At 44.5% G+C, this 121,546-nt stretch overlaps 3 protein-coding genes and 1 long non-coding RNA gene across 14 annotated transcripts; 2 read left to right on the top strand and 2 right to left on the bottom strand.

Annotated features, from left to right (window-relative positions):
* Positions 1-16,363: 16,363 nt before the first annotated feature.
* RANGAP1 (Ran GTPase activating protein 1) lies at positions 16,364-38,874 on the bottom strand. Of its 5 annotated transcripts, none has more exons than XM_064702338.1 (17): positions 38,770-38,874; positions 38,128-38,168; positions 36,018-36,147; positions 34,685-34,812; positions 33,701-33,760; positions 32,870-33,049; positions 31,906-32,040; positions 30,553-30,711; positions 30,266-30,379; positions 28,692-28,791; positions 27,885-27,969; positions 27,352-27,496; positions 26,770-26,883; positions 26,351-26,453; positions 24,597-24,685; positions 22,661-22,782; positions 16,364-17,448 (listed from the first exon to the last, which is right to left on the bottom strand). In XM_064702338.1, exons 3-17 carry the CDS (start codon positions 36,127-36,129, stop codon positions 17,379-17,381), a joined length of 1,716 nt encoding a protein of 571 aa, XP_064558408.1. In that variant the 5' UTR covers positions 36,130-36,147; positions 38,128-38,168; positions 38,770-38,874; the 3' UTR covers positions 16,364-17,378. The 5 variants fall into 5 exon arrangements, with proteins under 5 accessions (XP_064558408.1, XP_064558406.1, XP_064558405.1 ...); XM_064702335.1 differs by having other exon boundaries at positions 16,644-17,448; positions 38,128-38,165; positions 38,770-38,832; XM_064702334.1 differs by lacking the exon at positions 38,770-38,874 and adding an exon at positions 38,358-38,427 and having other exon boundaries at positions 16,644-17,448.
* A 3,883-nt stretch (positions 38,875-42,757) lies between these two features.
* ZC3H7B (zinc finger CCCH-type containing 7B) lies at positions 42,758-89,920 on the top strand. Of its 6 annotated transcripts, none has more exons than XM_064702333.1 (23): positions 42,758-42,904; positions 49,074-49,134; positions 51,011-51,044; positions 51,427-51,624; positions 52,479-52,637; positions 55,251-55,331; positions 56,803-56,859; positions 58,243-58,285; positions 62,359-62,618; positions 64,095-64,443; positions 65,381-65,487; positions 66,341-66,503; positions 66,589-66,750; positions 67,582-67,787; positions 69,234-69,334; positions 70,019-70,200; positions 73,788-73,873; positions 79,248-79,381; positions 80,945-81,050; positions 82,108-82,216; positions 83,921-84,054; positions 84,756-84,919; positions 85,680-89,920. In XM_064702333.1, the coding sequence occupies exons 2-23, from the start codon at positions 49,082-49,084 to the stop codon at positions 85,870-85,872; spliced, it is 3,081 nt and encodes a 1,026-aa protein (XP_064558403.1). In that variant the 5' UTR covers positions 42,758-42,904; positions 49,074-49,081; the 3' UTR covers positions 85,873-89,920. The 6 variants fall into 6 exon arrangements, with proteins under 6 accessions (XP_064558403.1, XP_064558399.1, XP_064558397.1 ...); XM_064702329.1 differs by having other exon boundaries at positions 56,800-56,859; XM_064702327.1 differs by having other exon boundaries at positions 56,800-56,859; positions 65,378-65,487.
* A 4,351-nt stretch (positions 89,921-94,271) lies between these two features.
* LOC135442481 (uncharacterized) lies at positions 94,272-102,357 on the bottom strand. The gene is made up of 3 exons (XR_010438671.1): positions 102,095-102,357; positions 101,861-101,991; positions 94,272-94,394 (listed from the first exon to the last, which is right to left on the bottom strand). It is a non-coding gene; the product is annotated as an uncharacterized LOC135442481 (long non-coding RNA).
* On the top strand, positions 98,125-120,621 carry TEF (TEF transcription factor, PAR bZIP family member). Of its 2 annotated transcripts, none has more exons than XM_064702326.1 (5): positions 98,125-98,445; positions 108,733-109,059; positions 110,514-110,734; positions 111,370-111,581; positions 113,516-120,621. In XM_064702326.1, exons 1-5 carry the CDS (start codon positions 98,343-98,345, stop codon positions 113,535-113,537), a joined length of 885 nt encoding a protein of 294 aa, XP_064558396.1. In that variant the 5' UTR covers positions 98,125-98,342; the 3' UTR covers positions 113,538-120,621. The 2 variants fall into 2 exon arrangements, with proteins under 2 accessions (XP_064558396.1, XP_064558395.1); XM_064702325.1 differs by lacking the exon at positions 98,125-98,445 and adding an exon at positions 102,895-103,167.
* Positions 120,622-121,546: the final 925 nt, after the last annotated feature.

The following is a 121,546-nucleotide window of genomic DNA, read 5'->3' as shown; positions in this document are numbered from 1 at the left end:
TAGTTTTCTGTCCCATATAATTACCTCAAGTTTTCCCTCTAAAATGTCCCCTACAGATTTCTTCAGATTTCCCCTCCAAAATATCTCCTACAGATTACCTTGGATTTTGCTCTGAAAATGTTCTATACCATAGAGATTATTTCACATTTTACTTTCAGTAGTTTTGTAACAAGATGTGCCATAAGTGAGCTAGCAAAGGCAGTGAGAGACCAAGCACCCTCAAGAGGAAGATAGCAAGTTCTAACTGAACTTCCAAAAGGCAAAATTATCTAAAAAAAAATTAGACTGACCAAAAATAAGCACCAGGCATGAGCTGTAGAGGTAAAAGGTTCAAACGTGAGGAAGACTACAGAAGTTTTCATCAAAAGTCCACCAGAAGACTGACGTCCACCACAGAAGGAACTGACCCATGCACAAAAGCAACAAACTGATGACACGGCTTAATACAAATATGAGTTTATTAATGATATTGTGAAATTGTGATATTGCATGGAAATACTTTTAAAATGTAAGCAAAGGCTAAAGAAGATTGAGTGAGGTTTTGGTGGAAAGATCCACCTCACTCCCAGCACTGAATAAACAAATGTCTGCTCTGCAGGTATTTGTTTAATTCAGAATTTTATTTTCTTGCCCAGTTTTAGGCTTCTCATTTACCGCCCCTCAGCAACACACGGGGAATTGGCCATTCCTTCCGTGACCTGTTACATCCTCAGTGGCACACGGGGCACCTGTCCCCTCAGTGACACTCATTTCCCTCAGTGGCACTCACATCCCCTCAGCATCACTTGCAGCACCCACCTCTCCCTCAGTGTTTATTGCGGTCCCTACAGATTACCTCAGCTTTTCCTTCCAAAATGTTCTATTCCATTGAGAATCCCTCCAATTTTCGCTTCATAGTGTCCCCATCTGCACCTATACATTACCTCTTATTTAAGCCCCAAAATGCCACCTACTTATTACCTCCAACTTTACCTCCAAAATGTCCTTTTTGACATTTTTGAAAATCTGATTTCCCTCAGATTTTCCCGGACAAATTTTCCCTATTTTTCCTGTACAGATTACCTCAGATTTTGCCTCAAAAATATTCATTCAGTCCCATGCAGATTTTCTGGATTTTTACCTCAGAAATTTCTTCCAGGCCCTTTAAAATTACCTCAGATTTTATCACAAAATTTTGTCGGCCTGTCCTCCCCAAGTTACCTCAGACTATTCCCATCATTTCCCACAAACAATTTTCTCCTCTAGAGATTGCCTCAAATTTTCCTGCCAAAAATGTCCTCCACAGATTATTGCATCTTTTGTTGCCACAGTCCAGTGGGAATAAAACTCCTCAACTTTACCCCCAAAATGTTCATTCTGCACTGTCCAGGTGATGCCAGGGAATTCCAGCATTCCTCCCCTCTGAAGTTCTTGCTGTCGCCTCTGAGTTTGCTCAGTGTTTCCCCTCACAAACTGAAACACTGCGCAGTCCTGTGATGGTGCAGGCCCATCCACTTTTTACCATAAAATCCCCATTTTTGGTTTTTCACTTGTTCACAACCATTTCTCCCCAGTGGGACATTTCTTATAGTTCTTTCTTTCCCACTGCGCAGGTTTCCAATTCCTGTTTTACGTATCCATCAGTTTTACTTCTCTTCCTACCATCTGTGTTCCCCATTATCCTGTCCTATTTTCTCCCCTTAGCATTCAAGTAATCTTCTTCCAGCTTGCTCTGTTGTTTCTTATGGACATCCCCAATCACACTCAAAGCTTTACTTTCCTCTTCTTGAAAATAAAGCACTTAACGCTTCTGGATGCTCTCTGGACAGACTCAGTTTGGGAACAGGCTGATAGCACTTTGACTCTCTGGGTAAGTGAGACTATAGGTAAGCCTGTGGCAGTCACAGGGGACCCACAACCATAACCTTAAGTGTTCTGCCATTCCCAGGGCTGGAGATCTCAGTCAATATATTCAGGACATGTAATGACTAAATTACAAATCCATGACAAATGTGCAATTATTATCTTTTGTTTAAGGCTGTAAATGTAAACAGTTCTGCACAGTTTTGGTACACAAAGAGAAAGAGTGTTCATCTGAAACAAAGCCTACCACCTTCTTCCCCCTGATAATTTTTAGCCCTCACTCCAGACTTTAGGAAATTTAGAGACAGGTTTACCATTGGGCTTTGAAGCTTTTTTGTACCTTGAGAGCAGAGTTTAACAGCCTCACCTCTAGGATGGCTCTGTGCCCAGAGAAGCTGCCAGAGAGCCGAGCCCAGTGGAGACAACAGCAAACCCTCACAAGCTTCAGAGCTGCTGGGAAAGGGGAATCTGATCCATTGATCCATCTGATCTGATCCATTGACTTGCTCCCCAGATGGATCCCACTGGAGGTGCCTGACTGGCCAACACCTGTGGTGTTTCCATCTCCAATTGAGATGGAGTCTGGTGCCAGGAGTCCTGGGTGGTTTCCTTGAAAACCAGAAGAAATGCACAACCAAGATGCACATGACTTTTCAGGTGCTGTTTTAACTCCTGTGAAACAATGAGCTGCCTCACCAGAGCTCAGATAAATAAAACCGAGGTGTGCAGCCAAATGGTGAACAGCATTTATGGTCAAGGGCAAATTTGAGCTGAGCCTGAAATCTGCCATGAAGCAAACCCTCAAGAGAGCAAGCAGGCTGGAAGTATTTCTCCCATTCAATAGGGCAGAGAACTTGCGAGATCTTTGTTATTTAATAGCCTTTAGATTAGAAATTTCAAGAGATGGAAGGTATTTCCACTGAATATATAGATAAATCTAACATTGAATTAATTTGAATGTCCCTATTAAATCCAGAGGCTTCAAATTTCATTGCAGACAGTGCACTGTTCATCAGAAGCATTAGGAGCATTTGTTGAAATCAGAACCTATTTTGAAATTGTTTTAACAAGACAGTGTAAATTTTAAGCCAAACCATACAACATCAATAGGAGCAACAGTATATCATTACTAATTGTTTGCATGTAGGCGTGGTCACAAATTTTCTATGGACTGTAAATTCACTGAAAAATTATTATTTTCATCAACTCAAGTTACACTGAGAAGCATTTTTAGCCCAATTATGGCCAGTATTTTTTTCAAGGAAGAATTCCATTATAAAATACTAAAGTACATAAGAATTTCAAAAGGAAATGTTATTTTAGGTTTCATTGTTTTGGCATTTTGTTTGACACAAATAAGCTACTCTTTAAGGGGAAAAAAAAGAGAGAGAGACACCCCTAAGAAGCATTACATACAATACATCAACAAGTAGTGTTTAAACCAAAAATATGTTGGGGATTTTTTTGGCTTTTAGATGGAGGACCAAAATATTATAACTCCAGTTGAACAGCTTTATTTTTCAGTTTAGTAAATAGTCAGAAACATCCATTTCCCTGCTTTGTGCTTGGGAGGAATAAGCACATGTGAGGAAGGCAAGGAGAAATTGAAGGGGATGCTGTGGATCAAATAAGCAAAGTAGAGGGAGTAAAGGAAGGACTTATCAAAGGTGACAAGCCAGATGATAAATGCAAATGTTTTTGAACTCTATCTGCTGGCATCAGGATACCTCATAATCATTTCCTTTCAGACCTTTCTGATAACTCTGCTCTTTCATTAATTCGTTTTCACTGAGCTGAAAGGGAATTACTTTGTTTAATGATTCTCTAAAGATCCAAGAAGGCTAAATATCCCAATAAGGCAGTTTTATTTCACAAATAATATTGCATTCAACAATATAATTAAATTGTAATGTTTTCTGCAGCAGGCCATGTCCATAGCAATGGGGTATGCAACATCATAATCCACAGGAAATTTTGGCAAAATGAACTTGTCCTTTCCCAGAGATAAGCATCAGTCAGCGGAAAATCATCAAATAGATGGTTTATTCTGAGAGAATATTTAATATCCCAAGAAAAACCAGCAGAACCCTGACCACTGACTTCCTCTGGAGTAAAATTCCCCACGCTTGGGGTTTTGCAATAGCTTATATCCTTGTTTGGTTGTAGGTGCAGCCTCAGGAAAGGAAATTATTCTCCAATTGTCCTCCCCCTGATCAAAAACTTCCCTTTTTCATGAGAAGAGTATCATAGGTTCAGACTCTGAATCAAGGTGTCAAGGATGACTTCTGCTTAAAAGACAAAACTCACTGATGCAGTATCAGAAAAATCTTGCAAATAATTTAATTTGCTGTTCTTTTACTTACATTTCATAGTACTAATTAAACATATAATGTAGAAGTTGCCTTTAATTTGCTGGCATTCTGGAGATGCTTTAGGATAAATCAAACTGCCTGTTCAGTCCAGTTTACAGCAGGTTACTGCAGCAGGCACTAGCTCAAACCCTGACAAAGTGCACTGCCACACAGCATCCTGAAACAAGCACAGAGGGATCCCACAAAAACCCTTCCATTTCAATTTCTGGGGATCCCAGTGGTTTACAGAGAAATTAATATATGTTGTTCTCTCACAGTTAGGGCCCTCTATTCATTTGCAGAATGAAAGGTTCTCTAAGTTTTTAATGTAGGTCAGACCCAACTCTTCATGGTGTATTCAACCAAGATGCAGCTATTAAGCTTCCCTTTAAAATATTCTCATTTCCCAAGCCAAGACCCCTGGCTCAGTGCTGTAATTATAAACTGCAAGTTCCAAAATTTGCAAGTGGTAAAGGTGAGAAAGGGTTGAAGCACACACCCATCATTCATTATTTGTTGAGTGAGGTTCAAAATTGGATGGCAAAACTAGCAAGCACTTTGTGCTTTGAGTTGACTCAACAAAATGCATGGGAAGGGCAATTTTCACAGCAAGGAGAGATCCAAAGGGGAAGATGCTGCTCCTTCATTGGTGTTGAGGGGAATAGCGGATTTGTCTTTACAAACAAGCTGTGGGTCTGCTGGTAGATAAAAGCAGCACTGGGAGATAAAAGAAACAATGGGAAGGATTCCACTCATTGATGAATGGAAAAAGATTTTTGCTTTTACAAATGAACTTTAGTTTCACTGATAAATAAAATAAGACATTGAAACATGAAAGAAACAATGGGGAAGAAAACCCCCTAAATTCCATAAGAATTAAAAATTAAAAGGGAGGGTTATATTAGAGGGAAATCTTTGGTATCAGGCGTAATGGGAAGTCTGTACTTGTCAAGTACCTCAGCCAATGGGGAAAGAGAGAAGGGAAATGCAGCCAGGAAATTGGGATAAAAAGGGAGGCTGCATCCTCCAAAAATCTGAGAGACCCCAGGGGAATGCCCCATGGCCTCTCCCTTTATTTGAATAAAGTAAAAGGATTCCTCTGTCTCCTTTTTGGACATAAACCTCTGATGCTTGTGGATTAATTTACCTAACAGTGTGGAACTCTGGTGGCTTCAGCTGACGAGGGACCTCTGCCAGATCTGTGCAGGGAGGGACACTGCAAGTGCAGGCATCAGGTGTACAGACAGCTCAAGGGTCTGGCAGAGACCAAAGCAACAATTTCACAGAAACAATAAAACTTCCGTGCATTGGAAACTGAAACACTGTAGTATTTTCTCATTTAAGACAGCATTTCTTTCATAGCAGAAGAGGAGAATTCAGGCAAAATCTAACAATATATCCTGGGAAAGGCTGCTGGATGTGATGGAGGCTGTTTCCTAATCCAGAAGTGAGATTTCCTAATCTGAAGACCTTCCTTCTTCCACAGTAAACAGGCTTTGTTAAAACAACAAGGGAAATGCATTAATTTCATGTTTTCCTGTCTTGCTGCTTGACTGCACTCCTTTGCTTTCATCATGAGCAGTCATTCCCCCTCGCACACCCCGGCTTCAGCCCGCGAGTTTCCACATTCCTATAGCAAAGGCTTGAGTGTTGTTTAGCATGGAAATAGCATCAGATTTCCCATCTTAATATTTTGCCAGGGTTCAATAACTGTAGTCAAAGGATGCTTTATTTATATATAAGGTAGTAAAGTAATAATTTTTCCTCTTTATACTTGAGGGGAATTTTAAAATCCTGGGTTTAGAACAAGCTGATCTTTTGTGTTGCTCAGGAGATCTGAAGTGTGTTTAAAAAACAAACAACCCAACATTTAAAATCTTCAAGTGTCCAAGTCTGTCCTGTCAGAGCTGGGGCTCAGCACAGAGAGCAGGAGGCAGCCCAAACAGGAGCCACAGTGTGGGCAGCAGCAGGACACAGTCCTGCATTCCTGGAGGATTGATTGTTTCCTTGGTTTTTTAATCAAGTTTTATCTCAGAGCACCACGGTCAAATATCCCAGTGCACCTTTGCCTTTCAAGTGCATCCTTCTTTGACTGTCAACATAATTCATCCTTCTGTAAAGACACCCCAGGCTTTGTTTTGTTCATGAGATCACCTTCTCTCCACTCACCGCCCTGAACTGAGCTGCTTTCTCAAGCTGCCAGACTGATTTTAGTGCCATTTTTATTGTTAATTTTCTCCTTCTCAGCATAAAAACAATGACTAAATAAAGCTGTGTTTTTAAAAAGTTTAACTTTTGTGTCTTGCCAAATTACTGGTTTCTGGAGGCATCTCGAAACTTAAAAAGAAATAAAAGAAAAAAAGGGAGGTGTAATTGTGTTTTGCTTGTCTACAAGAATTCTTTTTCATAAACAAATTTGGGAGAAAAAAATGTGGTGAGAAATATCTGCTTTCCACAGATGCTGAATGCCAAGGTGCTCATTACCACAACTTTTTAAATTCAGTTATTTGAAACTGATTTTCAATCTCTTTGCAAATATTCTGTGATTCATGGGCAAATTTTCTATATATTGCTTAATTCCACTGCCTACCTACTCCTTGTATGCTTTTGAAACCATCAATTTCCACAAAGAACAAACAGTCTCTGCTCAGGTAATTCAGTTCTGCTGCTTCTGTCTTTAACTACAGACAGAAAAAACAACATTTCAGTCATCTCTTTTTTAGAGGGTCGAATCATGGTTTGGGAATGGTATTCTCCAATTTAGTGCTTCCAGTAAAACCACTCCCTCCTCCCTAGGGTGGGATGGAGAGAACTGGAGGCACAAAAGATAAAACTCTCAGGTTTTTGTCTTCAGTTTTGAACTTAAATTATGTTAAACTTTATGCTTTTAGTTTCAGTATCAAGAAACCTTAATTAAAAGAACACTTTAAATTATATTATGAAGATATACAATGATGGCTACATGTAATTTCTTAACACTCAGGTTTCAGCATCTCTGGGGCAGACAGGATCCTTGGGGCACAGGGGATCTATAGGGCAGGATCTATGGGGCAGAAGGAATCAATGAGGCAGGATTTCAGGATCTGTGAGGCAGACAGGATCCTTGGGGCACAGGGGATCTATAGGGCAGGATGGTTTTAATTTATATTCTTCACAAAGTTTGCAATGGGAGCATGAAACAATTCCAAAGGGTTCCTCTCCAGTGTGTTTATCATGGGCCAGCCTCCCTCTCTCATAAATAGACTGTGACTGGAAACTGGAATTACTCATTTAACACAGCTTTGTTTAAAAGCCTTCCCTTGACACCCCCATTCCCCCTGAACCTTCCAGCAGGGAGAACGAGGATATTTTGCCTGTTTCACTTAAGAATATGCCTAATTTCATCATAGTCAGCAAAATGCTTAGACATGTGCTGTGCTTTATCTTTTGTTTTCTTTTTAAAGTGGCCCCTTTAACTTTGTAAGCCCTTAACTCCTTTTTCAGAAAGTAGAGGGATTTACAAGTGGTTTTATATCCATTTGAGTTCTGTGAAAACAGAAATGGGATTTTTGCTTGTCCTGAAAGTGGAAAAAACCCAAGCAAAACAAACGACATAAATACACTATTTTTTCTGAGGAGAGAGATTTTCAGGAGATCACAACTTTTCCTAGAGCAGCTGGCACAGCGGGAGAAAAAAAAACATGGTCCAGATTTCCAGCCTGCAAACCCTTGTTCAGTTCCAATACAGAAGCTCTGTAGAGCACAAGGGGTTTTTCAGTTGAGTTTTTCTGCACCAAGCATTGAAACAGATCCTGTAACAACACCTTGGGAGCCCCAGGGTGTTCCATGGACCTGGAGATTTTGTGTGTGCAGGAGATTCACTCCTTCTCTCCCACATTATTGGAGCAAGTCCTGCAGTTCAATCACAGATGAGAATTCATAAAGTCCCACTCTTTAGCTTGGTCTCTTTCCCACTGGCATCTCTTGGCCTGTGTGGATTTAAATGAGGTGGTACAAGATTGGAATTTTTCCTATGTTTTGGGTGGTTTTTTTCCCTTTCCTCCCCTCCCTTTTACTAGAAAGACAGCTCTTATGCCTTCCCATGAACATTTTATAATAATTTTACAAATTTGTACTTTGGGCCAAACTCACAACTAATTCCTCCTTGCTCACCTTGAAAAAATGAGTCATAAGTGGGACATACAAGCACCCAGAGAAAACACAAATTTTTCCCTGAGAAAACACAAATTTTAGGTAGCTGCTGCTAATTTCACATCCTAAAATGCAACCCAGATTCAGCTGAAGTAAATCAAGGAGCAGACAGACAGTAGGAAACAGCCTTGTTTTGCCAGGATCAGGAATTACCTGGAGGGTGTTTGTTCCTGCATAAGCAAAAGCAAATATTGGCTGTGTCCAGCTTACTGGGATGATTCGAATTAAGCACCAGATTCAGGTCTTGATGTTCAGATCTCAGTCACAGTCTGGGAGCTTGCATGCAAAGCTGTTTGTATCACTTGCAAACAAGCATTTATGGCAGCTTTTCTGTGTGTCAGTAGAGAGAAATAGTTCAGAAATAGCTCAAAGACACAAGTAAAAGCTGTCAAATGTGTGTCTGAAAGACACAAATAGGAGCTGTCAATTGTTTGTTTCTTTGTTTGTTTACAGGAGGGCCAACAGGGACAACACAAGCCTGGGATAAGGGTCAGAGAGAAGAGGCTGGGAGAAAAAGATAATGCAAGGTGTGAATGCCAAACAATTGCTGAGTGGGCTGGTTTATATCCTAATAAAATATAGTGAGTGACAGGGGAGTTTTATGGTATAAAAGGAAAAAAAATAAAGGATACATGCAGTACTTAGAATGGAAGGAGCCATAGGGAGGCAGAGAAAGGAAATTAGGAATCTGGCACATGGAGTGTAATGCTGTTAGTATTTAATCATATTTCTGGGTAGAAAGAAAATTATATTTTTCCGGTAATTTTGCTGGCATCTTATCTTTCCAATTAAATTTTAATAACAAATGGAGTTCCTTCAATGTGCTTCAGTCAATTCCATGGGCACATGTTATTCCTGTCTTAAATTCCATGTCCTCTACTAAGATTTTTAATACATCTACTTATGGGAAATGGAGAGAAGCAAGGGTTCAGATAATAAATTTGAATAATTGTCTCTTCATCAACTTCAACGCAGTGACAACAATTGACATCACTAGTAGCTCTGTCCATATTATTCATTATTCTGCTCTGTGTGGTTGGGAAAAGGGGGTGTTTCTCAATTGACTAATGGCTTTAGTAACCTCTCTTGCATATATATTTTCCATGGTTTCCAGAAGTCTTCAGGTTCAGCTGCCAAAAATTGAAACCAAGCTGAAATGATATTCAGGCCCTCTTCCAAATCTAGCTTCATTTCAGTATCTCCTTGGAAAAGGATAAATAAAACAGCTGCAAACAGAGCTGGAGGGAGGGAGGTGGAGGACCAGACTCAAAGTGCCAGCTGTGGGTACCCACTCCAAAAATACTTAGACAAAACCCAGAGAATTCCTCTCACTTCCTCCCACCTGGTTAAAAATCTTCCTTTGGCCACTGACATATCAGACAGTCCTACAAATTATTGCCATTTTGATTGCCACTGTATAATTTCTATCATTTCAGCTTATCAAATAATTAATCAATCTTAATATTGGTGTGATAAAGCACATCTCTCTTTTCAAACATGTTCTTAGGATCATGGCATTTTCAGACTGATAATATATTAAAATTACATCAATACATAAATATATCAGCAAAACATCTTCCTTTTTAATACAGATTTCCTTCTGAGAATTCAGAATCTGTTTCTGGCTACATTTCTGTAATCATAAGGCTACTGGTTTTAAATATCCTGAATTTTGATCATATGGACATTTTCCCTTGAGGTAGTTGAAGAGATTTGTAATTGTCTGTAATTGTTTGTGGATTAAAAGAGGATTAAGTTGTATGAAGAACAGAGAATAAAATGTTCTGTCCTCTGCAACACAGTTTAAAAGTATTAAAATTCCTTATCAGGACTTTTAAGAGTATATTTTATACAGCATTTTGCAACACTGAAATAGCTGAGACAAATGTAAAATTTAGTGAGTTTTCATGAGTCTGTGATTATTTGTAAAAAAGTGAAGGGAATTAAAAAAAAAGATGAAAAAAAATTTAAACCCAGAGATAAAAACCAAATAGGATTTGATGTCTCCTACAATAAAAGATACAGGGTGATTGGATTTTGTAATGAAAACAACTTGCTCTGAACCTGAGAATTAATTCTTTGGTTACAAGGATATTTCCAACAGCATTGAAGGACAATGCCAGCTTAAAGATTAGCCAATAAATATATTCTAAATATCAATTGTCAGTGCAATAAGTATGTGGTGTCACTGTCATAACAATATAAAAGCAGATTAAACTTATATTGTTCTACAGCAGAAGATGCAAACACAATGGAAATGTGAGCTACAGTCACCAAATGACAATAACCTAAAAAATCAGACAAAATTATTAGCAAGATACTGGCAGAAATATTGAACTGTGGATAAATAGTCTCATATCTTCTTGGTGAATCCCAAATTTAGAGATTTGATTACAGAACAAAATTTGTTTAAATTTCAATTATTAGTACTATGGACAGGAGATGTTCTGAATTATTGAAATTTGACCAAGCCAGGCACCTGCTTATCTAGCCAATAAATACATTTCATCACTATGGTTGCAAAAACAAATGCTGACTAGCAAAATGTGGCTAAATGAAATAAAATGATTGAGAAATAGAACAACACACAGTCTGAATTGCATCAGCCTCCAGGACGCTTGAGCAAAAATGGATTTAACTGGAGGAACTGGTGGAGTTTGCTGTCGTAAGTGCTACAGCCAGATACATTTTATTCTAATTTAAACTGCAGGACCTAAGAGCAATTCCTGCTTCCTTGATCAGGGACTTCAGTCCTCACTGCCACATCAGAGCGAGCTCTGTTCTGAATCATCCCCTCCTGTAACTTCATTTCCATTGAAAGAAAAGCTAAACAGTGTGCATGAGCTGAACCACAGCTTCATGAAATTCATCTGTCCTTCATTCTGCCCTTCCACTGCTCTTCATTTTCCTTCAGTAAGTCCCTTAACACTCACAGAAAATACCTTACAGTCAACTCTAAGTTATTCTACAACTAAAATGGACAAATTGAAAGCCAACTTGTTTAGATGTTGAATGTTGGACACAGTGCAGTGTTGTCAAATCTTTTTTTGATTTATAGATCCCCTAACTTTTTCCATTGATGGGAAGGACGCTGTGCAATAAATCTGATCTACTGACAGCAGATTCTTGGTCCAAATCCACTGGTGGGCCACAGGTGGAACAAAATCTCATTTTTGCGTAGCAGGTTCCAGAGTAATTTACAATGAACCTGAGGAGCACACTGGACCTCCAGTGCTTGACAGGAACTTCACCATCACTTGCAGCTTTATGGAGAGTCAGATGTTTTCTTTTGGGGGCAAATAATTCAGTAGGAGTCAAGGAAAGTTAAGCTGGAATAATATGTGTGCTTTGAGTCTGACCCAAAACACACTGATTGACAGAGAGAGCATTTGCCCAAATATTCCTCTGCTAGCAAAGATAACTTTTATAAGAAGAAGCCATTTGAATGATTCAGAGTACAGATGGATTACGTGAGGTCATAAAGGTATTTCCATGAGGTCCATAAAGATATGTCCCTTGCCTCCCCTGCAAATCTATGGCTCTTGCATGGCACAGCAGTACATATCTAGAGCCAGACAGGCTGCTCACAGAGGAGCACTGCCATCCTCTATAACCTACAGGGGCAGGACTCAGTTTTATGGGAGAAAAGGTCTATTTAAAATGAGTAGACATGTACTGAAGCCAGCACTGATCCTGAGGCCAAGGAAGATCTCAGCAGTCACACAACTCCACAGGACAGGGGATGGGTTCTCTGTCTTGTAGTGACATCACACCCAGGCTGGATTTCACTGTGCACCCAGAGTGAGGTAAATATGCACTTTAATTAAAGGCAATGAGGCGTGGTATATATAAAAAACCCCATCTAATTTAAATATTTGATTTAAAATTTAGAAACGTCTTGCTGAAAGTAGACCCTGAGTTTCTGCTTCCTGTAAAATGCTGTATTCCAACCCTGGTGGAATTATTTTAATTAAATTCAAGAACAAGTGGAGAGTACTGGAAATTTTTTTTTTTGACTCAGTTTGTGTCTGTGCTATTAAAGGATGAGAGAAGAAAAAGTTACATAATTCCTTAGGACAAGGACAGGGAGCTGAGCCTTTCCCAGCTCAGAGGCACCTGCATGCTGTGGATCTCAGGTTCCTCAGAGTGTGTCAGCTTCCCAACCAAATCCCATTGCCATGCAGTGCTCTCAGTCTGTGGCATGAGATCACAGTTTTCTCCTAACTTAAAAATTGCTCTAAATGCCCCCCATGAGCACCATGGCTGCTTGCTTTTTCAGTGGATGAGTTCATCCCTAAGGAATGTCTAAGAGCTATCAATAACCCTTAACCACCTCATGACTGAACTGGTGGAATGAGAGCTGGCAGTCAGGAGCCAATGCTTTCACTATACACCATAAGTATTCTTTTCAGTTAAATAAACTCCAAATATTTCAGGACTTAAGGCACAGAGGCTCAAAAAATTCAACTTCAGGACAGCCCACTTTGGTAAATAATTACATTTTGGAAAAATGCAGGATAAATTTCATGATGGGCAAAAGTGTATTAACTTTCTCAGACATTTTAGATAAGCAGAGGAGCTACACCATTGGCGTCAGAGGGACCTAGACTTGAATACGCCTCAGGGGATGGAGCCACTGCCATTTTTGGCCTTTGCCCTCCCACCAGAAGTCCTGAGCAATCCCTGCATTCCCAGAGCCCACTGGAGTAGCAGCTTGTGGCAGCAGTTATCCAACAGGTTTAGCTGAGCTTGGAAAAACCACAAATCTCATCTGTTTGAGATCAGAGGAGCTGATTTTGACAATTCCACATCACCCACTTTAGGAGTTTATCCAGCCTTTTCAAAGGCCAAAAAAATGCAAGGAACAAATTTCAATCCCAACTCAAGGACCAAAGAGAAGTCATACTCACAAACCCAGCCTTTCAGAATGTTGTGTCTGGGAGTGAGTATTAGCAATTTAAAGAATCCAAGGTCCCAGATCAGAACTTTACTTGCCTTTATGCCCAGATTGCAGGAGTGTAAGAGGCAAAGTCTAAGTGTGATTGTGCTCATTGGGAGCTCTACTGACCCTCAAGCAAACGGGCTCTTGAATTGAAGTTAAAATTCTGAATTAAAACCAGCAGCAGAACAGAGGCAGCCAGCAAGGCCAGGGAAGAAGATACAAGTTATTTACATAAATCACCTCTGGAAGGAGTTAGTAAAACCTAAAATGAGAAACATTTTATGTTCCCTGAAAGCAACAGGCAGAGCCAGGTCTAAACCAAAGTGGAATCCACCTTTATTCAGCACTTTGAGATCTAAATGGCAGATCTATAAATATGGGGGTTCTTCTTCAGAAACAATGAGAATCAATATCCACAATCAATATAAAAAAATCCGTCACTGCCACTCATCAGAAAAACCCAAATACTACCAACAGCACATCCCCCCAGAAAGATCTTTTCTTTAAGACAGACAAAACCAGGTTGTTATTACCTTTAAAAGCTGAGTCACACCATGAGGGCAGTTCTGGGTTGCAGCACAATGGGAATCCCTCCCAGCAGAGCTCTGAGATGGGATTTGATGGCTGCTAGTGGTAAATAACTTTTCTGGGGGTAGATGAGTATAGGATGATGTTCAAGTTTATTATTTCATAGCTTGTGGATATAAATTTTAGGTAGAATAACTTTAACTGATTTATCACTGCATATTTGTGTTATCTAATTTTCTGTTTCTTTTAGGGGGGGATCACATAAATATGAATCTTTCCCTGAAAATAAAAAAACCCCAGTCCTTTGTAAAAAAAAGTGTGACATTGTCACAGATCCTCTATTCACTTGGAAAGTATAAATTGATACATTTTTAAGAAGAATTTTTAATTTCCTAGGCGAGCTTTTGCTTTTCCTTGTTGCTTTAAAAAGGGAAATTGTGAAAAACTTTGATCTGCTGGGTAATTTTTCTTGAAGACAAAAATTCTTCCCTGTGAGGGGGTGAGGTCCTGGCACAGGCTGCTTAGAGAAGCTGTGGCTGCCCCTGGATCCCTGAAAACATCCAAGGCCAGGCTGGATGGGGCTTGGAGCAGCCTGGGATAGTGGAAGGTGTCCCTGCCCACGAGGGGAATGAGATGAGCTTTTATGTCCCTTCCACCCAAACCATTCTGGGATTCTGTGATTTAATGAAAAGACTGAATAGTTAACTGGTAGCATGATTCTGGAAAGTTTGATGAAATTGGCTTTCCCATTTATGCCTTTTCTTCAGCATTTGTTGTATTTTAGGACCCAGAACCTCTGTTAGTTTCACAGGCTTGCAAGAAGTCAGAGATGATGTTTTACAGCAAACTTTCCTCCAAAAGTATTAATGAGCTTTAAAAATTCCACCCATCATTGTATTTTTCTTCTTTTGCTCCTGGTCATCCTACAGTCAGAAAGATTAAATATTTTTTCTTGTGCTTCTTAGATTAATTTGAAATTCAGGTTTTCCAGCTCTATCACAGAGAAGCCCTTCTTACTTCAGCCTTGCTCTCTTGCTTGTCTTGTCCTTCTAAAAGACTAATGAAATTACTGAGTGATGTCATCTGGCTCAGGGACACAGGGAGAAAGTGCAAGTGTTCCCAAATGAAAGGAAGAGAAGGTACTTTTAAATTATACAGATAATCATCATTAGTTGTGTTTCCTGTCAGCTGCTGGATCCAAAGGCTTCTTTCCTCAGGAAGGTGAATGAAGAGTGGAAGAGTGAGGGACTCTGACAGTTCTAACAAGCCAGAATTAATCTAAAATTATTTTCTTCTCATCTTCAAGAAAATGAGGCCCACAAGAGAGGTGTTGCTGTCCTATAGAATACATCACAACATCCTAACTCCTCCGTGTTTGTCTGGAGAGAAATTCTCATCTGCAGTCTGAGAACTGTGGCTGAGAATCTGAGCTGGAGCTTCCATTTCCCTCACCTGCTTGTAAGCTTTGCACCCACAACCACAGTACATGATAAAAGTTGTAGATGCGCAGAACCAGAGGACTCCATACAGAGCCACTGTGCTCTAAGAGCAAAGCACAGACACATTTTTGCAAGCTGTGTGTCCTGGTTTGCTAAGTAGGCCACGTTAAAAAATATTATTTTGTATATTTACAAAGGGCTAGTAGATATAAGCTAAGAAGCCCCAAATTCTGAAGAAAAGCAAGACTGACCACACCAATTTGGAGTCTGGCCAAAGCCCTAAATGTCACATTGCTCTCCTGAGTCTGTAACCATCTAACCTCTATGAATGCAGGGGCAGTACAACCTCACCAAGTCCATGGAGCTCTGCCCAACAGATCTGGCCCTTTGATTACATTCATTTTTTCACAACCACTGCAAAATTCAAGAACTACTCCATGCATTTGATAAGACACAGAGAAAAAATCAGCATTCAAATGGTCAGAGCATCAAATCACAGCTTTCCAGAGGGAAATCCAGCAAGACATGGGCTGGCCAAATCATGGCTGTGCATGAGGTCACACCAGAAAGATTTGTGATGGAGTTTTCAGTCCAATCATTCTTAACATTTCCAGGTTCCTGTGGATACTCCTGTGAATTCCAGCCTGGTCTTTTAGCCAATGAGATGAAGGGCTTAAATTTACCTCATCCTGGGAATGTGGGACAGTAACAACTTCAATGTTTGCTCTTGCTACTTACAGCTGAGTAGCAGGCTACTGCTAATAAGTGTTGGCACTGCTTTTCCTGTTTAGACTGTGCTAAATAGGAATTTGAAGATGCCTGGAGGGAAATGTGCTCCTCTGCCACGTTCCTGTTTTGGACAGGAGCAGGAGACCACCAAGAGAAGAGATGGGGGCTGCACAAACAAGGTTTGAGGCTCAATAGCTTGGCTGCTCACTTGACTGGTGCCTCTCTCCTCACACAAACCAGGCTCCATTCCAGTCCCATTTCGTGTTCCACTGCAAACTCTGCAATCACATAAAGCTGCAAAATAGGCTTCCAAATCCCAGTGTAGGCTTTAGAAATGATGATAAGGCTGTGGAGTTAATTTTTATTTACATAACATTTCAGGCAATTGACATAAACATTTGTAAGTTGTATGGAGGAATGTCATGGTGGCTCAGAGGGCTGTATGGACACATGGACAATCCTCCAGACAGATTTAGGGACATCTGCTGCTACTTGCTCTGTCCAAGAGAAAAGCACAGCCTTCTCTCTCCATATTTTACATGTGCTTGGCTTTCAAACATGTGACCAGTGCACACAGACCCAGTGTTTTGTCAAAGGGAAGAGAAAGGGACACATTCCACAGGGATTTCATGGATTGTATTCATTTCCAAACCAAGCCTATTTAATTAGGGTGAGAAGGAAAAGGGCAGGAAGAATAAACAACACAGGCAATGGCAAAAAAAAATTTACAATAAAATATGTTCATTCCTTTAAGCAATGGCCACCAGGATCAACCACACTACACAAATACTCCAAGCCACAGCAGAAGGGGAAGAGGATATTAAAATAAGAATCAGCCACACACTACCTTTGACAACAGACTTGAAAGAAGAACCAAAGGGGATCACACCTCACCCCTGTGGCTCAGAGAAGCAGGGCAGCAGCAGCAGCACAGCCTCCCTCTGGCACAGTGCTAAATGCTATAAGGCAGGAGTCAAAGTCCAATAAAACAGAATGCCCAACTGGGCTGATCCAGATCAGAGCTCTTCTGCTCCCTGTGTTAGTCTTGGCATCCTTGGCAATGCAACCAAAATGGAGAACTCTTCAATTCATGCTGAGCTCACAGCAGTACACCTTTAGCGTAAGCACCTGCCCTACAGACCAGGGAATCACTTCAAGAGGAGTAGGAAGACAATTCAGCAGGATTTGTTCAAGTTTATGAAAGCAGAAGAAAGGACAGATTTCCTACAGGGGGAAAAAAAAGGACAGCATGTCTGTATGGGCTCTGGGATCCTCTCCCACAATGCAGGTCCGAGTTCTCTGCTGATGGCAGTCCCATGGGGAAGGAAGGAAGGAAGGAAGGGCAGCTCTGGTCTCCTACAGCTGGTGGAGGGTCTGTAAGAGCATGTGGCGAGCAAATGAACAGGAGTCAAGAGCACGGTTGGGTCTGTGGAAAGAAGGGAGAGAGAGATTTAAAGTACTGAATTTAAGAATGGCTTTGTGTCTGCCTTTGACTAAGCAAATAAACACTGCTTCCAATGCACTGGATGTGTATGCCCCAAAACCTACAGATTTTGCCCTGTTACCTTTTCCAGTACCACTCCATCACTGCTGCCCATTCAGAGCCTGCTGTGGAAAACTCTCTCCTGAGAGTCCAAGTCAGGAAGCCAATGGCCAAGAATCAGAACATTTATTTCCGTAACTATAAACAATCTGCTACTGACTTTTATCTCTGCAGCCCAGTGTCTCGTTCTGGGTAGAATGATGGAGGTGGAACCCTTCTGGCAAAGGGTTTTTCCCATAAAGTTTCATGTTTAGAGCCCCAAAACACAGGAGATGATCCTGTGAGCACTCCAATCTTTCCTCACCAAGTTATCTGCTAGCTATCCAGTGATGACTTTGGTCTCAGGACTTTTTAAAGTCTTTATAAGAGGCAGCACAACCTCCTGTTACTCTTCCCTGATGCCAAGTAACACCTGACTGGCTTTGCTGGTTGACACCATTTAAGTTTTGCCTTTTTTCTTTTCTATGTTCTCTGTAATCTTCACACATGCATTTGTAGCTCTGTGGTCTATTGTATTAGTGACCAGTTTTCCCAGTACTTCTCCATAGCCTTTCCTTAAGCAGAAAGACAACACAAATTCCAGAGCTCCAAGCCTCCATACTATCCTGGTTCTTCCTGGGAGCCAAGATACATTTTCATGGACAAAGTACAGCCAGTGCTGAAGGGAAAGGCTCCAGAGAAGGGGCTTAACCTGGGGGGAACTGCATCACCACTTGTCCTCCTAACTGGTGCTTCTAATCAAATGTGCTACTTTTCTAAAACCTATAAAATGTACTCACCCCTGGGGTGGGTGGACTTTTGTGGACATCTTTCCATAACTGCCTCTGGAGGTCTTCAAATAAAGATTCCCTTTTATATTAGATTCCCTTTTATATTACCTCCTTACTGAAATTATCTCAAGTTTCATTTCCAGGTTGGGAAAAATGCAACAGGGTCACCTTTCAGGGTGCCTTACAAACAGCCCACAGAACATGCAGAGCATCACCTGAAAGGGCCCAAGACAGATGCTGCAATAGCTAAGTCAGATTTACACAGAATAACCTGCTCCCTGAAATTCAACCATGGAAATACACTCACAGCAGGGTTAACATGAGGATAAATCTCTGTAACATTTCCACTGCCCCCCAGTAATGTATATTTCTGTTTCTGCAGGCTAATTGCTGGCTCAGCATCACTGAAACTTTTACCAGTCTCAATCCATACATTAGGGAACTTCCTCCAAAGAATTTTAATCCAATATTTTCCATTATTCTGAGAATAGCAATCATTCATTGTACCTCTCTCCCACCTCACTTCAGCAAAATAACTTTTAACAATGCACAGCTGTGAAGCCTACTCAATGTGGGGAAAGGGGTGAGCTGAAATGGAGAGAGGAATTTCTAGGAAGGAGCAAGGAGTTCACCTCCAGGTGTAGAGCACAACCAAGAGCTGCAGAGGTTGTTTGGTACTTCACTCCATGGCTGCTGCTCTTTAACAGAAGCACATCCTGGAGAAGACTTCACCCTTTTTATTGCCCCCAAGACCACTCCTACTGAACACACAGTGCCACAGAATCACAGCTTGGAGCTGACCTTCAAAGTGCTGGAGATACATTTCAGCCCTCATCTCTGGAAGACCCAGCCCTGTTTGCAATGAGGGAGCTGGCTCCATCCAGGTAGGTACCCATTTTTGGAACTAGAGAACCTGGACCACTGATGTTGATCATAGACAAGATCCCTCAGCCCCCTCTCCTGACACTAAGCCTCCTCTAGCCATCAAATTCTCCTTATTTGCTGTGGACTTACCTGCCAGCCCCTCCTATGCTACAGACTGCTGGAAGAGACCAGTGGTGTGGTGCAATTCAACACCAAAGAGCAACATTAAAAAAAATACCCAAAAAACCCAACCAAACACAAACCCATCACCTCTAGCACATCACAGGTGGGCAAGCAGACATCCACATACTTTCAGTATTTCCACTTAAAAAATTATGGAAAAGCACATGTGGATTCACAGCACCCTCTTGCGTCCAAAAAACCCAAATAAGGCTTGACAGCAAGCAGAGTAAGATGGATGCTGTTTACAGTCTGTATCCAAAATTCTGTAATTATTATGGAATAGAGAACACTGCCTACAACAACAAATTGTCACAAAAGGAAGGAGGTAAGTGCCTGTTCCAGAAGCCCCTTGCAGTGAAAGGCAGCAGAGCTCTGGCCTAGGCAGCTACAAGAACATTACAGCTCTAAAAGCCCAGAAGAGCTAACTGCAAACCAAAAGGAGAAAAAAAAAATAGAAAATATCACAAAAATGCATATTAGTTTTCTGCAAGTGAAGGAATGACAGGTTTGACAGAGTGGAATTGGATTTGTTGCAGAAACAAAGGCCAAATGAGTTCTGAACATTACTAGGTTAACCAGGCAGATGTTTAATTTTAAGACTGCAATTTTATTCTGACTGAATTCCAAGAAGAGACAAGGGATAGAAGTTAACTGAGAAGCTGTGTATTGGTGTTGGCTGGGATGATTTTCTTCCCAGGAGGGAGGGGCTGTGTTTTGGATTTGTGCTGGAAGCAGTGCTGCTAACACAGGGATGTTTCAGTTGCTGCTGAGCAGGGCTCACACAGCATCAAGGCACTTTGTTTCTCACCCCACCCCAGCAGCAAGTAGGCCAGGGGTGCACAAGAAGCCAGAGGGGACACAGCCAGGACAGCTGACCCCAGCTGTCCAAAGGGATAGTCCATAGCAGATGGCATCATGCTCATCAGATAAAGCAGAAGGAAGAAGCTATGTTGGAGCTTTCCTGGAGATGGTGGAAGTGATAAATTAAATCCTTGTTGTGCTTTGCTTGCAGATGCAGCTTTTGCTTTACCTATTAACCCACCTTCACCTCAAGCCCCAAGTTTTCTCACTTTCAGTCTTTCCCTGCTCTTCCCCAGCTCACTGGGCTGAGAGTAAATGGCTGTTTGGGGCTTTGGTGGCAGCTGGGGTGAAAGCACACCAGGCTGTTTTAACTGGACTGGGGGGTTCTTGAACTGTTTACATTTACCCAGGCACAGATTTAAGAGCTGTTGTCCTTGTTCCCTTAAGGGAAAGGCCTATGTTCATATAACAGAGATAGACTGCTTGCATCTAGTACAAACTTCATTATGCAGCACAGGACAAGAGCTTCCCTTTAAAATCACAGCTTGCAGCAAGTTTGTAAAGCAGCAAAGCTCAGCTCCAAGCATTTCATAGCACCAGGGCCAGTGGAGGCCTGGATTAGCACTGGTCCATACATAGGAAGGCAGGAAGATCTGCCTTTCACTAAGGGAGGCTCTCAGCTCTCACTCAGCTTCTACAGAGCCCATAAACAGTCTGAACCTTCCACCAAGAGACTCTCCCCTCTTGTTCTTGTAGTGAAATGCTGGCTCTGGCTTCAATAGGGTTGTTGTTGATGAATTCATAAAGACCACAATTTTACTCTTTTTTTTATCAGCTACAGCTTAAAAACATTTTTTGAGAAAAGCCTACATACACATGTCTCCCCTCTTCCTGTACATGTGCCTTTTCTGAACAAAATGCATTAGGACACTTAGAATCAAGAGGCTACTCTGGGCCTTGCTACCTGACATAAACAATTAGGACAGTCAAATGCCCCAAACCAATGTCTTTCTCCTGTACTCTCAGCTTCCAGCAATTTAAATTCCATTTTGAGGGCTGGGGCTTGATCAATAAGCAAGAGCAAGGCATCAGTGTAGGAAAGAGCAGAAATTCAGTGATACGGCAAGTCCTGGTACTTCTTGCTTAAACCTTTAACAACTGAGTGGGACAAATACTTGTTCAGTTGGCAAAGCACATGGTCACTGGCAAGGTTAAGTGCCTTAACCTGATCAACACAAAGAGAGGAGGCAGCAAGCAAAGTGTTCCACAGGAAGAGGCTCCAGTTAGCATTTGCACACATGTAAACAAGATGCTTTATTTTCCAAAACTGACATTAGTATGGTTTGTGTCCATACCAGTTTTGACAGCTTCAGCCACACCAATGCTTGGAAAAATTCTTTCCCCCCATCACAACTGGGCCAGCTTCCAAGCCCAGTAGGACCAAGACAGACCAGCAGTATCTGACTGCATTCCTACTGCCCATGTTTCATTCTGACCACAACTATCTGATGCCTCTACCTTTCACCAGCAAGGGATCCTCAGCAGCTGCTGCCAACCCTTTTACCATGAAATTCAGGAAGGTTTAAGCCTCATTCTGGAACCTGCTCTCACCCTGCACAGCACATGGTCCATGCTGAGCCAGCCACCAAGCTCCATATAGATTTCAGGCCTCTGCTGTTTTGCCTGAGTAACATTTTTGGACTGCTTCTCCTCTGACTATTGAACAGTAGTATGCAATCCTATTGTAAATCTGTTTGGTGGGGTTTTTCCCCTAAATATCAATGCTGAAGGTGACACTGATTTAATTCAGTAGAGATATGGTTTCCATAGCCATTTAAGACATAAAAAAAGCTAAAGTTGGTGGGGGCAGGGGTTGGTTCTATACCTCTTGTGGAAGTAACAACAGTTCAGTACAGGCAGTCAGTACAAGCAGCTTCTTCAGTACTTATGCTTCCCCATTCAGTTCTCAGAAAAATCACTAACTTTGTTGCTGTCACAGTAGGAAGTTCCATTTAAAAACAAATTCAGTCTTTGTGTTTTGCAGTTTTTATCTGCCGGTGTTCAGTGTCACACAGCATGACAACTCTGGCAGAGCTCTGCTGACCCTCTCAACTCTGAAGGAGGACTTGGAGGGCATAGTTAGATCCAGTGTATGCACAGTGCACTCATGCAGTGGCCAGAAACCCAGCAGGTTTCCTTAAGCTCAAAACAGCTCTTCTGTGAGAGGCCTGAGCAGTCCCTCCTTCAGAGCCACTTCCTTGCAAAGCCAACTTCCCACTCTTCCCTCTGAGTTTTTTTTTAACTCTGAACCTCACATACTGCAGTAAACAAGATAAAATAGAGGCCTATTAAACTGTTAATTCTCACTTGCAGAACAGACATTCAGTGGGCATTCACAACAGCTTACATGTAGCTATTAACCCTCAGAGTTGCACAAGCTCCCACAGAGAAGACTGCATGGCAAATACAATACTCACTTTGTAACAAAAGCTGAGAGAACTGGGGCCAGGGATTTAGGGAAATAATCCTGCTGGACCATATGGTTCAAAGTCATAAGAATACCATAGAGACTTGGTACAGTTTTGATCTTCTCTTCACTCTGAGAAATGGACAAGAAATCAGACATCAGACAAAGGGGATTTGATTTAGCCACTGTAATTCACAGACAAGGAATTCTCTGCTGAATGAAGTGCTCCCACACACTGCAGGAGAGAAAGCTGGTCACTAGATTAAGCACAAGACAAAGGTAGCCAATCCCATAGTCTCCCAGCACCTGAAATAATGCATCAAGAACATTCTAGTACTCAACTGACAGTAGTACTAATAGGGAAAGGGAAGCAGTGAACCTGCAAGTGAAACAGCCAAATCTTCTCAGAGGCTCCGTGTCAAAGTGTTCTCCTGAGGAATTTCACCAGACTTCAGTCCATAAAGAATTCAGTTGCCTTAATTTTTATTATATTATTCTGTAGCTCATTTTTATACCATCTCCAGCTCTTTGACAGGCTCCCAGAACATAATGCAGTGTTCCCAGAACTGGTCTCAGAGTTATGTACAAGATAAGGCCAACAGCCACCACTTGCTTACATGATGCATAAGTTATTCTTACTCCTAATGTGATGTTGCCCTGCATGTCCCAGCTCTTACATTGTTTTCATTTATTTCTCTACTGGCATTGCAAGAAAACTCCTCACTCTGCAAACAGGGCCCAGACATGTGTTCCTGCTGTATGACCCTGGAGCTCACACTATTAAGAATATCTCTTGCTCACATGTTTCCAGCTACACAGGACTGAAAATGGAGTCTGCCCCTTCTCCACAAGCAGGGGACTGGGGATGAATTAGGCACATCACAGATGTGAATCAGCAGCCTGATCCTCCTGGGCTTTATGCTCAGTGCCACTTCCCAGCCTGAAAGAATTCTTCAGGAGCACAGGTTTGTGCTTTGTGCCTCATGCTTATTGCTATTTTCCATATGGGCAAGAGGTAGGTGGCAGGGCTCAAAACAGGCATTCTGCAGAACCAAGTGCCACCTTGGGTTCCACTGACCTTTCTGGGAAGTGGGAAGCTCAGTGCTGGTCCAGTATGCAATGAATATAGGGAGAGGCAAAACTGATTTTTAGGAAATGAAGTCATATCCATGCATGTCAATGAGGGTCTGAATGTCAAGCTGGATAGTACCAGAAAGACATTCATAAACCTGCTTCATAGCAGGCTGCTGTAGCAGATTATGGCTTTTCTGTAGCTTAAAATTGTCTTAGTCAAAGTTTATATTCCCAGCTCCCAGGCCTTAAGGCAGTGGGAAACACTAACCCTTGTAGCTCAAGCAGGCAAAGGTGTTTAAGGCTTTGCAGAGACAACCACTCCACAGTCACCTCACTGAAAATAAAGCTACTAATTCTATGAAAATCACAGGCTTCCTACTGACCCTCCATCTTCTCACAACGAGTTTATTCCTTGCAATTAATTACTTAACACCAGCATTTGGCAAAGAGTCTCCAAAGCATGAAGTTGAATGCCACTGATCTGGCATGAGAGATGATACACATTTGTGAGACATGCTCTCAAGAAATGCCCTAAAGGACCTCAATAACTACTAACACTGACATAGCTTTCATAGACACCACAGTCCAGCAGCTGCATTACTGCCCTACCTGAGCCTCCCTACCTTCAGGGAAGGACTGAAAATGCAGAGAACATTAAGCAGGAGATGTACAAAAACAAGACACATCCTTCATCCTAATGCAACCTTGCAGGTCCAGCAGAAACTGCAAAGTGCAGACTTCCATTGTCCCTGGGCATCAGGCATGCAAAGGCACCCAGCTGCTTCCATGGCAACATAATTACCCAAAATCCTGCCAGTCTGGCCTTCAACAGCCTAAACAGACCACGACTTAACTCTTTCCTGCTTCCTCACCTTCAGCAGTCCCATGTGGACCAAGAGGTTTGAGATGAATGCATCTGAATTAAATGTGGCAGAACTGAAGGCTTTTTTCATCAAGGCATCTAAAGAGATAAGCACATTGGTATAATCAACACAAAAAAAGGACATTCATGGATTTCAGGATTAAAATAGGTTACACAGAAACTCAGCTGTTAAATCAGTTTTGTGATACACTATCTGTTAAGATTTCATTTGTCTCTATAGCCATAAGCTCTGAAACATTAAGACAGGTAAAATCCATTAAGAAGAAAAAACAAAATTTAAAACATCCAGCAAAACACACAAAGCTCACATGAGAATTCCCACTGCCAAGCTTCACATGCAATACCTCCAGTCCTATACATCACCAGCTGCTGTGTTCAGTGCATTTGAGCATGCATGCTGTGTACACATACATACTTATAAACATGCATACAAACATGAGCAGATGAGCTAGAGCTCATCAGCAGGTAGAGTCTTGACTTCTTAAAGGCCAGCAACAATTCACCTTTCATTTGAAACCACAAACAATGAGAGAACACAATGAGAAAGTTTGTTCAGCTGTTTTCTGGGCTCCCTCAGGACCAATACTATGCCACAAACAATGGGCAAACCAGTGCTTTAATCTCTCATGCGTACAAGGTGGCAAGGCAACCCATTTTTAACCTCTGACAATTCTGTTTTCTTAGAAAGGGCAGAATTCACTGGAGTGGCTGTAGAACAGTGCCAGACATTAACCAGGGCCCTCACTGTCAGCTGATGATTGCTTTTATGGAAAGAAAGTAATTGCCAGGTTCTACCTTCTCTGAAGAAGCAGGAATAAATATGTAAACAAAATAAACTTGAGACAACACTAATATCATTTGATCCATTTTTTACTGGAGACCACTCATAACAGGCATGAGCCAAGGTGCAGTAACTCAGTGAGGTGCCACCTGACTATTTTTCACTGATTCAGCTCATAATCAACTGCAGAGAGCTATTGTGTTACTGTTTGTGAAACAGTTTCACCACGTCTGCAAATTCCAAACTAGGGAAATGCACAGTACACCACTTTAAGTCGTCTTCAAAACAATTGATCCAATTCTTTTGCACAATGATGATGGGTAGCTCATGTGGGGAAGAATTGAACTGCTAGGAGATTGGAAAAAAATGAAAGGCAGTGGCCAGATGCCCAGGATTGTTTGGAAATTCCTATTTCCAAACCAAACCATGAAGGGATATATTAGTAGTCCACAGACTAATCAGACCTAACCCAAACTACTACTCCAATATAGTGTGAGAAATGGTCCTTTCTTTGAAGACTGGTTTCTGTGTCTTGCCCCATGTTGGAAATCTCTGCTTCCTGAAGAAATTAAAGATACAAGACATCAACTAGGAGGTCTCTCTTTACAATCTCATAATACTACACTAGGGAGGCACTTCCTGCAAAACACTTTTTAAATAAACAGCCTTGTAAAGGCAACTGGCCTTAAAACACAGAACTACTGGCTATGGACAACCCAGCATCAAGAAGATGCAGTAAGGGCAGCATTGGGCCACTACAACAGAGGTTTGGCACCACAAAATCTGCCAGGTTCAGAATGAATCTTCCACTCTACACAACAGCAGGGAACAGCTTGGAACTTTGTTACCTGCCAGGGACAAAAAGGCCCAATGGCTTGGCTCACAGGGACCTTGTCCACCTTGCAGTGGTGTCTATGGCACTGAACCAGCTCACAGCACAAAGTGAAGAAAGGCCAAATCACCTGTTGTTTCATGCACTGCTGTTTTCACTGGGGCCTCATCTTTGAAGACTGAGGATATCCTTAGGAGGGTTGTAACTACTTTCTCTACATCAGAGGTATCTGTCTGAAAGAGGAAAAAATTAGGCATCAGTTAACTGCTAGACAGCTACACAACATGGGACTCTGCTAGGGCTGTGGAAAGAATTGCTCTTCAGCTGACTGACATCAGCTTTGCCTTGGCCATATCACAAGGCACAAGCAACACAAACACTATTTTATGTAGAAGCTCTGATGCCAGTTTAAGCATTATCTGCATCATCTGCTTTCATGAGGTTCTTTGGGATCACTGGAGAAAAGATGCAAATCTAGGTCAAGTTATCTCTGGCAATGAAACAATTTTGAGAGAACAATCAAGCCCAGAGAAGCACCAGCTCACCTACCTGCTGAGCTATCAGCACAGAGCACTTTGGGCCTAGTCGCAGCAGCTTCTCTGGCGATGGGAAAGCAAGGAACGTGGCAACATCCACAGGAGGAGATGGCACTGGAGTTGAAGCCTGAAACAGGTGGAATCCATCTCAAGTTTATTCTTGGAAGTAAATAAATTGGTTCAGCAAAAGCAGATGGGGCAGCTCAGGGCACAGCTACACCAGGCCAGAACCTGTTTTGTTTGGAAACAGCCTGAGGCTGACCTAAGCCCAGAGCTGCCGTGGCCAGGATGTGCCAGCATGAGGGCACGGCACTGCATGTACAAGGTCCCCACCACTTCCTGAACATGGAAGACTTGTTACCACCACTACTCAGCCCTTCCCTCCCTGCAGGGGTACAACAGGCCCACTTTAACAAAACACACTTTTCCGTTGATCCATTTTACTTATTGAATGTTGTCTCCCTGGTGCAATAGTGCCAGCCCATGCAGGAATGTGACTGCCTGTCAGCACTTCAAGTTCAGACTCCACAGTCTCATTTCCTCCTTTACTCTTCTCCAGCTGATGAAACCAAAATCCACCTGGCAGTAAGCTTACCTGTGAATCAATTATCTTCTTAGGAGTCAGTGACTCCTGCTCTTCTGCTCCTCTCTCCTTCAGCTGTTGCTGTTCCTCCTCCTCTTCTTCCTCCTCATCTTCATCTTCCTCCTCCTCCTCATCATCCTCCTCCCCTTCATCATCACTAAGGTTAGAATGTTACACATTCCATTAATTACACACCTGGAATTCCTGTACACTGGAACTCAAAACTGTTACAGAAAAAAAGAGCAGCCTCTCCTCAAAGTCCCACTGCAAGAAGCACATGCCACCTACAACACACCAAGAGGACACTCAGACATCAGTCACCCAGCTGAGAACAGCAAGAAAAGATCAAACACAATCAGTTACTTATGCTGAGGTAAGTCCATCCATGAAAACAAAACAAGTTTAAGACACATCCTTGGCTGTGCTCCACACTCAGATCAACATCTGCCACCACTGAGTTCTTATTTTAAAATGAGGTAAGTCAATGGAAGTGTTGATGAAAATTGTGAGAAAACTTGTGATTTAAACTCTGGTACCATGCCTACCTCAAAGATCCCAGCACTGATGCCATATTGAAGCCTTCGAGGATCTCATGGAGCTGCTCACACACCTCTTCTCCCAGACAGTTACCTAGGTTGAGAGAGGAAAGGGAGTGGACTTGACAGATGCACGCAAGTTCGCTCTTGAGGACTAGGCTGTATATTCTTGTCTAGCTCTTGTTTCTGAAATCAGTTACATGCCATTTCTGCACAACACCTTAGAGGCAGCAACACGAACTGCACTTATCAGACAGAATCAAACGATGGTTAAACAAATTTCAGCAGCATTACACAATGGCTGGAGCTGAAAATCCCCTAATGCTTCAGAGTTTGAGAGACTTGCTGTTATTTCTCTAAACATCTCTTGTTCTTAGTGATTCTAAAACAAGGGCACACAGCTCAGCACCAGTGAAATGCAGTGACCCAAGGTATGCAAACCAAAAGCCAATAAAGGCAAAGTTCTCACACTCTTCTGCATAGTTGCACAAAAGGTTTTTGTTTACAAGTATGAAGTATCTGAGATAGAACTGAATAATTCAGAGTTTTACTGAAAACAGGTAGAGGTATCAGCCTAATCTCTCCACCTTATCAGGTGTACCAAAAATGCTTACCAATTAACTGAGTTCATGGATTAAGAAAACTTTCAAGATCTAACCATTTCCTGTCCCAAGGTGATGCAAGTTCAGCTACTGAGTACTGGTTTTTATATGCTGACAATTGCAAGAATAGAATACATGGTTCTGTCAACATTCTTCCTAGTGGTTTCTGATTGGAATCAAACTACACATACTTTGATCTAGCAAACCTACATACCATTGAGATCCAACTTCTCCAACTCTGTCTTATCTTCAATAGCTTCAGCAACAGTCAGAGCAGCATCTCGCTTGATCTCACAGAAAGACAAATTCAGTTCCTAAAAATGCAAAAGAACATTTTGTCTGCAGAATTCCTATTAAAATTTATCATATCCATAAATTTAATGTCCTCACAAGTGTCCTGGAAAGACCCACTTGAAGAGGTTCCCAGCAAAAAAGAAGTGTTATTAATTGAAAATAAAGCCTGACATACTCCTACCTCATATACTTAAAAGGGGAATTTTGAAACATACTGGTGGCTAAGAGCAGCACTATTAAAGGTTGCAATTCTAAAATACCCACAAATCACTGTGCACCTAAAAGGTGCAGACATTTCAGTCCTTAGCAGTCAGCTGACTGAAGATCTTCACTTATCAAGGGTCTCAAGAGCACTCCAAAACTCCCACTCTGGTAAGTCTGACAGAAGAAGGGCAGCTACTGTACTGAGCATATTGCACATTTCTTTTGACACCTCAGTTGCATGTTAAGGCCTTCAAAAAAAAGCCATGAGTGGTACTACTTCTGACAGAGCCAGCCAGCAGAGAAACCATGTGGACTAGTAAGAGTAAAGGAATTCAACAGCCAGACACCATCCCCCACCATTCCACATTGTGCTCAATCAATCCCTTCCTGAGAAGGGATTGAATATTAACAGGAGAAGGGAAGCAGTCCTTGAACAGAATGAATCAGCTGCAATTGCTTCATACTACTTTCCCTTAACCATTTCTGCTCTGGAAAAAATGACTTAACTTCTGTCTGTTCATCTCAATACCCCATTACTTAAGTTTGCTTGGGAGATTCAGACAAGTTCCAGTAGAACACCAAGCAAGGGATCACAAACCACAAAGAACCTCCTCCTTTCTATACCAGGTTCATACACACAAATAGGTATTAGGTTAATTTTTGTCTTTGCAAGATTCAGAAATCACATGTTCAGCATCTGTCTCAGGGTAATTATGACTCATGGCAGGTGTTTCTAAAGATCTTAGTTTGCTTATGTTATCAATTCTGACTTCAGCCTATCCAGAATGTTGTCAGATTCAAGTCTTGTGCAAATACTGATGTAGGAGGCTGTTGTATCACCAAAAAAATAAAAATACTTGAACCCTTGATTGATGCTCCAACAAAGAAAAAGCATTAACTGTATGAACTATGAAATGCTGAAAAGACAAGCTGCTCATGAAGTCCCCTTCATGTCAGTCCCCACTCTTGAAGCTCTGGGAAGTTCTAATAGCAGGTACTGCCATGATCAGATTTCTTGAGTAGCACTTGCTGAGCTGAGCGAGGAGCAGCAAAAAGATGAAACAAAGACTAAAGAGATCACGGGTTCACCTCCACATAGCACAGCCCTCACTGGATGGTGGAATGCCACTGACCCACAGCACAGCCTGTTGGTTTCAGCTGTGAGCACAGAGCCTGCATGGGACTGAACCCTATCCTAAAGTAATCAGTAGCAGTAGGAGAATGAACAGAGAAACATGAAATGGAAAACTTGGCATTTCTGCAAAGAGCTGAAGAGCAAGGAGACAATACCTTTAATTTATGAAGCCCTTCTTTAACAGCATCAGCAATGGCAACAGCGCCCTTGGAACGCACCAGGCAGTCCCCAAAGTTGATCACCTCAATCTGACGGAGCGCCTTCAGAGTCTGCACAGCAAGACAGCACAGATGTGAAAGTGGACATGCAAGTAAGTGAGCATCCTGTTCCTTCTGGAATGTCATCTTTCCTACTGCAACAGGACATGGTTGCACTAACCCAAAGGTGCTCACGCCAACCAGACTTGAGACAAAACCCAAAACAACTTCTTAAAACAACTCACATCTGCCATGGCCACAGCTCCTTTCTCCGTGAAGGTGTTGTCATTCAAGTTTATAACCTTCAGCAGTGGGTTGATAGCAAAGGCCTGTGCCAGGGCTGTTATGCCAGGATGGTTGATTCCATTCTGTGGCATATGAACCTCTTCTAGAGTCCCAATGATCTGGGAAAGGATGTAGACCAAAAAAAAAGCTTTTAGAGAGCATTCAGCTTCAATTCAACCTCAGCTCAAGAGCATGCTGCTCCACTCTTAGATTTACTTAAAATTGTTTTGAGTTTCAAAACTCCATTGGTTTTTCTACAGTGAATTATTTACCAGCAATTCTATCATGAATCTAAGTGAAATCACAGACAAATGGCAAGTGCCAGATAAATACAAAGCCCTGATTCAAAGGGACACAAGCATCATTGTCCTCTGTGCCTACTCTAAATAACTTATAACAAGCATTCTTCACAAGTGGTTCAAGAACACTGAAACAGACCATACAACATCACTTTAATTTTCTAATTAAAATCTACATTTTGCCCTGACCTGAGAAGCAAACATGTAAGAAACCCAGTACAAATATTGTTTATGGACTAAACAGCACATCACATAACACAGTAATTAATCCCACTTAGGTAATGCCATTCAATCTTGATTCTCCATGAATCATGTTGTTATACAACTGTAGTATTTAAAAAGTCTTATTTTTACCATGATTACTGAATAATCAAAATCACATCTAGGCAGTTCTTAACAAAAAAAGTCAACCTGTAACATCATTGTCAATATAGCTGACTACGCATTGTAATTCAGAAGTCACTTCTAGCAAAAACTGAAGTATGAAGAGGGAATTAGGTGGTCCCAATCACAGTGAATCATTTTCCTCCCACAAAAGTGCAAGTGGGCCAGTGACAGCTGGAGAAAGCCAGGCAACCCTTCAAGCTCTGACCAGATGATCCTAGCAAAAACACCAGGCTGCTTTTGCCAGAGGACTGAGCAAAGCAGCACTCATGAGAACAAGCTGGGATACCCACCCCAGTGCCAGTCACCAACCATTAGCACAGAGAGAGGAAAAGGAACAGGACTATTAAATTACTCAGGAGATGACTATTTCTCCCTCAGGTAACTACTTTACACAGCAACTAGCTATGTGTTTGGAAATTCAGGTCACAAAAACACTCAGTCAGCAACTCTAATTCCACTAGTTGAAGACTCCAGTTCCAGCAGCAAGAAACATGGTGACTTTAGTGAGCAGACCAGCAGCTCCTGCCTCCTAGCTGAAGCAAACTCTCTGTGCATCACCTTTAATACCAGCACTGAACCATACCTTGCTCAAATTTGCTGTCAAAGCAGCTCTGGCTTGATACTCACCCCGAAGGCTTCAGCCAGGGCAGTGGCACCATCATTCTCCAGACGATTTCTGCCAGCCACAAATATTTTTAAAGCAAGAGGCTTGCCCTGGGCACTTGATTTCCTGTGACACTCTTTCAGAGCAGCTGCCAATATCTAAAGATAAAACAAGCAGCTTATACTCCCCCAGCATATCACTCTACAGGAATCCTACTGTGTTTCATAGATCCACCTCTTGAGAAACACTTTGGGCATCACTGACAGGTACCTGTTTCTACAACAGGTATACAATAAAACTCTCTACCTGCAAAACTTGCACATTGGTCTCAGGAAAGAATTGATAATTTTGCAACACTAAAACACACTGAGCCACCAAGAACATTTTGCTTCTAATCAGGCAAACTTGTATGGGTAGGAAGTTGACCATGAGCTACCAATACACACTTGAAGCAAAGGAATTCTACTGGGCTGCCCTGGGAAAAAGCACTCACAGAAGTAGAGATCCTTCTCTGCTTAGCCCTGTGAAATGCATCAAGCACAGTGTCCAGGCTCCTACATGGATTTACTGGGGCAAGTCCAGCAAAGGGTGCCAAGGACAACTGAAGAACTGGAGAATTTTGCTCGCTAGGATAATACTGACCCCTGAGATTAAGGCTGGAAAGAAAAGGCTGTGGGGGACATATTATCCATGTGTAAAAATAGCCAGAACAAGATAAGGAGAGAAGGTGGTACAAAAGGCAGAGTCGGACAGAACTGCACACAAAGTGCAGAGAAAACACCACTTTAACACAAACTCCCTTTTTTTAACTGTGAGGGTTGTTCAACACTGGGCTAGGCTCCTCACAGAGCTTGGAAGTCTCCATATTCAAAACCTGACTAGAGCAAGCTTGAAGAACCCGGTGTACTTGTAGCTGCCTTAAGCAGGGGAGTTGGCCATCACCAAAGATTGCTTCCAACTTCATTCCCAAGAGGAGATAAGCCTTACCTTGCCACCACCAATGCCCATGCCACAGTTATTGAGCTTGAGTTCCTGCAGGGTGTAGCACGCAGGGCTCTTCAGCAGGGCCTCAAAGCCCCGCACACCGTCAGGCCCAAAGGCATTGTCACTCAGGTCCAGCTCCACCAGCTGGGCTCCAGCAGCTATGAGTGCATCCCCCAAAGAGATCTGTGAGGAAACAGATGGCCGTGGGAGGGAGGGAATGGATTAACTTTTAGTGACAGCATCACTGCAGTGGCTAGGTATGACAGTGATGCTGCAAAAAAATTTCCACTTTGAAGACATTCTGCAAAGCTGCATGGGGAAATAAAAGTCTACTACTAAATCCAGAGAGGAAGTTGCACAAATTATGCTAAAGATAACCCGCAAGACTCTATCCCATCCCTTTAAGTCAAATACTCTTCAAAGTGAATTTCCTGCTCTACACTGCTGAAAGAAATACTGTTTTCATCAATGTTGAGCTATGTTCTGGCTTCACAGGACTTGAGGAGATGAGGAGCTCTGTAATGGTCTTAGAAGACACAGCCACATGATTTACTTAGAAAGCTTAGCTCTCACTTTATCTGTTGGGTCATGAAGATGGTATTTCCCACTGAAAAGCTCCTTCACCAGCATGGACTCACATTTAACCTTTAATCAACTCCTCTCCATCTCACACAGGACGAGCAGAAGAGAACCACTCACCTATTCTGAGACATTTAGCACTAACAGCACAGAGAAGGATCAGCTCTGTACCAAAATACAGACTCCCACAAAAAGCATGACAGGTGAGAAAAGAGGTGATATTAGTTAGAAGTCTCAGATCTAGTTTTTACTTACCAAAGCAGGAGGGATCTCAGACCTTAGCCTGCCTGTGAACATGTCACTCCAATGACACCTCTAAAATAAGAAGCATACAGATAAAACCCACTAAAATATTTAGGTCAACTCAGCTGTAATAAACATTTACACACACAAGATGCTTTACATCACTGGAGACAGTTTAATGCTGTCTCCCTTCCCTTAGGTTGTCATTTGATTGTACTAAAGAGCTGCAGGAACCAGTGTTACAATCACTTCACTTGCAAGGACAAAGTAAGTGAAATTCACGCTATAAACATTATACAGGAACTCTTGTTTGTGTTCAAGCTGGAATTATTTTCTGCTGAGAAAATTGCCACTGAAAAAACCAACAGGAAACAGGAGAATACATTAGCAATGCAGATTTTACTAAGGTATGAAGCACAACAATCTGAACTTACTTGAAAAGCCACATTTGGGTGATTAATACATATCAATGTCTCTACCAGTCTCCTTCAGGGGACAGTGTAGTGCCTCTAGCAGCACAGCACCCCCTCAACATTAGGCTAGAGCAACAGTAGGAAAACATAGCTTGTGCAAAGATGACCCTCCTGTTGCATTGCCTCCATTATTTCCTCTCTACTCAGACATTCTCTGAAGACTCACTCTCTAGAAGATTTCACTTAGTTTTTCAGAGAGCTTCATTTGAACTTAGTCTTTTGTTCCTATGGCTTTGTTTACAGATGCTGCCTTCAATAAAGACCCTTCATCACACAGCTTCCCAGCTTTAAGATTGGAAGCATTCTATACAGGAAACATTCTAACAGGAAGTTAAGTATTCCTATTATCCCAAAGTCTCCAAGTAATGCTGTATTTTCCTAAGATTGCTCTTCCTCCTGGTAGAGCCACCAAGCAAGCTTCAGAGGTAACTCAAGACAGGTTTCTGCACAAAGAGCCTAGAGAGGCCTTCAGTATTTCCACATTATTTCTTCCCCTTGAATACCCTCTACTTAAGAATCTCACCTTGAGCTCACTTTTCTTCTCCAAGGCCTTGGCAATAACCTTGGCTGCCTCCACTCCCACTGTGTTGCCTTCCAGGCGCAAGGCTTCCAGGCCATCAAACTCCTCAATTTGCTTGATCACATCTTCAGCTGCAAGAAGCAGATAATCTAGTTGGTCTTTTAACCATTGTCTTATTACCACAGTAACCCTCTGAGATCCAGTAAAACTTGCTCAACCTCTAGCAAAAACAGCTAGAACAAAATCTGAAACAGCAATGGGAGGAGAGCTGAAGTGTCAGCTCACCAGAAAGGACACTCTCCATTCCCTACCCTGCCTTCTCATAATTCTACTGTCCTATTATATTCTATGTTTTATTCTGATAGCCATTCTTCTACTTGCAAAAGTCTTTACTTCCCAAATGAAATTCTTCTGCCATTCAGCACATGCATTAAAAGCTAGAGTGAATGTCCCTGTAGAAGTGCAGAGATTAAGTTAAAAGCTGATGAGCATTGGTGTCACATCAACAGGAAAAAGTTCCCACTGACTGGTAGAAGAAATGTCTGTTTAGCCAACATATCAGGGTGGAACAATTTAGCTCTACAGTGATCCTATGCAAGGCAAAGAAGCAAGCTGCAATCTCTCCTGCCAATGGGCACTTGCTATTGTTCCCAAGCTCCAAGGCCTTTCCCCACAGTTCAGTGCCTTTGAACTGCTAAATCAATCTAGAAAAAAGCTCCACCTTTGGCATTAGCAAAAAAAAAAAAAAAAAGGCTATATAGTATATATACACTAAATATATATATGATTTGCTATATACTAGAGGAAAAAACCTCTCTGAAAAATATGCTGTTTTTCCTGCATGGCAGAAATGTTGATCTAATACATGTAAGTATCTGGAGAAAATGTATTAGCAGCCACTGTAAGACTTATCGTGAGACACACATACAGCAACAGGAAAGAAAGAAAGTGAACCATTGCAGCAGGCTAACTCATCAGCTCTGTGCATCTCTTGCTCCAAGAGCTGTGATACACTCATTTACTGCTCTTAAAAGGAGCATTGACTTCTAATGCCCAGTAACTGTCAAAAGCACTTAGAGAGAACACCAAGAATACAACACCTGCAAACCAGGCACCCAAACCCCAGCTACAGCAGCTGCAGCACTGCCAGGCACCAGGTGAAAGCAGGGTACCAGAAGGGGAGGAAAGATCCCTAGCAGGAGCAGCTGTAGCTGACAGACCCCTCCATCAGAGATACGTTATGACAACTTGTCCATGCAGGATTAGCAAAAAGTTTAGCACAAGATTTGACAACTTCAGGGAGATGCTTTCAAAGCACAAGGGTATCTTCTCTTACCATCTTCAGCTGTGTTGAGTTTAAGGCTCTGGCCTTTGAAGCTCAACTGTCCACCACCCACACTGGTTTTGGCAAGTGACTCAGCAAGTTTAGTGATGTCTTCTGATGCCATTTTCCCAAAAGTTAAGAACTGTCAATTAAAAGAAACGGTCAGCATAAAACCTCTCAAACTACAATACATAATCTTTAGAAATAACCTTATTTATTTGAACACTCATGTGGTTTTTGTTACTCAGATATCTAATTGAGTTTTCAATGTCATTACTACTTTTCCCCAGAGCTCAATTAAGACAGCTAAACTAGATTAATATTCCAAAGCCAGCCAGTCAGATGGTGCTGACTCTTCCAACACCGACAATATAATTCATAAATAAACAGTAGGTAAAACTATGGATTAAGGCCACATTAAGACATTACTCTTTGTGCAAGATTAACAATTACAATGCAATATTCCTCTCATTTCAACCTCCATCCTATAATTATATGTGCTGCATGCTTCCCCTGCTCTCTCATTCTAGCAAGCTGGAATGAACACAGTTGCTTTTCCTTTTCAGTGATATTCCCAGAAGTGCCCTTGTCAGCACAGTTCCAGAACCACCGTGTTGCTGAAAACACTGTGTGTGCTGCATACAAAACTCTCTCAGCTTCCTGGGTGCTCTTTCCTTTCAGATGTTCCACACAAATGGAGCACACATTAAACAGGATGATCTTACACTTACAATAAATTAGTGAACATCTAGCCTTGAGACAAGTTTGAAGCTAGCCATGCCTGGTAGCATCTGCATAGCATTATTTAATGAATATTAATCACTGTCTGAAGGAACTGGCCTGCATCCATTGAGCAGGATAAACAGAGTGCATTTCTTATCCCACTGCCTCTGTTGGGATAAAAGGCTACACACAACTAATGCTTAGAAATCACACACTTAGACTTTAGATGTTGGAAGGAATGAAGTTCCATTCCTCCAACACAAAATTGGTTCCCTTCCACTCCTGTCTGATTAGAAGTCACTCCACACTCTTGTAGCTGTTTGAGGCCAACAGTGCTAGTTTTAAAATACCCCCTATACAAAAACTCTGTATTTTCCTCCACATACTTTCCTCCTGATACCCATTTGTAAAGCCTCCAGCTTCCCCAGAGTATGACTTCTCTACAGAGGTCTTTAATTTTAATATCCCTTTTGGAAACAAGGGGTGAAAATCTCCAAGGCTGAAGAACACAATTTTTCTAGGATGACTACCCTCTCAAGTAGGTGCTGCCACTAGAAAGAAACCTGATGCCTAGTGAGGCTACCTGGACCAGAGGCTAGACAGTGTTAAAGGAATAAAGCAGGTATTTATTAAAAGGCCTTCAAATGATACACCTTGGGCAGTACAAGAGCCTGGCTGTGGCTCCACCCAAGATGGACACCCAGTCATGAGTTTTCCCACTTATACTGTAGGTTTTGGTCCATTTACATATTGGGGTTAATTGTCCAATTACAGCTTCAGCTTATGAAGTCCCATCCTCCCAGATTGCTCTCCTCAATTTGCTGTTGTTTACACTTTTTGGGCCTGAAGCTGCAACAGTGTCCTTTGTTCCCAGGCTGGGAAAGGATTGCTTTGTCTAACTGCCCTGTGAAGAGAACTTGCTGACACTTTATATGAAGCTCAGAGTTACACACTAAGGCAGTACAGAATCTAGAAACTATGAAAGCTAAAACTTAAGGCATCAAACCCATGTAACTGACACCATTCCTACCAGACCACCCAGATACCAAACCCATGGACATTCCCAGCCTCTGCCAACCCAACACTGAGAAGGAAGAAAAAGAGGACATCCTCCAAACCATAAAGGCTTTACCAGACAGGAACAGAAGTTAATATCAGCAGAAGTTAGTCCATCCACCTGGTTCAAATAAAAACTTTACTCTTAAAAATCAGTTCCATTCTACTATGACCATCTTCCTTACAGATGCTCACACCCTCCCAGCTTCTCTTTCCCTTGAATCTCCTTTATCGTTCTTCACCTTACACACAGACTACCTCCTCATCTCAACATACAAATCCAGTATCACATCCCGGAGCATGTTTTATAGCACATGTCAGCCACACCCAACTGTCCACCTACCACAGGTGTCTTCACTGTTAAGTCTTCCACAGAGAAAGCTTCTAGGGGGAAGAAAAAAGGAAGAGTTAATCTGTTTGGCAAACACAACCAAGATCTAAAAATGCCTAATGACAGGCTTCCTTTTCACTTAAGGTTTGTATGAAGCTTTACGTTTCCTGACGGTCAAAAAAGTTAGTTCAATACTTTAATTATAACACTTCGTCGACCCCAACAGCCAACACACCGGCTACCTGCAGCTCACCCAGCCACGGGGCGCTGGCGGAGCGGGGTGACAGCCGAGGTCCCCGCCCCGCCAGCCTCGCAGCGCCGCTGGCTCCAGGGGTGCCGAAGGCTCTCTCCTCCTCTCTTCCCCCGCGGGAGGGGAGCAGCCGAGCGCCGGCCGCACGCTCCCGCCCCACGCACCGGGGCAAAGCACGGCCGGAACGCCGGATCGCCCTTCCCGCCCGCGCGGGGAGCGCGGAGCGGGAGCCGCGGCCGGACACGCGTGACGCGAACCCACGGGCGGGGACCCCCGCCTGCGCCTGGGAGCGCCCCCCGCAGGCGGGGCCGAGGAGCGCGTCAGCCCGCGGGATCGCCTCCGCTCACGCACCGCCCCTCCCCGGCCGCTAACGGCAGCGGCCGCCGCCGCTCCCCTGCCCTCACCTGCTCGGGGGTTCCGCCACCGGGGAAGGCGCGGGAGCCTCACGCCGCCGCGCCGGGGCCGCTGGGTGAGGGGCGGGCGGGGGAGGCGGAGGATTTGAACGCCGGCAGTTCTGCTCCCCGCTCCGGGATTGGCTGCTGCCTCGTGACGTCACGGGACGCGCTCCAGCGCCGCGCCGCAGCCGATGTCGCCACGCCGGGCGTGGGCGGGGCTGCGGGGGCGCGCGCGACGGCTGCCGCGGGGCACGACGGGAGCTGTAGTCGTGCCCCGGCTCCGGGCGCGGCTGGGGCCTGAGCAGGCTGTGCGGGGCCGGGCCACGCTCACAGACCCCGTTCGCGGAAGGGTCGCTGGGAGAGCTCCTGCAAGCCCGCAGTTGGGACACGAGCACCGTCTGATGTGAAACCTCGCCTAGATAATGTCCCTGAGGCCCCCTGTTCATACTCGCATGTTACTGAGACCGTTCTGCTGAGGAAGGCATTTCACAGAATCACAGAATCTGTTAGCTTGGAAAAGATCTCTGAGATCATCAAGTCCAACCTGTGACCAAACAACGCCTTATCAAATAGATAGTGACACTAAGTGCCACATCCAGTCTTAAACACCTCCAGGGACGGTGACAACACCACCTCCCTGGACAGCCTGTCGTGATACCCAATTACCCTTTCTGTGACTGAATTCTTCCTAAGGGCCAACCTAAACCTCCTCTGGCACAGAATACGACTATGTCCTCTCATCTGTCACTTTCACCCTGGAGTGCAAAGTCATTCCTGCTTCAGGATGGGAAAAAGCCTTGGTTTGTGTGCACATTGGGCAGGACATTTTCTTCCTGAGTATAGAAACAAAAGTACATGGGATGAGGCAGGGTGAGCTGTGCACAGACCTGCCTGCTACTGCAGTGGGTTTGCACAGCACCTCTGTCCCTTCTCTGCAACCTGCAACCTACAGGCACCAATGTAAGTGGCATTCCAGGTGGGAGATACCTGGAGAGATTGCTGTTGAGGAGGGCCATAGGTAGGATTTATTCTGCTGTTTAGTCCCAAAACATTGTAAGAGGCATTTTCCAGTCTCTCACAAATTTCCCAACTGTGGTTTTAATAAGCAACAGCAAATGCTTATATGGACCCAAGAAAAGAATGTCAATAGTTGATGGTGCTGGGTGACCAGCCTCATAAATAGTAAGACACGTTTCTTTTGCAACTGGAGAAAATTAAGAACCACTTAGACACTAGACTGGCTGTATGTTAAAAGCATAAAGCTGCCAGAATACATACAGCTGATGAGGAACTAAATGAGTGTAATCTCGAGAAGGAGCTTGAACCTGGAGAATATAAGCAAGAAATTTGGCACTGGATATTACTTCTTCACAATTTTTAGTAAAACAGGATCTTATCAAATACATTGGATTCCCCTCCCTGTCATTCTCCCAAATACTGGTTTTGCCAGAGGGGCAGGAATAAAGGCATTGACTCTAGGTGCAGCTATATTGGATTGTAGGTGTACCATGCCACTGTAGGATAGATCCATTCATTCTTCCTAAAAAATAGCTTTACAAATCAAAGCAACTTCTATGACATTGTATGTGGTTTGTAGCAGGGATTTGCAGTGTTTGACTTTTTGCTGACTACCTGCACATGAGACTGAGACCTCAATAACAGCACTTGCAAACTGAAAATCTTAATTTTAACTGCTAAGGAAAGATTTTACTTCATGTGAGGAGTGGTGCATGCCCCATGACCTTGCAGGACACCTCTCAGTCTTATAGACAAAGGAAATTGGGATGGAGAAACGCAGAACATGACTTTCAATTGAGAAATGCAGTCCTGGAAATGAATGCTCTTAAATGAAAAGCTAGTGTTTATTCCAACATAACTCTTGATTGTGTGTACATTTTGGTTTTGTTCCTGTTTTTTCTCATCTCCCCTTAACCTTTTTTCTCATCCAGCAGTGATGTCTTTTCCTTTCACAGGTGCTGCAGGGTTGGAGGTGTCCTGGGCTCCGTGACTCATCTAGTGATGGCTCTGTAGGGCTGCCCTCCCACTGTGATCTGGCATATCTGCTCTCCCTGTTTGCTTTCTGCCTCCAGACCTGCTCCACCCTTCTTCTGCCCAAAACCACTCCATCAGTAGGGTTTGTCATTTAATGTACATTTTACCCAGCAGCTTCTGCACCAGAGGCCCAGCTTAGTTTAAGTTCTAGACATTGTCACAGTGTCACCACCTTAAATTAAGAAATAACAAATCTTCTGAAGAGTTAATAAAAATAAACATTATCCATAGATAGCAGCAATCTTTGGATCAAAACCAATACCTAAAAATGTGCATTGTAATAAAATATTGTGAAGAGCATTAGATAATGCTCTCCAGTGTCATAAGATACACTATACAAGTCACAGCCTGTATTTCATAAATTATCATTTTTTTGTGTTGGCAATGCTGTCAGAAGCCAATCCTACCCAGTATAACAAAGTTATACATTTCCTTTTCTGATCAATGCATTTTAAATATCAAGCAAGGCTAGTATACTTCAGATGTTCCTTCTATCTGCCTTTGAATCTTGGCAGAGTACACCATTGCAAAGCACAAAGCTGACATTCTTGTGGGTCACTGTAAATAGAGAAGTGAGACACTCAGGAGTAAACATGCCACTGATTAGATTGGGAAAAAGCTGGTAATTTAAGCCAGTGTCAGTCTGGAAATTATTAATCTAAGGATAGACAAAATCCTTTAGGGAGAGGGAAACTATTCTACCAGGGAGGCTGTAGGAGCATAAAACTCCTTGCAGAGGGTTATTTGAAGTTAGTGTAGCTGGGTGGGGATGGGTGACCCCCCAGATAAGGTGGTCTGTGCATTTGGATCTTCACAACCCACGGTAGAACAGGTCCCACTCAGCCTCCCTTTCCACCAGCAGTTCTCTTCCTGGAACCCTGCTAGCATGGACTGCTTGGAGATTCAGTCCACTTTCGGAAAATATTGAGGGATTTGGGATGAAAACAAGCAAAAAATCCAATTCCAAAAAGTGTCTAAACTCACATGTGTATGCATAAACATTAAAAATGTATGCATCCACATACATATAATATATATGTAGATTGTATATTACCCAGTCATATAAGATTTAATATTAATATGGTTTATTAATGCTGCATGTATGCATCTACATCTATATAACATATATTGTACAATCTACATGTGTGTGTATATATATAAAATATATGTAGATTGTATAATATCCAGGCATATAAAATATAATATTGAGATTTAATTTTTTGTTTGTTTTATTTTTGTGTTTAGTTTGGTTTTGTTGTTGTTGTTTTGGTTTTGGTTGGTTTTTGTTTTTGTTTTGTTGTTGTTTTTGTTTTCTTTATTTTTCTTTTTTTAATGCATATTCCTTTCCACCCAAAGATTTATGTTTTCAGATTATTTTATTTACAGGGCACCCCCTCAGCAGTGCAGGGTGGAGTAAGGAAGGTCTGGCTGGAGCAGATAATTGCTCGGCCATCACCGATGGCCCTGGCCCCCGTCCAGCGAACAGAAATGGGTGGGCACAAGGGTCACTGCTTCACGGATGTGATAATCCCAGGGGGGGTCTCACAATTCCTCCCCGCGTTCGTCTGCATGCATTCCCTCTGCAGAGGCAGCTTTGCTTTCTCTTGGGGTATATTTTTTTGTATCAGCAAAAACAACTAGGAAGAAAAAAAATGTTTCATTAAAATTAGAACGGAGAATCGACTGCTGAAGCGCTTTATTTTTTAGATTTTCTTGGTTTTGTTTTTAAAGCCTAATTCACCTTAAAGAATCTCAAAAGCAGCCTCAAGGGAAAGATCTGTGAATTTTTGTAATGGAAAGCGGTAGCCTCTAGGGCCCAGAGGATATGCAGGGAGGCATTTTCTCCTGCTGGTGCAGCTGAGAGCGAGCGAGAGAGAGCGAGACCTGGAAATGAAAGTAAAGAGATCAGGAGGCACATGGAGGGAGCTGCAGGGGCAGCCGATCCAGAAGGAGAATGCTGCCTTCTATAATTAAATAGCACTTACTATTATTATTACTTCTAGTAATAACACATTAATAATATCTCTAGTAATACAATACTATTTATCAAGGAAAGTTTATGCCTAGTGTGGGAGGGAAAACCCGAGGAGAGGTGAGTTCTTTATTATTATTTCGGGGGGATTATTTTTGTCTTAAATCAATTCTCTGTGTGTTTATGTATGTAGAAAGGGGTGGACTTGAGTAACAAGAAATTCTGGATGTTGCTTCATTAGAAAGTAAAGGTTTCAGATAGTAGCTGCATAGATGAAAGGTTGTGTAATTGGAAATGTAAAGAAAATGTGGTGAAAAATAATACGGGTGAGATTTTGAAGCTAAACCCTCTTCCGCCAAAAATGTGGGGTTTGCAAAAAAAAAATATTGTCAAAGATCCTAATCCCACCCCCTGGAAAAAAATGTGGTAGTCTAAAATTGCATAGCTAGGGGGAAAGACCCTGGGTTTACGTGGAAAACTTAGTATTAATCGCGTTTGTGCCTGTTTGTGTTTTGTACGTTCGGGATGTGTATTCTGGTCTGTATTTAGGCTGCAGTTTCCCCCTCTTGTTTGGTCCAAACCCCATGAAACGGCAGAGAAGCCCATTTGGAATTGCTTTCTAGATGGACCTTCCGTGGGGTCCCCTAAAGTTTATAAAATAAGAAGACTGTGCTTTTTTGGGTTTTGTTTTGTTTGTTTTGGTTTTAATTCTTTAATGTTTTAGACAGTTTCCGGGTGGCAGGGGACGTTATGTGTTGGATTTTGGTGGGTTTTTTTCCTCTTAAAGCTGTCTCCCAGACTCTTGTAGACGCGTGATTTTTATCTAAGTGGATGGGGGGTGGGGAAGGAAGAAGAGTATGTTTTGGTTTGTTTTCCTTTTCCCGAGGAAACATGGAGGTCTTCTGCCCTGGGAGACCCCTCCCAGCAGGGTTGCAGTGTTGGAGTGCCGGGGTGCCGGCGTTCGGCAGAGTCGCGGGGGTACGGGAGGCGCCGCCGGCCCCTCTCCGCTCCAGCGGCCGAGGTGGCGCCTCTCCCGGCTGCGGCCTCTACGCAAGACCGGGGACCCGCGGCCTAGTGCGGGCAGCGGGGGGAGGGAGCGAGCCAGGGCTCCCGCGCCATCCGTGTGGGAACCAGCCCCCGGATTTAGTTTTTCAAATGAGGGACAGGAATGCGAGCTGGGTGGGCAGAAACCCAAGAGCAAGTGGCTTAGGGATAGGCAGCATTAGCCCACAGCTCTCTCCTTGCTCCTTGGCTGCGCTGCGGTGGGGGCAGGAGGAAGGGTGGCCTGTGGTACATGAAGGTGTTATGTATGGAGTGGTTATGTGTGGAGCTACTATGGAAGGGTTATGTGTGGAATACAAGGCTGAAGGGGCTGGAAAATGAGGTAATGGGGGTTGATGTGGTCAGTTGGAGCTTTAGCCCCCACTACCATCCCCCTCTCAGGGAAACTTAAGAGTCACAGCTTTTATTGTCACTGGGGGGTGAGCTGATTGTTGCTACTTTGCTCTGCATTCACTGGGTGCAGTGAATATTGCTGGGTGCAGCTGGTGACACCCCAGCGACCCCAGTGGTGCTGCAAAGCAGGTGTGGCACTAGTGGGGTGCTGGGATGTGAGATGGTGGCCATGGAAGTTCCTTAGGGCGGCGGGTGTGGGGTAGGACACAGGAGTCTGCCCTGGTGGGCACAGCACAGTGGTGGGGAATCCAAGAGCGATTGGTTGAGAGAAGTAGTGAAACCCAGGGAGTGGGACATCGCAGAAGGCAGCTGCAGGAGTGAGCAAGAGCCCAAGTTTGTAGTGGGTTCTGCAGTTTGTCCTTTACTTGATGTGTACCCAGTTAGCTATTGTGCTGTACCACCAAGGTGGCCAAACTTCAGAAACTCCCATGTTTCAGGCCAGTGTATCCTGAAGCCTTTTTCCTGGGCAGCTCCAGTGTCAGCTCTGCAACCTGCAACTTGCATCTGAGTGTGCTTATTTCTGGCTGAAATGTTACAGTCAATGCCTGGAAGTCAATCAAGTGTCAGGTCATTGCCATCTTATAATACAGTATGAAAAACTTTGCCCAAATTCAGCTCTGACAGGGTTATGAATAAGAGCTGTGTCCTTGATAAGATGAATTCAAGTCTTTCCGTTCATCTCATGTTTCTACCATATACCCATCTAGATATCCACCCAATTTGTGATTCAGTCACCCAGTTCACTGCCTCATGCTTCCTTCTTAAGGCAAGAAAACTGTTTTGCCTGTCTGTAGCATTATATTCCTCTCTGGCAAATGGTTTGTGATTTATTGACAAACTGTGAATAAAGTTCTCTCTTGATGCTGGACCTCTATCCAGGGAGGATAAATGTCTCTGGACTGAAAGGATGAGAGTTTTGTAATGGAGATATAAATACTCGGTATTTGAATTTTGCTGGTGATTTGAGTGGACAAGTCTGGACAGAGAGATTTGGTGGGGGAGAGAAAAGGGATCCTTAGACACAGTGCTTCATCAAATGTTTTCTGCTGTGTTTCTGAAATTATTTAAAAACCCAAGAAAACAAAAGCTAAACAAGCTTTGCACTTAAAACTAATTATGCAGTAGCTGTGATATAGTGTGCAGCAGAACTGAAGTGTTGCTCATGTGGGTGGCTCACTGTGTGTTGGGTGTAAGAAGTGTTTGCTGGTGTAAGAAGTGCATGGCTTGGTCTGAGTGTTAAATGCAACACGGTGAAGAGACTGGAATGATGGGAGAGACAGAAGTGACTGGATTTGCTGGTGAGGTAGTGGAGGAGGAGGTGTGAGGAGCAAAAAGAGGAGTCTGACTGGCAGCCTCCTGCAGTGGTTGGGACAGGCAGGACAGATGAAAGATCTGCCACACGTGAAGGAGATTGTTGGTATGGAGTCACATTGAAGGGGAAAGAAAGGTAGTTGTTCCTGAGAGATGTGCAAGAAGTTGGTGGGTAGCAGCACATGGTGAGTGCTTTGAAGGTGCTGCCATGAGGGGATGAGTCTTATGTGCAAAGTCATGACTTAAGCCTGGAGTTGTGACAGACCTGTAGCAGAGAAAGCTGGTCACCCACTTGCAGGGAGGGAGGAATGTGGGGCAGTACCAGGGAGCAACAGTCTAGAGTGGAGATCAGGCCTGTGGTTTATGTTTAAACAAGGCAGTGGAGGGTTTTGGGTTGAAGAACATTCACTCTGAAGATAAGTGTCTAACTGCAGAGCACCAACAGCATGCAGGGCACAGAAGGTTCTCTTTTATTTTATAAGCAGAGTTTTATAACAAGGAGCAAACTGTAGCTGTGTATTGTGGAACTTACAGAGATGCAGTAGGCTGGTCAGCCATCCAGGTGAAACAAGGATGGGGATATTCATGCTGGATGCAGTGGCAATAGTGACGAGGAGAGGAAAAAACAGAAAGGGAGCTTCAGGATGCAAGAAGAGTTGGGTAACTCTAGAAAGGAGACATTCTGTAGCCATTCCCAGTAGTCCTTTGGCTGCACTCCAGGTTTGGGTCAGTAACTTTTGAATGCCCTTCTCTCTGGGCAAGCAACAATAATCAGTTCTCACTGTAACACAGACTCACATTGTGCTGTGTAGGATGTTTTAGCAGCGGGATCAGGGTAGCTGTGAGAACAGGTACGGATCTCCTCTCCTTGCAGAGTGTTTTAAAGGCTGAGCTCAGAAACAGAAGTAGACCATGTGTATTGAAAGTTTTTTAAGGTGGTGCTGTGTTTTGTGGATATACACAGTTGTAAAGGTGTGCCTGGCATCTTTGGAATGCAGCCATTGCCTTGGTGGTGACCAGCCAGTGTTCAGCTGCCCTTCTCACAGTCGCCAATAATCTCCCTTTTCATCAGATCTGTGGGCTTCTGCTTCACTTCCCTGACTTACGTTCCCTCCAGCATGACTCAGGGAGCAGCAAGAACAGGGCTGCACCTCCAGGCAGGACAAATGAGTAGCAGCAGAAGGTGATGGCAGTCACCAGCAATGCCCTCACTCACAGGCTACAGTCCCACCACACGTGAACAGTGTAGGCAGAACTAGATGCCAATAGGAGTGGTGCATCAACAGTCCCAAAGAAGATGAGGTGGTGAATCTAGTCCAGGTCCACTCAGTGAGGCCAGTGGTAGGAGGTGGTGCTAGAGACAGGACTGGAGACAAGCTGCCTGCAATGAAGGTCTGAGGTTTGTCCCAGAGGTAGACCTGAGGATTAGTTCACCTACAGCATGGCTCAGACAAGGCAGGACCTGGACCTGCGCTGAAATGGAGCTTCTAGACTATGGACAGAGGGCCATAGGTGGGGGTCCAAGGTGAGGCTGTTTGGAATGCTTCAAGACTTTTAGTGTATTTAGCTAGAAATTCTTCCTTCCTCCCTGTGCTCTCCCCATGAGCCTTTGGGAGGGTCCATTTGACTCTTTTGCCTTCTCTTCTCCCCCAGAGTTTCTCTCTTGTGGAGGCCCTTTCCTCACTCTTGTCTCAGATGGCCCTAAAGTGATCTGGGGTGGTTCTGTCCTTTCATGTCTTTCACTGCTGCCTTTGTGGAAATGGTTCCTTCTGCTCCTCTTCCGCTCCTCTTCCGCAAGAAAGCTTGCTCTTTCTTCCTCTGTCTTTGAAAAATTTCACACAGGGAGAAAAACATAAATTAATTATCTCTCTCTTTGTCTACCTCTCAAGCCTGTCTGCCTGTATCGTTAGTGATCATATTAACCTCACAATCTCCTTGTTAAATTTCCTTCTTTCTTCCTGATTGCTCATTATCCAGGCTATTTATGAATCAATGCAGGCCTTCTGTTGATGTTGTACTGAAGTGTATCAGCTCTTCTCCATCACTTCTGTTTAAAAGCCTTTGTAGAGATGCTGATCATCCCTCACCTTGGCTATTGGCTTTCCCTTTCTTGCTGCACTGCCCATCCTGTTCCAAGTTCAGCTGCTTAAAGTCTCCTACCTGCTGCTTGAACCAGGTTGCTCCCTAATTTACTGTCTGATGACTTAGAAACTGCAAAATATCACTTTCAAGTTCTTGCTTCCTTCTGCTGCCGCTTTCTCTCACTCCAGTCTTTCCTGCTTCCCCCCACTCTTCTTGTTGGTAAAGGGCAGTTCAGTTCTTCATTTTGCATGGCACAGAGCACAACGAGTTAAGGGCTTGCTGGGTTGTCAGAATTGATTCTTATGTACCTTAAAGGCCCCTTCAGTCTGTGTCATTGATACTGCAAGATATCTTAGAATGATAGAGATGGTCTTAATGTAGGAGCTGGATGATAACCCTCTCCAAGCTGTTGTAGTGTAGAGGTGGAGAAATTACTTCAGTATCTTCTTAGAGGTGGTCCTGGGTTGGGAAGGTACAAGGTCTTCATCTCCATCTCATTTCAGTGTTTCTGTACTTGCTGCCTTTGTCCCCAAGTTCCTGTTCCTCAAATGCTGAGCATTATTTGTGGTCCCAGCTGGTTGATGTGAAATTTGCTGTCATCAGCAGCTCAGTTTTACCACAAAGTGCCATCCTTTCTTGCCTTCATTATTCTTTTCTTGTGCTACAGGCCTGTGTACCTTAGAGAGAGGTCACTGGGGAACCATTCCAAGATTTACTTCCAAACTCTAGAGGATGAAGTGCAGATAACTCTTGAGCCTTCATAAGGGTGCTGCCTACCCCAGTTTAAAGCACTGCAGGTTAGGGCTCTGTTCCCTCTCCAAAGTGTTCCCCAGTCTGTGCCGCTCTTGCCTGCTGATTTTCAGCATGAAATCCCCATTGCATGCATTCAGTGCTGTGCTTTTATGTGGACCACAGCAAACAATTTCATCTCCCTTTGTGGTGTACCTCCATAAACCTTATGTAGATAAGGTATATTTCATATGCTGTGCAGTAAACTAGTTTAAATCTGTCCCAGATAAATAGTGGTCAGAATTGTGTATCATGGGAGGGTCTAAGCACAAATTCCTGAAATGACTGCCAGTGCAGGCAAAGATGGTATTTGGTTTCTTCCCTTTCCTAGAAGGCAGTCATGATAACAGTTGGTTGTTCCCATTGCTTTATTTACTGGCAGCCTAAGCAGAGAGCTCAAATTGAAGTAATTCCTCTTTGCCCCTGCATCCTGTCAGTGGCATGTGAGAAAAAGCAGATACTTGGTAGCGAGCTGCTTGCCGTGCTGTATCTGCAGTGTGGATAAATTATGGGCTTTGCTGTTCAGGGCATCAGGTCTGGAACATTTTGTTAGTAGTAAATTCAGGCACAAACAAAATACTTTGCTGTTTAATTGCCAGCAAGACCTAAAATGACTCACTTTGTGTTGTTTCTTTTTCTTCTTCCTCCACAGCAACCATAATGGAGAGGCAGAAGAGAAAACAAGAAATAGAGAAAGGACTTCAGTTCATTCAGTAAGTGGACAACCTCATTGTTCCCCGTGGATTTGGAGGTGGTCATCTTTCTATTGAGGATTGCAGGAATTGAGTTTTTCCTATTCACTGCTTTGGGTTTGCTGCATGGGAAAGAGATACTGTCCTGAGGATTTTGTGATTTTTTTCAGGGTGATTCTTGTCCTATTAACTTAAAATTCTGTAATTTTAATTTCCTTTGGTTTTGCCCTCCACTGCAGTTCCAGGATTATCTTTACAGTCAGCATAATGCTAATAGTACTTGGATCTTCTACATCATCTTCAGCATGAAGATCTCAAAGTGCTCTCTTAACAAGGCTGTCCCACCTTTGTTAGGAAGGGAGATAGTGTTTCAGCTCTGCAGGTGGGGGAACAAGGTACATAACTTGTTAGGCCCCCCATATGGTGGCTATAGGAAAAATAGATAACCTGGGTTCTTTTACAGTTGCCAACCTGCAATGTAGAGTTTCAGATCACTCCTCTATGAATGTCATGTGGCCTTGTAGAGCTTGAAGTTGCTCATGTAGTAGTTACAAATCCTAGTACTTCCTTATTAGATGCAGTAGTATTTCTCCCTCCCATATTTGACTTAGCAGAGGCCTCAAACTCAGGTCCAGGTTCCATAGTGAGTAAGGAAGTAGTAAGATTGTAATCAGATAGGTTTCAGGTTTTTTTAAGGTCTGCTTTGTGTCCTGCAATTATTCTGCCTGAAATCTGTGCCACTACAATAGGAAACCCCCTAGATCTTCCATGTTACATATTCGTATCCTGTAATATGACTATGATATTTTCATCCCAGTCTGAGACTAAATAGGGCTCATAGCCCGGTTTTGGAGAGGTAACAGTGAGATTTATATTGGTAGCACTTACAAAAATGCACGAGATTCTGGGGAACAAAATAATTTAGAAATATGAGGTGTAGTTCATGCATCTGGGGCATATCTTGCACTCTGAACCAGGAGCAGTGCCATATGGTGGTTTGTTTTGATGTGAAAGAGGGAGTCCAAATATGTAAGCAGCATGAATATTTCTTACAAAGCCATGACATTTCCTGTAGTTAATTTCAAGGAGTGATTAGGTGAAATCTAAAACGTGTTTATTCTGTAACCAGTAAGATCATGTATGCACTGTGGGTGAGAAAAGCTATGAAAGGTGCTGAGGATTCCTCTAGGGCCTATTGATTTGTTCTTGAGGACCAAGCCTGGATGAATTGGGTAGTCCAATTTGAAGAACAGAACATTTCTCTTAAGTCTCAGCACTGTTGTATTGTAGGTATTATCCTCACAAGCTCTGCCAGTGTTTGTGGTTCAGCCTTGGCCAAGAAAGTCTGGAGGTTCAGAACTGGACTCCTGAACCTGCACTGTTTTCTCCCTTCCTTTTGTGGGGTAGGCCTAAAGGCATGTGGCTAAGTTAAGGCAGAGAAAAGTGATTGCATTTATCTCTGTGTGTGTCTCTGGTCTCACAAAGAATTTGAAGAGGTCATGGAGTGCCACTCTGGTATCTCTCATTAGAGCCAGATGCACATAAAATACACTTGTATTCTTCATGGCAGTCTCTCATAGGACTTTATTAAAGATGGGTTTTTTAGGTGACTGTCAGAAGGCACATTACAGAGGATCATGTATGCACAGAAAATAAATGAAAATAAGACTCCTCTAGTCTCAAGTCCCTCTTAGATGTGACCATCACTTGACACCACTGCGAGTGTCACTGAGCATAATGCTCCCTAACTATGTTCTCTTTGCCTCAGCTGCCTTTGCAGTTCAGTAACTTACTGAGATCACCAGCACAGGACTAGAAAAAGGATCTCTTCATCAGACAAAAGCCCTTGTTTGCATAGATGCCTGTTTCATGAGTATTTTCTCTTCTTTTTCTTCAGGTCCACATTACCCCTAAGCCAAGAAGATTATGAGGTAATGGAGATTTTGTTTGTTGAAGGTGGGAGCCCTCTGGTTAGCAAGATTTGTTCTGTTGCACAGCCATTAGTTTACATGCCAAAAGTGAAGAATGTGGGATGCTCTGTCACAATTTACCTGTGACTTAAAGTTTTAAGGTTCTGATGATGACAACTTTCAGGGAAAGGAGAAGACACTGAAGTACTCAAGAAGAATGTGAATTTGACTGGATTATTCTCCTCTACCAAAAACCCTGATGTTTTACAGGAGGGTAGGGATGAAGGAGTATCTTAGTGGGCAAGCAGTTTGCTAAAAGATACAGAAAGGAATGGGAAATTGGGAAGCCTGTCCTGTCTCTGAATATCCATTTGAGTCTATTTGTTCTTTCCCTGCTGCCCAGGCCTTTTTGCAGAAGCTGGTGAGAAACTTGTTTGCAGAGGGCAATGATTTGTTCCGAGAGAAGGATTTCAAGCTTTCCCTGGTCCAGTACGTGGAAGGGCTGAATGTGGCAGATTATGCAGCCTCTGATGAGGTGACCATCCCAAAGGAACTCGTCTGCAAGCTCCATGTCAACCGAGCTGCCTGCTACTTTGCCATGGTGAGTGCTTTCCCAGGTCATCCCCAGGAGCCAGGGTTGCAGTGCTGTGCAGTTGGAAAAGATGTCATGAGATATTTCAGCTGGTTTTGTCCACTCCCTGTTCAAACACTGGAGGAGACAACAACACACTGAAAAGTCTGCATTCTCCTCACAATTGCACTATGTCTTGCAAGACCAGAGGAAGGATGTGAGGAGAGGGGGCCAGGCCTAATGTTCTAAGAACAGTGCAGTTCTGCTCTTCAGTGGTGAGGAGTTAGAACTGTCCAGTGTCTTCCAGTGTTGAACAGGTATTTTTCTGGAATACTGTTTATTGTTCTGGAGGCTCTTGCCTCCTCCATTGAGACACTGGAAGACAGTAGGAAGGCTTTGGGTCTTGAAGGAACTTGTGCAGCACACACATGGAAAGGGATTCTGAAATACCCAGGCTTTGAAAGGCTGCATGCTTCCATTTTACTCAGGCATGTAACAGCTTTTCTTCATGGCACAACCGCAGAGCCGGCCTGTCCTGTTTGTAAGGACACTGAGTCCCTTGAAAATTAGCAAGCAGTCACATAATTAAAGACTTTCAAGTGTAACATGCTCAGGATGGAGGGGGAGACAAGATAAGGTTGCTCAAGCAACCTTAGTTCTGTCATTCCTTGACTTTGAAGTGTTTTGAGTTTTGCAAGATTTAACAAAATGTTCTGTTAATGTAGGTGTGTTTGCACACTGGTCTGTGCATGAGGTAACATATGTACTTCCACCTGCTGCTTGTATTCCTGTTTTCTGCTGAGAGATAGAACATTTGCATTCACAGAGAAGGACAAGTTAGCCTGCTGTGCCTCAGCTGACTGCAGGTGGTCTGTTCCATGCAGGGGTTGTATGAGAAGGCGCTGGAAGACAGCGAGAAGGCTTTGAGTCTCGACAAGGAGAACATCCGAGCGCTATTCCGGAAAGCCCGTTCCTTAAATGAACTTGGAAGACACAAAGAAGCGTATGAGTGCAACAGCCGATGCTTGCTGTCCCTCCCACATGTAAGTTTTTGACATACAACTCAACCAGAGTTTTGTGGCTCACAATCTTTGTCTCCTCAACATGCTTAGTGTGAGGCAAGAGGATAGTGGAAGAGAAATTTTGTCTGTTCCCAAGAACATGCTTATGCCCAGAAATTTTGTCTCTCTGACTCAAAGTTGTTTGTCCTCACATGTTTCTTCAGGCCTAGTTACCTCTTACAGATAGTGCCAGCCAGGGACACCAGCTAGTGATAGCAGGTTCATGGTCTGTTTGTGAAGAGCAAACCCCTACTCTAACAAAAGGTGAACTAAAGCCATGAGAATGTTTTAATTGGCTGGTTTTTTATCACTAATAAAAGTGACGAGGATAAATTGGAACTGGAGCTCTGGAAGGAAAACTTGTATGGTTTTCCTGTGTTGGATATAAATGTCTCACATTTCACTTACTGATTGCTAAGGCAAAGTGATCAAGCTTTTTATTTCTTGAGGAACATGCAAAGGTGTTGTTGACATCACATGGCACAGTTATTTTTGTGTTCAGGGGTGTGTAAATTTTTGCATGCAGAGAGGACTGTCTGCATACACTAGGAGCTAAATATTTTCCTGATAGTGTTTTTGAGCATCCTCTTAGGCCAGATACTGATCTGGAAAGCAAACTGTGATTACATGGATTCAAGTGAGCACTTTGCTGATGTTGGTTCTGATCCATCACAGTAATGTTGTTAGAAGAAAAATGCTTCCACCTCAGCAGGAGAAGTTAATTTTCCTAATAACTTTATTATTAGTGGTATAGAAGCAATCTTTGAAAGCCTTCTTAGCAGTTAGTTATTCCTTTTGTGCTTGTAAATTCTAGCTTCTTTACTTGGGCAGAACAGGGTGACCAAACCATGTTAAAGATATCATTTTTGGGGAGTCCCAAGGAACTGTTTTATAAACAAACCCTTGATTAACAAAAGCATCTAGTGTAGGTGTTCTTGTAAAGCTATATTTTACATTGCAGCTGAGCCACTTAATTTATATTTTAACTATATAGGTATGTTTACATAGCTGCCATTATTATCATTACTTTATCAAACTTCTCTGTGCCAGGAAAGTTCAGCCTAAAAATTTCCATATTGAGTGATCTGTGTTTCCTATTCTAAACAATTCAGCCTTGTAAATTAACAAACATAAATTAACATTGTCTTGTTACTTGCTTAACAGAAATCATAAGCCTTCTCTGCATCAAAGGCAATTCATGCTATCCATCATTTCACTCCTGTTTCCATTACCCTCTGGAGCACATGGGTACTTCCATCTTCGCATTGCTGTAATTGCTGAGAACTTTGTTGTGTTCAGAATAGAGCCTGTCTTAGAACTTCTGATGATAAAGGATATGCCACTCATTTGGCTGTCTGTCAGAGTTAACTTATTTCTGGGTGCAGACACTCAATGCTGCTAGTTTGCAGAAGTTCTCAGTTTGGTGAAGTTAATACTTCTCTGTGGTACACTTGTGTTTGGTATGGCATGAGGTGTTTTAGAAGAAGAATTAGACAAGCTAGATTTTGTTTTCACTAAGTTCAGTGAAGATAGTGCCAAGTCTAATGTTGAAGGTGTGGGGGAACACAATCAAAAAATGGCACTCCAGATTGAAGGGAAAAGTTACTGATATGGTGGGCTGGAAGAACCAGAGGCTTCTCAGCTCTTGAAAGTGAAAGGACTCAACCTGCAAGGAGAAGGAGACAGGAAAGACCAGCATGGCAAGTAGAGAGAAGAGGGCAAGCTTCAAGGTTGGACATGAGGGGGGAAATTCTGGGAGGTTAAGGTGAGCTATCACAACAGGTTGGGCAGATAGATACCTTTTTTCTTCTTTGAAAAAACTGTTGAAGTACTCTGATATTTTTGCAAACAGGGAGAGAGAGGAAAACAGAAGGAAACAGTTGCTGGTGATATATAAGTGTAGAAGACTGTGGCAGGTTGTTAGTCTGGGCAGGAAGCCCATGGTGGTGTGTGAGTGGGCATGGACACTGGGCAGGGAGGATGGTAAAATGCTACACAACAGAGAAAGCTCAAGATCTGCTTGACTAAGCTGAGGCAGTTTAGCTGGAGCTGGAGACAGTCAAAATGCCTTCTAGCTAGTAGGTTGAAAACCGAGACTTGGTTTCAGCTTTAAAAACAAACAAGCAAAACAGGCTAGTGGGTACTGTCTGCATATCAAAACTGATGATTAACTCTGCAGCTAGCAGAGAGGGAAGACATGCAGGCTCCTTTCCAGGCATGGAGACCTTGTGGAAGCTGTATCAGCTGCCAGCCTTGGCAGCTCCTTCTGCCAACTTGCCCGCAGGACTCCTGAACCCTGTTTTCACAGAGTGGGTGCTTTGTTGGAAGCAGGTACTTGATTCTGATTTTCTGCAGCATTGAATGAGTGTAGGGAAAAACTCCTGGTGCAACTGCAGCATCTTGGCAGGACTAAATTACAAGAATGCTGAAGTCTGTCTGGACTCTCTGAGGCTGTTCTGGAAATTATCTATCTGCTGCTGTCTGAAGTTGAGGCTTGGTGCAGCCCAATGTGCATAACTGCATTCCTCTTTATTTTTTGTTCTGTGTGACAAAAAGGCAAAACTGAAAGTGTCCCATCAATTGTTTTGCCCCCAGGATGAAAGTGTCACACAACTGGGGCAGGAGCTTGCTCAGAAGCTGGGACTGAGGGTTCGAAAAGCATACAAAAGACCTCAGGTATGACTTCTTTTGTCTTAAAGGCTATCCTTTGCTTTTACAAATTTTACTTTTGCAGAAATGGTAGGTGCTGCTCTGCAGTTGCAGACATGTGTACACAACCCTGCAAGCTCTAGCAGGCTGCTGGCAACCCTCCTTGTCCTGACCCTCTGACTCACTTTGCCTTGATCCGTTTCTAACCCCAGTGCTGCTCTGTGTCTACTGCCAGGATGTTTTCTGAGTCCCCAGCTGGTGCTGCAGGAGAAACTTCCAACACAGCAGATGCCTGCTGTGTTTTTGCAGGAGAGGAACGTGTGACCTGATCCCAAAGCAGGTTTTGCATCACAATCCTCTCCCTGTTATGAGATGAGAAGGATGGGATCCTCTGCTTTGGAGGCATGGCTGGTTTTGTAGTGCATTGGATCATGAAGGGTTCCTGCCCCTTTTCTAGGTGTACACTTCTTTGTGGTGGGGGAAAGGCTTGGCTTTGGGAGAGCACGGGTACACACCTGGTTAGAAGCTAATTGACCCCAGTGACTGGATATGGTACTTTACAAGGAGGTGCTGTAGGTGTTCAAATGTGTACCCTGGGATGGAGCTAGAGGGCGTTAGGCCACTGCCAGGGATAAAGCTGCTCTCCCATAAGCTGCCTTGATCACAGACTTTGCTCTCAGGAGCAGAGAACATGAGCTATAGTGGAGGCTGATGTTTGTGTTTGCATCCTCGGCCCCAAGCACGGCAGTGTTAAACAAACAGCGTGTTCCATCTGCAGAGGGGCACCTCTGTAGCATGAGGTGGAATGATTGGTGGGAATCTGGTTTGCAGAGAGCTTTTAGGGTAAATCTGGCTGTAACATGTTAATCCTCTCCCCAACAAACCTCACGTGTGATTTGCCTACGCTAAGAAAACTCCTTGATCTCATACCAGCTTTCCACACTCCAAAATGTTTCTGTCTCAAAAAAGGGAAGTTTATGTGGAAATACTTTTATACTTTTTGTAGCTGTTCACTCTATTGGCCTTGCCACCTTTTTTGCCACTGTCATGTTACTCAGCTGAGATGGGCTTAAACCACCTGTATGTTAGAAATTTAAAAATTAAACACTCTAGAATGCTTTTTATTATTTGAAATTCTGTGATTGGTATTTTATTAACACTTTTGATCTTTTGTGTTGAGTTTCAGCTTTCACTCCAGTGTGGGTAATGTCTTCCCAAAGTAATAATTTCTTAAAGAAATGCAAACCCATCTGTTTCTCAAGGAAGTTTTTTGCCTCCTGGATGTGGGTTGGATGTTCTGAGGTGTACAGAACAATTAAATGTCCCTTTTCAGTGTTGACAAACGTGCACTCTTGTGTCACAGTGGAGTTACCTTTCGGGGTGACTTTTATTTTTGGGCAGTGCTTGGAAGGAAATCATATTGTAACCCAGCTTTACCTGGTTCATGAGCATTCACAGGCTGAATTCTGCTCTAAGACCTCTCTCTTCCTTGCAGCAGGAGTTGGAAACATTCTCACTACTCAGTAATGGCACTTCAATCAATTCATCAAACCAGGTAGAGTTTGCATCCTGTGGTTGTTACTGTTTATGGATTGTGCTACTAGAATGCTTTAAAGTTTTATTTACATGCAAATTTTTGACTGTCTTTTAAGTTTGAACTGTTTTAATTAGTGTTTTCTGCTCTTAAGGGATATTTCCAAGAAATTAATTTCTTTGAAAACGTTTCTGCGGACATAATTTTTATGTTGGTAATTAGATCACCAATGATGGTTATTTTTCTTAGTTATTGTGGATGTTTGCTATCTCTTGCATTTTAAATAATTTTTTGTTTTCAAGTTTCGAATGTCTAACAACAATGCTAAGTAAAAGTCAGAAAGTGCAACTGCTGAAGAAACATACAGAATTAAATCCTGTGATGTACTGAGTGAGGTACATACACAGTTTATGTATTGTTTGTATTGTCCTGGGAGACCCAGCTGGGCAGGGCAGTGTACAAACACTAAGGTAAAATATAAGAAATTTCTGGTTTCCTTGGTCTACCACTGGGCAAGAAAAAGTCCCAACAAGCACTTGCTGTTTTTACAGTCTGTTTGGTATTCCACAATGCTCCTTAAGGCAATTAAACAATAAAACTATAAACGTCGTAATTTTGTACAACAGACTGCTAAAGAACTACTTTACCTCTCACTGTTCAGTGATTTGGTTTCACATCTTTCTAGGAAGGCCAGTCAACTTTCTTTATTAGTTGCGCTGAGTTTTTAATTTCAAAATCTTTTCCTTTTACAAGAATTGAAAATAGTGCAAACCCCACAGTAATAGATGCAATATTACAAGACAAATGCTTTACTTGTGCCTTTTTAAGCTTAATCTGAAGGCACATGTACTTACCTCTATTTATGTTTCTGTAAAATATGGACTCAATTTATTCCTTGCCTTGAGCTCCGAGTCAGCAGTTGTCTTGGCAGAAACATTTTCCTGTTTTGAATTTGCTGTAGAAGTTTGTGGTTGTTAGATTGCAAAATATGTGAACTAAGAAAAGGAACGTTGTGTAAGATCGGGCTAATCAGATCTCCCATGCAGTGGGCTGACCAATTGATGTGTCCTGGGACTTGGGACACAGTGTTCTCATCCACACATGAAATACCCTGTTCTATGTATGGAGTTGCTCACATGGTTGGATATTGTGCAGACATGGTTTTCTTGTAGCAAAAGGATTTGTCGTCTGCTGAAGGTAAACATGAATAGATTCCTTGGATCAATGGCCTCCTAAAGTTCATTGGTTTTACTGTTCCAGCACAGAAAGAGGCCATAAAGGAAAAGAAGGGGTCATACACATTTAGGAGTAGTGAAGAGTCCCATATATAAAGTGTGGATGTCTATTTAAAGATTACCTTCTCACAATATTTTTTGTCTCCCTTTTCCTACATCCTCTTTGCAGGCTACTTCCAATGGATTGGGCTCAATAGATGACATCGAAACAGGTAAAGATATCTCCTCAGATATCTTGTGGCTTCAGTATGGTATGTGATCAGGCTGGCAGGCTTGAGAAGTTCATCACCTGCATTTGTGTCTCTTCTGCACACTCCTAACTTTGGTAACTGGGAGAAGGAAAAAGTGGTGCCAAGCAGGAGTGTTTTTCTTGCAAAACCAGCTTTTTGTCCAGGCCCTGTGAGAGACGTGTCTGGGAGTTAAAAGGGTCTGCTGAAGTACACAGCTCTCTCCAGTTGTGCTTTCTTGAAGCTGCTCTTGGCAAAGCTTCTGAAATTCTGCTCCAAGACAAAACAGTCCAGATAAAGTGAAGTTAAGGTTGTTTTGCTCTGAGTGCATGTGGTCCTCCAAGACATTGAGGTGGAAGAATTGAAAACAAAGGAGTTGGGAGGAACCCAGGGAGAGCCGAGTTCAGGGTTAGGCACCCAGGAGGAGAAGGAAGATTAACAGGGTTGCTTTTCTCATGCTGGGAAACAAGTGACCTTAACTCTGCCCCTGTAGAAAGGCTTGCTACCTTGTGTGCTGGAGCACTGAACTTCTGCCTCTGAGCACATCAGTCTTTGTTCCTTTGTGAAGTAGCTCTGTGTCCGTAAAGGTAAGACTTAATACCACAAATAGCAATTGCTCTTTTTATAGAAAGTAACTAATTTCATGATTAGGATGCTGTGGAAAGCATGTTAGTTCTCTGTTGAATGCCAGTTTAGTATCTGCTTGCTATATGAGATCATGAGACCCAGTTCTGTGAATTAAGGAGAGTTTTTCACATTATCTTGCTGTACTAAAATTAACTGGACTCCTCCTACAGACTAACGAATGACCACATCCAGTAAGCTCTTTATCTAATCTGGATTTGGTGTAAGAGCAGCATGCCACCTTTACTGCAGATCAGGCAGACAGAATCTTTACTGCTAGGAAATCTTTGTAAAAGCACTGGAATTATGTTATCCAATTGCCTTGAGCATGGTGTGCTACCAGGACGACTGTGGGTGCTGGGTACCCTGAGAGTTTCAGATTAGAAGAGTTTTTTAGCAAGGATTTCTGTGGTTGTTGTTTTGTTTTGTTTTGTTTTAAAGTGCAGACTCTTGAAGCCCTTTCCTCCATGTTTTGCTTGAAGTTATCTGGTTAACTCAGCTCAGTCCTGCAGAGAGATCATGGCTCAGTTCTGGCTCAGTATGGCCATTGGCCAGCTAATGCACCAGGGAACCACTGCTGGTTTGGAGAGCAGAGCTAGAAACAGTGCTTTTAAAAGCTCTCTGCTTGCCCCTCGGGGTCAGGCAGGTGTATGGCCAGAGAAGCTACCAGCTGGGGGAACTTGGTATGAGAGACTTGGTTCCTGGTGTGTATGGACAAGCCCCTTGTTGGCCTTATGATAATAGCGGGGCTGACTGTGATGGCAGGGGCAGAAATCAGCAGGTGTGGGTGTGCCTGTGAGCTACTCATCAGAGAAGGCTGTTTTGTTCTTTTAAGATGGAGCAAAAGTTAGGGGAATGCAGAGGATGCCTGAGCATTCTGTAAGGAGAGTATGTGAGATGTGGGTATCACAGCTGGTGAGTGAGGTCAGCAGATCTGGTGTCCTGAGGAAAGCAGGAATGGGAAAGGAGAGACAGGGAAAAAAATTGGACAAAGTAGAGTAGGAGGAAGTGGCTGAAGGAATAACAGTGTTTGGGCGGTCAGGGAGAGGGGAGGGGACATCTTCCCTCTTCCACTTGCAAGTAGTGGAACCTGTTGGTCCCTGCTCTTTTCCTTGCCCTTCACATGCATTGAGCTGTGGGGGTCTCATGTTATTGTCTGCCTTTTGGCCATGCATTCAGCATTTCAGGGTTTGGGGCCTCTTAGGGTGTGTGAGGGCCTCTTTTCTTTGCTTCCCAGTCTGAGTGGAAAATGCAGGGCCTCATTCATTCCTCAGAGAAGGTCTGAACTGTTGGATCCTTTGGGGCCCTGTCAGTGTGCATCCTTTTGCTCCCTGCTGCACGTGTCCCCATCCCTTCCGGCATGTTCTGAACTTCTTGCTGGCCTCTGTAGGGATCTTGACAGTACTCCAGATTTAAACATCTGAAAAATGGGAAGGCACAAGCCATCCCTTTGTATTGCAGGGAATCTGGCCAAGCTTCCAGCCATGAGAAAAGCTGGATAGCTGGCTCCCTGGTGGCTGAGGGTTCTGTACCAAAGGATGAGATGATTGAGATGATTGAGATGATTGAGATGAGATGAGATGAGATGAGATGAGATGAGATGAGATGAGATGAGATGAGATGAGATGAGATGAGGTGAGGTGAGGTGAGGTGAGGTGAGATGAGAAAGTCATTGCAAAGGGTGCATGGGGTTGGAGCTGAGCCTGATTGGTGGGGCAGCTGCAAAACTAAGGACATGCACAGCCTGCGGGAAATGCATTCAGCTGCACACCGAAATCCTGTGTTGGATCCCATAAGGTACAGCATGTGTTTGCCTTCAATGGCATGCTTGAGGATGTGGAGAGGGACCTGTGTCTGTTCCTTGCCACTTCGCCTGCTTCCCTGTCTTTGTCATGGCTCAGCCTCCAGTGCCTTGCACTTTGCTGAAGTCCATCCACGTGGACCACTCACAACAAATACTGGAGGAAAGGTTGCAGGGGTTGGTGCTGTGCTCCAGGTGAGGTTAGAGATAAGGGGGCATGCCTGTGTTTGTCATCTCTGCTGTTGTTTTGTTCAGGACTTGGGGGTTTGCTGGAATTGCTGATTTGCTAAGCTCTCTGAGAAGGAGCTCTCAGTTTGCAGCCGGTAGCAGGGCTCACTCGCCTGGTGCCTGATGCAGAGGGATGGCCAAGTTCTTACGGAGGCTGAGTGAACAGACCTGCTACAGACAGGATGCAGCATTCCTTGCTGGATCAAGTTTTGTGTGTCTGAAGCTTGTCTAGTTTCTTTCCCAATTTTATCAGTCTTTCTAATAAAAGCTATTGTCTCTCCTTACAAACTTTGACTTGCTTTTAGAGCCTTACTCTGTTGCAGTTACAGTGCAGCCAATGGAATATTGATGAAGAAAGTAGCACCTTTGTCTTACTTCTTTTCTTTTATTCCAGGACATCTGCACAGGGGCAGAATTAAGGTAGTTTGGGTGCTTGGTTTGAGAACTGCAAATGTAACGCTGCATTTTCCAAATTTCTAACATTTGAACTTTTTTTTAACCTTTAATTTTTTTGAGAATAAAAGCTCTTCTGTGAAGAACATGTGCTTGCAACCTTAACTTCACTTAACAGAGGTTTATATTGCATGATGGGAACATCTTACTACTTCAGTAGTGTACTGGAGAGGGGAAGAAACATTAGGGAAAACCACTGCCTCTTTCCTGTCTCAGCCCTCCCTCACATGAGTTCCCAAGGGCATGTTTGCTGATCAGATATTTAGGGGGAAAATGAGTAGCAACTTCCCACTTTTGGACATCGGGAAGGACTGAAGAGCAGGGAATTTACTTGGGCAAAGACAGCTGAGTGAGTCTGATGGGGATTTTTGAGACACATTGTTAGCACAACCTGTTGTCACCACTCAATCTCTGACTCTCCTCTCAACAGGGCCTTGTGTTTTTTGTCTTCTTCCATTTAGGATGCCTGGGTTTTTAGAGGGGGTGTGCAAGTAAGCAAGCTTTCAGCTGGGATATCAAAGCTCCAGGGAGTAGAGAAGGCAGTGATCTCTGCCAAATGCATTAGTGAGGAACATTAAAGAAAAACACCAGGTGGTGGGTTATAGAGAAATTGTATTACATGCCCCTGGCCTTTAGTCCTGGTCATAATGAATTTGGTAACTGCTCAGCCACAGGTTTGGTGTTGTTCTTGGTTGCTGTAGGTGCCTGCCAAATCCTGACAGTCAGACGGGGCACTGGCCCTTAGAATGTATTTCAGTGAGCCATTGGAGAGTGGGAACAAAAATGAAAGGGCAAGTACTCTTCAGAGTAGAGCCTCTCCTCTCAGAAAATTGGCATATTTGGTGTTTGTGATTTGAGGGAGTTGTACAATATTGTTTTTGCCATGTTGTGCTCTATTTGTCTCCTGAAAGAGGCTCTCCTGGTGACTGGCTCTGTTTCTCTCTCATCACAGACTGCTCTATGGACCTGCAGTGCCCCCCAGCTCCTGTGGCCACTTCCATCCCTGTGAATGAGGGGCTGGCCCCTTTGCCTCCTGACTCAGATGCAAAGGGCTTGCCCACCTCGCTTCCTGCTGCCAGCTTGCTCCCATCTCCAGACTGTGTACCCTTGCCAGTGCCTGAGAACACAGAGGACTTCACAGATGGGGACATCATTGGGGAAGAACTAGACTCCCTCCTGGATTCACTTGCTGAAGGGACACCATACCCTCTGGTAAGAGCGGGTGCTGCATGTGTGTGCTGCTTCTTTGTTCCTTGGAAGTCCTTGGAGCATGAGATGTGCATGCTGCCTCTCATTCTCTTTCTGTAATTCTTTTCTCCTATCTATTCCTCTGGAAAAACTCATTCATTCTTTCCTTTATTTCTGCTGCTGTGAGTATGTAGAGTCCTCCTCCAAGCATGCTTTGCTGTGTGCAGCTTCAGGGAGCTGCCTCTCAAAATATACCCAAGGTAGCCCTTCCCTGACATCTTCTTCCACCTGGTCTCTCATGTCTGTGAAGTTGACAGAAGTCTGAGAGTAGTAAAAGGAGTATGGTGAAGCAGGAATGATGGATGTATTTTATACAGTGGGCATGCTCTAATCTCCTTGTATTTTGTGCCGGTTGCACTCAGCCTAAGTTCGTTGAACAGGTCTGGGAGCTGCATAAACAATCTGTATTCATACTTATGTTGGATTTTAGTGGCCAGTGTTGCTAATGTGACCCACCTTGGGTCTGGAGGCAGTATAATGACTTTCATGTTGGAAAAGCCCTGGTGAGAGGTGCCACAGGCTGTGATCATTACCCTGACCTTTGCACTGGGTGTACTCAGCTGCCTTGTTTCTCAGCCTGAGCTAGTTTAAGTGCCCAGTGCAGGGCACTGCCTTGCAGACTAATGAACTCAGGTATCTCAACACCTCCTTAGAGATCCTGGTCCAGATTGTTTGCAGTTAGAAAAATTGGGAGGACTGTGGAAAGTCTGCAGGTGGACTGAGCTGCCAGGTATCCTTTTGCTCCAGCTAGTACAACACGCCCTTCACTGGGAGCCTGTTGCTCTCTGTTGTCATGGTTTGACCCCAGTCAGCAACTAAGTACCAGACAGCTGCTCACCCACTTTCTTCCTGCCCCTTCCCCAGTGAGGAGGATAATTGAAAAAAACCCAAACTTGTGGCTTATCTTGTGGCTTAAGATTAGAACAGCTTAATAATTGAAACATAATAAAATACAATATTAACAACAACAATAATAATAGAAAAGGAGAGGGAGGAATAACACCCAAGAGAAACAAGTGATGCACAGTAGAGCAGCTCACTACTTGCTGACCAGTGCCCAGCCTGCCTTAAGCAGCAGTCAGTGACCCTGCCCAACTTCCATCAGTTTATATCCTGGGCATGATGTTCTGTGGTATGGAATATCCCCTTGGCTTGTTCAGATCAGCTCTCCTGGCCATGTTCTCCCCCGTCTTCTTGTGCACCTGCTCACTGGCAGAGCATGGGAAATGGAAAGTCCTTGACTTTGAGTAAGCATGACTTAGCAATAACCAAACATCAATGTGTTATCAGCATTATTCTCATGCTAAATCCAAAACACAGTGCTGTACCAGCTACTAAGAAGAAAATTAACTCTGTGCTGGCCAAAACCAGGACATCTCTTTTCAGTCTTCGCTCCTCAATACTAATTCACTATTTTTTCTCCTTCCTGCTCCCCTGCAGTCTCTGGTCCAGGGCACCATTCCCACCAGCCTACCAACAGAGATGCCCCAGCTGATTCCTGTGTTTCCGGGGGGAACTCCGCTGCTGCCTCCAGTTGTGACAGCTAGCATCCCTGTCTCTACCCCTCTGCCACCTGCCTCCTTTGGCCTGGTGATGGATCCCACCAAGCAGCTCTCCTCCTCCTCTGTCCTGGATGCCTTCGAGGCCCCACCAGGAGGAAATGGCGGCTCCACTTTAGATTCGCTGGATTCCCTGGATCTGCTTCCATACACAGATACAAGGCTTGATGCCCTGGACTCCTTTGGGACAAGCAGGAGTTCACTGGATACCTTGGATTCCTTTGCCATTGGTAGGTGCAGGGTGATGTGGTTTTGTGTTGCCTTAGCTGTGAATGCATGCCAGAATTATTTCCTTCAATGCTGAGGACATATATCTTGTCGCTTTCTCTGCTCGTGTGAAATATAGATTATAGGAATATAAATATAGAAGACAGCAGTGAATTGTCTTGGACAGAGTAACTGGTAATGTTTAGCTCAAAAGTAATGAGAAAAAGCTAGGTATGTTATCCCAGATAACCAGTACCTGCATGGAGTGAAATCTAAAGAGGAGAAAGGAACATCAAGGTGTATAATGATGAATGATGAGATTTGAACTTGCCTTGGTGTCCAGAACACCTCCCTTGGCACAATTTGCTGGACTATAGCATTATTCCTCCACCTTCCTTCTCAATGACTCTGACATTTTGCACAAAGTGAGCAGAATGGTGGTGACTGTTTTAGTTAGTACAGGACCTCATTGTGCTGGGCAGAATGGTAGAGGCCAAAGTAGGTCTTTCCCATCTCTGGATTCAGGGCAATGAGTGTCCTCTTGAATGGAGCTCTGAACTCTCATGTCATAAGGAGAAAAGCTGTGGAGGATGGTGGGCAAAGACTAAGTTGCCTCCTGTTCAGGAGGGAAGGGGGCTTCTTCTTGGTTAATTTGTTCCCAGTATTGCAGTATATTGGCAACAAAAATATTTTGAGAACGGCAGAGATTGGCCAGTCAGCACGTGAACACTCACATTCACCTCAGCTTTGGGTTGCCACCTTAGTAATGCCAGTTCTCAGCAGCAAAGAGTTGGATTCAGTAGGATTTTGGGGACAAGAAAGCATTTCCTGGAGTTTTTCTGAGTATAGACAGATGCTTTGGGAAGAAAATAGAACTTTCTTTGTGAGTAGAACTGCCTCTGAGAGGGAAATGATTATTTTTGTTTTGTGGGGCTCTTTTCCCCTTCTTTTGCCCAGAAGAAACTAGCTCTCAGGAACTGCGACACCCACCTGGCAGCCAAAAACCAGCCCCAGTGGTGAGTGAGCTACTGCCCCGTGCTGACGTCCCAGGGTGCTCTGGAACCAAGGTAGTAGTGGTGGTGGTAGTGGTCACTTGGGTAATGTAGGTAATTTGGGCCCCTCCTCTTACCCTGCCCTGGTGAGTGTTGCCTCCCATGTTATGGCAAGGCAGGTAAAGATTCCCACTGAGTCAGCAGGAAGACAATTGTCCCATCTTTGTTTTTGTCCATAACTCCATATTGCCCAGGTAAACATGGTGTGACCAACGCTGTAGGGTCAGCAGGGGATCAGGGAAGCCGGGGTCCCACTGGATCTGGCAGCCACATAATGCTCAAGGATGGGGCAGACTAAGCCAACTTCAACTTCAGGCTACTGAAGTTCTTTGTTGCTCTCTGCCCCGTCAGGAGACTTCTCCAGATATTCTGCCTCTGTCCTATATCTCCAGTCTTTGAGAAAAAGGGGAGGATTAGTAAACTTGGAACAAAAGTTATTCTTGAGTTCCTGTCACCTGCTGGCCCTGTTAACATTAATGTGAATATCTCTGAAGACTGACTGATAAGCAGTTTGGGTTTTTTCGTAGCTTGGGATAAGGTTGATTTAAAAGTCTTTCATTGCAGAGTAGATTGTGATGGAAGGAACGGGAAGGAGTGAGGAGGGCATTTTGTTCTGTGGCTCGTGATAGAAAACTGAGGTCTCTTACCAGTAGGAAAGAGGCCTGTCTTTGAAGTGAACACACCACAGTATTCATTCTCTTTGAAAAAGTTGCAGTCGTCTCTTGGAAATGTCATTTCAGATGTGAACGCTATGATGAGAGAGGAAATGAGAAAGGTTTTGAGAGACTGGATTGGGGCAGGGGTTGGAGAGGTTTCTTGCCTGTGTGGTTGCAGAGCTGAACAGAGAGGTGTGTGTGTTTTCACTCAGGTCAGCCTTGGTGGAGGGAGTCACCCAGCTGTGCCCAAGGCCACCGAGCACCTGCTGTCCCAGCCAGAACCAGTAATGCCCAACACAGCTCTGCTGGTGAAGAACCCCCTGGCGTCTACTCATGTTTTCAAACAAGCCTGTCATATCTGCTACCCCAAAACAGGTGATGCATTTGTTCTGCCACCAGAGCACTGGCACAGACCAGGAATTGGCTTTCCCCAGGCTGATGGGGTTATTCTCTCTGGCAGGGCCCAAGGCTGGTGATTACACCTATCGGGAAGGCTTGGAGCACAAGTGCAAGCGGGACATCCTGCTGGGCAGGCTGAAGAGCTCTGAAGATAAGACCTGGAAGAGGATCCGTCCTCGCCCGACCAAAACCAACTTTGTAGGATCCTATTATCTTTGCAAAGGTGATCTGTGGCAGTTGGTCGCTGGGAAAGGGCTGTGCCAGGGGAGACTGGGAGGGAAATTCTGTTTGATGTTGCCTGCTGGCTATAGGGTGTCCTGTTTCATCAGTAGCCTATGGACTGGATGGCTCAGTACAGTGAAGGGCAATGAGCTGCCATATCGTGGAGAGCAGGCAGCATCTAAAGTGGTGGAGCAGAAGAGTTCCAAAGGCTCAGTGAGTTGAGTGCTCAGAGCTGCTCTGCTGACATGGGCTTTACTGAGAACCTGCCTCCTGTACATGTGCTCACATTAGTCCCACTCAACCCAGCTGCCCATGGCAGGGCCGTGGTTCTGCCTAGGGTAAAGCATTCTCTGCCTGCTCCTTTGCTCCAGCCCATCCCACAGTACATGCAGGCAGTGTGACCAGACTGGTATCCCAAGGCAATGTCATTACAAAGTACCTAATGAGGTGGGTGGATTGCAAAAGCCACGCTAAAATGGCTCCTTACTGCTGGGCCTATGGGAGAACTTAATCTGTATTTGCTTTAAAAGGAGTTAAATCAGTCATTATTCAGGCCAGGCACTGAATGAAAGCTGGCCTCTTGTTTTGAGACAGTTTCCTTCATAGCAGCATTACTGGAGATTGTCACCATTCAGTAGTCTGCATTAGCTCCTGAATGTCTTGATATAGGTGAACTTGGGAGGAGATGTCTTTTCATTCTTCTTTTAGCTCTCTGTTTTCTTGCTTTCAGTTCCATGTGAGGCGTGGGCAGTGGGAGAAGACAAGAGAGAGTTTAGTTTCTGACTGGGCCGCCCTGCCTGTGTGGTGGTGTGTGCTGTTTGTTGCTTTGTAGATATGCTTAACAAGCAGGACTGTAAGTACGGGGATAACTGCACCTTCGCGTACCACCAGGAAGAGATCGACGTGTGGACGGAGGAGAGGAAGGGGACCCTCAACCGTGACCTCCTCTTTGACCCGCTAGGTGGGATCAAGCAGAGCAGCCTCACAATTGCCAAGCTCCTCAAGGAACATCAGGGCATCTTCACCTTCCTCTGTGAGGTACAGAACTGGTGGGAGGGGGCAGGCATCCATCATCTCTTCCATATGTGCCTGGACCACTGATATGTTGGTAGTTGCCACCACGAAAATACGGTGGGATGACTTGCACAACTTGCAATGGAAACTCTTCAGGAGGGACGGGTGAGGAAGGAGAGGCAGTGGGGGAGCCCTGTGTGTTAGGGACTGTTTTCACTGTCTACAGTTTAACGATGATGAAAATAGGCTTGAGTGGTTATGGGTAGGAGCTGGGGGAAGGCCAATAAGGTGAGAGTCTGTTACAGGCCACCCAGCCAGGGTGAAGAGGCAGACAAAATATTCTGTAGGCAGATGGGATAAATCTCATCATTGCTGGCCCTTTTTCTTGTGGGGAATTTCAACTTACCAGGTGTCTGCTGTAAGTACAGCACAGCAGAGAAGAAACAGTCCAGGAGGTTCCTGGAGTGTGTGGAAGAGAACTCCTGACACAGCTGGTGAGGGTGACAACTAGGGAAGGCATCCACTGGGTCTGGTGTTTGTGAACAGAGAAGGACTGGTGGGTGATACAATGGTTGGAAGCCATCTTGGGCACAGCAATCATGCAATGGTAGAGTTTTCAGTTATTTGAGAAATAAGGAGAGGGGTCAGCAGAGCTGCCACCTTGTCACTTCACCTTCTGAAGGGCAGACTTTAGCCTCTTTAGGAGCGTGGTTGGCAGAGTACCTTGGGAGGCAGTCCTGAAGGAAAAAGAGTCCAGGAATGTTGGACATTCTTCAAGAAGGAAATATTAAAGGTGCAGGAGCAAGCCATCTGTAACTCTGTGTGTCCCAGCCAGTGCCCTGCTCCCAGAAGGACAGTGAGCATTGTACATAGGAGTGTGCAGGAGAAAGGAGTAGTTTCCCTCCTTAGCCCTGCAGCTGAACCAGGTGCCCACAGCCTCATGGGATCACCTGTCTCTTCCCCTATCTTGACATACTGCTTTGAATTGTAATTTAGCCCCAGTTACTTTAGAAATTGGAATTCCGTAATGCAACAAATTCCCACTTGATGTCTGTGCAGAGCTACTGAGTTGGTCAGTTGAGAATTGCTTCATACCATCTTAATGCTCTGCAGCACAGTTTCCCATGTTGGCAGTGCATGCAAAGGGACGTGTTCTTTGCTGTGAAGTGGCTGTTCTTTTTTCTCCCTTGTTCTGTTGGCTAACAGGGAAAGAATATGCGGCTCTGACCAAAATTTTTCCAACCACAATGGAAAATACTGTGGAGAATAAGCCAAAAAATGTTGTCTGGAAGCTCTTCCAGAGATTGACTTGCTTTATTTTAAGCCCTACCACAAAGTTTTCACCACACATCTTTTTAACTTTGAACATTAGAATAGGCTGGCTCTGGTTCTTCTTTCTCCTCTAAGTGAAGTCGCTCTGGTTCACTGCTCTCTAAGATTTTCCCAGTGTGCTACTTCTTCTCTTCTCAGATTTGCTTTGACAGCAAACCCCGGATTATCAGCAAAGGGACCAAGGACACACCATCTGTCTGCTCCAACCTTTCTGCAAAACACATTTTCCATGACAACAAGTGAGTGAACAGTTTTTTCTCCTGATGGGAACCATGTCTCACAAGTCCAGCCAGTTTAACTCCAGGGCTCTGGTCTCTTTCTTCTTTCCTCCCTTATGGATTCCAATCATAGGACAGCTCAAATCATGATAAATAGCACTATGGGCTTCACCCTGCATGTTTGCTTCTGGTACTGAGGGATTTCAGGCATCAGCAAAGCCCTTTGGAGTCACTCTGTTAATAAGTTTTCCATTGACTTAATTTGACTTTCAGTTTGGCCTTTACAAAAAGGTCAAAACAAAGATCCTCCAGCTCAGGATCCTGCCTCTGACTATCTAGTAATGAATGTTTAGGAAAACAAGTATAACAAACATGTCAAGTACACAGTCATACAATTCCTTCTGGTTCCTGCCAACCTCAGCTGTGGGGAGATGCTGAACCAGAGGAGTTGGTATCTTTGCTGCATATTTTTAAACTTGTCTGATCTCTGAACTTAGGCAGAGCATCACCCATGTGCTCAGGGTGAAAATAACTACCCAGGCTTGATAGGGTGGGAGGGCAGGCGTTTGCTTTTCCCAGAGGGAATCTGTCTCTCCTGGTGTTGATTTTTGTGTGTCCTTTGCCTGCCCAGTCAAATGTCTGGATGTCATATGTAAGGAGGAGGGGGGAGGGTTTGATCCTCTGGTGCTTTGAATTTTTCTGCAGGTGTCTGGTCCACATTGTGCGTTCCACCTCCCTGAAATATTCCAAGATCCGTCAGTTCCAGGAGCACTTCCAGTTTGATGTGTGCCGACACGAGGTGCGTTACGGCTGCCTGCGTGAGGACAGCTGCCACTTTGCTCACAGTTTTATTGAGCTCAAGGTCTGGCTGCTGCAGCAGTATTCAGGTGAGTGGGACTTGGCTGGTGTTGTGTACACCTGAGTTTCTTCCAGTGTGTACCCAGGGCCGGTTGAGAGGGACAGAAGGTGGTTTGGGACTACTGAGAAGGTGTCGCTGGCTCCTGCATATTACTTACTCTGCTTCCTCAGGGACACAAAAGAGAGGACCAAGGTGTTCTGCAAGGTGATTTGGCCCTTGTCCATTTATAGAAACAGGGCTATTATAATTTGCAGACCAGAAAACCTTTCCCTTGGGACCAGCTGAATAAAATTAAAATAATTAGGAAGATAGAGCTGAATCCCAAGAGCTGTTTGGTGCTTAGATCTTGTGCAAATAGCAGCTGGACCCCTGAGTGAACATGTCTTGCAGTGAGAATGGCAGCACAGGTGATGAAGCAGTTGGTTATATAAAGAAGGCTGTGAATCTCCAGTTTCTCAAAACAAATTCACCAACAGCAGGAAATTGCAAGATACTTGGTGTTTCCCAAAAAGCCTTTGATGACATGCTTCAGGAGAAGGTTTTATGGAGATTATACTCAGGGAAATCATATAGTGACATTGCCACATCTGGCACTTTCAGTCCTGTCACTTTGTCTCATTTGATATATTGGAGGTTTTCCCTGGCTGCTGGCCTGTTGGCTGTGTAGATATTAGTCCACCCACAGTGCTAACTACATGTTTTTTCACCACAGGGTCTCATTTAGTGCAACACCCAGCCTGGTAATGGGAGTACTTCAGAGAGGAAACATATTATGCATGTTTCTCACTATTCTTTGATGTCATAATTGATGTTCAGTGCAGTCCTTGGCCTTGGCTTCAGCTCATGAGGGAGAGTGATGAACAAGGCAAATGGCATCTTTAATCTTTCTGTTTGCCCTCACTTACTTGTGGCCTCAGAAAATTAAAAAATTACAGCTCTGGAATTTCTAAGATAGCAGATTGCCTGTGAGTCATGGACCACCATTGCTGCCCTACGTGCTTGTGATACTGCTCGTTGTACTCTGGGCACTCTAATATTCAAGTACCTTGCTTTTATCTGCATCCCATGGTGGGTTTATTTTAGTTGTTTTGGTCAAGTTTTGTTACTTGAAAAGCTTCTCCGCTCCCTTCTTCCTTCCCTCTGTGTTCCTTCCTCTTCATCCTGCAGAACTAATAAACTGATTTTTTTTCTTCTTTCCTTCTTTATTTGAAGAAATCATTTCAAAGGGAAAGCTGAGGAGATGAAACAAGCCATGAGTTAAGCTGCAGAGTTGATCACTAAGCCTTGTGCTTAATGATCCACCTTTTTCAACAATAGGAGAGACATAATCTTGTGGGGCTTTTTTCTGCAGGGCTGTATATATGAGCCTGCTTTCCTTGTTAGTTTGCCTCTCTCAAGTGTAGCCTTCATTATGGAAACTGAGATTAAAGGTAGTTGTTGCCATTCTCTGGGAATACTTTAGCTGTGGAGCAGGAAGTTTCATTTGAGCACTATTTGCTCAGCAAGAATAGGAAGAGGGCAGCTTACATTTGAAACACTTCACAGCCATTTGAGCATTTACAGAGCTTTTGGTTTTGTTCATGGGGATAAAGGATTGTATTAGTGGAGTAAAGGTTCCCAAGATCTGAAAATTGGACAGACAGGACTGTTTTCTTGTTCACTGTGGCTTTTCACAGGCATCTCTTGCTATCTTCTTCAACCAGTGGTAATAACAGACTCTTTGTCTTCACTAATGATATTGCAAAAGATGCTGAAATATTATAAGTAATCAACACATGGGCCTTTTGGTTCCCAGCTCATTTCTTTGTGACAGTTCCTGCTTTGAAAAGCTGGCAGATTGGAAACCATCCTTTCACATTTGTGAGGGTTTTTCTTTCCCAACCACCACATTTCTAGACTGTATTATTGAGAGAGTTCTGAAATCTAGAACTGGAAGAAGGCAGTCAGAAGAACTACATTTGAAATTCAGTTTTCTGACAAGACCTGTATATGCTTCTCCCTTCGGTTCTGCACCCCATGGATCACAGGTGTGCAGAATGGAGAAGGTGGGAGCTGCTTCAGACCTTTTCCAGCCACGTCCAGTGCAGCATGTAAATTTTTTGTTGTGGTTTTCCCAGATTTAGAGTTTTTGTTCCCAAAATACTAATCATCATTGTGTCTGACCCTGGAATACTTGGACATGGAAGAGGAAGTTGCAATTTTTCTAACTCTACACCATTTCTTCTGGGATTAAGGGTTAAGAGGTAGACTATTCACCGACAGCTCTGATCTGTGAGCAATACCAGTTATGCAGTAGCTGCCATTTTAAAGACCTGAGCAAATGTTCTTGAAGAATGGTGAAGTTTTCTGAGTGCTTTTATTCCTGTTCAAACCTTGTGCAAATAGCAGTAGTGGTGCCTGATGGGGACATGAACAGCTGAAATCAGAGACAGGAAAACTGAGGTCAGGAATGCTGTGACTTTCCCAAGCTACACACAGCCTAAGCTGAGATGAAAATTTTGTTTGGTGGCCCTTAAGTTCTGGAATGTGCTGTCTCCCAAATCAGTGATTATGTTCATGTAATACTCCTGGGGAACACCTCACTTCAGTAATAAAAGCTGTAGGCTTTTATTACTGCAAAGCAACCAAATTTGCAATGTCTGTGTCCTGGGGATGCTGCATCATGGCCATCCTCTGCACCCCCCTTGCAGTCGGCTGCCTATGCAAGATATTTGCTTCAGTTTGTTTTGGCAGCTGTCTTGGGTCTTTAGAGCACTTAATAACTCGAATGCACATCTAGCTGGCTGGTGCTAACAGAGGCTGTTCCCTCACCACTTGAGCTGGTCAGGAGCTAATTCCTCAGATAAGGTCTGACCAATCCTTTTTCTTGTTGTCTGATGTTGTATTTCTGATATCTGAGACCTTGCAGATCTTTCCTTGCTGATTATTTACTAGCAGCTGTTCCTTGGTTAGTTTTGCACTGCTGCCTTGCTTGTGCTTGGTGTCTATTTGTGTTGAATTTCACCTTTCTCTTTGCCTATGGGGGGCCCTCTCAACTTGAAGGCGTAACAGGCTAATTAATCCTAGCAGGTAATAGATGAGACTTCTGGGTTCTTGCAGATGCTAGATGTCTCAGTGGGTGTCTGTGATCCTCCAAGCTAGAAGCAAAAACTCCATATACAGTAGATCAATAGTAACAAAGCATTGCCTTTAGGACCTTGGTAAAATCTGCTGATATAGGGGTCGGGGACAGCCTTGGTCAAGCTCTTGACCCTTGTGAAGAATTATTGGCTTGGAAGCAGTGTCTGGGTTCTTTGCAGGCTGCCTGAGCAGAAAGCCAAGTCTGAACAAGTCCAGGAGACTGAACTCTTCTTTTGTTTTGCTTCTGTAGAGAGTCTGAACAAGTCCAGGAGACTGAACTCTTCTTTTGTTTTGCTTGTGTAGAGAGGAGCTTGCTTAGCAAGGGGTTAGACATATTCTGTGGTGCATTCTCAGTCCTGATATTACCAGGGGTACTGTTGGGAGCTGTCAGCTACTTAGGGGTTACTAAGCCCAAACTAAAAAGTCGTGCAAGCCCTCCCTCTCTTCTCTTGGCCAAAGGAGTGTAGCTCAGTTCTGTCTCCTTTTTGTTCCCAGGAATGACCCACGAAGATATTGTGCAGGAGTCCAAGAAGTACTGGCAGCAGATGGAGGCACATGCCAGCAAACCAGCCAACAGCGTGGTAAGTAAGGTCCTTTGAGGGCCTGGAGGCAGATTTGGCTCCCAACAGTTCCAGCCCTTTCTCTCTTTTCCTCCCATGATTATGCCTGACAGGTCCCAGGCAGACCAGGCTGGCCAGGTGAGGAGAGCTGAGGTGGAGGAGATCTGAGAGCTTTCCTGGTTGCAGTGCTGATGTTGAGCTTTGTGCCTTGTTTTGCAGTGTTGTGATCTGCTCTGTTCCCTGCTAGGGTGAAGCCTCCATGTCACCGAGGGCAACACACCCGAGAATGTTGTTTCCTGTGACACTTGCTGGTGAAACTGGGAGATTTTGGGGCAGTGGTCACATAGTGGGGACCAAATGTGTCCTGCTGCCCTTTAGTGGCCAAGGGGCAGTAGAGCAGTTTGAAGGACTTCTAAGGAATGACTCATGATGTCTGATCTGAATGCAGGAGTGGGTGGAACTGGCAGCCCAGGTGCCGTTGAGGCTGACAGAGACCTTAGTGGTGCTTTACCAGGAGGAGGCTGAGAGCTTTGCCTTTTTTTTTGCCACCAGTCTCTCAGTGTGGAGGGCTGAACCCTCCAGCACTGCCAAGAGCATACCAGGGTAGTGTGAGAGGGTTAGAAGCAAAGGGCTTTTTCTTTCTTTGCTTTTCTCTGTCATGTTGGCTATGGGCAGTTCTGTCTTATTATTTTTTTATCCCAGAGGGGATTTCTGTACTGTAGGAGCAGAGCCCACCCAGTGAGGACAGTTCCCAGCCCAGTCCTGAGGTTGAACTAAAGCACTTTTTGCCATTAGAGCAGGACAATGGTGGGGAAAGTGGTGTAAATCCTTTTTGTTCCCATTTGACAGCTTTCTTTAACCTTGGCAAACCTGAGCTTGCCATCCCTTGGCCTGTGCCTTACTGTCTCAGCAAGAGTGTTTCACCTTTGTGTGGGATCTGTCACCCAAGAGTTCCTCTGCAGAGACCAGTGCCAAGTACAGCCTGTGAGCACCCTGTGGAGGATGTCTTTTGTAGGAGAGGAATCTGAGTCACTCATGTGATGTTTAGCTGCTGTTTTTTGTCTTGGCTGTGTGCCATCAGAAGTGTTCTTCAGGCTGCTGGGGAAGCATCTGTGGGAAGGTCTGTTGGGCATTGCTTAGCCTAACAGAAAAGATGCAGGTGACTGCACTGACACTTGTAGTGGGCTCTGTGTCCACCTATGTGCTGGTTATGCTGCATGAGGTGGATTCATCTTCAAGGGGATGCTCAGCAATAAACCTGTGCAGCTGTTGTGGTTTGAAACAGTTGGAGGAGAGGAATGGGAAGCAGCAGTCCAGAATAAGCAAGAATAACCAAGGTCTGTAGTTCCCAGGACTGTCTGACTTGCTTAAGGAATATGTTCTAACCTCTCAGGAAGCTGAGCAGGACAAGTTTCTACATCCTGTATTATATGAGAAGTGGATGATCTGAACACTCCCTGCCACCAGAGCTGGCTGTGATCTCTTTCTGCCTGGTGTGGGGACAGAAGCAGTGGCATGCATCTCCACATGGGAGGAAAGTAGATGTGAATTTGCAGCAGATTGTGACAGCAGTTGAATTTATATCAGCAATCCCTGCTCCATATGTGCCTTGCAAGAGCACAGTCCAGAGATTGGTTCTGTTCTGCCTGCTGTGAATTTCCTCGCATTTTCAAGAAATCTCTGTCTTGCCGTTCTCTGTGCATAATGAGGGGATTAAAGAAAAGATAAATGGACAGCTGTTTTCCTGTAAGCCTTGCAGCTTCAAATTCACCTTTGTCTGGAGGTGCTGCTGCTGGAAGAATAAGCTGTACACAGGCATGGTCAGAGCATGTCCTCTGAAGCATGTGGGATCTGGATGCTAAGTGAGGGCTCCATTTCTGGCTGCTGGGGCTTGCAAGGGGCAGAGGATCAGCAAAGGAAATGCCAGAGCCTGCTAAATCAGGGGATGGGTAGAGAGCTACAGTTTCTGGGCCCTGTGGACAGTGCTAGGGCTAATGACCAATGGCAAAGTCTGGCTGTGCCTCACAAATGCCTCTCACAGAGCTGACTGCACCCACAGCTCTTCCAGGGTGCAGAGGCAAAGCAGCAGCCATGTTGGTACAGTGAGAAAGTGCCTCCCAGCAGCACCACCAGCCCTCCCTAAGGATTGGCAGCCTGGCACTGGCACTGTGCAGGGAGACAGTCAAGTCAGTCAGATGCATGTGTTTGCAGTAGCACACCATGGCTTTGGCAGCAGCACGTCCTCAGCCAGAGGGCTGTGCTCTGGGATGAGACTCGGGCTTGCTGCTGAAGGCCCTGCGGGCAGGACTCGCTATCTGCTGAGAGATGTTGACTTTTGCCATTGTTTTCTCCTGTCCAGGCAGGCTAATGTGACTCAGAGTTTTCTCAGCAGCCTTCCAGCTTTCAAAGTTGGCTGCCTGGCAAAGACAACTTCCCAGGAGTGCTGTAAAAACAGACCCCTCCTTCCCACCATCCCGTGTGATCCACTCTCACTCCAGTGCCCTCTGGTCAGCGGAAACGAAGTCACTCTGGGGAATTTTGCTGCAGTTTTGTTACAGCTGCCAGCTGGACTCAGCACCCAGGGCTGTCCAGTATGGAGAAAAGAGGCAGGCAGCATGCAGGGGCCCAGTAGCTGTGACACTGAAGGTCAGGAGGCTTTGCAAGAAATGAAAAACGAAGATATGCTGCTTGCCAAGCACCTGCCGGGAATCTTGCACTTGGCCCCACAAATTTGGTCTCACAGCAGCTGCTGTAGGAGTAAAGCCAGTGGCCACAGATTGAAGAGCTAGTCTGCAGGAAGGGCTGTTGTAGGGAGCTGGGTGTCCTCTCATCGCATCCTAGCAAACTGAGGGGTTGTAGCCCTCTTTTTTCTGGTTTTCAAGAGCTGCTTTGTTTTTATTCCCCTAGCCTGCACCAGAATCCCCATGAAAGCTCACCTCAGAATTATCAATTTAAGCATGGAGAGGAAAAAACCTCTCCATTAAGGAGTACTTGCACCTAAGTACTACTCAGTTAGGTGGCTGAGTAACCTGGGCTCCTCATACAGTCCCCTGAGGTGTGTGGCTCCTCCAGAGAACATTTCTGTATCACTTAGAGGAGTTCCTGAGGATGGGAGACATGAATGGCCGTGCAGGGTCTGTTGCTTTCTGCAGAGCCTGAAGTAGAGAGCTGCCGTGCCAGAGACTTGTATTTATTTGGTTGCCATGGAGCACAGCTAGCACTATAATGTCTGGCTTCATAGCAAGGGGCGGTGCCATAGCCCACGGCACTTGTGCCTGGCTTCGTCTGCTGGAGCCTCATGTGATATAATTTCCACACTGTTGGTTATCAGCAGCCTGCCAGGTATGTGTCTTGCCTTTACAAATACAGTCATGTAGCATTAACAGGAGCCGCTTTGAATTTCTGCTTGGTTCCTAATCCCCTGGGAGCACACATGCCGGCTGGATTGACCAGCAGTTTGCATGACTCAGATGAAGAAATGCACAGGGCTTCTTTTGGTTAAGAATTTGTGGAAAAAGCAACCCAGATTACCAGAACTACCTGAGAGATATTTTCTTTCTCTCTGATCTCTTGTCTCTTCTGCAGACACTCAGTGTTTAGTTTTGCTGGGTCAGTAGGTTTGAGCAAAGCTTCCTGGCTGTGCTGAGAGAGATGTCACCAGAGGATAGCATGGGGTTGATAAAAGGGAATATGCCAGCAGTGCCAGTTTGTTACCATAGGCCTATTGGTTTGATGGGTCAGTGGTGAGCGGTTGTGGAATTTCCTTTGGAGACAAAGTGGAGATTAAAGCTACTGTTGAAAGGCCACATATATGACAGGGAGGCACTTTATTACCTTTCATGCTAGCCCAAATCTCAACTCTGCTCATCCTACAGCCAGCCACTTTGAAATGTTCTTGGTGGTCACCAGCACAGATGACAGCTGACAGCAAGTGGTGAATGAGTCATGTGCTGGGAGCCACCAGAAAGGTCATTCTCCCAGATGAGAGACTTCCCTCTTTCAGAATAGATTATCTCTTTCAGAAGAGATGCTGGTTCTCTCAGAGGGTCCTTTTGCTGGGACATCAGAGAACCGATGGCCTCATGTATGCAGCACAGGTGAGGTCAGCTCCCCAGTCAGCTTTTCACAGTGATGGAGGACCCTTTATATGCCAGCTCTGGTTCTCCAAAAGACTGTGTCTGGAGGATGCAGATGGTAGTTGATAGCTGATGTGGTGTCTCCTGGGAAATGCTTCAATTCTGTGCTGCCTGTGCTTGCTGTTTTCCCTTCACCAAGGCGTGCAGCCAGGCTCGAAGCTGCTGCTAATCAATTGCTGGCAGAAACCTGCTCTTCAGGGGCATGTCTGGTTATTGTGAGATGCTTAGGGTTAAAGTCAAGGCATGGCAGGTGGCACAGGCTGCTGATGTGGCTGACAGTCAGAGAATTGTTTTGCTGGTGCATGACCTTTGTGCTTCATGGCCAGCTTGATGACCAGGGTGTTATCTTGTACTCTCACATACTCCTGTGCCCAGGGCCACTGGCATCCAGTCGGGTTTATTTTTTGGTTTGGAAATGAACTGGAGACACCAGCCTCGTGTTCTTCCAGTGGTGATACAAAATGCAAACAGTTTTCCAGAGATTTGCTCAGAAAACATGAGGCAGTGATGATATGAGATTGGCTCCTTTTCTTTTCCTTCTCCACAATCTGTTAGTCATAATCCCAAACTAGCCTTTTCAGGTGGGGTGGGGGCAATAAGTGCAATGGCTGACAAGATATGAAATATGTGCATTGTACCTCTGTCCAGAGACTGTGCTTCAGCTGCTTGTGAAATGCAGTGCAGAGGACCTGTCAGAGACAGAAACCTGCCCAGAAAAGGCTTGGAAGGCTTTCAGCAAGAGGACCCAGCTCTGACTTCATTGTGTCAAATGTTAGGTGTGACACAAAGTTCTTGGTGCAAAAGCAGGAGTTTTGTGTCCTGCATTGTGATATGGTCCAGCTTCCTCCCAAGGGGCCTCTCTTAGCTGTGTGACCAAGGGCTCTCCACAGGCAGTGGGACATGGATTGCCCTCTCTGCAGGGAAGTGGGGATTAAGCACTGGGGCAAGTCTCACAGAGCTTGTCTGTACACAGAGGTACACAGCCAGAGTTTCACAGCCAGGCCTGGTCAGTGCTGGAAGCTGCCAGGCTGTCTGTGCTTTTGGCCAGATGTCAAAGCCCAGGAAATCATGCTGAAGCAAGCAGTGGTTTTGCTCCTGTCTGGTATCTCATCGGGCCACCGGCTAACACTGGCAAAAGAGCTGATTTAATCTGGCTTGTTGCTGGCACACAGGCGTGCAGGGAGCTGCCAGCATCTCTGTGGCAGGTTTGGGGGTGCATTTTGCCTCTGTTCACCTGAGGCTGTGGTTCTTTTCCCCAGGCTTCTCCCCGGAATCCCATGTCAAGCACCTTTGACCTCCAGATGAAATTTGTGTGTGGCCAGTGCTGGTCGAACGGGCAGCTGGTGGAGCCAGATAAAGACCTCAAGTACTGTAGTGCCAAAGCCCCCCACTGGTGAGCAATTCAACCTTCTCTTTCCTCTACCCCTCTTCAAGGGCAGGAATTTTTCATCCTGCCTTCTCCACGGCTTCATTTGGCATCTTTGGAAGAGGCTGTAAGGTTTCCTAGCAGCCTCTCACTGCTCAGGGTGTTTGTCACTATAGCAGGCATTGCAGATAGCTGTTTTCCAGCTTCCTTCTCTCTTTACTGTGTGTATTTGTTGCCAGCATTGTGCAGACTGTTACTCCTGGCACAGGCAGTCCAGATCCCACAATTCCCTTTTCTCCCAGTTTCTATAATTTCTTTTTACCAAGGCCACTAACAGAGTTCTCCTCTACATGTATTTATGCACTTAGCTGTTTGCAGATGTCTGTCAGGTCACAATTAGAAATGATTCAAGATACCCTGCTTCCTTTTAAATTAGTTTCCTTTGGCTCTTTCATTGCTTTGGTTGCTCCTCTATGATGGATCTTATGTCTGTTTGCACTTCTTGACTCCTTGGGGCCCATGAGAATGTTTGGTGTGATAGAAGCATTGAATCCTAGAACAGTTTGGATTGGGAGAGACCTTTAAAGGTCATCTAATCCAGCCATCCTGCAATGAGCAGGCACATCTTCAACTAGATCAGGTTGCTCAGCCTGACCTTGAATGTTTCCAGGAATGGGGCATCCACCGCCTCTCTGGGTTGTGCCAGTGTTTCAACACCTTCATCATAAAAAATTCCTTCCTTATGTCTTGTCTGAATCTACCCTCTTTCAGTTTCAAGACACTACCCCTTGTCCCAACACTACAGGCCCCACTAAAAAAAATTGTCCCCATCTGTCTTATAAGCCCCCTAGAAGGGAAATATTGGCTAGTAAGTCACTGTTTGGTCATGGAAACTGTGGCCTGTGTCACCTAGGCAGCCTGCAGGGATAGGATGGAAGGGTTGATAGAACTTGTCTTCCCATAACACAGACCACAAAGGCACAGTCCAGCTTAATATTGTAAATGTAAAACTTTTGTTGAAGAGACAGAAGCAGCAGTTTCTGGAGGAAGTAAGTGGGTGAGGATTGCTTCCTCGGATGTGAAAAATAACACCTCTTTGTGCAGCTGCTGAATAGAGCTGGAGTTTTTGCTCAGGGTATCTCCTGGTGATCCCTTGCTGGAGCTGAAGGAGAAGAAATACTTCCTGGCACTGTTCATAAGGTAGTGCTTGTAATGACTTGCATTTCTATTGCACCTTTCAAGCAGAAAATATTCCCAAGTGTTCTTCATGGATCTGATTGCACAAGAATAGGCTGTGTCAAAGGAATGCAGCTGTTTAATAATCTGTGGTGATGCCATGAGAGATTTGGGGGAGACTTTTGTGGCTTTATGAAAGGAGGTACCCCAGGAAATAGGTAATATTTACAGGGAGAAGTCCTTCTAAAGCAGCCTTCTTGTGGCTTCTCCATCACAGATACGCATGTCTAGATAGTGCAGGGACAAGCTGGACAGGAGGATCTGCTCCTCTCTCAGTATTTAAGGGTCTCTGAGGTAAAGAACATTTGTTCTGCTCTTTCTTGTGTATCTCTTGATTTATTCTCTCTTCTTCAGCTGGACGAAGGAACGCCGTGTCCTGCTGGTGATGTCCAAAGCTAAGAAGAAGTGGGTGTCAGTCCGACCACTGCCTTCCATCCGTAACTTCCCACAGCAATATGATGTAAGCCCCACGCCCGCCATGGCCAGGTGCCCCATCCCTTTCCCTTTCCCTTCCACCACGGTGCAGTGTTTTGAGGGCTGCTGCCTTGAAGATTTGTCAGGGAAGCAAGCACATGATGGCTGAGATGGGAGGTAAGGACAGACTGATGGCAGAAAAATACATCCAGCAGAAAGATGGAGCAGAAGAAGGAGCAATGCCCATTTAAACCACTCTGTGCACAAATGCAAGTTTCCAGTGTTGCTGTTAATGCATAACAAAAGCTGTTAATGCATCTCTGGCTGGCACAGGGTTTGGGAATGAAATTTAAGACTCCCCTTAGGTCAGGGTTTCTCAATGTGGGTGAGAGGCAAGATGTTTAGGAGAAGCCTATCCCTGCCTTTGCTGTGACTGTGCTATGGATTGTGAAACTTGCTCACAATGGGTTTTGAAAGCAAAACTAAGAACTCAGCTAAAAAGCCTCGTGTTGAGGAAAATTACAGATATCCAGCCTCCAACCCCAGCCCCAAATGTCGTGATAGTTTCTCTCTCCCTCTCCTTTCTTTTTTCTCTGGAAGGAGAAAGCTCCTTCCCCCTACCCTATGGTAGGTCTTCCTTTTGTGCCAGGACAGGGGGAGAAAAGATGATGAGTAAATATGATGTTTAGAAAGTTTCACATTTTCTCTGGCAATGATGCTGTTGGTAGCTGTGTGTGCACCAGTGTGGTCTAAGCAATCTGTAAGGCCAGTCTTCACTCACTCAGAGAAGGTGGGGAATGAGTCACCTTTGGGGACCAGCAGCTTCATCAGTAGGAAACACTGTTGGGTCAATCCAGGATGCTCCTGCTGTTGGCCTGTATCTGCACCCAGTACCTATGGAAATGGCAGCAGCTGCTGAACTGCCTGTGTGTTTATGTCATCAGGAGACTTTGGAAAAGAATCATGAGTTAATGATATATAAAGTGTCCTGTTTGCAACCTCTCCTGTGCAATTTAATGCCCCAGCTGGTTATCAAACCCACTTTCCCCTCTAGCAAGGACTGACTGTGCAGATGCTAAATTTTTCTCTCTGTCTTTTAACAGTTGTGTATCCATGCACAGAATGGCAGGAGATGCCAGTATGTGGGCAACTGCTCCTTTGCCCACAGCCCTGAGGAGAGAGACTTGTGGACCTTCATGAAGGAAAATAAAAGTAAGTGCAAGGGGGGAAATTAGAAATTAAAAATGGGGGGGGGGAATGTGGACCAAAGAGTCTGGGGAGAGGGAAGAGGACATCTGGGCATCTGGAGGGTCTGTTAAGACATATTCTTGACAACAGAGATGGAGCTGCTGCCATGAGTTTATGTGGGATTGTGTGTCAGGTCTGTCTACAGCTGCTCTTTTCATAAATGGGCATGTATCTCTTGAGTCCCTTGCTGTGGGACTAGTGCACAACAGTTTTATGTCTTACACTGCTTCACTGCTGCCCTCTCTTTCTGTATCACTTTTGAATCCACTCTGTACTGTCCTTCCAGTTGCCTGCAATGTCCCAGGCCTGGCTCTGTATGGAGCTCTGCCAAAGCACCAGTCCTGGCCTGTAGCTGCTCCTGTATCTTTCTTGTCTATCTGCCTTGGCTGCCTTACTTATTTCTACTCATATTCCTTGGTCTTGGGCTGTGGCACTCCCTGCTCGTGGCATTATATTCAAAGGGGTGGAGTTGAGATCCTGAATGAGAACATTGCTGGGTGGTGCCTTTGTGGAGAAACTAGTCTATATTTAATTCTGCAGGCTTACCTTTTGGGCAATAGTTGGGGGGGTTGCCCATATCCTGGACAGCCAGCTCTGTGGTAGAAATCCTTGTTTATTCAGATCAACAGGAGGCTGGGGAAAAAAGGCCAGCTGTCCAGGTGCTCATCTACCTCTGTTGGAGCTGCTGGAAAGCCTGAAGGATTTCAGGCCTGCCCTGAGGTTTTTTTGGTTCTGTGGAGGGTCCTTCTCTCTGCTGAGCCAAACTGTTACTTGTTGCAGTTCAAAGCATTTCATTGCTGGGGCCTTTAAAGCACATCAGTCTGTGTGTGTTTTGCTCAAGCACAAAGGTGAATCTTCAAACAACAGCCTTGTCTCAGTTTGGGGGAATTTGCATTCATTATCCCCAGTTACCTCAAGTTCCTCAATCACTCATTTAGCAAGGAGTAAATCACTAACGCATCACACTTAGAGCATCATATTGATATCTGCAAACATAAATGTTTCCATAGCCTCTCTCAGGAGCTGATCTTGCAAAGGCAGATGTCTAGTTAGAGCTTCCACCTCAAATTTCCCTTCCCAGAAGTATGTTGAATGGCTTTTAAATCAAAAGCCATGAGAGACATTGACTGCAGTTCTCTGGGCAGGTTTTGAACTTAGAGCAAGCTATCATTAGGTCTTCCTCCCCTCTGCAGTGCTTCCTGTGGCCAACTTGCTTAGGAGCTCTCCTCCCTCTCTAGTGCTGAGGATGAAGCTTGGGCTTAGAGGGAAGAGATGGATCTGAAACTAGCCATGCCTTAGCTTCCTGATTGGATGAGATGTCTCTTGAGATTAAGTAGAATCAGGCCTCTTGGAGAATCATCTTGTAGAGTGAATTCCAATGAGATCTTGCAGCACTTTGCCATCTTTCTGAAAAGTTTGTGTGGCTGTTGTCACAGTTGCCCCTGGACTGATAGAAGACCCCCGCCCCCGTGCCAGGTGGTGTGCTGTGAATTTGGCTCCTCTCCCCAGGGGTCCTGTCTGAGGAGGTGACATGGGGCACAGCCCTTCAGTCTGGTGCTGCTGCACAGGCGAGGGGAGGGAAGGGCTGCCCCAGCATTTGTCCTTTTCTCATAGCTTGTGCACCAAGTGGGAGGTTGTTGAGTGGTTTCATGTGTCACCTTTGTGCAGTACTAGATATGCAGCAGACCTATGACATGTGGCTAAAGAAACACAATCCTGGGAAGCCTGGAGAAGGAACACCACTCACCTCGCGAGAAGGGGAGAAACAGATCCAGATGCCCACTGACTATGCGGACATCATGGTAATAAGCTGACCTCTTGTCCTTCATTCCTCCTCCTCCTCCTCAGTGCTGCCAGCCTGCCTCTCTCCTGTGCTCCAGGTGTGGCTAGCAGGACTGCATTTCTCTAGTGGAACAGAGCCTGTATTAACACAGGTTAAATGGACAGCAGGGGCAGCACAGCTGAAGTGGGAAGAGATCGACCTGGGGTCAACAAGGCTCTACAATGGCTTTTCTGTTAATCCCCAAGTCATTAGGAGTTTACCTTAGGTTCCCTTTTGTGTGAGCTCAGCCTCTCTCCAGGGTTCCTGCCTGCTCCTAGGCAAGCTGGCAAAACCATCGCAGGCCTGTCAGAAGAGGGAGAAACTTGGAGAATAGCTGTCACAGAAGCCTTGGAAAACTAGAGGCAGATGTGTTTCCTTATGCCATGGGTGGTACTGATGTAAGGGTGTGTGCTGCTGAAGAGTCCTGCATGAACTGAGCTGCCCTGTCCCCTAAGCCTGTTTGAGCCATAGATAAACTCTGACAGAGCATCTCCTCTGTTCCCCTTTAGTGTCAGTTCCTCAAAGACAATACGGCAGAGAAGTGTGGATAGTCATAGACTGAGTGGAGCGTTCCAGAATGCTCTGGAAGAAGAGAGGGAGAGGCAGTGCCAGCATAGGGAATGCCAATGGACATGAATGTTATTGCACTGACCGGCCTTTTTCCCTGTGTGCACTCTTTAGATGGGCTACCACTGCTGGCTCTGTGGGAAAAACAGCAACAGCAAGAAGCAATGGCAGCAGCACATCCAGTCGGAGAAGCACAAGGAGAAGGTCTTCACCTCAGACAGTGACTCCAGCTGCTGGAGCTACCGCTTCCCCATGGGCGAATTCCGGCTCTGTGAGAGGTACCATTGTCTCACCTCCCTCCTGTGCTGCTGCTGCAGGGACAGGGTAACAGGCCCAGGGCCTCAGTCATCCCTCCTCATCCTCTCACAGAGTTCTTGGTGATTTCTGCATGGAGGAGGAGTGGGATAAGATGACAGGTTTGGGTGACAGTGAGGCTGCTGTTTGATCACAGAGGTACTCAGCCACAATACTGAGGGATAAAAACACATTCCTGAGCATGTGTCTTTAGAAAAGGAGAGCTTCCTGTCTGCACCTGTGCTCTTGATAGCCAGGATGCTCTCTGCTCTCAGGCTGCTGAACAGTCTCCTTGGGCCAGTGCTTGGGGGAATCCCAGGTGCCTTATTAAATGGTTTGAATGTATCACGCCCTCTGAATCAGCACCTTAAGGTGCCTTCAGAAAGCTTGTGATGGTTAAAAATGCCACTTTGGTTAGCAAGAAGGTTCTTGTCTTTCATGTTGGTTACCTGGCATTTCCTCTCTTGTGCATTATTTTTTTCTCATCCCTGCTGGTCCAGTTCCAGCTCACATTTTTTTGTGCTCTTGACTAAATCCCCTTGTAGCCATTGCTGGTTTTGCTGCTGTTTTTTTTCCAGCCTTGATGTCTTTCCCACTTGCACATGGGTTTGTAGGACAATCAGCTCACCCTTAAAAAGGAGAGTTCACAGCATGTTTCAGTGGGTCCTGCTCAAGTATCCCAGACAGAGAGCTCCAACCCCTGCACTGGGGGTGCTCTCCTGACTGCGCTCCTTGTGCTGGCAGGTTCCAGAAGAACAAGGCCTGTCCTGAGGGGGAGGAGTGTCGCTACGCCCATGGGCAGGACGAGCTGACCGAGTGGCTGGACCGGAGGGAAGTGCTGAAACAGAAACTGGCCAAAGCTCGCAAGGACATGCTGCTCTGCCCCAGGGATGACGACTTCGGGAAATACAACTTCCTATTGCGGGATGACGTATAGTGTGAGCCGGGGAGAGTCTGTCGGCTGCAGAAACACGGGGTGGGTTTTCCGAGGGGCAGTAGCAGGGAGAGCGAGATCTGTGTCTCGCAATGAGAACCTTTTCTTTTCTTTTGTTTTAAGATTATGAGACAATGATTTATTAGTGAATGAATTTGTGAATTTAATTCTCGTTGGCCAGCGACGTCACGCTCACTGAGTTTGTGATCCATCTTTTCTCTCTTCTTTCCCCCAAATTCCCCTTCCACTCCATCTTTTTGTTTTCACTGTCCTTCATTCAAAGGAATTAATTCAGTCTGTATTGGGCTGCAAATCAGAGAATTTCTCCTTGTGTCATTCTTCTGTCTTTCAATTCAGAGTATGACTGCAGAGGTCTGGAGGACAAAGCCAAGGGGGGGGGACAGAAAAGTTGTGGATGCCCCATCCCTGGAACTGTTCAAGGCCAGGTTGGATAGAGCTCTGAGCAATGTGGTCTAGAAGGTGTCCTTCTAGATGACAGTGGGATTGAAACTAGATGATCTTACGGTCCCTTCCAGCCCAGACTGTTCTATGATTTTATGAAATCTGGTTAAAAGGAGGTGACCAGAATTTCATATGTTCCTTCTCTCAGTGCTGCAGACTAAGTGCCACTTATTCTGCTGCAGCCCTTCTGCTCTTCTGGGAGTTTGGTACCAAAAGAAATAGAAATTGTGGTGCAAAGAAGGAAAACCACTAGATTTGGCTTAAGAGATCTAGGCTTATGCTCTAGCTGTCTGTATTGCCCTGAGGCATCAGCTGGTGCTGAGGAGGATAACAGCTGTGTGGTTTAAGGAGTGCAAGGTAAAAGCAGCAAAGTAATGAAACTGCCTGCAGCAGCTGGAACCAGGTTGTAGGTGACTTCAAACTTCAGCTGACTGTACTCAGAAAGCAAGTTGGTGACTTCTCATTAGATGTCTTTTTCAGTGTGTGGCAGGTATTCAGGGCAGATAGCTTGGGTTTGCTTTTTTTGGCTTGTGTGACTGGTGCAAGTAAAACAGAACACATCTAGGAGGTGTAGTGGAGTCTGTGACACACCGTGTGTCACTAAAGTCCACACAGCAGCAGTATCAGTCAGGAGGGAGGTGGTCACCAAAAGTAGCCTGTGTTTCTGTGTTGCCTTGTGTCCTGAATAAAGGGAGGGAGGGAGGAAGGTAATGGTGTTCTTTCTTACTCTTTAAATGGCACGTGTTTCTGGTTACTTAGAGCTGCATTTTTCCCTGCACTGCCAGAAGAACTGGGTGGGGACCCATTTAAAAGGCCACCATTGCGCAGCACAGGCGAAGTTAAGCTAATGGGAATCCAGCTGGAAGTGCTTACCAGTACCAGAGGTCCAGCTCCCTCCTCCTCAGAGCCAGAGTAGGGAGCTTGTGGATGCACAGTGCAACCAGGATGTGACCCAGAGCAGGGACAGTGGTGGAGAATGAGTGGGACCCAGCCATGGCCTGCTCTTGTGCTGCCTGATGTGTGCTTTGATGAGTTAATCAGTAATGCTGAACTCTGGACAGAAGTTTTGCTTTTATAAGGGGCAGCAGTACTGCTGCTGCATGCCAGCCTTGTCCTTTCTGGCAGTCTCATCCTGTAAGCAGTAAATGTGTTCCCTGTTCTGAGCTTCCCTTTCCTTCTCTCTTCTGCAGTCCAGCTGTGCTCTGCAGTTTTGCATGCATGGATGGCACCATCCAGTCAAACACAAACACATCTCTCTCCCAGCCTTCATCAGGGATGTCTTTTTCATACAGATTCTCCTGGGACAGCAGTCTCAGAGCCCTTGGGGCTGGCAGGGCTGTATCCATGGTAAATACAATCTGGCCGTGAACTGCTTGGTGTTTTGGCATTGCTGCATCCTCCCATTCCTCTCTGCTCCCATATCCTTGGGGTTCAGAGCTTCAGGAGAGATGGGGTGAGGAAATCGGGAGATGTGGAGATGGTGTGGGGCAGCTGTCATCTTTCTAAACCAGCCTTCAGGAGGGTGCTTCAGCTCCACTGGGATAGTTCAGGTCCAGTTGCGGAGCAGAGTGCTGGAATGTCTCCAGGGACACAGTGTGCTGTAAGCAAACTGAATGCACTTCTGCACTTAGAATCATTTAGTTGAAAAAGACCTCAAAGATCATCAAGTCCAGCTGTTAACCTGGCACTGCCAGCTCCCAGACAAAACCATGTCCCAAAGTGCCACATCTACATGTATTTTTAAATACCTCTGGGGATGGGGATTCAGCCTCTTACCTGGGCAGCTTAACCACTTTTCTGCTGAGCTTTATTTCCTCTCCCTTAAAATATGGATGGTAATCTCTGGTTTGCTATGAGCAATATCAGACATGGCAGTTTTTGAGTGGTCAGGTGCTGTATTTTCTCCTCTGTTCTTCGTGGTAGCTATGGTACCTTCTCCTAGTCATCCTTGTGCTCAAGTGGTCAACTTTAGAGATGGGAGGAGACAGGCATCAGCTCCTGGGTTATCTTGCTCTGCTCTTCTTGGGCAGAGATGCCAAGGAAGGAAATCTGGATTGGGGGACACTGGAATGTGGCTTTTATTTTTAAAACAAACCTGCATCTCTAGTGTGACTCTGGCATTCGCTGAGCCATGATTTCTCATGTAACCTAAACAAGTTACAGAGTGAGTCACTCTCCCCTCTCCCCATCTCTGCAATGAGAGCTGAGCTGCTCAGTGGGGCTTCAGAGGTTCAGGCTGGGGCTGAGATGGGGAGAGGGTGGGGTGAGAGTGAGGAGAGGTGAGGTGAGGTAGGCCCACAGTCATGGGGGTTGCATCAAGTGTCTCTTTGTTTTCCCTGATATGATAACCTGGTCTGTGGTGTTGCAGTACTTCGTCACCAGACCTGTTTTAGTGTGTATATATGTGACCCTTCCCATGAAGCATATATACACAGGTATTAAATATATCGCTCTATATAATATTATATGTGTGTGGTATCGAAGGAATCTTTTAAATGAGGGTAAAGGAAAAGGACTCAAGCCAGGAAACGCAGCATCTCCAGTTTAATTATGAAGCCTATTATTTGAGATAGGGAAAGGGAAATAACAAAAGAGGAGAGGGTTTTATATAGATAGGTATAAGCTTTGAGATGGGACAGGTTTCTCTGTTCACATTTTTGAAACCCTTTAGTATGTCCTTGCAGTCCCATCTCAGTGAGAGAGTATTATACTGCTAACTAGTGAGTAAAGTTTTAATATAAGGCTTTGCTTATATTATTTAAAGGGACATTGTGAAAGGCAGGAAGTTTCACACTTGACTTCTCAGGCTTGCTTTATCAAGCCAAGAGGGTTTTCTTCAGCACATTATATGCTCTCAGCAGAAATGCTCAGTGCTTGCAGCTCTACAGCAGATAAACCACGAGTTGTAGAGGCTGCTTTAGTGGTGTGTTCACAAGGCCCTGTGATAACTCTCTCTTCTTTATTTGTGTGAGAGAGGAAGAAGAAAATTCTGCAGCAAAGAATCAAATTTGAGAGTTTTTAACAAAGGAAGTGATGTTTTAATTTTATAACATTAGAAGAAAATCTCATATCCTGTAAAATAACTACAGACATTCACACTGAGCAGAAACTTATTAAATGCTGAAGGACATAGTGAAAATCTTTTCCCAAATTCTTTGGTAGGGGCAGGGATTTAAATGACACTGGCATTGGTGTTAACTAGGCCTTTACAGGGAGAAGTAAAAAAAAAAACACAAAACAAACCAACAACCAACAAAAAATACCCTACTTAGCTTGTATGAAACTGTATGTCAAAAATTGATGGGTTTTAGCAAGTGAAAGGAAAAGATAGCAAGGGGATGCTGCAGTTCTGAGCTGGGTAGTAATGATTTTGAGTCCTTTAATATGTCTTCATATTAATATAATTTAAGAATACCACGCTTTACTATTAAAAAAAGAACTTAGTATCTTTCATAAGGTCTAGTATAAGGATAAATATGTAGATGTTTTAACAACATTTTTGTTTTTGTTCTTAAATAAAGAAAGAAAAACCAAACTTGCTTCTTTTAGCCTTTGTAATAGAAAATAAAAGTGTGCACTTTAAACCCTCTCCTGATCCAGAGTGTGTTTGTGTTTTTCAAACAGCCTGCACAGGATTTTATCTTGCTTTTGGGTTTCCCTGCTGTGAGGGGGGAAGCAAAGGGAGCACGTCAAGCATTGGACCACTGTGGCTTTCTCCCATCTTTAAGTATAATCTGCTACTCTTCTTGCTGAGTGGAAAATTACCTATGTGCATAATAACAGTTGATGCAGTTCTTCATCAGACACACAGTTCTAGTGAACTTTAGGTGTATTTAAGATGTTTTTCTTTCCCCCTAGTGCCAAGAATCCATGTGCTGTGCATTAACACATAGTTTCAGGTGTTTGGGTAACCTGTGTTTTGAAACCTCCAGTAATAGGGTAAACACCTTCATCTAGAGGTTCTTCTGTGTAGGCTGCTCTGTTCAACTGGGTTGGCCAGTTCTTTTGCCTGGCAGTGTGCACCCTGCTAGGGAACATGTCCTTAGCCCTACTCACCAACTCGCACACAGCTTGGGCTATGGGAAGCATCCATGCCCTTATTTTCCTCCTAGAGAGGATGCTATGTGAGGAAACTGCACTGGGGGAAGAGGTCACTGTGAAAACATTTATTAATAACCCCAGCTTCTTTATTTTTTGAATCCATCACAATGCAGATTAATCTAGATTCTTGATAAAATCAAAACTGGAGATGTGAAGACACGGGAGTCCCATAGATATGCCCTGTTACTGCTGTATAAACTGGTAGTGACCAGAAGGTCATATCCAGTGAGGCCTGAAGAGACCAAATTTGTCACACTTCTCCTTGATGTGCCTTCATACAGACATAAGAACTCATGTCCTTCTGGCCAAAGAAGAGGCCTGAACACATTCTTGTAGTGCAGAGGGAATGAGGAGCTGTGTGCACTTCCAAGGTGCATCAATTAAATACATACAATGTATTGTAAAACTAATGTGAGAGACATTAGTTTTACATTCCAAAGATTGTTGAGAGGCCATGCTGACAAGAGCTGAGGGTAGCTTTTCCAGTACAATTGAAACCAAAATTGTCAAATTGTGAGAAAGACAAAGCATCAGGAGAAGAACACCTGTTTTCCTTGTGGGTTTGAGCCTCAGCTGTAAACCATCTTTCTTCACTGAAATAAACTTGTATTTTGGAGAGGAAGAAAAGGAGTGGTGATTTCAATAATCAGATCTTCCTAGGAACTTCAGCAGATACAAAGACAAGGCAGAAGAGACCCAGATCAGCCAGGAAAAATCCAGGTTCTGTGGAAGATTGAGAGGAGCAGGGTAGAAACCCCTGAGAGGTGGGAGGAAGGCTTCTCATTGAAAATGGTTAATGCCATCACACAGCAGCCTGGCAGAAGGGGTTTGCTGCAGATGAGAATCCTAAGCAATCCTGTAATGAAGTCTGCCTACTACACTAGAGAGAAATATTTCTGGGCAGTGACAGCAGATGATGCAAATGCTGTCATCCCCTTCATTGTGTTTGCTGCTGCCATTGCCACCAGGAACAGGGTTATGTTGTGCAGTGTCCTGTGCACAGTGAGCAGCAGACAGTTCCTGACATGTATGAGCTGGAGAGGTGTGTTGGTCACTGGCTGGGCACAGAGGATCTAACTACGTAGGGCAGCTGGGGGGAAAAACATGGGCCAGAAAGCAACAAGCTAAATAGTCAGAGAGGCCTGGCTGGGAGTGCCTAGTTGGAGGGAAGAGGAGGAAAGGCTGTGGGCATGCTGGCTGAAGCCCACAGCTGTTTGATATGTGGTGCAGGAAGGCACTGAACAGACTTGGTTGGGTACTATGGGATGGCTCTGGGCAGAGGTCCTGTGGACACACAGCTGTTGGGGCTTCCTGGAAAGCTGTGGGCTCTGGTCAGGAGCTGAGCCATGTCTCATTCAGCCTCCCCCTTTTCTCCCCAGGATGGGTGTGGACAAGACAAGACCTGTGCATTCCACATAACTTCTCTCCCTCCCAGACTGATTGTCACCTCTTGTTTCTTAGTGGTTCTTCCTCTAGGCAAGAGCAGTGTGTCCTGGTGCCTCTGGGACAGGAGTGCTGTTTCCTGAAAACAGCTCCAGGTGCAGCAAAGACAAGAGCAGGGACCAGACCAGATGAGAGCTCCAGCTGACTCATTTCCCACCACAACAGTCCTGTCCCTGGCAGCTCCCAAGATTGCCTCTTTCAGGAGTGCTCGTATCTGCAGTTTATCTTGTGGATGGCAGTGCCCCAGAAAAACTACTACTTGTTCCAGAGAGCCTTAGGAGGCACAAACACAGCAGAGACCCCGTAAATAGGGTCATTCATAGCCATCTGAATTAATCCTCCAGAAAATTACATTTACCCAGGGGTGGGATAGAAGTCTCTAAAGCTAGATGCCAGAGTAGATTTGGCTTGCTTTGAATTGGAAAAACACTCTGCACTGGAGGTGCTCTTTGGCCTTTTTCCTTTGTTCTCAGGATTTCCTATGTCTTCCTTAGCTGTGGGCTTCCAATAGCGCTGCAGCCCTCCAGGCAGATGGCTGGGAAGGATGAAGAGCTGCATAGTTTTGCTAATTGAATACCAAGGCACATGCCCCCATCTGTACCCCAGCAAAGCTCTGAGACAGAGAGGGAAAGTTCTGCTTCCATGAGACTGAGATGGCCTCAGTTTTCCTCAGCAAAATTGCTTGAGAATAACTGCAACACAGCTGGGCATTGCCCCTGGGGGCTGTGGTGCAGATTCAATACAGCAGCAGTGTTTCAAAAGAAGCTCTAGGCAGCCTGGAGCTTCTCCTGTTTGAGACCATTCATGTCTTGGTTTTGGGGTATCGGTGGCAGCCAAACTGTCAAAGCCTTTTTAAGGGTCATTGTTTTCTTTCAGCCCACACACCTTCCCCAGACTCAGCTGACTCCTGTATCTTGCTGTCCAGCTCAGACTGCTTGTGCTACAATGCTGCAGGATCCCTGCTCTTGCTGGGGACCATGTTGTCCTGGGCAGATGTGAGTAGGAAGAGATGACTGACAGACAGCCTAGGTCCTTACAGACATGACTGACAGACAGCCTAGGTCCTTACAGACAGCCTTGGTTTTGAGAGAGAAGCAGACACAGGAATGTGTCTCTTGCTGCCTCACCCAATGATCTCCCACGGCCCAACATCACAGGCCTTGGATTTCCCCATCCTGATTTCAACCCCTTGGTTTATTGCTGCTCTTGGCACCTCCTGGGCTCTGCCTCCTGCCAAGGCTTGTTCCAAGAGCTCCCAAAACTGTCTCTGTCCAGGCTGCCAGAGTGTTTTCAGAGCAGGGAAATGCAAAAAGGCAGCTCTAGGTGTCCTTTCTGCCCAGGACAGTAAAACTTCTGGTGATCCCAAGGCCCTTTCTCACATTTTCTCCCTGCCTAGCACCTAGTTCTCTGACAAATGGCACCTCACAAGGGAAGGCCATGTGCAGAGAAGCAGAGCTGTGGTGAGCCCAGCTGCCATGTGAGCACCCCAAGAAGGGGGAGAAGTCTTGGCGGGAGTGGTGGGGAAGCAAAGCTCATTAACTTTTTGGCACTCGTTTTGGGGAATTAGTTTTTAGAAATTCTATTGCCTCAGGCAGGAGGTGCAGGCACGTCCTTCCACTGAAGTTCACTGCTTGCCTGGGAGATCCCAGCACTGCTCCTCCCCACAGGGAGGCAGGCAGGCACATTTGTACACACACATAGGCACACGTGTGCATGCCATACCCTGCTGGGGAAGGAAACCCCTTCAGAGGTGGGAAGGGAGCTCTGAGGAGCGAGGTGTCTGTGTCACATGTTGCTACCATCAAAAGTACCCAAAGGTTTGCATGCCCATGTTGCAGGCACCAGGCAGGGTCTTTAGCCAGTACAGAGCCCTGGCCTTTTCCTCACTTTTCCGTCAGCTGTACACTCTCCCATGCTGGCTTCATTACTCCTTCTCTCACCTCTTTTTCTTCAAAGTAATCCACTGTGGATGCTGACACCCCTGTGGTCTGGCCACAGCCTTCCCTGCTGCTGCTGTTCTGGGTATTCCTGCAGCTCCATGGATGTTTGTTGGCACTAGCATAATCTCAACCCAGAGGAAGACAAGTTTCTGGGATATGGTGCAAGTGTCCTTTCAGAATGGCCATGGTGAAACTCAGCCTCCAGGCCTCTGCCAAGGTGAGAAAAATTCCCTACCAAGCCAAATGTACCACACAAATAAAGAGTTAAATCTGGAAGCTGTAAGGGGAATGTACAATTGTCCTAGGAACTAGTACAAGAACAAAAAATTGTAAAGATGTCTGCAAAGAAGCAGTGATTAACCTCTGGCAAAGGGTTTGCTTGCATAAAAGAAAGAGGAAACCACTTACCAAGCTGGGTTTGGTGCAAGAATCAAACCCTGTGGGTGGGCCTGGAGCTTCCACAGAGACTTTGAGCAGTAGGCTTGATTTGTGGGATGTGCAGCAGAAGACATCTCATGTGAGGAAGAACGAAAATTTCCAAGTAATGGCTATGCTGACAATGTGAATGTTCTTGGGTGACTGAAAGAAATGGAAAAAAAAAGGAAAATAGTCTTGCTTCAAGAACAGCAGAAATTGCAAATCTTCTAGAGGTTTCTAAACGTTTTTATCCTTTTTTCCAGATTCACTTCAGGGGAATGTCATCTTGTATGCCACCACCAAGTCCCTTCAGTACTGCAGTTTCTGCCTGTCCCTTGTCACTGCCAATGGGCCCCAGATCGTACAGAACACATAACAGCAGGTTTTATCTCTGGGGAGGCATTAATTTGACTCTCCTCTTCATAGCTTAGCTTCCAAACAGAATAAGATATTTAAATGTATTTATCCCCTTGCCAAGGTGGGGTAGTATGCTTGGGGATGGATGGATGGATGGATGGATGGATGGATGGATGGATGGATGGATGGATGGATAATACTGTTGCATAAGCTTTATGTCCTTAGAAAATAAGACAAAAAGTTTTTATTTTCTAAGAGGACACATTCCATTAGATTACCAAGGCAAACTTCCACCTTATTGGAGGAAGCTGAGATAAAAGCAATTAGTAATAACAGCCACTACTGCCTTTCTTTGGTCAAATGTCATTGCTGCTGCTGGGTTCCCCATCAGCTGTGCTTTCAGACACACCTGAGAAACAATTAAATTCCCTTTTGCAGTGGTGGCCTCATAAATCAACGAGCAGCCAAGGAGAAGACCCACAGCAATAATCTGCAGGAGTTTCTGACTGGGGAGGCACACAAGCGGCTCTTGTTTTTGGGTCTGAGGGAGGCTGCAAGACACTGGCAGGAGCAGAAACAGGGGAAGGGCTGCTCCAGAAGCGCTGTGAAAGTGGCCCTGTGGAGTTGAGGGAATACTCCTGAGGCTGAGGGAAAGATGGCAACTTGGACCCATGCACAGAGAACACCCATACCCAGCTCCTTATACTGAGCGGAGTTGTATCAGAGGTCTGAATGTCTGAAAAGATTCTTCAGGGTCTCAAACTGCCAGCAAGGCTGTACCTATGAGTGACACCTCAGCAGTGTTGCTCTACAGTTCTCTTTGGGCCTGATGGCATACCTCTCTAGAGAGGTCCTGCTAGAGACAGGAGTAGAATTAGAGACATTTACATGCTTTGGTGCCAGCAGAAGAACCAAAGAACCTCTTGGCACCAAAGAGCAGGAAGCAAAGAGGTCAGAGGAAGGAAGGTACAAGAATTGGTTACTTAAAAAAAAAAAAAAAAAAAGAACAGTTCTTTCAAATAAAAATGAAAAAGGAGGGAGAGTATGGACCAAGGCAAATGTTGAAGGACCCACAATCCTCCCCTCAGGACTGCTGAACACTCCTTGGGCAAATGTGCCAAGAGGTTGAGCCAGCACAGCTGGGTGGTGTGGGTAGATGCCCAAGAGACCTGCAGAAAATACAGTGAAGTTAGCCCTGGTCTCTGCCAGTTAAATTGGTGTTCCTGGAGTTTGGCCTGTGCCATCATATTAGGTGCCTCCTTTTGTGTGCCATCCACTCAGGGACAGTAGAAGTTGACTATGGCTGGTTGAGTCTGTGAGAAAAGTGCTGTTAAGGGCTGACTGGGCTTCTGAGTGATGGCTGGATCAGAGCTGCTGGCACCTCCACTAAAATGGGATCACAAAACCAGTAAAAACATATCTGATCTGACAACAGTGCAGCCAGCACAAGTGATGCAATCTGCGGCCATGCCTGCATCTTTCCAGAGACAACATTTCAACTTCATTCACTAAAGCAGCTCAAATGCTCTGCTCTCCATGGCAGGGACATGGGGGCAGACGGACATTCCCTACTGCTATGACTCTACTCCATAGTATATTTTCTGATTTCCTGGGGCTTGAAGACAGGGTGGTTCCAGCTAGTGATGTTACCCAAGCTCCTCTGGTGGGCAGGAGTTCACTGTTCTGGGATTCTGAATCAAGAGGGACATGCAGTATTGGTAGGAGACTTTGTGGACATGGCAAACACCAGATGAGATGTTTATTTTGTCACTCTCAGATCTCTAGACAAAAATTAGAGATGTCTATTGCAGGCTAATAATTCAAACTGCTAAGAGACAATTTAGATGATCTTTAAGGTACTTTCCAACCCAAACCATTTCATGATTCTATGAATTTTCTCTGAATTAAGGTCTTCATTTTCTGAAGTCATAAAGGTCAGTCAGTTGCTGCAGCAGTGGCTGTGAAGTTCTTGGGTCACTCCAGACATGTGGTCAGATGTTTGTTCAGCTTTCATAACAAGTTTGAGCCTGGGACAAAATCAGGGGGTCCAGCTGCACCTGGCACTGGACAGTTACCATGTTCCCAGTGACTTTCCCATGCCAGCCTGTGATAAGAAGCAATACTAGGCATAATATGACAGTAGCTGTCCCAAACATCAATGATGCCTGGCATGACTGAATGGACTGGAAGATTTCAGGAAAGGACATGGATCTCCAGGCTGGCAGGCTGTGCTCCAGGAAGGAGAGATGTGATCAAGTCTCTTGCTCACAGGAGCCAGAATGCACTGACCATCTGCAGACTCTGCTGGCTCCAGCTTTGGGTGGGTGGAGAACACTGTAACAGCCCAGGTTAGTATGGCACTGTTCTCCCTGAATGGCTTCACCACTGATGGTTATGACTGGCTCAAAATCTGAAGGGGTGGTATCATAATTACAAATTCTACTAAACTAACTACTGTTACTTGATTTCTGTTAGTTATTGATTTCTGAGCCTGATTAGATTGGGATCTAGATCACGAGTCTTCTCCAGCTAAACTCAAATTCTCAACTCCCCAACCTGGCTAGATAATTCCTTCCTTTTGGTTTCTACTGGGTTAAATCAAATGCATTTCCTTATGAAACCAAACACCTTGCCTGATTTTGCTGGGCTGTGTCCAGTTGCTGTGGCTCACAGACCACTGTAGTAATACCTGGTTTCTACCAACTCACATTGGCACTCTAAGGCTGAGCCTGGAAAAATGGACAGGAACAAACTGAGAAATAAAGGCATTTCTGTTGAAATACCACACTCAGCAAAAGAAAAGACCACAGCACATGTAAGATGCTTCTTCTCACACCAGGTTCTGAAAAAGAGGATCAGACCTTTATCCTCCTGTCTCCAGTTCTTTTCTCCATGCTAAAAATTTCACTGACAGGAGAAGAGGGGCTTTGTGTGCTCAAGATCTTACTTAACCAGCTGTTACCAGGGTATTTGCAGGGTTCATGAACTCTCTTCCTGTATAGCAGTGCTCTAAGAGGAGGCTGTTTGTTTCCTGATAAAATTCTGTGGCACTTCATAAGAAAAATCCTATATTTTGGGGATGATGCACACTTACAAGAATGAAACCTTGTGCTATTATCAGTATTAACTTAGGAGGGACACGCAGTAATTGTTGCATCACATACAAATAATGTCACTATCTTCATCTCAGCTAAAAAGTTAGCAGGCAGATGCAGACAGCATGTGTATCTCCCTGTAACAGCCTGCACAGTCTGCAGCTCCTCAGAGCCTCCCAAGAACGTGCCAGAGGATCCCTCTTCTGCTGTGTTTGCAGCCAACATGCACCCCTAACAGCACACACTTGCTTTTTTTTCCCCTTCAGACACATGTATTTGTTATAACACCTTGGGAAGGAAAAGGGTGCTGCCTTTGCAAAGTTAGATAACTGGCCCAGTTCTTTGCTGCCGGATTGGCTGGGAGAGGCCCTGTAAAACCACGCTGGCCAGGCGCCCAGCCCAGCCCTGCAAGGCTGCAAGCTATTTCCACAATTGGCCACTTCAGAGTGGGAGAGGGGGAGGTGAAGACAGCCGGGCAAGCTGCATCTCTGCCAGGCTGCTTCCCATTCTCCTTGTTCTTTCTGAGCCAGAGCATTTGGCACACCCGCTCCGGGTGCCTCCGAGCCCATCTCGCAACGCCCAGGATAGTGGGGTGTGAGGCTGGTGGCCAGGCACCTGGCCCTCCCTTAGCTCTGCTGGCACAGTCCCAGGACAGGACATGTCAAGCTGCAACACCCCTGGGGGCCCCACTGCCCTGGACTTTCCGGAAGTCCTGAAGTCCCTACTGGAGTATTCCTTGCCCTGGACCAACAAGATGACAGGTAGGATTGAGGAAATATGTACTGGGGGTTCTGATTTCTCCATCCCCTCCTTCAGTTGCAAGGTGAGAAAGGGGCAGATCTTGTTTGCTGCAAACCCTTCCAGGGTGTGTTTCCTCAAAGTGTCCAAGTCAGACAGGGAGTCCTGGCACAGTGCATGTTGTGCAGCTAGGAGGAAAAACAGCAGCAATGGATTGATTATAAAATCATGCTGAGCTCCTGATCCTTTTAATCTCTGTGCTCAGCTACTTCTTGGAAACCCTCAAAGATTCACGCACAGAAAAGGGCACCAATGTTCATGCTCATATAGAGGCAACTTCCATGATTGCCATTCGTCATTGTCCTATGGTTAATAACCACTAAGTCTCCAGACATTGCCTTTTCCCAGACTCAGACTGTCCAGAGAGCCTGCACGGGGCAGGCTGACTGTGCAAACTTTGTTTAATTGTTTATCAGTGAAAAGCTGGGATAGAGAACATAGCAAATGCTGCATTTTCTTTGCAAGAGCACTTCTGTACTCCTAGGCTTTCTTACTCTCTGTGCAGCATCCTAGAAAACAATGAGAAGGACCCAGGAGGTTATTTAGTTTGGGCTTTCGCTATGCTGAACACTTTGCTCATGCTGCACTTATGGCTTTGCTAACGCTAGGTCTGCTCCAAGCACCCATCACAGTTTGAGTACTCTCTGGTTTTGGATAGGATGCTACAGACCCTTGACAAGCTGCTTATTGGTTGCTGTGTTTTAATGTTTGCTGCACAGAGCTGGGGAGGTGTACGGGAACACCTCAGCTCAACAAGCCTATGTCTGGGCATGAGAGTTGAGCTCACAGAAACAAACATGCACAGAGCTTGCTCTTCTCTAGGAAGTTGCTACCAGGACATCCAGGCAGCTCTGCAGTGTTGAGGGGCAGCAGAATCCAGGAGCAGAAAAGCCAGACACACAGTGTGGAGAGGGACCCTGCTCTCGCTCCAGGGTCAGTGGGAGAAAGGGGCTGCTCCTGTGACAGTAAAGCATTCCCGTAAGGAAAGGCACCTGCCTACACCTGCTGTAATACAGTGAGCCCTATGGCACAGGCACAGCTCCCTGGGGAAAAGGGAAATAGGGCAAGGGGAACTGCCCCACCCCTAAGGGGCTCATTTTGTCACATTGCTCTGCTGCTGCCTTCTGTGAGCTCTCTCTCTCTCTCTTTGCTGAGACTGCCCACTAAGAGGTGTGTTCGCATACCACACATATGAAGTCCCACTGTTTGTGTGGACCAGGGCATGTTTTCCCAGCTGACAGTACCCAGGTAGAAAGTGGAACTGTCTGGGAGGAGGCAGTAACAGCCAAGGGCAGCTCATGTGGTGCACAGCCTTGCTGTGGCTAAGCTGAGTTTGGCTGCTTTTCTGCGATCTCTGCTCTCCACGGCCAAGTGGATTCAATTAATCCAAGGGAGGAGTGCTGGCAAAACCTATCTGTTTAGAGTAGGGGGTAGAGGAGAGATCAATGATTTGAGAGAATAATTTAGTCTTAACTGAACGTGACTTATTTGGCAGCTGAGAGGGCTGTTTTGTGGCAGCTTTCTTCCTCAGCTCCAGGACCACCCTGCCTTTCCGCATCACTTCCCGTAGTCCTCAGAACTGTCTTTATTATGCTGCCTCCCTCTCCAGACCAGCATTCCCATCATGGCCCTCTTCCCACAGAGCTGAGTTCTCTCCTTCTGGGTCTCCATACTTGGACAGCACTCATCTGGATTTGCTATTCTCAGGCCTCTCTCTGAAATTCTCTATTCTGCTATTCAAACCTCCCAGCTGGGCTCACTGTACATCTCTCCCTCACACCCTGTGCCCAGCAGTGAGCTGCTTATCACTTGCCTCCCTCCCTGCTGCACCCCAGAACTGGGCTGTTCTGTATCATCTGGCCCTGACAAGACTCCCAGCAGCAACAGCCAAGGCTGCTGCATTCCTCTCCTCACATCTCATTGTCCTCCACTCTTCCTTCTCAGCCGCAGAGTGAAAGCAAATGCAAAAATCCCAGGCAGATCCCCGCTTAACCAAGAGGGTAAAGCTTGTGGTACAGTGCCTGCTTTCTGTTGGCAATTGCTTTGAACACCTAATCCCCAGAGGCAGTGAGGAAAAGCTCTCAGGGCAGCCTCCCGCCTAGCTGGCAGGGCAGTGCTAATGCTGGAGCAGGGTGATGTGAGAAGCAACCCACAGGAATGTTCCTCAGGAACTCCCTCCCTCCTTCCTGCCTTTGGGAAGAGCAGCTAACGCTGTGTAGTCTAGATCCTTTCCAAGGAAAGTCACAACTCACAGTGGTGCAGAACAAAACTTCGTACAGTGGAGCATGGGTGCAAATGTGCTGGAGGAAGAACATGGTCAATCTAAAGGGAAAAGCCCTGGAGTAAAAGCTGCTGAGTGGTTTTAATAACCTCCCTTCATACAGACATTACCCAGCAAAGCAGCTGCCACTGAGCTCTGCAGGGGTGATGTGTGCAGACCCTGTTCCTTGAAGGAGTGTTGTACACTACTGAGGCACAGCATCATCCTCGGGGGCCACCAGCATTGACAACAATGGAACAAAGTGACCATGAGAGCCACAACTGAATGGGAAGCCTGCAGCCTGCTCCACTTTGGCTGCGCCTACTTGCCTAAAAGCTGCTCCTTTGTGACCTCACTCGCTTGTGTTCCCTATCACCTATCAGTAGCTGTTTCCTAGACAAAAGCATCACTGCGGGCTTGCTGCCCCTTGCCAAGCTGCGTGTGCTGCCTCTGTCGTGTGTGGTCTGACATCTGTGTCTCATTACCCTCTGTGAAGTGGCATCTCCCTTTCACACATGTGCCTTTTCTTCCTGCCAGCTGAGCTTGGCAGGGCGGAGGGAGTCCATGGAGGGCACGTAACAGCCCTGGAGCACACTGGGCAGCGGAGCATGACCTGCTCTGCCTGCTTCTTGCAACTGGATTTATCAGCCTTGATAAATGATGCATTAACCTGCGCCGTTGCAGCCTATACTAACAGGGTGGCCTTTTCCAAGCTTCCCGTTGGGCAGCATGTGTGCAGGAGTTGCATCGGGAGTCCCGCCCGTTCCCTGTGACGGAGGGAGCAGATTGGGCCTCCCAGCCCACGCAAGAGAAGTAGCTGCTGGGTAGGGCAGCTCCACATCTGCCCAGGTTGGGTGGAGATGGCCTCTGGTCCTCATTGCAGTAAGACAATGGAGAAAAACACCTACCCTGTGTGACTTCGCATTCCATTCCTTTTCCTGGGGCATGTGGAGAAGAGTTTAGACCTGATTTTGGTTTTGGTTTTTTGGGTTTTTTTTGTCACAAAGACCATCAGGGTTTATTAGTAAGGGTCAGGTAAAATCGTGCCTCGCCAATTTAATTAAATGTCTGAGGTTTGTGGCAGGGAAGTTCAACCAGGCAGATGCCCAAGTGCCTACCTGAGACGATGTCTTTATTTTCTGCTGGCACGGATGGGAATGCCTCTGCTCTCGGGGCTGTGTTGGATGCAGACGGGCCGATCCCAGCGGAGCACACCCCTCCCTTTCCCGTAGCTTCGCTGCAGCCCATCCTGCCGAGGGAAGAGCAGCCGCTGCTGACAGGAGAAGGCTGTGGCTGCAGCATGACACTTCTACGAATTTGTTCATTTGTGGGAGAGGCTCCTCAGTACCCACCTGTGCTGTCGGGAACGAAATTGGCAATATTTGCTCCCTTCTTGTGTTCAGCAGCTTAAATCCCAGCACGGCATCCTTGCTGCTAAAGCAAGGGAGCCGCTTGGAGAATCACAAGAATTTCTTGTGATCATGACAATTTGGAAAGGCGGCCTCTCCTCCCTTCCCCCAGCAGCCCGCCCATGCTAGCACTGCAGTGAAGTCCCTCTCCCTGCCCATGTTATGTAGGGCATGCCGCTGCGGGCATCGTGTGGGACGGAGGGAGATTAAATCCAGGGCACGCACGAAAGGTGATTTTAGGATCCTAAATGAGGATACGCAAGGGCGGGCTGGAGCGCTGCCGCCGGGACAGGGCGGGGAGGGGGTGCGCAGCCGTCGCGCTGCCGGGACGGCCCTCACGGACGCCCGCTCGGCCGCGGCCCCCTCAGGCACCGGCGGGCGCGCGGAGGCGCAGGGGGCGCGCGGCCTCCGCCGCCTACGCGCGCGCTGCCTCCCCCCGCCTCCTCCGCCCTCCTGACGGTGACGCAGCGCCCGCGGGAGGAGCGGGAGGGGGCGGTGCTCCGAATGCTAATGAGCTCCGTTGAGGCCCCGCCCCTGCACGTGCCCTGGCGGGCGGGGGGCGCGTGCCCGCGCCGGCCGCGGGGAGGGCAGGGCGGGGAAGGCGGGGCCTGTCGGGGCGGGGCCACACCCCTCGGGGGGCACGGGCCAATCCCGGGGCGCGGAGAGGCCGGGCCGGGGCGGGGCCCCGGGGCTCATGAATACTGAAGCACGCGCCGGGCGTCAGCTGGCCGCGCCTGCGCCGTTCGCTCCGCGCTTCGCCGCTGCTGCCGCCGGGTCCCGGAGAGCCGCCGCAGCCCCGCGCCGCCGGTGACCGCTGACAGCCCGCCCGTCCGCGGGGAGTATGCCCGGCCGCGCCGCGCACCAGGAGGCGGCGGCGGCGGCGGGAGGACCAGAGCCCACTGCAGCCGGGGGGAGCGCGGGGGCCGCCGCGCAGCAGGAGCGGCGGGGCCTGGCGGGCGCGTTCCCGCTGGTGCTGAAGAAGCTGATGGAGAACCCGCCGCGGGAGGCGCGCCTGGGTGAGCGCGGGGGCGCGCGCGGGGGCAGCGGGAGCGCGCGGCGCCCCCCAGTTATCCGCCCCCACCGCCCCCTTCCCGCCCCGTGGCTCGGAGGGCGGGACCCGCCGGGTCACGGCGGGACTGGCCGCGGGGGGAGCACCCGCGGGAGAGGCCGCACGCCCCGGCCCTCTCCCTCCGCCCCGTCCCTCCCTCCGCCCCCTGGCCGGCCGAGCCAAGAGCCGGCGGCGCGGGATCGCTCCCCGCCTCCCGGGGATCGCCCTCTCCGGAGCGTGTAGGTGCCTGCGCTGGGCAGAACCGAGCGCTGCGGGAGCGAGGGGTGGGCAGGAGCCGAGACGCGGCACGCTGGGTTTGGTCCCTCGGCTCTCTGCAGCCTCCCCCGCCTGTAGACGCGTAGCTGGGAGCAGCAGTGAGAAGGTTTCCCGGCTTGCTTGACCTTAATTGCTGGGAAGTTGCCCGATGACACGAGTAAACAGCGGATCCCCTCAGATTAGGTTCGGTGATAATCCATAAGGGTATGAGTGACTGCCTGCACATGCAGTCCTGCATGGCTGGAGCTGCCTCTCTGCCACTGCTGATGTGGACAGCAGCTGTGTAAATAACAGTGCTGGTGCTTGTAGTCTTCGGTGCTCATGGCACACTTTCTTTTTTCTTGGCTTTCCTTTTCTTTCTTCTTTTTTTTTCCCCTTCTCATCTGGCAGTATTTTTACCGTTCTGAGTATCAGTTTCATTTCGAGGAAGGCTCAGGATTATCTGCACTGCTGTGCTAGTGTATAATAAAGGAAGTCCTTACACCTGTGAATTTTGAGGTTAAAAATATTTTTTTGGAACAGTAGACAACATCCAGGGTAAACCACGGCATAAGCAAGGTTGTCAAGATTGTTGCCAGTGAGGATCTTATCTACCTTGCATGTCTAATATTGCACAATACCCTGTAAATCCATTTTGTGATTCTGGAGACTATCTTTTTCTCCTTCTAAAAAAAAAGTCAGCTTGTGATAAAGGTTTTAGTTATGTTGCTATGGTGCAGGATGCTGCAGCACACAGAATCTTGAATCTGCAAAATAATGGGATTTCTTAAGATATTTCTGCACCCAGTCCTTTTTAAAGACATTAGTGCCAGCAGGAGCAATTTCAGTTCATGCATGGTTGCTGATAGGGATTTAGTGACTTTGTCGTGGGGCTGATTTCTGTGTTCAGAATCATGTGATGTGGCCTATGGAGATGTAAAATTTTGAAATTAATATGATTGTGAGGTAGTGCATTTTTCTAAAATTAGAAACATTTGATACTAGATTGATTACTAGATGACCCTGTTCCAGTTCATGAAGGTGCTCTGCTGAAGCTTGCTAGTGAGTCCATTTCCTCTTGATTATCCCTCTCCATTCATGATGTGATAAAGTTCAGGTTGTTCTTGTTCTTAAAATCTCTCCATAGATTTCCTTAGTTCACCTTGTTCTGTTTCACTCATACTTTGTGGAACTTGTTGCTCTGTGTTTATTTTGGTCTGATACTTGTTTGCATATTCAAGACAAAAGAAAGAATGCCTTCATTGTCAGCAGGTTTACAAAACTCCTAGTTTACAAAAGGCTTGTCAATAGATCTGTGACTCAATTGACTTCAGAAGGTCCTTGATTGTTTTCTGTTCTTTTAATTGTGATACACTCAAAATGTTAAAAAATTACTCATTCACTTAATCCAGTGGTGCACTTTCAGCAAACTTTCTGAGAAAAGACCCTGTGCTTTTGTCTGGAATGCCTACTGACAAAACCACAGTTTTCTATCTTACTCTGTAAGGAATTGTATCAGCTAGCTGCAGTGTCTGTCCATTTGTAGTCTCTGCAAGCTACCTGTGGGTTTTCCAACTGCTGTGGGTAATTTGACTGCCCACTCAAAGGCAGCAGCTTTCCAATCGTCTGAGCAGCAGAGGGAGGTCAGCCAGTTCCAGCAGAATGCCCTCCCCTTGAACACCCTGCCATGGACCAGGTACAGCTCACCAGCCTTGCTGCGAGTTGGAAGGATTCAATAAATAAAAATAATGATATTTCTATTAAAAAAGGAAAAGTCCCATAGGTTAAGGGAAGGCAAGTATTCTGGAGCAGAAGTGTCGGTCTCTTCCATTAGTAAGGAGCTGCTGCATACTCTCCAAAGGATGCCTTAATCACCAGTTGCATGCTGCTGTGGCAGGAGAAATGCCTCAGCAAATATCACAGTAATGGGCATTAGGGATAGGGAACCCTGCAACCTGCCTTGTTCCATCCTCACAAGTGGGACTAAAGATTTATGGAGCAATCAGCCCATACATACATACACATACATATATATATATATATAGTGGTTTCAGTATAATTTGACAATATTTTGATGGTGAACAAGAGGAAGTTTGTCAAATAAGTGTTTGTTCTGTTTGTTGCTGGGCTAGCTCTTGACAGCATGGTGGCCAAAATCTTTTGGTTGGTTTTTGGTTTAGTTGGTTTTTTGGTTTTGAGGAAAAGCCAGGACAGGGAATAAAGCTCTTTTCATGCTGCTACTTATGGTTAAAACAGCAGTATTTCCAACAGTTCAGTAACTGAAATGGTCCACTTAAGTCACTGAGCATAAACTGGTGTCCTCGCTGTTGACAGCAAATGTAGAGCTCAGTTAATAGGTCACAGTAGCAGAATGAGGGGGCTAAATCAGACATGAGCCATCATCTGCAGAAGTACAGTCCAGATTTATCAGGGTGACCTTGAATCACTGCAAATGGAGCTTCTTAGGATACTGCAGCTCTGCTGTCAGGTAATACCTGTTTACACTATAAATATCTTAAGAGAATTAATCTTTCAGGTCCCTGTGCTGAGGTAGGCAGAAACTTCCCCCTCAAGATGTAAGAAGTTAATTAGTGTTTCATTAGATGTTGTGCACCCAAGCGGGATGTTGTGTGGCAGAAATAAAGATTAAATTAATAGAAAGAAACCCGTGGGAAAACATCAATGCAAAAATGATCATACAAAGGTTTTACCATGTTATATATCATCTTTGAAACAGATGAGCTCCCAATGTGTGTTAATTTCTGCTGTTTTATTTCAGATACTGTTAGAAGTGAGGGAGGAGAGAGAGACAGCATAGCTAAACAAAGACAGCACTGGGAGCCCAGTGCTTGCTGAGTTGTCAGCTTGTAGCAAAAGGACAAAAAATTTCAGATGCTTTTCTCACGTGGAGGAAGAATCTAATGTGGTGCGAGCCAGGGACAATCACGAGAGGAAACTGGGGGAACCACAGTTCTTCCAGGTTACTGCAGGACAGCAGGGTGATCATGCACATCCAAAAGGCATTAAAAGATCTGACAAGAGCCACATATCCAAGTACTGTAGTCTTTTTAGCTTCCACCTTCTGAAAAATATTTTTATGCCTTATATCCAGTCTAACAATCAGTTAATATTTTTTCCTCTCTTGGAGATGTCCTATTAGGTGTTGCAAAACAAAAGCACTATGAAAACTGACATAACTTATAATGGTGTACTGTTTTCCAGAGTTAAGAAATTTTTTTCTTTTAGTTGACATTTTGACTTGACATTGCACAAGATTTTTTTATCATGCTAATTAAAAATAGTTATTTACAAATAATTCATTAGTGTTGCTTGGATTTGTTTTGGTGCTACGTTTACTAGGATATCATCCACAATATCCAATGCAAATCTGGGTTTGCTTGTGCTGGGCACTATGAAGTGTTGGGGAGTACACAATCTCTATTCACAGGTGAAATGTTGGTTCCAATTTGGTGGGGTGTGCTCCAGTAGTAAGGGAAATCCTCCTTATATATGGAGCAGATGCTGTTTCTTTACTGGCTTCAAGTGGGAGCTGTTTAGAAGCATTCTGGTTATTTACACCATTACTGTTAATCTGCATGTTTGCTTTGTCCAAGCAAAGGGTAGGAAAGCTCCAGAACTCTCCATGGAAAGGAGTTTATAGCAGGAACAGGAGCTGGAAGATGGTGATTTGGAGGGAGTAGTGTGAAGTGGCAAGGAGAAGGCTAAAAGCTACAAGGTGATATTACCAAAGCTTAGGTCCAGGAGCCACTGGTCTGAATTCAATGTATCCTTTAGGTACTTGCTCTTGATCCCAAGCTGGTGGCTGGTGAATACTTTCTCAGCTGCTTGGTTTAAAATCAGTATCTTCTTTTGTATAAAATATTCAGAATACGGCAGATAATTTACTTTGTATGGCAGCACTGTTCTTTCAGCCATAAAAAGCTCTTTCAGCCACACATCCACACCAGCTAAGGCAACAGCGGAAGGAATGCCACTTTTATCAGAATAGGTTTTATATAAATAGGCTTTTCTGATTTAGAGCCCAGTTTCACCCCCACTTCCACCCCCGATAAAGAAAAATGCTCCTTTAGCATGTTGTAGCCAGTCTAGAAAACCCTAATGCCAAAGATTGGTGCATTTTGTTGGGCTAATCTCTCTTAATACTGGAGATCTAAACTTGGTCCAGTGTATGTCCTTGGAGTCCCTGTTCTATTGAACTGAGTATTTGTTGGCTTCCATGGTAATGCCCAGTTTGCAGGTGATGAGGGTACAACTGGTGACTGTTCCTTCCTTTTGACAGCAGTGCTGGCTCAGTGCTGGCAGTACTAGCACTGCTTCTGGAATGCCTCCTTCACTGCTGATAGAACTGCCTGGCTGCATGGAGAACTGGATCAGGAAAATGACTTGGATTTTTAATTTTTTTTCTCTGCCGGCTTATTTTTATCTCTTAAATTATGTAATTATTCCATAACTTGAGTTTTCTGCTTGGATTCTGTCCCAGACAATTGTTAAGATTCAGTAGCTATGGGGAACATAGAAACAGCCATTTTTCTGTTATATGTGCACTGTAGCACAGTAAATGGAGAAAAATTCATCAGTCTCTTGTGACTTGGGGGTGTGATGTGGGAGTGTGCCTTATTAGACATCTCCCCAAAGAGTGAAAATTGTATGTAGGTACTCTGAACTATCTATAGTGAGCAGCACTTGGAGCTATTGCTTTCTGTGGACATGCTGAGTCATTTCAGAGAGAAATGCTTCTAAAATGCTGAACAATAAGCATCCAGGTCTCTGGTGTCCTATGGACCTTCTGACTGATTTTCAAATGTAATCTGAAAACCCTCTCCCATCCGTATTTAAATTATTGTTCTGCATCTTCCTTCTTTGTGCATAGAATAAGCTACTCTGCCTCCTCAGAATTTTCTTAATGGTTTCTTTCCCATGTAATCCTGCTTAGGGACACTGACTTTGGTTGTCTTCTGAGGTGGGTATGTGAAACCCAGGCTGTGTTGCAGTGCCTGGTTAATAAGCTCCATGCACCTTGGTAAGCTGTCAGCAAAGGTGCTGCTCTGCAGGGCTGCTCAGCTGCCTGGGGCCCAGCCATCACAGGGGGTTAGAGCCTTCCACACAGAAATGTTCCTTTTCAACATCTGGTTTTCCAGATCATGTCATGAGGCAGAGCCATGAGCTGAATTTCCTTTCATGGGGATTTTGTTGGACTCTTAAACCTTGAGAATCTCCTGTGTTTCAGCTTGTACAGTGACCTACTTGTATTTTTCAGATAAAGAGAAGGAGAAAATAAAGCTTGAAGAAGATGAGGCAGCAGCTGCCAGCACTATGGCAGTCTCAGCTTCCCTCATGCCACCCATTTGGGACAAAACTATTCCTTATGATGGCGAGTCTTTCCACCTGGAGTACATGGATCTGGATGAGTTCCTGCTGGAGAATGGAATTCCTTCCAGCCCTACTCACCTGGATTTGAACCAGAATCCACTCTTGCCTGTGGCTGAGTTGGAAGGGAAGGAATCTGCCGGTGCTTCCACTGGTTCTCCTGCATCTTCCTCTTCCACTGCAGTTTACCAGCAATCTGAAGCAGCCTCCAGCACAGGTACATGGAATAATATAGGGCTCTGAGGGACTTCTGTTGTTCTCGTATTAAAAGGTGTCTCTGTAGATCAAAAAGGAGATATGCTAACCTGTCAGTGTTTGCTGTGGCAGGTTAAACAGTTAAACATGCTCAATGTAGAGCCATAGTTCATGTGTCAATTCATGAAGATGCTGCCTCTCCTTTTCTTTCTCCCTTTCCATCCTATAAAGAATGAGTGTCTGTCAGTGTGCAGTCTGTTTTGCTTTTGAAATTATAAGAGCTGAAATAGCAACATAAACTATTTGCTTTCTTGGTATTGCTCATATAGTATTTTCTCAACTTGTCCAGCTTCTTACTTTCTCAGGTAATTTTACAACAGATTTGATAGCTTGTCACAAGTCATTTTTATTACCTTGGTCTGCTTGGGTGAACTTATGTGAACTTAATGTACCTCAAATAACAATGTTAAATAGAAAAACAATGAAGCAATCATTATTGTGGTAGCCTCGGAAATGTGAAAACAGACACTTGGAAAAGGTGTTTTAATGATGCAGTTTGATGTTCTGTGGTGCTTTGAAGTGGGAATGGAGGAACAAACAAACAAAACTGTGCTTAAATGGTACTAGGAAACTTCATTTGTACTATGGAGATGTTCTCTTAAAGAATTCAGCTGCTCAGTTTGCCCTAGATTTAGAGTTTAAATATGATAGCCATCACAGTACTATTTTATGAGCAAGCTTGAAAGAAAGCATTTTGCTCTGGACCTCTTTTGTGAATCTCTGGGAAAGATAACATGGAATTCCTTCCATAAGTTACAGGGTGTGGCTTTTCATTAGGTGGTATATGCGAAACTTATTGATCACTACTGCACATGGCAGTGACATGCAGTTTTGCAACTCATGTATATGAAGTTTTGTAAACAATAGATTAATATGATAAAGCTCATATGAGCACTACCAGTGTCAGACTTCTCTGTTGGGCCATTTATTTTCATGTGGAAAAGAAGAAGAATACTGTTGCATTTGTAGCAAATCCTCCTTTATTTAGTCAGCTGTTTGGAAGTCTACTTATCTGACCTTTGAAGGTCCCAGGGACTGGGGTCTTTGGGCAGGCTTGTTTCTGTAAGGATTTGTATGGTACAAAACTCAGGCTGATACAAGTTTCTCCCTTCTTACTGCCACTGAAGGTGCTTTTTGTGTGTGCAAACCATGTAATTTTTGCCAAGGAAGTATTAACTCCTGTCCTGCATCTGTCTACTCATGTCTGTTATTCTGGCATATGCTTCTAGGGTTATATTACAGACTGGACTGTGAACTCTTTCTCTGTACCAGCAGCAGTACAGCACCCACCACACCTCAGGGAAGCACCAACTAATTCTATGAGATATTTCTCTCCACCGGGCAATAAAAAGTTGGCTTCTTTGTTGATTCTCTTCATCCTGCTGAATATACTGTAATTTCTCCTGTTGTTGCCAGAGTCCCCACCACAAAATGAGAGAAATACACCCAGCCCCATTGATCCTGACTGCGTAGAAGTTGAGGTGAATTTCAACCCTGACCCTGCTGATTTAGTGCTGTCCAGTGTGCCTGGCGGTGAGCTCTTCAATCCTCGCAAACACAAGTTTACTGAAGAGGACCTGAAACCACAACCTATGATTAAAAAAGCCAAGAAGGTTTTTGTCCCAGATGAGCAAAAGGTAACAGATTTATTGCTGCAAACTCTTCTAGGCTTTGATAAAAATTTCTGACTCTTTGTCCGAACACTTTGACATAGAGAGCTAATGCAGTTTACCTACCTGATTGGTCAGAAGCACTGCCAAGAATAGAATTGGCAAGCCAGCTGCTGTGCTTGCTGGTTTGCAGGTTTTGGTATCATGAGCTAATTACTGGCAAGGAGTGACTGATCATGCTATACACAGAAATTAGAAGAGTTATCAAGTCAAATCCTTATCACCTGCACTTTTGAAGGCTGTTGTCTATATTTGCCCAGTATTGTGTCTAATCTGGACAGATTAGACACAATAGAACAGGTGGTTTTATGTAAAAGTTCACTCCTGAATTGAAACTAAGTAAAGGAAGCATTTCAGTTGGACAGCTTCTTAATACCCAAGTCTCTAAATCTCTTTAGTTCCAGCAAACCACTTGGTTAATCCTAAAAGAAGACTTGTGTAAAGATGAAATCTTACAGCACTGTGTGGTCTCCATTTTGATGTCTGAGCCCTGCAAACCTATGGAGGAGATTCCTCAATAGAGCAGTCAGTGTGAATATCATTATACAATAAAGAGGTGTCTCCAAAACACTTGTCAGTTTGGCATCTGTTTTTTAATACAGGATGAAAAATACTGGACAAGGCGAAAGAAGAACAATGTGGCAGCAAAGCGTTCCCGTGACGCCCGGCGGTTAAAGGAGAACCAGATCACAATTCGGGCGGCCTTTCTTGAGAAAGAGAACACAGCCCTGAGGACGGAGGTGGCAGAGCTGCGCAAGGAAGTGGGACGATGCAAGAACATTGTTTCTAAATACGAGACCAGATACGGACCCTTGTAAGCACACCCTTTTCCTTGTTAGGGCTCTTTGTTTTAGCCTCTTAGACTTCTCTGCCTTCTGTAGAGACTCCCAGAAATAAAGTTTATGGAGGCTTTGCCATTTTGCATCTACACTAGAAAGAAACCAACAAAACACAAACAAACCCTGTTTCTGTTGGCACAACTTGTTCAGGCCCTTTCCTGATCATTCTGTTGTCCATAATCTTAGTGTCCATATTTAGAATCTTGTTTTCAACACTGATAGAACATTTTCTGATGTCATACAATTGAACAGATTCACCTGTCTCGAGGAATAACTGTGGATCCCTCCGGACTGGAAAGAGCTTTTGCTATCTGTTCTAACCTTCATTTTTAAGTGGAGAAAGAGCCTAGGAGACTCTCCTCTCCTCTCTCTCTTTCTTTTATTTTTTTTTTTTATGTTTAATTTTCAAACTCTTGCTCTTTTCTCCTCTCCATTCCACCTCTCCCTCCCAGTAAAAGTGTAAAACATAAGTTTAGAATATAAGTAGATGTTGCTGGGCAGCATCAAGAAATTGTTTCCTCTCCCATTCAGTGGCACTAGAAAGTATCTGTTGTATAGAACTCTGTTCCTGCTGAGGAGGAATAGGAGAGCCTTTAGGACAGGAAGACAGGAAAACATTCAATCTCTTGTAAAAACAGAAGTATTGCAAGGTTAGTCTATGAATGTGATGCAGAATGGAGTCAGTGCAGTTTAGATTATAATACTGTCTAAATGTCTTGATAGGTTCTAATCCTGAATAACCTGCAGAAACCAAGGAGAGAGAATAGTGAATCACTCATTTTACAAATGTGGACAAAATAATTTGATGTGGGTTCTAGACTGTATTTCTACCACCACCCCTCCTTTTTTTCCTTAGCGGGTCTTTCTTCTTGAACTGCTGATAAAGCAGCATGTTGCACTTAACTGAGAAGTAAGGGAGATTTAGAAAAAGAGGGCTGGCTCATTAGGCTGAACCTTGAGTCCCAGCTATTAAAAAATGGCCAGCACCTTATGCTTTGAAAGAAGGGGCTTTTTTTAAAGAAGTAAACAAGCCACTGTTATTTTACTGCACCTTACCTGTTGTGCAAGAGATTGAGAGAGAGTTTTGGTCCTTTGCCTCGTGATCACACTATGGGATAAGCTACACCCACTATAAACGCAAACAGTTTACCTCACTGTCTCCTGTGTAGCAGTATATCTGGTCTCTCCACGCTTGCTGGTTCTATCTCCAGCATGTTTCCTGATTGCAGATTAGCACACAAGACTTGCCCTCTGGGAAGTAATCCATTCTCAGCACCAAGCACTGCTTCAACAATGTATGGTGTTAAAAGAAAAAAATTCGCTGTGTGTGATGTTGAGACCTTCTACACGACCTACAACTGCAAGAAGTAGAAGCTTTACCAGAAGTATATGTCTAGAAGTCCTCTTAACAAGAGAAGCTGTCTTAAAAGAGTGGCTGTGTCAGAACTCTTAGGCTATACTTCCTGGGATAATATTTATATTAAGGAGTAAATGTGGGATGGTGATGTTGCGGGTAGTTGCAGTTCCTCTATTGAAATCTGAAAATACATTAGGAAAGCATTAGGGCTTATTTTCTACGCTAAAGACTAGCTTGTCTTTTAAACATAATGTGGAAATTATGAGTTTAGAGCAATTTTGTGTTGAATTCTTAAGGAAGTGGAGAAGCAGGCTAATCCACAACACCTGATGTATGCTTTGAACTATTTCCCCCCTCCGCTCCCCCGCTGTTATGCTCTTAATTTGACTAGAGTGGCTCTTGATGCAGTGTTGGTCTAATTTCTTTCAAACATACTAAAAGTTGTCACCCTTTCAGCAGGGGTTTTTTCTTTCACAGGGTGGTTTGTGGTGGTGATGGTGGGAAGTATGTTATAAATAAATTGTCACACTAAACACTTTGCTTTGTTTAAAGTGACTTATCTGATTCCGAGTGATGCAACTTTAAAGACTTTTAAAAACAAAGAAACTAAAAAGCACACATGAATCGCCAGTCTTCAGAGTGAGCAGTGAAATCTATGAGGTGTCCCAACACAAACAACTGATGATGACCCTGCCTGCCTCCTTGCCTGCAAGTACCCCATCTGACTACCCAGGGCTGGGCATGATGAAAAGTGCAAAGTCTCCTTAATTGTGTATATGGCTTTCTTATCTGTCTTTCTCACTGTAACTATGAACTACAATAAGCTTACCTACTGGGGTTTTGTCAAGACACTCAAAGTTCATGTCTCAAAGTCTATTGACAGCCTGTGTGAATAGTGACTCTTCGTTTGGCACTCAAGTGGAAGAAGAGGGAGTTTTAAATGAAAGTGTCTGTATATATAAAGAACTGCTATATTTTAAGACTCTTTTCCCTGCAGTATAATGAATTTTATTTAATACTGCAGCTCCCTTCTGGTACAGTGTAGTGTATTGTGGAGTACTGTGAGTGCAGAACTAAAGACACCGGGAAGACAGCAGCCCGTAACGTGTGAGACTTCAGTGCAGAAGATTACAGCAGATGTACTGAAATAATCCAGAAAGCACCACAGTGTGCCATACAGGGAGTAATAAACCTCTATCAAATGACCCACGTAATAATAACCCACGTCGGTGGCTTTCCTGCTCCACAGCTACACTGCTGTAACCTGCCTTTTCCTTTAGTTCATTTATGAGGCTCACTTTCTTTTATGGTATCTTGCTGAAAAAGGATCTATTCTTCTGCTAACAACTTAGCAGTCATGGAAAAGGTGCTATTCTGAGCTGCTGATCTCCAGGTCTTTTGGCAGTCTGAAACTACCAAATGAGTATTAGCTCCAGGAAAACAATGGCTATTAGTTGCCATATTGCCATTTTCTGTCTCTTGACTGCAGGACAACTGTGGTGCTGAAGGTGAAACAGCCAATGATATCCCACAGTTACAATGGGCAGCTTAAGAGTGAGGACCCTTGTGCTCATGTGGGAGGGTAGATGAAAGCTTGGATGGATTGTGGTGATGTTTATTGTGTTTAGAAGATGGAGGAAGTAGGTGGAAGTTCCGTTGTAAGAATTTCATCAGCATAACAAGAATCTGCTCTATATTAAGGGAGCTTGAGAGCTAAATCTGTGTGGGAAGAGCAAGAGTAGTTACTTTCTAGGAAAGGAGTACAGGGCCATGCTTGTAGCCAAAATGGAGCTTGTAAGACAGGAGTGTGTTCATGCCTAGAGATTAATGAATAGCATACACCTCAAAAAAAAAACCTTGAAAGCTTTCTGAAGCACAAGTGCCAAAATTATGAGGCATGACTAGTTACCAGCATAGCTCAGTACTATCATATTGAACAATTATTTTGACTTTGTGTTTACCCAAGAGATTCTACCCCTAATTTCAGAGCAGAAATACAAAGAGAAAAATGTGAGAAGCAGCAGCTAACATTGTAAGCTTAATTAAAAAAAAATAAAAATCAAAAGCGAGGATTCATAACCTGTGTTTGACAGCATAACCTTTGTACAGAGCTTATATATTAAATGTAGTTTTTGACCTATCATTTTTAATGGACAATGTACTGAAGTAAAGAAAGTGTTTTTAATTTTTTGCTGGCTACCAAAGTATACTTATGAGTGTATTATTATAAAGCTCTGAGATAATCTTGGGATATTTTTATCAAATAGATAAATATCTTAGTTCCATGTTGCTGATATGGCAGCATATATCTCTACCTGTATTGAGTACTGCTGATTTGGACTGATATTTTTGGTATGTACTGGTTTTTGCTTTACTTTGGTGATAAAGGCCCAAACCATGGATTAAGAAAAACAAACCAGCAAGAAAACAAACAACCATGACAGCATGTAAATGTAGCAACTCTTTTCATTTATAATCTTAAATTTTCAGTTTGCCCTGGCTGTTCTTAAATGTCATGCTTCCTGTTTAAATCACAAAGCCAAAAGCTAAATAGCTGGGCAAAGAAGTTGCTTCATTTGGATCCTACTGTGCTTAGGAATATCTTTTAAATACTTACATATTGTATACAGGATTTGTTTTTGCGGTATGTCATAACATTTTAACAGCAAAATATTCAGTCAATGAGATTAGCATGTGCAATTCTATTGTTTTATTTCTGTTATCTTAAAAGCTTACACAGTGGAAACCAACAGTGAATGTTCATTAGATCTTTCTTTCAGAGAAGACTGTTAGCAAACATTTGTGCTTCCCTGTAGGACAATGCAGATTTGCACAATCTGTGATTTATGTGTCTACGGGTTGCAAAACTGGAAAATCGCACTTTAGGGTGAGTGCAGCTCAACTTTTGTAGCTGGGGAATTTGGTGTTGTTGTTATTAAGAAGAAGTATCTTTAAAAATAGATGAGAGGGTAGTAACTATTTAAAGGAGTGCATATATAGCCAGACAGAAAATACTGTGCAATGCTGAACTCCTTTCTCAGTTTTTGCAGTCTCAGGAAGTTAAGTTTATTGCTCCGGAGCTCCCTGCTCCTCTCAGAATGATTCACTCTATCATTTTGTTTCTTTGACTAGGATGACAATCCTATCTGTAAGTGATAACTTGGGTATGTTTTCTTAGTGATCATAAGAAGAGAAATATTCTTTTAGCTCAATTTGAATGTTAAAAGATGCTGAATTGACACTGTTAGGGTTTGAAGTTCTCTAGCCTTGGAACATACTCTGTAGAGGCCATAAGTTTGCCTGATGCCAACCTAACCCCATTCCACAAAGGGACCATCTCCAAGGGGAGAGAATAAAGGGCATGTGCACCTTTCAGCATCACTGCAGGGATTGCCAGGAAAGAGAGCAGTTCATGACAATTGTACTTTCATTAGGAAGAAGATTGACACCACATGGCCATTTCATAGTACTAACTTTGAAAATATATAAACTGTGGGTGAAAGGTGGACAACGAGTGTTGTTTTACTCTACAGAAGACAGCAGCTATGAATAAATAATGTGCAATTTGTAATACAGTATTGCTTTCATACATGATGATCTAATCTACGTATAGTCAGTTTGTGTCTAAAAATTCCAAAAAGCTTAATCTTTCACCTGTTGCCAAGATCTGCTCCCACTGAAGCTGGTAACAAAGATATCATTAACTCCCACAGGAAAAAGTCTTTACTCTTATGTGGTTATTGTAAAGTTTTAGCAAGTGTTGGAGTTATGGGTGTCTTTGCTTTCCTCTGAAGCATTCTGTGCTGGGATCAGGTGGATACATCTCAGATTGCAGGTGTAGTGTTGGTAAACTGGTCCTGATAATTTTGATATTCAGATAATCTGAACTCTGCTTTTTTTTTGGTCCTCCATGGACAGAGTGAAAAAGTAGTGTATTATGAACTTTTGTTGGAGGAGAAATGTTTTTGGGTTGTTTGGTTTATTGCTAAGCATCTTTTTGCAGTAACATTTTATGTCTTTTCTGACAATTCTCCATTTCCTTGCTGTGCTGTTTGAGTGCCCAAGGTGTTCTAACTAGAGATCACATTCAGCATTATCTGCAGGCCTGCTACTAATTGTACCAAATCAATTTCCAGTTGGGAGGTGCAGTGGAAGCCCAGCAGCTTTGGGAATGCTGTAATAAAACCACTTATGCAGAATTTTTTTTTTTTTTTGTAGATAGCAAAAAATAATGGACCTGCACAGAGGAGAATATTGCTGCTTCGGTATTGGAAGCCACCTGAGCATAAAAGGGCTTTGTTCCTTGTGATCAGGTGCTTTCATTTTTAGTGAGAGGAAGGTATCTCAGACCTTTGTAAAATCCAGATAGGCTTTTGTTCACCCTTCTAGTTTTAGCTGCTAAGCACAAGATGAGAAATGCAAATTTATCTTAGTGCATAAATCTCTTATTTTTGGCAACATACGCCTAAATCCATAAAGAGCAAAATCATTTGTTAGTGCTAGCATTGTGCCTTTGCAGCACTACAAGACTCAGACTGGCTTTCTAGATGTTCAGATAATTACTCTGGTCTGTATATCTGCCACTGTAACATGGTGAAGATAGATAAACTCACAGTTGAAGACTGGGAGAAAGGTAGAAAGAATAAGCCTAACTAAATATCTGTGGAGATGCTAACATAATGCTAATTGAGAAATTACAGTGATTTAACTCCTCATAATGCAAATTGGCATACGGATGTAATTTGTTAGTTTGATAGTCTGCTATCCCTCACGAGTCACTTTTGGAATGCAAACTTCTTGAAGTTCAGACACCTACAGGGAAAAAGGAATCCTTTGAGTAGATATAGACATAGATACTTGGCAAGGACAGCAAAGAATGAAAGAGGAAGAGGAGAGTAATGCAAGAGTCTGACCTGAGCGAAATTGCTAAAACTGACTCCTCACTGTTTACAATTTTAGGCCAATTTGAATTCCCTCAGTTTAGCATCATACTGAAGATAAGTAATTATTTAGGTCTTGGGAATCTCCTTGTCTTGGTCCTACTTCCACAGTCCAGAAAGGAATATACAGATAGGGAGAAGAGTTACTGCAGAAAGGCATGAAAAAATAGCTGTTGCTTCAACTAAGTGTGCTGTTGCGCTGGGACTTGACCTGCCAATGTGACCTGGTCAGTGCTGTCTCATGAGGAAACTACTATCTGAGGCCCCAGTCTTTTAAGGCCTCATTTCTGCTGTCATTTCTGCATGGGAAGAGCCCTATATCTGTAGACAACCATGTGGACTTCACAGGATCTGTTATTGAATGTGAAGCTCTGCCCAGGCAGTCAGCTGCAGAATTGTGTCCTTAACACATTGTCCAGTTGTAGTTAGAGGGCTGTTGATATTAAGTGTAATATGGGTGCCTGTTATATAGCCAAAACCCTTGTTACTTCATTTTCCTAACTAAGGCATGAGCAGAAGCCCTTTGCTGTACAACATCTGTAAAAAACTTTAAAATGTACTTCACATACGTCTAGTAAATTAAGGCATGTGATTTTGGTCTGTGGGTCTCAACAAACCTTGCTCGTGTACCTGCCTGAATGTTTTCCTAGATCTGCAGCTGTTTCAGTGAGAAGGGATGGTGGGATTTGTTCTCTCCAGGGGGCACGATAGCAGCTCTCACCTGTCCCACTGCGGTGACCGCTCGCTACTGGCCAGGATCAGGGATGGATGCATCCTCCGCACTTTTATGTGAAGTTGTCTGAAATATGGTGATTAACATAATTATTGGAATACTGTATTTTGTATAACTTAGAACATGTAAATACACTTTTAAAACTAATCTGTTCTATGAAGTAATAAATAAGTGCTTCCATTGTAATATCTGAATATTGTTAATGCTTCATGTAGCTTGATTTGGGATTATTTCTTTCCTAGAGAACTACAGAAATCAAAACAAAGATTGATGTTGTGGAATTCTAGTCTAGTTGTGATGCTTTCTATCAACAAAAAATGTTTTAAAAATAATAATGAGCTACTTAAGCAGAGAAACTAAGATTTTGAGGGAACTGATTCTCTTCCAGTCTTTCTTTAACAGTTGTCACTGATTACATTCATAATTCTACTCTTCCCATCCTGTTAGCTGGACAGTTGATTTGTTTGTGAGTAGCATTTGGAAAGTAGCAATATTAAATTATTTGTAAACTTCAGTGACTGAGGAAAACTAAAGCTGGGTGGTTTTTGTTGGGTGTGTTTTTTTTAACTATTCTCTCTTTTGGCTCAAACAGATCTGTCTCCACCCTTCAGCCAGACTGCAGCAAGTTGCAGTGCAACAGTGAGTGACTGTTACTGAAGCTCATTTGTGACTTAGATAGTCTACATCTTTATTAGTTCCATTATGTACATAGATGACACAGGTTTCCTGTTGTAGTGTGGAGAGAGAGAGAAAGTGATTAATGACTTTTGCTGAGTACATGTTCACTGGATGCTGCACAGCTGGACCTTTCATCAGATTTCATGACCTTTTCTATCTTGTGTTGAAAAGAAAAAAAAATAGAAAACAGTGGAGTGAGAATCATAAGTAGTCTGCTAGGAAATCTGAACGCTTGGGTTTTGAGGAGGAGGTGAGATTAATCCATCAGCCTTCATGTAAAGAAATTAGCCTGTGATGACACTTTCTCCAGCCATCATGTCACTTTGTCTTCAATGCTGTACTGGGGCAGTCTCTTCTCTGGTAACAGCTGTGTCTGCTGTGTTCCGTAAATGACAAAGCCACATCTTTTAAAGTGGGCAGAGACAACGGCATCTCTTTTTATTTTCTTCTATTTTCTTTCCTCCTCTCTCAGTGTCTCTAGGCTGTAAAATAGCTATGAAACAGCTAAGCAAATGTGCAAGTTATTCTGAAAACTCTGTTCTTGTTAAGCTTTTTCAGACACATACAGTTTTTAACTGAATAATTTGAGGGAACTCCTATCTGCTATATTTGGCCTGAAATTCTGTTGCCTCTTGGATAAAAGTATTTTTTTGTCTTCAGATGTGACACTGATCTGTCCCATTCATTCAGTGGGATGGATGATAAATCTGCACAGTATTTATATAAGATACAAATCTGATCTTAGTTTTACTGTGTGTTAAGTTGTTTAATCTCTTGGATGTCTACTCCTTGAGGTTGTCTATATAATTCCTGTATATGTAGCTGCTTTTTGAAGCAGTCCATCAAGAGCATTTAAAATCATCCTGACTGAAAAATTCTATAGAAGTGAAAGTGATAATAGAGCTTGTAAAGCAGCTGGGTAAAACTGTATTGCCATAAATGGTTTTAATTTATATATGAATCTTCTGTCCCAAACTGCTTATTTTGTACATAAACCTAAACACTCCTGGCAGCTGATGGGTGAAAATAAAGGTGCTTAAACAGCAATCTAATGAGGAAAGGGCATTTCACTATTACAGAGTTGGTATTATTTTATATTTCCATTTATTACACTTTTTTAAATGTATAAACCACAGATTCTCAAAGTCTTCGGCTTGGATTTTGTGAGTAGTTTAAATCCTCTCACCTCTCTGCTCGTAACTGGTTTTTAAGAAAAAGAAAAGCTTTTGTTTAAAATGTAAAATTTTGACTGTATTAACTTCTGTTAGTACCCTTCCTTTTTAAGAAATAAAATGTATATTCCACTATGCTGAGATCCAGTAATTTTGTTCTCTAGATAGCATACTGTGTGGTGTACAGCTCCACTGCCAGCATTACACCTGCAGTTTGCAGGGAAGCTGGTAGACACTAAAGCAGCTGATCACCTTTTGGAAGCAGGTTCTTGCTGTGCATTTCCCATGTGTTAAATGTGCTTGGTAACAGGTATACAGTTCCCTGCTTTTATTTTCTGGATTAACTGATTTCAAAAGCATTGCAAGGTTTTGTGTTTGTCCTGCAATGACTCTTGGTTGAACTCTCAGGTAGGGGGAAAAATCTGAGAACAAGTCAGCTGCAGACACTTGGACCATGCTTTGTTACATCCACAGAGTAATCAGAATTTTACTTTTTTTTCATGGGAAGAAGTAAAGTTCTGAATAAGTAAGTTTTTTATTCCATGAGGACAGCTTTCTCTGTACCTTTCTATGCATTTTTTTTTTTAACTAAACCTTGGTTGGTTGGTTGATTTGTTGAGAGGTTTGGTTGGTTTGTTGTTTTTTTCATTGGTGGTTGGGTTTCTTTGTTTTTGTTTTCCAAAAACTGGTAATTGAAGATCAACCTGGTAAGAAATTTATGTTTTCTATATATTCACTGCATCTCACACGTGCTTTCAAGGTAGACAAGATCACTGGTGCTTCAGTATAATCTCTAGATAAACTGCAGGAAGGATCTTTGTTGGATCTTCACTTGTATAAAAGGTATCTTGGATGATTAGTGATGGAGGGTGGTAGCAAGGAACAACAAACTGTCAGTGAGTTGTTTTTCTCTGGCTGTCTTCCAGAGCCATGGCAGGATTATTGACCCAGACAATCTGTTTATGAAAGAAGAAACCTTTCCTCTTTAGAGGGAGGGGCCTGACCTGTACTACATACCAAAGGCCAAGGACTTGACATGGCCAAGCCAAGGATTTGCCCT

This window comes from Zonotrichia leucophrys, chromosome 1A, assembly GCF_028769735.1.
Source record: "Zonotrichia leucophrys gambelii isolate GWCS_2022_RI chromosome 1A, RI_Zleu_2.0, whole genome shotgun sequence".
NCBI lineage: Eukaryota > Metazoa > Chordata > Aves > Passeriformes > Passerellidae > Zonotrichia > Zonotrichia leucophrys.
Note: the sequence above shows the minus strand (reverse complement) of the source record. Positions and strands in the feature narration are given on the sequence as shown.

Coding starts and splice junctions, on each gene's coding strand:
- ZC3H7B (XM_064702327.1), top strand. CDS start 49,082: ATGGAGAGGCAGAAGAGAAAACAAGAAATAGAGAAAGGACTTCAGTTC. Junction 62,619..64,094: donor AAGGGACACCATACCCTCTG/GTAAGAGCGGGT, acceptor GCTCCCCTGCAG/TCTCTGGTCCAGGGCACCAT. Junction 79,382..80,944: donor AGTGCCAAAGCCCCCCACTG/GTGAGCAATTCA, acceptor TCTCTTCTTCAG/CTGGACGAAGGAACGCCGTG.
- TEF (XM_064702325.1), top strand. CDS start 102,993: ATGCCCGGCCGCGCCGCGCACCAGGAGGCGGCGGCGGCGGCGGGAGGA. Junction 103,168..108,732: donor GCCGCGGGAGGCGCGCCTGG/GTGAGCGCGGGG, acceptor TGTATTTTTCAG/ATAAAGAGAAGGAGAAAATA. Junction 111,582..113,515: donor GAGACCAGATACGGACCCTT/GTAAGCACACCC, acceptor CTTTGTTTAAAG/TGACTTATCTGATTCCGAGT.
- RANGAP1 (XM_064702338.1), bottom strand. CDS start 36,129: ATGGCATCAGAAGACATCACTAAACTTGCTGAGTCACTTGCCAAAACC. Junction 33,761..34,684: donor AGAAGAAAAGTGAGCTCAAG/GTGAGATTCTTA, acceptor TTCTTATTTTAG/AGGTGTCATTGGAGTGACAT. Junction 27,970..28,691: donor GGAGAAGTTGGATCTCAATG/GTATGTAGGTTT, acceptor CTCTCAACCTAG/GTAACTGTCTGGGAGAAGAG.